The sequence below is a fragment of the Chiloscyllium punctatum genome, chromosome 17 (genome assembly GCF_047496795.1).
Source record: "Chiloscyllium punctatum isolate Juve2018m chromosome 17, sChiPun1.3, whole genome shotgun sequence".
NCBI lineage: Eukaryota > Metazoa > Chordata > Chondrichthyes > Orectolobiformes > Hemiscylliidae > Chiloscyllium > Chiloscyllium punctatum.
Window position 1 is genome coordinate 59,424,686 of NC_092755.1, and position 128,390 is coordinate 59,553,075.

At 44.6% G+C, this 128,390-nt stretch overlaps 1 protein-coding gene, 27 non-coding genes and 1 pseudogene across 28 annotated transcripts; 28 read left to right on the forward strand and 1 right to left on the reverse strand.

Moving 5' to 3' along the window:
* The first annotated feature begins 308 nt into the window (after positions 1 to 308).
* On the forward strand, positions 309 to 415 carry LOC140488220 (U6 spliceosomal RNA). The gene has a single exon (XR_011963016.1). It is a non-coding gene; the product is annotated as a U6 spliceosomal RNA (small nuclear RNA).
* A 4,801-nt stretch (positions 416 to 5,216) lies between these two features.
* Positions 5,217 to 5,323, forward strand: LOC140488222 (U6 spliceosomal RNA). Its single transcript, XR_011963017.1, has one exon. It is a non-coding gene; the product is annotated as a U6 spliceosomal RNA (small nuclear RNA).
* A 3,257-nt stretch (positions 5,324 to 8,580) lies between these two features.
* Positions 8,581 to 8,687, forward strand: LOC140488232 (U6 spliceosomal RNA). The gene has a single exon (XR_011963027.1). It is a non-coding gene; the product is annotated as a U6 spliceosomal RNA (small nuclear RNA).
* A 1,294-nt stretch (positions 8,688 to 9,981) lies between these two features.
* Positions 9,982 to 10,088, forward strand: LOC140488242 (U6 spliceosomal RNA). The gene has a single exon (XR_011963037.1). It is a non-coding gene; the product is annotated as a U6 spliceosomal RNA (small nuclear RNA).
* A 4,796-nt stretch (positions 10,089 to 14,884) lies between these two features.
* On the forward strand, positions 14,885 to 14,991 carry LOC140488223 (U6 spliceosomal RNA). Its single transcript, XR_011963018.1, has one exon. It is a non-coding gene; the product is annotated as a U6 spliceosomal RNA (small nuclear RNA).
* A 4,796-nt stretch (positions 14,992 to 19,787) lies between these two features.
* Positions 19,788 to 19,894, forward strand: LOC140488224 (U6 spliceosomal RNA). Its single transcript, XR_011963019.1, has one exon. It is a non-coding gene; the product is annotated as a U6 spliceosomal RNA (small nuclear RNA).
* Positions 19,895 to 24,695: 4,801 nt separating this feature from the next.
* LOC140488225 (U6 spliceosomal RNA) lies at positions 24,696 to 24,802 on the forward strand. The gene has a single exon (XR_011963020.1). It is a non-coding gene; the product is annotated as a U6 spliceosomal RNA (small nuclear RNA).
* Positions 24,803 to 28,066: 3,264 nt separating this feature from the next.
* Positions 28,067 to 28,173, forward strand: LOC140488233 (U6 spliceosomal RNA). The gene has a single exon (XR_011963028.1). It is a non-coding gene; the product is annotated as a U6 spliceosomal RNA (small nuclear RNA).
* A 1,294-nt stretch (positions 28,174 to 29,467) lies between these two features.
* On the forward strand, positions 29,468 to 29,574 carry LOC140488239 (U6 spliceosomal RNA). Its single transcript, XR_011963034.1, has one exon. It is a non-coding gene; the product is annotated as a U6 spliceosomal RNA (small nuclear RNA).
* A 4,648-nt stretch (positions 29,575 to 34,222) lies between these two features.
* Positions 34,223 to 34,329, forward strand: LOC140488231 (U6 spliceosomal RNA). The gene has a single exon (XR_011963026.1). It is a non-coding gene; the product is annotated as a U6 spliceosomal RNA (small nuclear RNA).
* Positions 34,330 to 39,007: 4,678 nt separating this feature from the next.
* LOC140488226 (U6 spliceosomal RNA) lies at positions 39,008 to 39,114 on the forward strand. The gene has a single exon (XR_011963021.1). It is a non-coding gene; the product is annotated as a U6 spliceosomal RNA (small nuclear RNA).
* Positions 39,115 to 44,775: 5,661 nt separating this feature from the next.
* Positions 44,776 to 44,882, forward strand: LOC140488241 (U6 spliceosomal RNA). Its single transcript, XR_011963036.1, has one exon. It is a non-coding gene; the product is annotated as a U6 spliceosomal RNA (small nuclear RNA).
* A 3,137-nt stretch (positions 44,883 to 48,019) lies between these two features.
* On the forward strand, positions 48,020 to 48,126 carry LOC140488236 (U6 spliceosomal RNA). Its single transcript, XR_011963031.1, has one exon. It is a non-coding gene; the product is annotated as a U6 spliceosomal RNA (small nuclear RNA).
* A 4,802-nt stretch (positions 48,127 to 52,928) lies between these two features.
* On the forward strand, positions 52,929 to 53,035 carry LOC140488237 (U6 spliceosomal RNA). Its single transcript, XR_011963032.1, has one exon. It is a non-coding gene; the product is annotated as a U6 spliceosomal RNA (small nuclear RNA).
* A 4,801-nt stretch (positions 53,036 to 57,836) lies between these two features.
* Positions 57,837 to 57,943, forward strand: LOC140488243 (U6 spliceosomal RNA). Its single transcript, XR_011963038.1, has one exon. It is a non-coding gene; the product is annotated as a U6 spliceosomal RNA (small nuclear RNA).
* Positions 57,944 to 61,200: 3,257 nt separating this feature from the next.
* Positions 61,201 to 61,307, forward strand: LOC140488238 (U6 spliceosomal RNA). The gene has a single exon (XR_011963033.1). It is a non-coding gene; the product is annotated as a U6 spliceosomal RNA (small nuclear RNA).
* Positions 61,308 to 62,601: 1,294 nt separating this feature from the next.
* LOC140488234 (U6 spliceosomal RNA) lies at positions 62,602 to 62,708 on the forward strand. The gene has a single exon (XR_011963029.1). It is a non-coding gene; the product is annotated as a U6 spliceosomal RNA (small nuclear RNA).
* Positions 62,709 to 67,509: 4,801 nt separating this feature from the next.
* LOC140488240 (U6 spliceosomal RNA) lies at positions 67,510 to 67,616 on the forward strand. The gene has a single exon (XR_011963035.1). It is a non-coding gene; the product is annotated as a U6 spliceosomal RNA (small nuclear RNA).
* A 3,257-nt stretch (positions 67,617 to 70,873) lies between these two features.
* LOC140488235 (U6 spliceosomal RNA) lies at positions 70,874 to 70,980 on the forward strand. Its single transcript, XR_011963030.1, has one exon. It is a non-coding gene; the product is annotated as a U6 spliceosomal RNA (small nuclear RNA).
* A 1,294-nt stretch (positions 70,981 to 72,274) lies between these two features.
* On the forward strand, positions 72,275 to 72,379 carry LOC140488244 (U6 spliceosomal RNA). Its single transcript, XR_011963039.1, has one exon. It is a non-coding gene; the product is annotated as a U6 spliceosomal RNA (small nuclear RNA).
* Positions 72,380 to 77,028: 4,649 nt separating this feature from the next.
* LOC140488227 (U6 spliceosomal RNA) lies at positions 77,029 to 77,135 on the forward strand. Its single transcript, XR_011963022.1, has one exon. It is a non-coding gene; the product is annotated as a U6 spliceosomal RNA (small nuclear RNA).
* Positions 77,136 to 81,657: 4,522 nt separating this feature from the next.
* On the forward strand, positions 81,658 to 81,764 carry LOC140488229 (U6 spliceosomal RNA). The gene has a single exon (XR_011963024.1). It is a non-coding gene; the product is annotated as a U6 spliceosomal RNA (small nuclear RNA).
* Positions 81,765 to 87,426: 5,662 nt separating this feature from the next.
* On the forward strand, positions 87,427 to 87,533 carry LOC140488246 (U6 spliceosomal RNA). Its single transcript, XR_011963041.1, has one exon. It is a non-coding gene; the product is annotated as a U6 spliceosomal RNA (small nuclear RNA).
* A 4,775-nt stretch (positions 87,534 to 92,308) lies between these two features.
* On the forward strand, positions 92,309 to 92,415 carry LOC140488228 (U6 spliceosomal RNA). The gene has a single exon (XR_011963023.1). It is a non-coding gene; the product is annotated as a U6 spliceosomal RNA (small nuclear RNA).
* Positions 92,416 to 96,699: 4,284 nt separating this feature from the next.
* On the forward strand, positions 96,700 to 96,806 carry LOC140488217 (U6 spliceosomal RNA). Its single transcript, XR_011963013.1, has one exon. It is a non-coding gene; the product is annotated as a U6 spliceosomal RNA (small nuclear RNA).
* A 3,444-nt stretch (positions 96,807 to 100,250) lies between these two features.
* On the forward strand, positions 100,251 to 100,357 carry LOC140488250 (U6 spliceosomal RNA). The gene has a single exon (XR_011963044.1). It is a non-coding gene; the product is annotated as a U6 spliceosomal RNA (small nuclear RNA).
* Positions 100,358 to 100,724: 367 nt separating this feature from the next.
* Positions 100,725 to 100,824, forward strand: LOC140488251 (U6 spliceosomal RNA; annotated as a pseudogene).
* An 8,288-nt stretch (positions 100,825 to 109,112) lies between these two features.
* Positions 109,113 to 115,280, reverse strand: LOC140487886 (dual specificity protein phosphatase 18-like). Its single transcript, XM_072587273.1, has 2 exons — positions 115,039 to 115,280; positions 109,113 to 110,545 (listed from the first exon to the last, which is right to left on the reverse strand). Exon 2 carries the CDS (start codon positions 110,503 to 110,505, stop codon positions 109,918 to 109,920), a length of 588 nt encoding a protein of 195 aa, XP_072443374.1. The 5' UTR covers positions 110,506 to 110,545; positions 115,039 to 115,280; the 3' UTR covers positions 109,113 to 109,917.
* Positions 115,281 to 115,571: 291 nt separating this feature from the next.
* Positions 115,572 to 115,678, forward strand: LOC140488230 (U6 spliceosomal RNA). The gene has a single exon (XR_011963025.1). It is a non-coding gene; the product is annotated as a U6 spliceosomal RNA (small nuclear RNA).
* Positions 115,679 to 128,390: the final 12,712 nt, after the last annotated feature.

Consider the following 128,390-nt stretch of genomic DNA (forward strand, 5'->3'; position numbering starts at 1 on the left):
AGCGTTTGAAGGAAGTATTTGGCGGCCTGTTTTGCTGCATCCTGGTACTAAATATATTGGAGTCAACAGCCAATGGGAAGTCGAAGTCTGAGCCAAGGACACAAATGACGATGATAGTCTGCAAGGACATGTCCTGAACATCTGTGTTTCCATCTCACAAAATAACAAAGTCTGAATGCGACCAGATTGGATTGTCCCTTCCGAAGCAGGAGAGAACAGAAGAGAAACGAAAGAATTCGACAAACCATGACCAGAAAACGCTTCAATTGTCGCACCTTTATAAATGGACTCACGTTGATCTTAATAGTGTGCTCGCTTCGGCAGCACATATACTAAAATTGGAACGATACAGAGAAGATTAGCATGGCCCCTGCGCAAGGATGACACGCAAATTCGTGAAGCGTTCCATATTTTACACTTCCGCAACATTACAATTTTCCCGCTGCAAAAGTGTCACAATGGACCTTAGACGTTAAACCCGGTTACACCTTGATTCACTTACCATGGCAACAGCAAACCCTGCAGGAAAACCCCAACTGCTGATCATACTCAGCAAGGACAAGCCATGTCTTTGGGAACCTGCTGGAAGGGAGCAGCAGATGGACACCAAGGCTGTGGACCAACTCGGCAACATCGACATCTGCTGGGAACAGTGGTTTCAAATCTATTTCCCCCAGGTGTTAAAACGGTGAAAGGGGGACTGGACAGTGTTAATAAACTAGTGGCGGGTATGGAGTGAGATTTCGAGATAGAAATGTCATTTTGTCCAAAGTGAATGACATAAGGACATTCTGAAAGAAAGAAAGTTGAGAGTTTGTGTGTTACAGGGCGGGGGACATGCTGTTTTCAAACAGGTATGCTGTTTTGGAAAATGTAGGGTGTGATGGATTCTCAGGGGAACGTAGCACAAACAGCCAGGTTTCTGGTATTGAGACTGGATCTAATGCAATGAGGGGTACCTCGAGTTCTATAAGATTGTGTTAGGGGACTCTCTAATCCGAGGTGCAGGCAGATGCTTCAGTGGCCAGTAGTGAAAAATCAGAATAGTTTGTGGTTTCCCTGATGCCAGGATCAAGGATATTTGAGAGAAGATGCAGGATGTTCTCTAGGAAGAGAAGCGCCGGCAGGAGGTCATTGTAGACATTGGAACCAACCACATAGGAAGGCAAAAGGTTGAGATTGTGAAGGGAGTTTACAGAGAGTTAGGCAGGAAGTTAAAAAGGATCTCCTTGAGAGTAGTAATATCTGGATAACTCCCGGTGCTACGAGCTAGTGAGGATAGAGGAATAGGAGGATGCAGCAGATCAATGCATGGCTGAGATGTTGGTGTATGCGATACAAATTCACATTTTTGGATCACTGGAATCTGTTTTGGGGTAGAAGTGACCTGCACAAGAAGGATAGATTGCACCTAAATTGGAAGGTGACTAATATACTGGCAGAGAGATTTGCTAGAGCTGCTCATGAGGAATTAAGCTTGTAAGGTGAGTGGGACCCACAGGAATAGTGAGGAAAGAGATCAATCTGAGACCCGTACAGTTGAGAACAGAAGTGAGTCAAACAGTCAGGGCAGGCAGGGACAAGGTAGGACTAATAAATTACACTGCATTTATTTCAATGCAAGGGGCCTAACAGGGAAGGCAGATGAACTCAGTGCATGGTTCGGAACATGGCACTGGGATATCATAGCAATTACAGAAACATGGCTCAGGCATGGACATGACTGGCAGCTAATGTTCCGGGATACAAATGCTACAGGAAGGACAGAAAGGGAAGCAAGAGAGGAGGGAGAGTGGCACTTTTGATAAGGGCTAGCATTATATCTGTACTGAGGGAGGATATTCCCGGAAATACATCCCAGGAAGTTATTTGGGTGGAACTGAGAAATAAGAAAGGGATGATCACCTTATTGTGACTGTATCATATACCCCCTAATCATCAGAGGAAAATTGAGAAACAAATTTGTAAGGAGATCTCAGTTATCTGTAAGAATAATAGGGCGGTTATGGTAGGGGATTTTAACTTTCCAAACAGAGACTGGGATTGCCACAGTATTAAGGGTTTAGATGGAGAGGAATTTGTTAAGTGTGTACTAGAAAATGTTCAGATTCAGCATGTGGATGGGCCTACGAGAGAAGGTGCAAAACATGACCTACTCTTGGGAAATTAGGCAGGGCATGTGACTGAGGTGTCAGTGGGGGTGCATTTTGGGGCCAGCAACCATATTTCTATTAGTTTTAAAATAGTGATGGAAAACGATAGACCAGATTTAAAAGTTGAAGTTCTAAATTGGCGAAAGCCCAATTTTGATGGTATTAGGCAAGAACTTTCAAAAGCTGATTGGGGGCAGATATTTACAGGTACAGGGATGGCTGGAAAATGGGAAAACTTCAGAAATGAGATAACGAGAGTCCAGAGACAGTGTATTCCTGTTACGATGAAATTAAAATCTCATAGGTATACGGAATGCTGGATGAGAGTGGACAAACGAGGAGGGCAAAAAGGGGACATGAGATAGCGTCGACAAATAGAGTTAAGGAGAATCCATGAGGTTTTTACAAAAACACTAAGGACAAATGGTATCTAGGGAGAGAATAGGACCCCTCAAACATCAGCATGGTGACCTCTGTGTGGAGTCCCAGGAGATGGGGGAGATGCTAAATGAATATTGGTGTTTTCTGTGGAAAAGGACATGGAAGATATGGTATTTAGGGGGACATCTTGAAAAATGTCCATATTAGAGAGGAGGAAGTGCTGGATGTTTTTAAATGCATAAAAATTGATAAATCCCAGAACCTGATCAGATGTACCCTAGAACTCTATGGAAATCAAGGGAGATGATTGCTGGGACTCTTGCTGAGATATTCGTATCAATGATAGTCACAGGAGAGGTGCCAGAAGACTGGATGTTGGCTAACGTGGTACCACTGTTTAAGAAGGGTGGTAAGGACAAACCAGAGAACTACAGACCAGTGAGCCTGACATCAGTGGTGGGCAGGCTGTTGGAGGGAATCCTAAGGGACAGGATGTACATGTATTTGGAAAGGCAATGACTGATTAGGGATAGTCAATGCAGCTTTGTGTGTGGGAAATCATGTCTCACAAACTTGATTGAGATTGTGGAAGAAGTAACAAAGAGGATTGATGAGGGCAGAGCAGCAGACATGATCTATATGGACTTCAGTAAGGCGTTCGATAAGGTTCCCCATCGGAGACTGGTTAGCAAGGTTAGATCTCACGGAATACAGGGAGAACTAGCCATTTGGTGCAGGACTGGCACAAAGGTAGAAGACAGAAGGTGGTGGTGGAGAGTTGTTTTTCAGACTGGAGGCCTGTGACCAGTGGAGTGTCACAAAGATTGGTACTGGGTCCGTTTTCATCATTTTTATAAATGATTTCAATGTGAGCGTAAGAGGTAAAGTTAGCAAGTTTGCAGATGACACTAAAATTGGAGATGGAGTGGACAGCAAAGGAAGTTACCTCAGATAACAAAGGGATCTTGATCATATGGGCAAATGGGCTGAGAAGTGGCAGGTAGAGTTTATTTCAGATAAATGTGTGGTGCTGCATTTTGGGAAAGCAAATCTTAGCAGGACTTCTATACTTAATGGTAAGATCCTTGGGAGCGTTGCTGAACAAAGAGTTCTTGTAGTGCAGGTTCAGAGCTCCTTGAAAGGAGAGTTGCAGATAGATAGGATAGTGAAGAAGGCGTTTGGTATGCTGTCCTTTATTGGCCAGAGTATTGAGTTCAGGAGTTGGGAGGTCATGTTGCAGCTGTACAGGAAATTGGCTGGGCCACTGTTGGAATAATGCATGTAATTCTGGTCACCATTGTATCGGAAAATGTTGTGAAATTGGAAAGGGCTCGGAAAAGATTTACAAGGATGTTGGCAGGTTTGGCGGATTTGAGGTATAGAGAGAGGCTGAATAGGCTAGGGCTGTTTTCACTGGAGCATCAGAGGCTGAGGGGTGTCCTTATCGAGATTTATAAAATCATGAGGGAGGGACATGGATAGGATAAATAGACAAAGTCTTTTCCCTGGGATTGGGGAGTCCGGAACTAAATGGCAGAGGTTTAGGGTGAGAGGGGAAAGATATAAAAGAGACCTAAGGGGCAACTTTTATCACGCAGAGGGTGGTATGTGTATGGAATGAGCTGCCAGAGAAAGTGGTGGACGCTACTACAATTGCAACATTCATAAAGCATCTGGGTGGGTAGATGAATAGGTAGGGTTTGACAGATACGGGCCAGGTGCAGGCAGGTGGGAATGGATTGGGTTGGGATATTTGGGCGGCATGGACAAGTGGGGCTGAAGGGTCTGATTCCTTGTTGTACATCTCCATAACTCTATGACTCCAAAACTCAGGCAAATGTTGGAGACTCGCTCGGGGCAGGGGTTTGGGTATGGCTGCCTCAGTGGAGGAAGGACATTGATGTAAGTGATGGGAGGTTGGTGTTCAATCCGACATGTGACCGTTATTCAGATCATGTGTGTATTGTTCACAAATAATTTTTCAGTTCTGGATTATGAAAGTGTTCGGAGTTATATAGAACAGATCATCAATGTGAAAGCAAACATTTGTTATTTTCCTGGATGTGTTTCCCCACAAACCCCTTGAACTAGGAACCACGGAGTAGGAAGCACCCTCCAGTTGCAATGAATGATGCTGTACATTCTTCGAGCGAAACTGAAAAGCTCTGTATCAAACACTAGCTTTCAGAGTGCTTCATTTCGCAAATATTTTTATCTTGGCTGGCGTCAACTGAGAGATACGCCAAATTCTCTGCTGGTTCTTGCACAGCTTGGAGAATGCCCTGAGTTGCAGTTTTGAGGAATGCAGCGGGACACTTCACTGTCGGGAAACATCAAGGTGATTGTCGTCCAGGGGACTGGTGAGCTCCTCCGGAAGCGTTTGAAGGAAGTATTTGGCGGCCTGCTTTGCTGCATCCTGGGACTAAATATATTGGAGTCAACAGCCAATGGGAAGTCGAAGTCTGAGCCAAGGACACATATGACGATGATAGTCTGCAAGGACATGTCCTGAACATCTGTGTTTGAATCTCCTAAAATAACAAAGTCTGAATGCAACCAGATTGGATTGTCCCTTCCGAAGCAGGAGAAAACAGAAGAGAAACGAAAGAATTCGAGTAACCATGACCTAAAATGCTTCAATTGTCGCACCTTTATAAATGGACTCAGGTTGGTCTTAATAGTGTGCTCGCTTCGGCAGCACATATACTAAAATTGGAACGATACAGAGAAGATTAGCATGGCCCCTGCGCAAGGATGACACGCAAATTCGTGAAGCGTTCCATATTTTACACTTCCGCAACATTACAATTTTCCCGCTGCAAAAGTGTCACAATGGACCTTAGACGTTAAACCCGGTTACACCTTGATTCACTTCCCATGGCAACAGCAAACCCTGCAGGAAAACCCCAACTGCTGATCATACTCAGCAAGGACAAGCCATGTCTTTGGGAACCTGCTGGAAGGGAGCAGCAGATGGACACCAAGGCTGTGGACCAACTCGGTAACACCGACATCTGCTGGGAACAGTGGTTTCAAATCTATTTACTCCAGGTGTTAAAACGGTGAAAGGGGGACTGGACAGTGTTAATAAACTAGTGGCGGGTGTGGAGTGAGATTTCGAGATAGAAGTGGCATTTTGTCCAAAGTGAATGACATAAGGACATTCTGAAAGAAAGAAAGTTGAGAGTTTGTGTGTTACAGGGCGGGGGACATGCTGTTTCTCTGTGAACTGACCCGCATGGTGGACACTGACTTTGTGAATTGGCGCGGTGGCGCGGTGGCGCGGCGGGCGGATATTGAGTGTGGCTGTGTGTGTGTGGAGGAAGGACATTGATGTAAGTGATAGGGTGTTGTTCAATCCGACATGTGACCTTTGTTATGATCATTTGTGTACTGCTCACAAAGAATATCAGTTCTGAATTATGAAAGTGTTGGAAGTTATGTAGAAATGATCGTCAATTTGAAAGCAAACATTTGAAAACTGAGAGAATCTTGCTGTCGTTTGCAGGCTTACTGACTGTGCCTCTCATGCTCACTTCCGAATTGTTTGTATGGATGGTGAAGAGTAGTGGACCCGGCATAATCCTTGTGGCTTTCCGCTGGTCGCAGGCCGCCTGTCTGAAAAGTAACCCTCCACCACCCTCTGTCTTCTACCTTTGAGCCGGTTCTCCCTGTGTTCCTTGAGATCTAACCTTGCTAATCAGTCTCCCATAGGGAACCTTGACGAGTGCCTTGCTGGGGTCCATATGGATCGCATCTGCTGTTTGCCCTCATCAATCCTCTTCGTTACTTCTTCAATAAACTCATTCAAGTGTTAAGGACAAAAGGGTAACTAGGGAAAGAACAGGGTACCTCAAAGATCAGCAAGGTGGCCTTTGTGCACAAAATGCGAGGGAGACTAAGTCAGTATTTTACATCAGTATTTACTGTGGAAAAGGATACGGAAGATATAGATTGTCGGGAAATAGATGGTGACATCTTGAAAATGTCCAGATTGCGGAGGAGGAAGTGCTGGATGTTTTGAAAAGGGTAAAGGTGGATAAATCCCCAGGACCTGATCGGGTGTGCACCTGGGCTCTGTGGGAAGCTAGAGAAGTGATTGTTAGGCCTCTTGCTGAGATGTTTGCGTCATCGATGGTCACAGGTGAGGTGACGGAAGACTGGAGGTTGGCAAATGTGGTGCCACTGTTTGTGGGGTTGGTGGGGACAAGCGGGGAACTGTGGACCAGTGAGGCTGACGTCGGTGGTGGGCGGGTTGTTGGGGGGGGTGGTCCTGGAGGACAGGATGTGCATGTGTTTGGAGGGGCGGAGACTGATTGGGGATGGCCAACCTGGCTTTGTGTGTGGGAAATCATGTCTGACAAACTTGAGTTTTTTTGATTAAGTAACAAAGAGAATTGATGAGGGCAGAGCAGTACATGTGATCTATATGGATTTCAGTAAGACATTTGACAAGGTTCCACATGGGAGACTGATTAGCAAGGTTAGATCTCAGGGAATACAAGGAGAACTAGCCATTTGGATACAGAACTTGTTTGAATATAGAAGACAGAGGGTGGTGGTGGAGGTTTTTTTCAGACTGGAGGCCTGTGACCAGTGGAGTGCCAGAAGGATCAGTGCTGGGTCCTCTACTTTTTGTCATTTACATAAATGATTTGGATGCAAGCATAACAGGTACAGTTAGTAAATTTGCAGATGACACCAAAATTGGAGGTGAAGTGGACAGCGAAGAGGGTTACCTCAGATTGCAACAGGATCTTAACCAGTTGGACCAATGGGCTGAGAAGTGGCAGATGGAGTTTAATTCAGATAAATGTGAGGTGCTGCATTTTGGAAAAGCGAATCTTAGCAGGACTTATACACTTAATGGTAAGGTTGTAGGGAATGCTGCTGAACAAAGAGACCTTGGAGTGCAGTTTCATAGCTCCTTGAAAGTGGAGTCGCAGGTAAATAGAGTAGTGAAGAAGGCATAAGGTATGCCTTCCTGTATTAGTCAGAGAATTGAGTACTGGAGTCGGGAGGTCATGTTGCGGCTGTAGAGGACATTGGCTAGGCCACTGTTGGAATATTGCATGCAATTGTGATCTCCTTCCTAGCGGAAAGATGTTATGGAATTTGAAAGAGTTCAGAAAAGATTTACAAGGATGTGGCCAGGGTTGGAGGACTTGAGCTATAGGGAGAGGCTGAACAGACTGGGGCTGTTTTCCATGGAGTGTCAGAGGCTGAGAGGTGACCTTATAGTGGTTTATAAAATTATGTGGGGCATGGATAGGATAAATAGATAGTGTTTCCCCTGGGGTCGGGGAGTCCAGAACTAGAGAGCATAGGCGTAGGGTGAGAGGGGAAAGACATAAAAGAGACTTATGGGGCAACGTTTTCACACAGAGGGTGGCAGGTGTATGGAATGAGCTGCCAGAGGAAGTGGTGGAAGCTTGTACAATTGCAACATTTAAGAGGCATTTGAATGGGTATATGAATAGGAAGGGTTTGGAGGGACATGGGCCGGGTACTGGCAGGTGGGATTAGATTGGATTATGATATCTAGTCTGCATGGACGGGTTGGACCGAAGGGTCTGTTTCCATGCTGTACATCTCTATGATTCTCTATGAAACGCAGCTGCTTATTGCACAGATTGGAGAATGCCCTGAGTTGCAGTTTTGACAAATGCAACTGGACACTTCACTGTCGGGAAACATCAAGGTGATTGCAGTCCATGGGACTGGTGAGCTCCTCCGGAAGCGTTTGAAGGAAGTATTTGGCGGCCTGTTTTGCTACCTCCTGGTACTGAATATATTGGAGTCAACAGCCAATGGGAAGTCGAAGTCTGAGCCAAGGACACAAATGACGATGATAGTCTGCAAGGACATGCCCTGAACATCTGTGTTTGCATCTCCCAAAATAACAAAGTCTGAATGCCACCAGATTGGATTGTCCCATCCGAAGCAGGAGAAAACAGAAGAGAAACGAAAGAATTCGACAAACCATGACCAGAAAACGCTTCAATTGTCGCACCTTTATAAAAGCATTCACATTGGTCATGATATTGTGTTCGCTTCGGCAGCACATATACTAAAATTGGAACGATACAGAGAAGATTAGCATGGCCCCTGCGCAAGGATGACACGCAAATTCGTGAAGCGTTCCATATTTTACTCTTCCGCAACATTACAATTTTCCCGCTGCAAAAGTGTCACAATGGACCTTAGACGTTAAACCCGGTTACACCTTGATTCACTTACCATGGCAACAGCAAACCCTGCAGGAAAACCCCAACTGCTGATCATACTCAGCAAGGACAAGCCATGTCTTTGGGAACCTGCTGGAAGGGAGCAGCAGATGGACACCAAGTCTGTGGACCAACTCGGCAACATCGACATCTGCTGGGAACAGTGGTTTCAAATCTATTTCCCCCAGGTGTTAAAACGGTGAAAGGGGGACTGGACAGTGTTAATAAACTAGTGGCGGGTGTGGAGTGAGGTTTCGAGGTAGAAATGGCATTTTGTCAGAAGCTTTACATTCTGCGGAAGAAAGTTGAGAGTTTGTATGTTACAGGGCGAGGGCTGTTATTTCTCTGTGAACTCACCCGAATGGTGGACACTGACTTTGTGAATTGGCGCGGTTGGAGGGGGGTATTGGGTATGGCTGTGTGTGTGGAGGAAGGACATTGATGTGCGTGATGGTGTGAGGTTGTTCAATTCGACATGTGACATTCAGATCATGTGTGTACTGTTCACAAATAATTTTTCAGTTCTGGATTATGAAAGTGTTGTTAGTCACATAGAACAGTTCATCAACGTGAAAGCAAACATTTGTTATTTTCCTGGATGTGTTTCCCCGCAAACCCCTTGAACTAGGAACCACGGAGTAGGAAGCACCCTCCAGTTGCAATGAATGATGCTGTACATTCTTCGAGCGAAACTGAAAAGCTCTGTATCAAACCCTAGCTTTCAGAGTGCTTCATTTCGCAAATATTTTTGTATTGGCTGGTGTCAACTGAGAGATACGCCAAATTCTCTGCTGGTTCTTGCACAGCTTGGAGAATGCCCTGAGTTGCAGTTTTGAGGAATGCAGCGGGACACTTCACTGTCGGGAAGCATCAAGGTGATTGTAGTCCAGGGGACTGGTGAGTTCCTCCGGAAGCGTTTGAAGGAAGTATTTGGCGGCCTGTTTTGCTGCATCCTGGTACTAAATATATTGGAGTCAACAGCCAATGGGAAGTCGAAGTCTGAGCTAAGGACACATATGACCATGATTGTCTGCAAGGGCATGTCCTGAACATCTGTGTTTGCATCTCCCAAAATAACAAAGTCTAAATGCGACCAGATTGGATTGTCCCATCCGAAGCAGCAGAAAACAGAAGAGAAACGAAAGAATTCGACGAACCATGACCAGAAAACGCTTCAATTGTCGCACCTTTGTAAAGGGACTCACGTTGGTCTTAATAGTGTGCTCGCTTCGGCAGCACATATACTAAAATTGGAACGATACAGAGAAGGTGAGCATGGCCCCTGCGCAAGGATGACACGCAAATTCGTGAAGCGTTCCATATTTTACACTTCCGCAACATTACAATTTTCCCGCTGCAAAAGTGTCACAATGGACCTTAGACGTTAAACCCGGTTACACCTTGATTCACTTACCATGGCAACAGCAAACCCTGCAGGAAAACCCCAACTGCTGATCATACTCAACAAGGACAAGCCATGTCTTTGGGAACCTGCTGGAAGGGAGCAGCAGATGGACACCAAGTCTGTGGACCAACTCGGCAACATCGACATCTGCTGGGAACAGTGGTTTCAAATCTATTTCCCCCAGGTGTTAAAACGGTGAAAGGGGGACTGGACAGTGTTAATAAACTAGTGGCGGGTATGGAGTGAGATTTCGAGATAGAAATGTCATTTTGTCCAAAGTGAATGACATAAGGACATTCTGAAAGAAAGAAAGTTGAGAGTTTGTGTGTTACAGGGCGGGGGACATGCTGTTTTCAAACAGGTATGCTGTTTTGGAAAATGTAGGGTGTGATGGATTCTCAGGGGAACGTAGCACAAACAGCCAGGTTTCTGGTATTGAGACTGGATCTAATGCAATGAGGGGTACCTCGAGTTCTATAAGATTGTGTTAGGGGACTCTCTAATCCGAGGTGCAGGCAGATGCTTCAGTGGCCAGTAGTGAAAAATCAGAATCGTTTGTGGTTTCCCTGATGCCAGGATCAAGGATATTTCAGAGAAGATGCAGGATGTTCTCTAGGAAGAGAAGCGCCGGCAGGAGGTCATTGTAGACATTGGAACCAACCACATAGGAAGGCAAAAGGTTGAGATTGTGAAGGGAGTTTACAGAGAGTTAGGCAGGAAGTTAAAAAGGATCTCCTTGAGAGTAGTAATATCTGGATAACTCCCGGTGCTACGAGCTAGTGAGGATAGAGGAATAGGAGGATGCAGCAGATCAATGCATGGCTGAGATGTTGGTGTATGCGATACAAATTCACATTTTTGGATCACTGGAATCTGTTTTGGGGTAGAAGTGACCTGCACAAGAAGGATAGATTGCACCTAAATTGGAAGGTGACTAATATACTGGCAGAGAGATTTGCTAGAGCTGCTCATGAGGAATTAAGCTTGTAAGGTGAGTGGGACCCACAGGAATAGTGAGGAAAGAGATCAATCTGAGACCCGTACAGTTGAGAACAGAAGTGAGTCAAACAGTCAGGGCAGGCAGGGACAAGGTAGGACTAATAAATTACACTGCATTTATTTCAATGCAAGGGGCCTAACAGGGAAGGCAGATGAACTCAGTGCATGGTTCGGAACATGGCACTGGGATATCATAGCAATTACAGAAACATGGCTCAGGCATGGACATGACTGGCAGCTAATGTTCCGGGATACAAATGCTACAGGAAGGACAGAAAGGGAAGCAAGAGAGGAGGGAGAGTGGCACTTTTGATAAGGGCTAGCATTATATCTGTACTGAGGGAGGATATTCCCGGAAATACATCCCAGGAAGTTATTTGGGTGGAACTGAGAAATAAGAAAGGGATGATCACCTTATTGTGACTGTATCATATACCCCCTAATCATCAGAGGAAAATTGAGAAACAAATTTGTAAGGAGATCTCAGTTATCTGTAAGAATAATAGGGCGGTTATGGTAGGGGATTTTAACTTTCCAAACAGAGACTGGGATTGCCACAGTATTAAGGGTTTAGATGGAGAGGAATTTGTTAAGTGTGTACTAGAAAATGTTCAGATTCAGCATGTGGATGGGCCTACGAGAGAAGGTGCAAAACATGACCTACTCTTGGGAAATTAGGCAGGGCATGTGACTGAGGTGTCAGTGGGGGTGCATTTTGGGGCCAGCAACCATATTTCTATTAGTTTTAAAATAGTGATGGAAAACGATAGACCAGATTTAAAAGTTGAAGTTCTAAATTGGCGAAAGCCCAATTTTGATGGTATTAGGCAAGAACTTTCAAAAGCTGATTGGGGGCAGATATTTACAGGTACAGGGATGGCTGGAAAATGGGAAAACTTCAGAAATGAGATAACGAGAGTCCAGAGACAGTGTATTCCTGTTACGATGAAATTAAAATCTCATAGGTATACGGAATGCTGGATGAGAGTGGACAAACGAGGAGGGCAAAAAGGGGACATGAGATAGCGTCGACAAATAGAGTTAAGGAGAATCCATGAGGTTTTTACAAAAACACTAAGGACAAATGGTATCTAGGGAGAGAATAGGACCCCTCAAACATCAGCATGGTGACCTCTGTGTGGAGTCCCAGGAGATGGGGGAGATGCTAAATGAATATTGGTGTTTTCTGTGGAAAAGGACATGGAAGATATGGTATTTAGGGGGACATCTTGAAAAATGTCCATATTAGAGAGGAGGAAGTGCTGGATGTTTTTAAATGCATAAAAATTGATAAATCCCAGAACCTGATCAGATGTACCCTAGAACTCTATGGAAATCAAGGGAGATGATTGCTGGGACTCTTGCTGAGATATTCGTATCAATGATAGTCACAGGAGAGGTGCCAGAAGACTGGATGTTGGCTAACGTGGTACCACTGTTTAAGAAGGGTGGTAAGGACAAACCAGAGAACTACAGACCAGTGAGCCTGACATCAGTGGTGGGCAGGCTGTTGGAGGGAATCCTAAGGGACAGGATGTACATGTATTTGGAAAGGCAATGACTGATTAGGGATAGTCAATGCAGCTTTGTGTGTGGGAAATCATGTCTCACAAACTTGATTGAGATTGTGGAAGAAGTAACAAAGAGGATTGATGAGGGCAGAGCAGCAGACATGATCTATATGGACTTCAGTAAGGCGTTCGATAAGGTTCCCCATCGGAGACTGGTTAGCAAGGTTAGATCTCACGGAATACAGGGAGAACTAGCCATTTGGTGCAGGACTGGCACAAAGGTAGAAGACAGAAGGTGGTGGTGGAGAGTTGTTTTTCAGACTGGAGGCCTGTGACCAGTGGAGTGTCACAAAGATTGGTACTGGGTCCGTTTTCATCATTTTTATAAATGATTTCAATGTGAGCGTAAGAGGTAAAGTTAGCAAGTTTGCAGATGACACTAAAATTGGAGATGGAGTGGACAGCAAAGGAAGTTACCTCAGATAACAAAGGGATCTTGATCATATGGGCAAATGGGCTGAGAAGTGGCAGGTAGAGTTTATTTCAGATAAATGTGTGGTGCTGCATTTTGGGAAAGCAAATCTTAGCAGGACTTCTATACTTAATGGTAAGATCCTTGGGAGCGTTGCTGAACAAAGAGTTCTTGTAGTGCAGGTTCAGAGCTCCTTGAAAGGAGAGTTGCAGATAGATAGGATAGTGAAGAAGGCGTTTGGTATGCTGTCCTTTATTGGCCAGAGTATTGAGTTCAGGAGTTGGGAGGTCATGTTGCAGCTGTACAGGAAATTGGCTGGGCCACTGTTGGAATAATGCATGTAATTCTGGTCACCATTGTATCGGAAAATGTTGTGAAATTGGAAAGGGCTCGGAAAAGATTTACAAGGATGTTGGCAGGTTTGGCGGATTTGAGGTATAGAGAGAGGCTGAATAGGCTAGGGCTGTTTTCACTGGAGCGTCAGAGGCTGAGGGGTGTCCTTATCGAGATTTATAAAATCATGAGGGAGGGACATGGATAGGATAAATAGACAAAGTCTTTTCCCTGGGATTGGGGAGTCCAGAACTAAATGGCAGAGGTTTAGGGTGAGAGGGGAAAGATATAAAAGAGACCTAAGGGGCAACTTTTATCACGCAGAGGGTGGTATGTGTTTGGAATGAGCTGCCAGAGAAAGTGGTGGACGCTACTACAATTGCAACATTCATAAAGCATCTGGGTGGGTAGATGAATAGGTAGGGTTTGACAGATACGGGCCAGGTGCAGGCAGGTGGGAATGGATTGGGTTGGGATATTTGGGCGGCATGGACAAGTGGGGCTGAAGGGTCTGTTTCCTTGTTGTACATCTCCATAACTCTATGACTCCAAAACTCAGGCAAATGTTGGAGACTCGCTCGGGGCAGGGGTTTGGGTATGGCTGCCTCAGTGGAGGAAGGACATTGATGTAAGTGATGGGAGGTTGGTGTTCAATCCGACATGTGACCGTTATTCAGATCATGTGTGTATTGTTCACAAATAATTTTTCAGTTCTGGATTATGAAAGTGTTCGGAGTTATATAGAACAGATCATCAATGTGAAAGCAAACATTTGTTATTTTCCTGGATGTGTTTCCCCACAAACCCCTTGAACTAGGAACCACGGAGTAGGAAGCACCCTCCAGTTGCAATGAATGATGCTGTACATTCTTCGAGCGAAACTGAAAAGCTCTGTATCAAACACTAGCTTTCAGAGTGCTTCATTTCGCAAATATTTTTATCTTGGCTGGCGTCAACTGGCGCCAAATTCTCTGCTGGTTCTTGCACAGCTTGGAGAATGCCCTGAGTTGCAGTTTTGAGGAATGCAGCGGGACACTTCACTGTCGGGAAACGTCAAGGTGATTGTAGTCCAGGGGACTGGTGAGCTCCTCCGGAAGCGTTTGAAGGAAGTATTTGGCGGCCTGTTTTGCTGCATCCTGGTACTAAATATATTGGAGTCAACAGCCAATGGGAAGTCGAAGTCTGAGCCAAGGACACATATGACGATGATAGTCTGCAAGGACATGTCCTGAACATCTGTGTTTCCATCTCCCAAAATAACAAAGTCTGAATGCGACCAGATTGGATTGTCCCTTCCGAAGCAGGAGAGAACAGAAGAGAAACGAAAGAATTCGACAAACCATGACCAGAAAACGCTTCAATTGTCGCACCTTTATAAATGGACTCACGTTGATCTTAATAGTGTGCTCGCTTCGGCAGCACATATACTAAAATTGGAACGATACAGAGAAGATTAGCATGGCCCCTGCGCAAGGATGACACGCAAATTCGTGAAGCGTTCCATATTTTACACTTCCGCAACATTACAATTTTCCCGCTGCAAAAGTGTCACAATGGACCTTAGACGTTAAACCCGGTTACACCTTGATTCACTTACCATGGCAACAGCAAACCCTGCAGGAAAACCCCAACTGCTGATCATACTCAGCAAGGACAAGCCATGTCTTTGGGAACCTGCTGGAAGGGAGCAGCAGATGGACACCAAGTCTGTGGACCAACTCGGCAACATCGACATCTGCTGGGAACAGTGGTTTCAAATCTATTTCCCCCAGGTGTTAAAACGGTGAAAGGGGGACTGGACAGTGTTAATAAACTAGTGGCGGGTATGGAGTGAGATTTCGAGATAGAAATGTCATTTTGTCCAAAGTGAATGACATAAGGACATTCTGAAAGAAAGAAAGTTGAGAGTTTGTGTGTTACAGGGCGGGGGACATGCTGTTTTCAAACAGGTATGCTGTTTTGGAAAATGTAGGGTGTGATGGATTCTCAGGGGAACGTAGCACAAACAGCCAGGTTTCTGGTATTGAGACTGGATCTAATGCAATGAGGGGTACCTCGAGTTCTATAAGATTGTGTTAGGGGACTCTCTAATCCGAGGTGCAGGCAGATGCTTCAGTGGCCAGTAGTGAAAAATCAGAATAGTTTGTGGTTTCCCTGATGCCAGGATCAAGGATATTTCAGAGAAGATGCAGGATGTTCTCTAGGAAGAGAAGCGCCGGCAGGAGGTCATTGTAGACATTGGAACCAACCACATAGGAAGGCAAAAGGTTGAGATTGTGAAGGGAGTTTACAGAGAGTTAGGCAGGAAGTTAAAAAGGATCTCCTTGAGAGTAGTAATATCTGGATAACTCCCGGTGCTACGAGCTAGTGAGGATAGAGGAATAGGAGGATGCAGCAGATCAATGCATGGCTGAGATGTTGGTGTATGCGATACAAATTCACATTTTTGGATCACTGGAATCTGTTTTGGGGTAGAAGTGACCTGCACAAGAAGGATAGATTGCACCTAAATTGGAAGGTGACTAATATACTGGCAGAGAGATTTGCTAGAGCTGCTCATGAGGAATTAAGCTTGTAAGGTGAGTGGGACCCACAGGAATAGTGAGGAAAGAGATCAATCTGAGACCCGTACAGTTGAGAACAGAAGTGAGTCAAACAGTCAGGGCAGGCAGGGACAAGGTAGGACTAATAAATTACACTGCATTTATTTCAATGCAAGGGGCCTAACAGGGAAGGCAGATGAACTCAGTGCATGGTTCGGAACATGGCACTGGGATATCATAGCAATTACAGAAACATGGCTCAGGCATGGACATGACTGGCAGCTAATGTTCCGGGATGCAAATGCTACAGGAAGGACAGAAAGGGAAGCAAGAGAGGAGGGAGAGTGGCACTTTTGATAAGGGCTAGCATTATATCTGTACTGAGGGAGGATATTCCCGGAAATACATCCCAGGAAGTTATTTGGGTGGAACTGAGAAATAAGAAAGGGATGATCACCTTATTGTGACTGTATCATATACCCCCTAATCATCAGAGGAAAATTGAGAAACAAATTTGTAAGGAGATCTCAGTTATCTGTAAGAATAATAGGGCGGTTATGGTAGGGGATTTTAACTTTCCAAACAGAGACTGGGATTGCCACAGTATTAAGGGTTTAGATGGAGAGGAATTTGTTAAGTGTGTACTAGAAAATGTTCAGATTCAGCATGTGGATGGGCCTACGAGAGAAGGTGCAAAACATGACCTACTCTTGGGAAATTAGGCAGGGCATGTGACTGAGGTGTCAGTGGGGGTGCATTTTGGGGCCAGCAACCATATTTCTATTAGTTTTAAAATAGTGATGGAAAACGATAGACCAGATTTAAAAGTTGAAGTTCTAAATTGGCGAAAGCCCAATTTTGATGGTATTAGGCAAGAACTTTCAAAAGCTGATTGGGGGCAGATATTTACAGGTACAGGGATGGCTGGAAAATGGGAAAACTTCAGAAATGAGATAACGAGAGTCCAGAGACAGTGTATTCCTGTTACGATGAAATTAAAATCTCATAGGTATACGGAATGCTGGATGAGAGTGGACAAACGAGGAGGGCAAAAAGGGGACATGAGATAGCGTCGACAAATAGAGTTAAGGAGAATCCATGAGGTTTTTACAAAAACACTAAGGACAAATGGTATCTAGGGAGAGAATAGGACGCCTCAAACATCAGCATGGTGACCTCTGTGTGGAGTCCCAGGAGATGGGGGAGATGCTAAATGAATATTGGTGTTTTCTGTGGAAAAGGACATGGAAGATATGGTATTTAGGGGGACATCTTGAAAAATGTCCATATTAGAGAGGAGGAAGTGCTGGATGTTTTTAAATGCATAAAAATTGATAAATCCCAGAACCTGATCAGATGTACCCTAGAACTCTATGGAAATCAAGGGAGATGATTGCTGGGACTCTTGCTGAGATATTCGTATCAATGATAGTCACAGGAGAGGTGCCAGAAGACTGGATGTTGGCTAACGTGGTACCACTGTTTAAGAAGGGTGGTAAGGACAAACCAGAGAACTACAGACCAGTGAGCCTGACATCAGTGGTGGGCAGGCTGTTGGAGGGAATCCTAAGGGACAGGATGTACATGTATTTGGAAAGGCAATGACTGATTAGGGATAGTCAATGCAGCTTTGTGTGTGGGAAATCATGTCTCACAAACTTGATTGAGATTGTGGAAGAAGTAACAAAGAGGATTGATGAGGGCAGAGCAGCAGACATGATCTATATGGACTTCAGTAAGGCGTTCGATAAGGTTCCCCATCGGAGACTGGTTAGCAAGGTTAGATCTCACGGAATACAGGGAGAACTAGCCATTTGGTGCAGGACTGGCACAAAGGTAGAAGACAGAAGGTGGTGGTGGAGAGTTGTTTTTCAGACTGGAGGCCTGTGACCAGTGGAGTGTCACAAAGATTGGTACTGGGTCCGTTTTCATCATTTTTATAAATGATTTCAATGTGAGCGTAAGAGGTAAAGTTAGCAAGTTTGCAGATGACACTAAAATTGGAGATGGAGTGGACAGCAAAGGAAGTTACCTCAGATAACAAAGGGATCTTGATCATATGGGCAAATGGGCTGAGAAGTGGCAGGTAGAGTTTATTTCAGATAAATGTGTGGTGCTGCATTTTGGGAAAGCAAATCTTAGCAGGACTTCTATACTTAATGGTAAGATCCTTGGGAGCGTTGCTGAACAAAGAGTTCTTGTAGTGCAGGTTCAGAGCTCCTTGAAAGGAGAGTTGCAGATAGATAGGATAGTGAAGAAGGCGTTTGGTATGCTGTCCTTTATTGGCCAGAGTATTGAGTTCAGGAGTTGGGAGGTCATGTTGCAGCTGTACAGGAAATTGGCTGGGCCACTGTTGGAATAATGCATGTAATTCTGGTCACCATTGTATCGGAAAATGTTGTGAAATTGGAAAGGGCTCGGAAAAGATTTACAAGGATGTTGGCAGGTTTGGCGGATTTGAGGTATAGAGAGAGGCTGAATAGGCTAGGGCTGTTTTCACTGGAGCGTCAGAGGCTGAGGGGTGTCCTTATCGAGATTTATAAAATCATGAGGGAGGGACATGGATAGGATAAATAGACAAAGTCTTTTCCCTGGGATTGGGGAGTCCAGAACTAAATGGCAGAGGTTTAGGGTGAGAGGGGAAAGATATAAAAGAGACCTAAGGGGCAACTTTTATCACGCAGAGGGTGGTATGTGTATGGAATGAGCTGCCAGAGAAAGTGGTGGACGCTACTACAATTGCAACATTCATAAAGCATCTGGGTGGGTAGATGAATAGGTAGGGTTTGACAGATACGGGCCAGGTGCAGGCAGGTGGGAATGGATTGGGTTGGGATATTTGGGCGGCATGGACAAGTGGGGCTGAAGGGTCTGTTTCCTTGTTGTACATCTCCATAACTCTATGACTCCAAAACTCAGGCAAATGTTGGAGACTCGCTCGGGGCAGGGGTTTGGGTATGGCTGCCTCAGTGGAGGAAGGACATTGATGTAAGTGATGGGAGGTTGGTGTTCAATCCGACATGTGACCGTTATTCAGATCATGTGTGTATTGTTCACAAATAATTTTTCAGTTCTGGATTATGAAAGTGTTCGGAGTTATATAGAACAGATCATCAATGTGAAAGCAAACATTTGTTATTTTCCTGGATGTGTTTCCCCACAAACCCCTTGAACTAGGAACCACGGAGTAGGAAGCACCCTCCAGTTGCAATGAATGATGCTGTACATTCTTCGAGCGAAACTGAAAAGCTCTGTATCAAACACTAGCTTTCAGAGTGCTTCATTTCGCAAATATTTTTATCTTGGCTGGCGTCAACTGGCGCCAAATTCTCTGCTGGTTCTTGCACAGCTTGGAGAATGCCCTGAGTTGCAGTTTTGAGGAATGCAGCGGGACACTTCACTGTCGGGAAACGTCAAGGTGATTGTAGTCCAGGGGACTGGTGAGCTCCTCCGGAAGCGTTTGAAGGAAGTATTTGGCGGCCTGTTTTGCTGCATCCTGGTACTAAATATATTGGAGTCAACAGCCAATGGGAAGTCGAAGTCTGAGCCAAGGACACATATGACGATGATAGTCTGCAAGGACATGTCCTGAACATCTGTGTTTCCATCTCCCAAAATAACAAAGTCTGAATGCGACCAGATTGGATTGTCCCTTCCGAAGCAGGAGAGAACAGAAGAGAAACGAAAGAATTCGACAAACCATGACCAGAAAACGCTTCAATTGTCGCACCTTTATAAATGGACTCACGTTGGTCCCAATATTGTGCTCGCTTCGGCAGCACATATACTAAAATTGGAACGATACAGAGAAGATTAGCATGGCCCCTGCGCAAGGATGACACGCAAATTCGTGAAGCGTTCCATATTTTACACTTCCGCAACATTACAATTTTCCCGCTGCAAAAGTGTCACAATGGACCTTAGACGTTAAACCCGGTTACACCTTGATTCACTTACCATGGCAACAGCAAACCCTGTAGGGAAACCCCAACTGCTGATCATACTCAGCAAGGACAAGCCATGTCTTTGGGAACCTGCTGGAAGGGAGCAGCAGATGGACACCAAGTCTGTGGACCAACTCGGCAACATCGACATCTGCTGGGAACAGTGGTTTCAAATCTATTTCCCCCAGGTGTTAAAACGGTGAAAGGGGGACTGGACAGTGTTAATAAACTAGTGGCGGGTATGGAGTGAGATTTCGAGATAGAAATGTCATTTTGTCCAAAGTGAATGACATAAGGACATTCTGAAAGAAAGAAAGTTGAGAGTTTGTGTGTTACAGGGCGGGGGGCATGCTGTTTTCAAACAGGTATGCTGTTTTGGAAAATGTAGGGTGTGATGGATTCTCAGGGGAACGTAGCACAAACAGCCAGGTTTCTGGTATTGAGACTGGATCTAATGCAATGAGGGGTACCTCGAGTTCTATAAGATTGTGTTAGGGGACTCTCTAATCCGAGGTGCAGGCAGATGCTTCAGTGGCCAGTAGTGAAAAATCAGAATAGTTTGTGGTTTCCCTGATGCCAGGATCAAGGATATTTCAGAGAAGATGCAGGATGTTCTCTAGGAAGAGAAGCGCCGGCAGGAGGTCATTGTAGACATTGGAACCAACCACATAGGAAGGCAAAAGGTTGAGATTGTGAAGGGAGTTTACAGAGAGTTAGGCAGGAAGTTAAAAAGGATCTCCTTGAGAGTAGTAATATCTGGATAACTCCCGGTGCTACGAGCTAGTGAGGATAGAGGAATAGGAGGATGCAGCAGATCAATGCATGGCTGAGATGTTGGTGTATGCGATACAAATTCACATTTTTGGATCACTGGAATCTGTTTTGGGGTAGAAGTGACCTGCAAAAGAAGGATAGATTGCACCTAAATTGGAAGGTGACTAATATACTGGCAGAGAGATTTGCTAGAGCTGCTCATGAGGAATTAAGCTTGTAAGGTGAGTGGGACCCACAGGAATAGTGAGGAAAGAGATCAATCTGAGACCCGTACAGTTGAGAACAGAAGTGAGTCAAACAGTCAGGGCAGGCAGGGACAAGGTAGGACTAATAAATTACACTGCATTTATTTCAATGCAAGGGGCCTAACAGGGAAGGCAGATGAACTCAGTGCATGGTTCGGAACATGGCACTGGGATATCATAGCAATTACAGAAACATGGCTCAGGCATGGACATGACTGGCAGCTAATGTTCCGGGATACAAATGCTACAGGAAGGACAGAAAGGGAAGCAAGAGAGGAGGGAGAGTGGCACTTTTGATAAGGGCTAGCATTATATCTGTACTGAGGGAGGATATTCCCGGAAATACATCCCAGGAAGTTATTTGGGTGGAACTGAGAAATAAGAAAGGGATGATCACCTTATTGTGACTGTATCATATACCCCCTAATCATCAGAGGAAAATTGAGAAACAAATTTGTAAGGAGATCTCAGTTATCTGTAAGAATAATAGGGCGGTTATGGTAGGGGATTTTAACTTTCCAAACAGAGACTGGGATTGCCACAGTATTAAGGGTTTAGATGGAGAGGAATTTGTTAAGTGTGTACTAGAAAATGTTCAGATTCAGCATGTGGATGGGCCTACGAGAGAAGGTGCAAAACATGACCTACTCTTGGGAAATTAGGCAGGGCATGTGACTGAGGTGTCAGTGGGGGTGCATTTTGGGGCCAGCAACCATATTTCTATTAGTTTTAAAATAGTGATGGAAAACGATAGACCAGATTTAAAAGTTGAAGTTCTAAATTGGCGAAAGCCCAATTTTGATGGTATTAGGCAAGAACTTTCAAAAGCTGATTGGGGGCAGATATTTACAGGTACAGGGATGGCTGGAAAATGGGAAAACTTCAGAAATGAGATAACGAGAGTCCAGAGACAGTGTATTCCTGTTACGATGAAATTAAAATCTCATAGGTATACGGAATGCTGGATGAGAGTGGACAAACGAGGAGGGCAAAAAGGGGACATGAGATAGCGTCGACAAATAGAGTTAAGGAGAATCCATGAGGTTTTTACAAAAACACTAAGGACAAATGGTATCTAGGGAGAGAATAGGACCCCTCAAACATCAGCATGGTGACCTCTGTGTGGAGTCCCAGGAGATGGGGGAGATGCTAAATGAATATTGGTGTTTTCTGTGGAAAAGGACATGGAAGATATGGTATTTAGGGGGACATCTTGAAAAATGTCCATATTAGAGAGGAGGAAGTGCTGGATGTTTTTAAATGCATAAAAATTGATAAATCCCAGAACCTGATCAGATGTACCCTAGAACTCTATGGAAATCAAGGGAGATGATTGCTGGGACTCTTGCTGAGATATTCGTATCAATGATAGTCACAGGAGAGGTGCCAGAAGACTGGATGTTGGCTAACGTGGTACCACTGTTTAAGAAGGGTGGTAAGGACAAACCAGAGAACTACAGACCAGTGAGCCTGACATCAGTGGTGGGCAGGCTGTTGGAGGGAATCCTAAGGGACAGGATGTACATGTATTTGGAAAGGCAATGACTGATTAGGGATAGTCAATGCAGCTTTGTGTGTGGGAAATCATGTCTCACAAACTTGATTGAGATTGTGGAAGAAGTAACAAAGAGGATTGATGAGGGCAGAGCAGCAGACATGATCTATATGGACTTCAGTAAGGCGTTCGATAAGGTTCCCCATCGGAGACTGGTTAGCAAGGTTAGATCTCACGGAATACAGGGAGAACTAGCCATTTGGTGCAGGACTGGCACAAAGGTAGAAGACAGAAGGTGGTGGTGGAGAGTTGTTTTTCAGACTGGAGGCCTGTGACCAGTGGAGTGTCACAAAGATTGGTACTGGGTCATTTTTCATCATTTTTATAAATGATTTCAATGTGAGCGTAAGAGGTAAAGTTAGCAAGTTTGCAGATGACACTAAAATTGGAGATGGAGTGGACAGCAAAGGAAGTTACCTCAGATAACAAAGGGATCTTGATCATATGGGCAAATGGGCTGAGAAGTGGCAGGTAGAGTTTATTTCAGATAAATGTGTGGTGCTGCATTTTGGGAAAGCAAATCTTAGCAGGACTTCTATACTTAATGGTAAGATCCTTGGGAGTGTTGCTGAACAAAGAGTTCTTGTAGTGCAGGTTCAGAGCTCCTTGAAAGGAGAGTTGCAGATAGATAGGATAGTGAAGAAGGCGTTTGGTATGCTGTCCTTTATTGGCCAGAGTATTGAGTTCAGGAGTTGGGAGGTCATGTTGCAGCTGTACAGGAAATTGGCTGGGCCACTGTTGGAATAATGCATGTAATTCTGGTCACCATTGTATCGGAAAATGTTGTGAAATTGGAAAGGGCTCGGAAAAGATTTACAAGGATGTTGGCAGGTTTGGCGGATTTGAGGTATAGAGAGAGGCTGAATAGGCTAGGGCTGTTTTCACTGGAGCATCAGAGGCTGAGGGGTGTCCTTATCGAGATTTATAAAATCATGAGGGAGGGACATGGATAGGATAAATAGACAAAGTCTTTTCCCTGGGATTGGGGAGTCCGGAACTAAATGGCAGAGGTTTAGGGTGAGAGGGGAAAGATATAAAAGAGACCTAAGGGGCAACTTTTATCACGCAGAGGGTGGTATGTGTATGGAATGAGCTGCCAGAGAAAGTGGTGGACGCTACTACAATTGCAACATTCATAAAGCATCTGGGTGGGTAGATGAATAGGTAGGGTTTGACAGATACAGGCCAGGTGCAGGCAGGTGGGAATGGATTGGGTTGGGATATTTGGGCGGCATGGACAAGTGGGGCTGAAGGGTCTGATTCCTTGTTGTACATCTCCATAACTCTATGACTCCAAAACTCAGGTAAATGTTGGAGATTCGCTCGGGGCTGGGGTTTGGGTATGGCTGCCTCAGTGGAGGAAGGACATTGATGTAAGTGATGGGAGGTTGGTGTTCAATCCGACATGTGACCGTTATTCAGATCATGTGTGTATTGTTCACAAATAATTTTTCAGTTCTGGATTATGAAAGTGTTCGGAGTTATAAAGAACAGATCATCAATGTGAAAGCAAACATTTGTTATTTTCCTGGATGTGTTTCCCCACAAACCCCTTGAACTAGGAACCACGGAGTAGGAAGCACCCTCCAGTTGCAATGAATGATGCTGTACATTCTTCGAGCGAAACTGAAAAGCTCTGTATCAAACACTAGCTTTCAGAGTGCTTCATTTCGCAAATATTTTTATCTTGGCTGGCGTCAACTGAGAGATACGCCAAATTCTCTGCTGGTTCTTGCACAGCTTGGAGAGTGCCCTGAGTTGCAGTTTTGAGGAATGCAGCGGGACACTTCACTGTCGGGAAACATCAAGGTGATTGTCGTCCAGGGGACTGGTGAGCTCCTCCGGAAGCGTTTGAAGGAAGTATTTGGCGGCCTGTTTTGCTGCATCCTGGGACTAAATATATTGGAGTCAACAGCCAATGGGAAGTCGAAGTCTGAGCCAAGGACACATATGACGATGATAGTCTGCAAGGACATGTCCTGAACATCTGTGTTTGAATCTCCTAAAATAACAAAGTCTGAATGCGACCAGATTGGATTGTCCCTTCCGAAGCAGGAGAAAACAGAAGAGAAACGAAAGAATTCGAGTAACCATGACCTAAAATGCTTCAATTGTCGCACCTTTATAAATGGACTCAGGTTGGTCTTAATAGTGTGCTCGCTTCGGCAGCACATATACTAAAATTGGAACGATACAGAGAAGATTAGCATGGCCCCTGCGCAAGGATGACACGCAAATTCGTGAAGCGTTCCATATTTTACACTTCCGCAACATTACAATTTACCCGCTGCAAAAGTGTCACAATGGACCTTAGACGTTAAACCCGGTTACACCTTGATTCACTTCCCATGGCAACAGCAAACCCTGCAGGAAAACCCCAACTGCTGATCATACTCAGCAAGGACAAGCCATGTCTTTGGGAACCTGCTGGAAGGGAGCAGCAGATGGACACCAAGGCTGTGGACCAACTCGGTAACACCGACATCTGCTGGGAACAGTGGTTTCAAATCTATTTAATCCAGGTGTTAAAACGGTGAAAGGGGGACTGGACAGTGTTAATAAACTAGTGGCGGGTGTGGAGTGAGATTTCGAGATAGAAGTGGCATTTTGTCCAAAGTGAATGACATAAGGACATTCTGAAAGAAAGAAAGTTGAGAGTTTGTGTGTTACAGGGCGGGGGACATGCTGTTTCTCTGTGAACTGACCCGCATGGTGGACACTGACTTTGTGAATTGGCGCGGTGGCGCGGTGGCGCGGTGGCGCGGCGGGCGGATATTGAGTGTGGCTGTGTGTGTGTGGAGGAAGGACATTGATGTAAGTGATAGGGTGTTGTTCAATCCGACATGTGACCTTTGTTATGATCATTTGTGTACTGCTCACAAAGAATATCAGTTCTGAATTATGAAAGTGTTGGAAGTTATATAGAAATGATCGTCAATTTGAAAGCAAACATTTGAAAACTGAGAGAATCTTGCTGTCGTTTGCAGGCTTACTGACTGTGCCTCTCATGCTCACTTCCGAATTGTTTGTATGGATGGTGAAGAGTAGTGGACCCGGCATAATCCTTGTGGCTTTCCGCTGGTCGCAGGCCGCCTGTCTGAAAAGTAACCCTCCACCACCCTCTGTCTTCTACCTTTGAGCCGGTTCTCCCTGTGTTCCTTGAGATCTAACCTTGCTAATCAGTCTCCCATAGGGAACCTTGACGAGTGCCTTGCTGGGGTCCATATGGATCGCATCTGCTGTTTGCCCTCATCAATCCTCTTCGTTACTTCTTCAATAAACTCATTCAAGTGTTAAGGACAAAAGGGTAACTAGGGAAAGAACAGGGTACCTCAAAGATCAGCAAGGTGGCCTTTGTGCACAAAATGCGAGGGAGACTAAGTCAGTATTTTACATCAGTATTTACTGTGGAAAAGGATACGGAAGATATAGATTGTCGGGAAATAGATGGTGACATCTTGAAAATGTCCAGATTGCGGAGGAGGAAGTGCTGGATGTTTTGAAAAGGGTAAAGGTGGATAAATCCCCAGGACCTGATCGGGTGTGCACCTGGGCTCTGTGGGAAGCTAGAGAAGTGATTGTTAGGCCTCTTGCTGAGATGTTTGCGTCATCGATGGTCACAGGTGAGGTGACGGAAGACTGGAGGTTGGCAAATGTGGTGCCACTGTTTGTGGGGTTGGTGGGGACAAGCGGGGAACTGTGGACCAGTGAGGCTGACGTCGGTGGTGGGCGGGTTGTTGGGGGGGGTGGTCCTGGAGGACAGGATGTGCATGTGTTTGGAGGGGCGGAGACTGATTGGGGATGGCCAACCTGGCTTTGTGTGTGGGAAATCATGTCTGACAAACTTGAGTTTTTTGATTAAGTAACAAAGAGAATTGATGAGGGCAGAGCAGTACATGTGATCTATATGGATTTCAGTAAGACATTTGACAAGGTTCCACATGGGAGACTGATTAGCAAGGTTAGATCTCAGGGAATACAAGGAGAACTAGCCATTTGGATACAGAACTTGTTTGAATATAGAAGACAGAGGGTGGTGGTGGAGGTTTTTTTCAGACTGGAGGCCTGTGACCAGTGGAGTGCCAGAAGGATCAGTGCTGGGTCCTCTACTTTTTGTCATTTACATAAATGATTTGGATGCAAGCATAACAGGTACAGTTAGTAAATTTGCAGATGACACCAAAATTGGAGGTGAAGTGGACAGCGAAGAGGGTTACCTCAGATTGCAACAGGATCTTAACCAGTTGGACCAATGGGCTGAGAAGTGGCAGATGGAGTTTAATTCAGATAAATGTGAGGTGCTGCATTTTGGAAAAGCGAATCTTAGCAGGACTTATACACTTAATGGTAAGGTTGTAGGGAATGCTGCTGAACAAAGAGACCTTGGAGTGCAGTTTCATAGCTCCTTGAAAGTGGAGTCGCAGGTAAATAGAGTAGTGAAGAAGGCATAAGGTATGCCTTCCTGTATTAGTCAGAGAATTGAGTACTGGAGTCGGGAGGTCATGTTGCGGCTGTAGAGGACATTGGCTAGGCCACTGTTGGAATATTGCATGCAATTGTGATCTCCTTCCTAGCGGAAAGATGTTATGGAATTTGAAAGAGTTCAGAAAAGATTTACAAGGATGTGGCCAGGGTTGGAGGACTTGAGCTATAGGGAGAGGCTGAACAGACTGGGGCTGTTTTCCATGGAGTGTCAGAGGCTGAGAGGTGACCTTATAGTGGTTTATAAAATTATGTGGGGCATGGATAGGATAAATAGATAGTGTTTCCCCTGGGGTCGGGGAGTCCAGAACTAGAGAGCATAGGCGTAGGGTGAGAGGGGAAAGACATAAAAGAGACTTATGGGGCAACGTTTTCACACAGAGGGTGGCAGGTGTATGGAATGAGCTGCCAGAGGAAGTGGTGGAAGCTTGTACAATTGCAACATTTAAGAGGCATTTGAATGGGTATATGAATAGGAAGGGTTTGGAGGGACATGGGCCGGGTACTGGCAGGTGGGATTAGATTGGATTATGATATCTAGTCTGCATGGACGGGTTGGACCGAAGGGTCTGTTTCCATGCTGTACATCTCTATGATTCTCTATGAAACGCAGCTGCTTATTGCACAGATTGGAGAATGCCCTGAGTTGCAGTTTTGACAAATGCAACTGGACACTTCACTGTCGGGAAACATCAAGGTGATTGCAGTCCATGGGACTGGTGAGCTCCTCCGGAAGCGTTTGAAGGAAGTATTTGGCGGCCTGTTTTGCTACCTCCTGGTACTGAATATATTGGAGTCAACAGCCAATGGGAAGTCGAAGTCTGAGCCAAGGACACAAATGACGATGATAGTCTGCAAGGACATGCCCTGAACATCTGTGTTTGCATCTCCCAAAATAACAAAGTCTGAATGCCACCAGATTGGATTGTCCCATCCGAAGCAGGAGAAAACAGAAGAGAAACGAAAGAATTCGACAAACCATGACCAGAAAACGCTTCAATTGTCGCACCTTTATAAAAGCATTCACATTGGTCATGATATTGTGTTCGCTTCGGCAGCACATATACTAAAATTGGAACGATACAGAGAAGATTAGCATGGCCCCTGCGCAAGGATGACACGCAAATTCGTGAAGCGTTCCATATTTTACTCTTCCGCAACATTACAATTTTCCCGCTGCAAAAGTGTCACAATGGACCTTAGACGTTAAACCCGGTTACACCTTGATTCACTTACCATGGCAACAGCAAACCCTGCAGGAAAACCCCAACTGCTGATCATACTCAGCAAGGACAAGCCATGTCTTTGGGAACCTGCTGGAAGGGAGCAGCAGATGGACACCAAGTCTGTGGACCAACTCGGCAACATCGACATCTGCTGGGAACAGTGGTTTCAAATCTATTTCCCCCAGGTGTTAAAACGGTGAAAGGGGGACTGGACAGTGTTAATAAACTAGTGGCGGGTGTGGAGTGAGGTTTCGAGGTAGAAATGGCATTTTGTCAGAAGCTTTACATTCTGCGGAAGAAAGTTGAGAGTTTGTATGTTACAGGGCGAGGGCTGTTATTTCTCTGTGAACTCACCCGAATGGTGGACACTGACTTTGTGAATTGGCGCGGTTGGAGGGGGGTATTGGGTATGGCTGTGTGTGTGGAGGAAGGACATTGATGTGCGTGATGGTGTGAGGTTGTTCAATTCGACATGTGACATTCAGATCATGTGTGTACTGTTCACAAATAATTTTTCAGTTCTGGATTATGAAAGTGTTGTTAGTCACATAGAACAGTTCATCAACGTGAAAGCAAACATTTGTTATTTTCCTGGATGTGTTTCCCCGCAAACCCCTTGAACTAGGAACCACGGAGTAGGAAGCACCCTCCAGTTGCAATGAATGATGCTGTACATTCTTCGAGCGAAACTGAAAAGCTCTGTATCAAACCCTAGCTTTCAGAGTGCTTCATTTCGCAAATATTTTTGTATTGGCTGGTGTCAACTGAGAGATACGCCAAATTCTCTGCTGGTTCTTGCACAGCTTGGAGAATGCCCTGAGTTGCAGTTTTGAGGAATGCAGCGGGACACTTCACTGTCGGGAAGCATCAAGGTGATTGTAGTCCAGGGGACTGGTGAGTTCCTCCGGAAGCGTTTGAAGGAAGTATTTGGCGGCCTGTTTTGCTGCATCCTGGTACTAAATATATTGGAGTCAACAGCCAATGGGAAGTCGAAGTCTGAGCTAAGGACACATATGACCATGATTGTCTGCAAGGGCATGTCCTGAACATCTGTGTTTGCATCTCCCAAAATAACAAAGTCTAAATGCGACCAGATTGGATTGTCCCATCCGAAGCAGCAGAAAACAGAAGAGAAACGAAAGAATTCGACGAACCATGACCAGAAAACGCTTCAATTGTCGCACCTTTGTAAAGGGACTCACGTTGGTCTTAATAGTGTGCTCGCTTCGGCAGCACATATACTAAAATTGGAACGATACAGAGAAGGTTAGCATGGCCCCTGCGCAAGGATGACACGCAAATTCGTGAAGCGTTCCATATTTTACACTTCCGCAACATTACAATTTTCCCGCTGCAAAAGTGTCACAATGGACCTTAGACGTTAAACCCGGTTACACCTTGATTCACTTCCCATGGCAACAGCAAACCCTGCAGGAAAACCCCAACTGCTGATCATACTCAACAAGGACAAGCCATGTCTTTGGGAACCTGCTGGAAGGGAGCAGCAGATGGACACCAAGTCTGTGGACCAACTCGGCAACATCGACATCTGCTGGGAACAGTGGTTTCAAATCTATTTCCCCCAGGTGTTAAAACGGTGAAAGGGGGACTGGACAGTGTTAATAAACTAGTGGCGGGTATGGAGTGAGATTTCGAGATAGAAATGTCATTTTGTCCAAAGTGAATGACATAAGGACATTCTGAAAGAAAGAAAGTTGAGAGTTTGTGTGTTACAGGGCGGGGGACATGCTGTTTTCAAACAGGTATGCTGTTTTGGAAAATGTAGGGTGTGATGGATTCTCAGGGGAACGTAGCACAAACAGCCAGGTTTCTGGTATTGAGACTGGATCTAATGCAATGAGGGGTACCTCGAGTTCTATAAGATTGTGTTAGGGGACTCTCTAATCCGAGGTGCAGGCAGATGCTTCAGTGGCCAGTAGTGAAAAATCAGAATAGTTTGTGGTTTCCCTGATGCCAGGATCAAGGATATTTCAGAGAAGATGCAGGATGTTCTCTAGGAAGAGAAGCGCCGGCAGGAGGTCATTGTAGACATTGGAACCAACCACATAGGAAGGCAAAAGGTTGAGATTGTGAAGGGAGTTTACAGAGAGTTAGGCAGGAAGTTAAAAAGGATCTCCTTGAGAGTAGTAATATCTGGATAACTCCCGGTGCTACGAGCTAGTGAGGATAGAGGAATAGGAGGATGCAGCAGATCAATGCATGGCTGAGATGTTGGTGTATGCGATACAAATTCACATTTTTGGATCACTGGAATCTGTTTTGGGGTAGAAGTGACCTGCACAAGAAGGATAGATTGCACCTAAATTGGAAGGTGACTAATATACTGGCAGAGAGATTTGCTAGAGCTGCTCATGAGGAATTAAGCTTGTAAGGTGAGTGGGACCCACAGGAATAGTGAGGAAAGAGATCAATCTGAGACCCGTACAGTTGAGAACAGAAGTGAGTCAAACAGTCAGGGCAGGCAGGGACAAGGTAGGACTAATAAATTACACTGCATTTATTTCAATGCAAGGGGCCTAACAGGGAAGGCAGATGAACTCAGTGCATGGTTCGGAACATGGCACTGGGATATCATAGCAATTACAGAAACATGGCTCAGGCATGGACATGACTGGCAGCTAATGTTCCAGGATACAAATGCTACAGGAAGGACAGAAAGGGAAGCAAGAGAGGAGGGAGAGTGGCACTTTTGATAAGGGCTAGCATTATATCTGTACTGAGGGAGGATATTCCCAGAAATACTTCCCAGGAAGTTATTTGGGTGGAACTGAGAAATAAGAAGGGGATGATCACCTTATTGTGACTGTATCATATACCCCCTAATCATCAGAGGAAAGTTGAGAAACAAATTTGTCAGGAGATTTCAGTTATCTGTAAGAATAATAGGGCGGTTATGGTAGGGGATTTTAACTTTCCAAACAGAGACTGGGATTGCCACAGTATTAAGGGTTTAGATGGAGAGGAATTGTTAAGTGTGTCCTAGAAAATGTTCAGATTCAGCATGTGGATGGGCCTACGAGAGAAGGTGCAAAACATGACCTACTCTTGGGAACTTAGGCAGGGCATGTGACTGAGGTGTCAGTGGGGGTGCATTTTGGGGCCAGCAACCATAATTCTATTAGTTTTAAAATAGTGATGGAAAACGATAGACCAGATCTAAAAGTTGAAGTTCTAAATTGGCGAAAGGCCAATTTTGACGGTATTAGGCAAGAACTTTCAAAAGCTGATTGGGGGCATTTATTTGCAGGTAAAGGGATGGCTGGAAAATGGGAAAATCTTCAGAAATGAGATAACGAGAGTCCAGAGTCAGTGTATTCCTGTTACGATGAAATGAAAATCTCATAGGTATACGGAATGCTGGATGAGTGTGGACAAACGAGGAGGGCAAAAAGGGGACATGAGATAGCGTCGACAAATAGAGTTAAGGAGAATCCATGAGGTTTTTACAAAAACACTAAGGACAAAGGGTATCTAGGGAGAGAATAGGGCCCCTCAAACATCAGCATGGTGACCTCTGTGTGGAGTCCCAGGAGATGGGGGAGATGCTAAATGAATATTGGTGTTTTCTGTGGAAAAGGACATGGAAGATATGGTATTTAGGGTGACATCTTGAAAAATGTCTATATTAGAGAGGAGGAAGTGCTGGATGTTTTGAAATGCTTAAAAATTGATAAATCCCAGAACCTGATCAGATGTACCCTAGAACTCAATGGAAATCTAGGGAGATGATTGCTGGGCCTCTTGCTGAGATATTTATATCAATGATAGTCACAGGAGAGGTGCCAGAAGACTGGATGTTGGCTAATGTGGTACCACTGTTTAAGAAGGGTGGTAAGGACAAACCAGAGAACTACAGACTAGTGAGCCTGACGTCAGTGGTGTGCAGGCTGTTGGAGGGAATCCTGAGGGACAGGATGTACATGTATTTGGAAAGGCAATGACTGATTAGGGATAGTCAATGCAGCTTTGTGTGTGGGAAATCATGTCTCACAAACTTGATTGAGATTGTGGAAGAAGTAACAAAGAGGATTGATGAGGGCAGAGCAGCAGACATGATCTATATGGACTTCAGTAAGGCGTTCGATACGGTTCCCCATGGGAGACTGGTTAGCAAGGTCAGATCTTACGGAATACAGGGAGAACTAGCCATTTGGATGCAGGACTGGCACAAAGGTAGAAGACAGAAGGTGGTAGTGGAGGGATGTTTTTTGAGACTGGAGGCCTGTGACCAGTGGAGTGTCACAAAGATTGGTACTGGGTCCGTTTTCATCATTTTTATAAATGATTTCAATGTGAGCGTAAGAGGTAAAGTTAGCAAGTTTGTAGTTGACACTAAAATTGGAGGAGTAGTCGACAGCAAAGGAAGTTACCTCAGATGACAAAGGGATCTTGATCAGATGGGCAAATGGGCTGAGAAGTGGCAGGTAGAGTTTATTTCAGATAAATGTGTGGTGCTGCATTTTGGGAAAGCAAATCTTAGCAGGACTTCTATACTTAATGGTAAGATCCTTGGGAGTGTTGCTGAACAAAGAGATCTTGGAGTGCAGGTTCATAGCTCCTTGAAAGGAGAGTGTTGGAAAAATGTTGTGAAATTGGAAAGGGCTCGGAAAAGATTTACAAGGATGTTGGCAGGTTTGACGGATTTGAGGTATAGAGAGGGGCTGAATAGGCTAGGGCTGTTTTCACTGGAGCATCAGAGGCTGAGGGGTGTCCTTATCGAGATTTATAAAATCATGAGGGACATGGATAGGATAAATAGACAAAGTCTTTTCCCTGGGGTTGGGGAGTCCAGAACTAAAGGGCAGAGTTTTAGGGTGAGAGGGGAAAGATATAAAAGAGACCTCAGGGGCAACTTTTTTAACGCAGAGGGTGGTATGTATATGGAATGAGCTGCCAGAGAAAGTGGTGGATGCTACTACAATTGCAACGTTTAAAAAGCATCTGGGTGGGTAGATGAATAGGTAGGGTTTGACAGACACGGGCCAGGTGCAGGCAGGTGGGAATGGATTGGGTTGGGATATTTGGGCGGCATGGACAAGTGGGGCTGAAGGGTCTGTTTCCTTGTTGTACATCTCCATAACTCTATGACTCCAAAACTCAGGTAAATGTTGGAGACTCGTTCGGGGCAGTGGTTTGGGTATGGCTGCCTCAGTGGAGGAAGGACATTGATGTAAGTGATGGGAGGTTGGTGTTCAATCCGACATGTGACCGTTGTTCAGATCATGTGTGTATTGTTCACAAATAATTTTTCAGTTCTGAAATATGAAAGTGTTGGGAGTTATATAGAACAGATCATCAATGTGAAAGCAAACATTTGTTATTTTCCTGGATGTGTTTCCCCACAAACCCCTTGAACTAGGAACCACGGAGTAGGAAGCACCCTCCAGTTGCAACGAATGATGCTGTACATTCTTTGAGCGAAACTGAAAAGCTCTGTATCAAACCCTAGCTTTCAGAGTGCTTCATTTCGCAAATAATTTTGTCTTGCCTGGCGTCAACTGAGAGATACGCCAAATTCTCTGCTGGTTCTTGCTCAGCTTGGAGAGTGCCCTGAGTTGCAGTTTTGAGGAATGCAGCGGGACACTTCACTGTCGGGAAACGTCAAGGTGATTGTCGTCCAGGGGACTGGTGAGCTCCTCCGGAAGCGTTTGAAGGAAGAATTTGGCGGCCTGTTTTGCTGCATCCTGGTTCTAAATATATTGGAGTCAACAGCCAATGGGATGCCGAAGTCTGAGCCAAGGACACAAATGACCATGATAGTCTGCAAGGACATGTCCTGAACATCTGTGTTTGCATCTCCCAAAATAACAAAGTCTGAATGCGACCAGATTGGATTGTCCCATCCGAAGCAGGAGAAAACAGAAGAGGAACGAAAGAATTCGACTGACCATGACCAGAAAACGCTTCAATTGTCGCACCTTTATAAAGGGATTCACATTGGTCATGATATTGTGCTTGCTTCGGCAGCACATATACTAAAATTGGAACGATACAGAGAAGATTAGCATGGCCCCTGCGCAAGGATGACATGCAAATTCGTGAAGCGTTCCATATTTTACACTTCCGCAACATTACAATTTACCCGCTGCAAAAGTGTCACAATGGACCTTAGACGTTAAACCCGGTTACACCTTGATTCACTTACCATGGCAACAGCAAACCCTGCAGGAAAACCCCAACTGCTGATCATACTCAGCAAGGACAAGCCATGTCTTTGGGAACCTGCTGGAAGGGAGCAGCAGATGGACACCAAGTGTGTGGACCAACTCGGCAACACCGACATCTGCTGGGAACAGTGGTTTCAAATCTATTTACCCCAGGCGTTAAAACGGTGAAAGGGGGACTCGACAGTGTTAATAAACTGGTGGCGGGGGTGGAGTGAGGTTTCGAGGTAGAAATGGCATTTTGTCCAAAAGGACTCTCTGAAAGAAAGAAAGTTGAGAGTTTGTGTGTTACAGGCGGGGGACATGCTCTTTTCAAACATGTATGCTGTTTTGGAAAATGTAGGGGGTGATGGATTCTCAGGGGAACGTTGCACAAACAGCCAGGTTTCTGGTATTGAGACTGGCCCGAATGCAATGAGGGGTACCTCGAGTTCTATAAGATTGTGTTAGGGGACTCTCTAATCCGAGGTGCAGGCAGATGCTTCAGTGGCCAGTAGTGAAAAATCAGAATAGTTTGTGGTTTCCCTGATGCCAGGATCAAGGATATTTCAGAGAAGATGCAGGATGTTCTCGAGGAAGAGAAGCGCCAGCAGGAGGTCATTGTAGACATTGGAACCAACCACATAGGAAGAGAAAAGGTTGAGACTGTGAACGGAGTTTACAGAGAGTTAGGCAGGAAGTTAAAAAGGATCTCCTTGAGAGTAGTAATATCTGGATAACTCCCGGTGCTACGAGCTAGTGAGGATAGAGGAATATGAGGATGCAGCAGATGAATGCATGGCTGAGATTAGATTACTTACAGTGTGGAAACAGGCCCTTCGGCCCAACAAGTCCACACCGCCCCGCCGAAGCGCAACCCACCCATACATCTACCCCTTACCTAACACTACGGGCAATTTAGCATGGCCAATTAACCTGACCTGCACATCTTTGGACTGTGGGAGGAAACCGGAGCACCCGGAGGAAACCCATGCAGACACGGGGGAACACAGTTCAGAGGGAGAACTCAGGCCTCTGGCGCTGTGAGGCAGCAGTGCTAACCACGGTGCTACTGTGCCACATGGCTCAGGCATGGACATGACTGGCAGCTAATGTTACAGGATACAAATGCTATAGGAAGGACAGAAAGGGAAGCAAGAGAGGAGGGAGAGTGGCACTTTTGATAAGGGCTAGCATTATATCTGTAATGAGGGAGGATATTCTCGGAAATACATCCCAGGAAGTTATTTGGGTGGAACTGAGAAATAAGAAAGGGATGATCACCTTATTGTGACTGTATTACATACCCCCTAATCATCAGAGGAAAATTGAGAAACAAATTTGTAAGGAGATCTCAGTTATCTGTAAGAATAATAGAGCGGTTATGGTAGGGGATTTTAACTTTCCAAACAGAGACTGGGATTGCCACAGTATTAAGGGTTTAGATGGAGAGGAATTTGTTAAGTGTGTACTAGAAAATTTTCTGATTCAGCATGTGGATGGGTCTACGAGAGAAGGTGCAAAACGTGACCTACTCTTGGGAAATTAGGCAGGGCATGTGACTGAGGTGTCAGTGGGGGTGCATTTTGGGGCCAGCAACCATAATTCTATTAGTTTTAAAATAGTGATGGAAAACGATAGACCAGATTTAAAAGTTGAAGTTCTAAATTGGCGAAAGCCCAATTTTGATGGTATTAGGCAAGAACTTTCAAAAGCTGATTGGGGGCAGATATTTGCAGGTAAAGGGATGGCTGGAAAATGGGAAAACTTCAGAAATGAGATAACGAGAGTCCAGAGACAGTGTATTCCTGTTACGATGAAATGAAAATCTCATAGGTATATGGAATGCTGGATGAGAGTGGACAAACGAGGAGGGCAAAAAGGGGACATGAGATAGCGTCGACAAATAGAGTTAAGGAGAATCCATGAGGTTTTTACAAAAACACTAAGGACAAAGGGTATCTAGGGAGAGAATAAGGCCCTCAAACATCAGCATGGTGACCTCTGTGTGGAGTCCCAGGAGTTGGGGGAGATGCTAAATGAATATTGGTGTTTCCTGTGGAAAAGGACATGGAAGATATGGTATTTAGGGGGACATCTTGAAAAATGTCCATATTAGAGAGGAGGAAGTGCTGGATGTTTTTAAATGCATAAAAATTGATAAATCCCAGAACCTGATCAGATGTACCCTAGAACTCTATGGAAATCAAGGGAGATGATTGCTGGGACTCTTGCTGAGATATTTGTATCAATGATAGTCACAGGAGAGGTGCCAGAAGACTGGATGTTGGCTAACGTGGTACCACTGTTTAAGAAGGGTGGTAAGGACAAACCAGAGAACTACAGACCAGTGAGCCTGACATCAGTGGTGTGCAGGCTGTTGGAGGGAATCCTGAGGGACAGGATGTACATGTATTTGGAAAGGCAATGACTGATTAGGGATAGTCAATGCAGCTTTGTGTGTGGGAAATCGTGTCTCACAAACTTGATTGAAATTGTGGAAGAAGTAACAAAGAGGATTGATGAGGGTAGAGCAGCAGGCATGATCTATGTGGACTTCAGTAAGGCGTTCGATAAGGCTCCCCATGGGAGACTGGTTGGCAAGGTTAGATCTCACGGAATACAGGGAGAACTAGCCATTTGGTGCAGGACTGGCACAAAGGTAGAAGACAGAAGGTGGTGGTGGAGGGTTGTTTTTTGAGACTGGAGGCCTGTGACCAGTAGAGTGTCACAAAGATTGGTACTGGGTCCGTTTTCATCATTTTTATAAATGATTTCAATGTGAGCGTAAGAGGTAAAGTTAGCAAGTTTGCAGATAACACTAAAATTGGAGGTGTAGTCGACAGCAAAGGAAGTTACCTCAGATGACAAAGGGATCTTGATCAGATGGGCAAATGGGCTGAGAAGTGGCAGGTAGAGTTTATTTCAGATAAATGTGTGGTGCTGCATTTTGGGAAAGCAAATCTTTGCAGGACTTCTATACTTAATGGTAAGATCATTGGGAGTGTTGCTGAACAAAGAGATCTTGTAGTGCAGGTTCATAGCTCCTTGAAAGGAGAGTTGCAGGGAGATAGGATCGTGAAGAAGGCGTTTGGTATGCTGTCCTTTATTGGCCAGAGTATTGAGTACAGGAGTTGGGAGGTCATGTTGCAGCTGTACAGGAAATTGGCTGGGCCACTGTTGGAATAATGCATGTAAGTCTGGTCACCATTGTGTTGGAAAAATGTTGTGAAATTGGAGAGGGCTCAGAAAAGATTTACAAGGATGTTGGCAGTTTTGACGGATTTGAGGTATAGAGAGGGGCTGAATAGGCTAGGGCTGTTTTCACTGGAGCATCAGAGGCTGAGGGGCGTCCTTATCGAGATTTATAAAATCATGAGGGACATGGATAGGATAAATAGACAAAGTCTTTTCCCTGGGGTTGGGGAGTCCAGAACTAAAGGGCAGAGGTTTAGAGTGAGAGGGGATAGACATAAAAGAGACCTAAGGGGCAACTTTTTTCATGCAGAGGGTGGTATGTGTATGGAATGAGCTGCCAGAGAAAGTGCTGGATGCTACTATAATTGCAACATTTAAAAAGCATCTGGGTGGGTAGATGAATAGGTAGGATTTGACAGGTGCGGGCCAGGTGCAGGCAGGTGGGAATGGATTGGGTTGGGATATCTGGTCGGCATGGACAAGTGGGGCTGAAGGGTCTGTATTCTTGTTGTACATCTCCATAACTCTATGACTCCAAAACTCAGGCAAATGTTGGAGACTCGCTCGGGGCAGGGGTTTGGGTATGGCTGCCTCAGTGGAGGAAGGACATTGATGTAAGTGATGGGAGGTTGGTGTTCAATCCGACATGTGACCGTTATTCAGATCATGTGTGTATTGTTCACAAATAATTTTTCAGTTCTGGATTATGAAAGTGTTCGGAGTTATATAGAACAGATCATCAATGTGAAAGCAAACATTTGTTATTTTCCTGGATGTGTTTCCCCACAAACCCCTTGAACTAGGAACCACGGAGTAGTAAGCACCCTCCAGTTGCAATGAATGATGCTGTACATTCTTCGAGCGAAACTGAAAAGCTCTGTATCAAACAATATCTTTCAGAGTGCTTCATTTCGCAAATATTTTTATCTTGGCTGGTGTCAACTGAGAGATACGCCAAATTCTCTGCTGGTTCTTGCTCAGCTTGGAGAGTGCCCTGAGTTGCAGTTTTGAGGAATGCAGCGGGACACTTCACTGTCGGGAAACGTCAAGGTGATTGTCGTCCAGGGGACTGGTGAGCTCCTCCGGAAGCGTTTGAAGGAAGTATTTGGCGGCCTGTTTTGCTGCATCCTGGTACTAAATATATTGGAGTCAACAGCCAATGGGAAGTCGAAGTCTGAGCTAAGGACACAAATGACGATGATAGTCTGCAAGGACATGTCCTGAACATGTGTGTTTGAATCTCCTAAAATAACAAAGTCTGAATGCGACCAGATTGGATTGTCCCATCCGAAGCAGGAGAAAACAGAAGAGGAACGAAAGAATTCGACAAACCATGACCAGAAAACGCTTCAATTGTCGCACCTTTATAAAGGGACTCACGTTGGTCTTAATAGTGTGCTCGCTTCGGCAGCACATATACTAAAATTGGAACGATACAGAGAAGATTAGCATGGCCCCTGCGCAAGGATGACACGCAAATTCGTGAAGCGTTCCATATTTTACACTTCCACAACATTACAATTTTCCCGCTGCAAAAGTGTCACAATGGACCTTAGACGTTAAACCCGGTTACACCTTGATTCACTTACCATGGCAACAGCAAACCCTGTAGGGAAACCCCAACTGCTGATCATACTCAGCAAGGACAAGCCATGTCTTTGGGAACCTGCTGGAAGGGAGCAGCAGATGGACACCAAGTCTGTGGACCAACTCGGCAACATCGACATCTGCTGGGAACAGTGGTTTCAAATCTATTTCCCCCAGGTGTTAAAACGGTGAAAGGGGGACTGGACAGTGTTAATAAACTGGTGGCGGGTGTGGAGTGAGATTTCGAGATAGAAATGTCATTTTGTCCAAAGTGAATGACATAAGGACATTCTGAAAGAAAGAAAGTTGAGAGTTTGTGTGTTACAGGGCGGGGGACATGCTGTTTTCAAACAGGTATGCTGTTTTGGAAAATGTAGGGGGTGATGGATTCTCAGGGGAACGTAGCACAAACAGCCAGGTTTCTGGTATTGAGACTGGATCTAATGCAATGAGGAGTACCTCGAGTTCTATAAGATTGTGTTAGGGGACTCTCTAATCCGAGGTGCAGGCAGATGCTTCAGTGGCCAGTAGTGAAAAATCAGAATAGTTTGTGGTTTCCCTGATTCCAGGATCAAGGATATTTCAGAGAAGATGCAGGATGTTCTCTAGGAAGAGAAGCGCCAGCAGGAGGTCATTGTACACATTGGAACCAACCACATAGGAAGGCAAAAGGTTGAGATTGTGAAGGGAGTTTACAGAGAGTTAGGCAGGAAGTTAAAAAGGATCTCCTTGAGAGTATTAATATCTGGATAACTTCCGGTGCTACGAGCTAGTGAGGATAGAGGAATAGGAGGATGCAGCAGATCAATGCATGGCTGAGATGTTGGTGTATGCGATACAAATTCACATTTTTGGATCACTGGAATCTGTTTTGGGGTAGAAGTGACCTGCATAAGAAGGATAGATTGCACCTAAATTGGAAGGTGACTAATATACTGGCGGAGAGATTTGCTAGAGCTGCTCATGAGGAATTAAGCTTGTCAGGTGAGTGGGACCCACAGGAATAGTGAGGAACAGATCAATCTGAGATCCGGACAGTTGAGAACAGAAGTGAGTCAAACAGTCAGGGCAGGCAGGGACAAGGTAGGACTAATAAATTAAACTGCATTTATTTCAATGCAAGGGGCCTAACAGGGAAGGCAGATGAACTCAGTGCATGGTTAGGAATATGGCACTGGGATATCATAGCAATTACAGAAACATGGCTCAGGCATGGACATGACTGGCAGCTAATGTTCCGGGATACAAATGCTACAGGAAGGACAGAAAGGGAAGCAAGAGAGGAGGGAGGATATGAGGAACGGCTGAGGATACTGAGATTGTATTCGTTGGAGTTCAGAAGATTAAGGGGAGATCTAATAGAGACGTACAAAATAATACATGGCTTGGAAATGGTGGATGCTAGGAAATTGTTTATGTTAGGCGAGGAGACTAGGACCCGCAGACACAGCCTTAGAATTAGAGGGGGCCATTTCAGAACAGAAATGCGGAGATATTTCTTCAGCCAGAGAGTGGTGGGCCTGTGGAATTCATTGCCACGGAGTGCAGTGGAAGCCGGGACGCTAAATGTCTTCAAGGCCGAGATTGATAGGTTCTTGTTGTCTAGAGGAATTAAGGGCTACGGGGAGAATGCTGGTAAGTGGAGCTGAAATGCGCATCAGCCATGATTGAATGGCGGAGTGGACTCGATGGGCCGAATGGCCTTACTTCCACTCCTATGTCTTATGGTCTTATGGGAGAGTGGCACTTTTGATAAGGGCTAGCATTATATCTGTACTGAGGGAGGTTATTCCCGGAAATACATCCCAGAAAGTTATTTGGGTAGAACTGAGAAATAAGAAAGGGATGATCACCTTATTGTGACTGTATTACATACCCCCTAATCATCAGAGGAAAATTGAGAAACAAATTTGTAAGGAGATCTCAGTTATCTGTAAGAATAATAGGGCGGTTATGGTAGGGGATTTTAACTTTCCAAACAGAGACTGGGATTGCCACAGTATTAAGGGTTTAGATGGAGAGGAATTTGTTAAGTGTGTTCTAGAAAATTTTCTGATTCAGCATGTGGATGGGCCTATGAGAGAAGGTGCAAAACGTGACCTACTCTTGGGAAATTAGGCAGGGCATGTGACTGAGGTGTCAGTGGGGGTGCATGTTGGGCCAGCAACCATATTTCTCTTAGTTTTAAAATAGTGATGGGAAACGATAGACCAGATCTAAAAGTTGAAGTTCTAAATTGGCGAAAGGCCAGTTTTGATGGTATTAGGCAAGAACTTTCAAAAGCTGATTGGGGGCAGATATTTGCAGGTACAGGGATGGCTGGAAAATGGGAAAACTTCAGAAATAGGATAACGAGAGTCCAGAGACAGTGTATTCCTGTTACGATGAAATGAAAATCTCAGAGGTATACGGAATGCTGGATGAGAGTGGACAAACGAGGAGGGCAAAAAGGGGACATGAGATAGCGTCGACAAATAGAGTTAAGGAGAATCCATGAGGTTTTTACAAAAACACGAAGGACAAAGGGTATATAGGGAGAGAATAGGGCCCCTCAAACATCAGCATGGTGACCTCTGTGTGGAGTCCCATGAGATGGGGGAGATGCTAAATGAATATTGGTGTTTTCTGTGGAAAAGGACATGGAAGATATGGTATTTAGGGTGACATCTTGAAAAATGTCCATATTAGAGAGGAGGAAGTGTTGGATGTTTTGAAATGCATAAAAATTGATAAATCCCAGAACCTGATCAGATGTACCCTAGAACTCTATGGAAATCAAGGGAGATGATTGCTGGGACTCTTGCTGAGATATTTGTATCAATGATAGTCACAGGAGAGGTGCCAGAAGACTGAATGTTGGTTACGTGGTACCACTGTTTAAGAAGGGTGGTAAGGACAAACCAGAGAACTACAGACCAGTGAGCCTGACATCAGTGGTGTGCAGGCTGTTGGAGGGAATCCTGAGGGACAGGATGTACATGTATTTGGAAAGGCAGTGACTGATTAGGGATAGTCAATGCAGCTTTGTGTGTGGGAAATCATGTCTCACAAACTTGATTGAGATTGTGGAAGAAGTAACAAAGAGGATTGATGAGGGCAGAGCAGCAGACATGATCTATATGGACTTCAGTAAGGCGTTCGATAAGGCTCCCCATGGGAGACTGGTTAGCAAGGTTAGATCTCACGGAATACAGGGAGAACTAGCCATTTGGTGCAGGACTGGCACAAGGGTAGAAGACAGAAGGTGGTGGTGGAGAGTTATTTTTCAGACTGAGGTCTTGTGACCAGTGGAGTGTCACAAAGATTGGTACTGGGTCCGTTTTCATCATTTTTATAAATGATTTCAATGTGAGCGTAAGAGGTAAAGTTAGCAAGTTTGCAGATGACACTAAAATTGGAGGTGTAGTCGACAGCAAAGGAAGTTACCTCAGATGACAAAGGGATCTTGATCAGATGGGCAAATGGGCTGAGAAGTGGCAGGTCGAGTTTATTTCAGATAAATGTGTGGTGCTGCATTTTGGGAAAGCAAATCTTAGCAGGACTTCTATACTTAATGGTAAGATCCTTGGGAGTGTTGCTGTACAAAGAGATCTTGTAGTGCAGGTTCATAGCTCCTTGAAAGGAGAGTTGCAGGTAGATAGGACAGTGAAGAAGGCGTTTGGTGTGCTGTCCTTTATTGGCCAGAGTATTGAGTACAGGAGCTGGGAGGTCATGTTGCAGCTGTACAGGAAATTGGCTGCGCCACTGTTAGAATAATGCATGTAATTCTGGTCACCATTGTGTTGGAAAAATGTTGTGAAACTGGAAAGGGCTCGGAAAAGATTTACAAGGATGTTGGCAGTTTTGACAGATTTGAGGTATAGAGAGAGGCTGAATAGGCTAGGGCTGTTTTCACTGGAGCGTCAGAGGCTGAGGGGTGACCTTATCGAGATTTATAAAATCATGAGGGACATGGATAGGATAAATAGACAAAGTCTTTCCCCTGGGGTCAGGGAGTCCAGAACTAGAGGGCAGAGGTTTAGGGTGAGAGGGGAAAGATATAAAAGAGACCTAAGGGGCAACGTTTTGCACGCCGAGGGTGGTATGTGTATGCAATGAGCTGCCAGAGAAAGTGGTGGATGCTACGACAATTGCAACATTTAAAAAGCATCTGGGTGGGTAGATGAATAGGTAGGGTTTGACAGACACGGGCCAGGTGCAGGCAGGTGGGAATGGATTGGGTTGGGATATCTGGTCGGCATGGACAAGTGGGGCTGAAGGGTCTGTTTCCTTGTTGTACATCTCCATAACTCTATGACTCCAAAACTCAGGTAAATGTTGGAGACTCGCTCGGGGCAGGGGTTTGGGTATGGCTGCCTCAGTGGAGGAAGGACATTGATGTAAGTGATGGGAGGTTGGTGTTCAATCCGACATGTGACCGTTATTCAGATCATGTGTGTATTGTTCACAAATAATTTTTCAGTTCTGAAATATGAAAGTGTTGGGAGTCACATAGAACTGATCATCAATGTGAAAGCAAACATTTGTTATTTTCCTGGATGTGTTTCCCCACAAACCCCTTGAACTAGGAACCACGGAGTAGGAAGCACCCTCCAGTTGCAATGAATGATGCTGTACATTCTTCGAGTGAAACTGAAAAGCTCTGTATCAAACAATATCTTTCAGAGTGCTTCATTTCGCAAATACTTTTGTCTTGCCTGGCCTCAACTGAGAGATACGCCAAATTCTCTGGTGGTTCTTGCACAGCTTGGAGAGTGCCCTGTGGTTTATAAAATTATGTGGGGCATGGATAGGATAAATATATAGTGTTTCCCCTGGAGTCGGGGAGTCCAGAACTAGAGAGCATAGGCTTAGGGTGAGAGGGGAAAGACATAAAAAAGACTTATGGGGCAACGTTTACACACAGAGGGTGGCAAGTGTATGGAATGTGCTGCTAGAGGAAGTGGTGGAGGCTGGTACAATTGCAACATTTAAGAGGCATTTGAATGGGTATATGAATAGGAAGGGTTTGGAGGAATATGGGCCGGGTGCTGGCAGGTGGGATTAGATTGGATTATGATATCTAGTCTGCATGGACGGGTTGGACCAAAGGGTCTGTTTCCATGCTGTACATCTCTATGATTCTCTATGAAACGCAGATTTCACTGCTGGTTATTGCACAGCTTGGAGAATGCCCTGAGTTGCAGCTTTGAGGAATGCAGCGGGACACTTCACTGTCGGGAAACGTCAAGGTGATTGTAGTCCAGGGAACTGGTGATCTCCTCCGGAAGCGTTTAAAGGAAGTATTTGGTGGCCTGTTTTGCTGCATCCTGGTACTAAATATATTGGAGTCAACAGCCAATGGGAAGTCGAAGTCTGAGCCAAGGACACATATGACCATGATAGTCTGCAAGAACATGTCCTGAACATCTGTGTTTGCATCTCCCAAAATAACAAAGTCTGAATGCGACCAGATTGGATTGTCCCATCCGAAGCAGGAGAAAACAGAAGAGAAACGAAAGAATTCGACTAACCATGACCAGAAAACGCTTCAATTGTCGCACCTTTTTAAAGGGACTCACGTTGGTTCTAATATTCTGCTCGCTTTGGCAGCACATATACTAAAATTGGAACGATACAGAGAAGATTAGCATGGCCCCTGCGCAAGGATGACACGCAAATTCGTGAAGCGTTCCATATTTTACACTTCCGCCCCATTACAATTTACCCGCTGCAAAAGTGTCACAATGGACCTTAGACGTTAAACCCGGTTACACCTTGATTCACTTACCATGGCAACAGCAAACCCTGCAGGGAAACCCCAACTGCTGATCATACTCAGCAAGGACAAGCCATGTCTTTGGGAACCTGCTGGAAGGGTGCAGCAGATGGACACCAAGGCTGTGGACCAACTCGGCAACACCGACATCTGCTGGGAACAGTGGTTTCAAATCTATTTACCCCAGGCGTTAAAACGGTGAAAGGGGGGACTGGACAGTTTTAATAAACTAGTGGCGGGTATGGAGTGAGATTTCGAGATAGAAATGTCATTTTGTCCAAAGTGAATGACATAAGGACATTCTGAAAGAAAGAAAGTTGAGAGTTTGTGTGTTACAGGGCGGGGGACATGCTGTTTTCAAACAGGTATGCTGTTTTGGAAAATGTAGGGTGTGATGGATTCTCAGGGGAACGTAGCACAAACAGCCAGGTTTCTGGTATTGAGACTGGATCTAATGCAATGAGGGGTACCTCGAGTTCTATAAGATTGTGTTAGGGGACTCTCTAATCCGAGGTGCAGGCAGATGCTTCAGTGGCCAGTAGTGAAAAATCAGAATAGTTTGTGGTTTCCCTGATTCCAGGATCAAGGATATTTCAGAGAAGATGCAGGATGTTCTCTAGGAAGAGAAGCGCCGGCAGGAGGTCATTGTAGACATTGGAACCAACCACATAGGAAGGCAAAAGGTTGAGATTGTGAAGGGAGTTTACAGAGAGTTAGGCAGGAAGTTAAAAAGGATCTCCTTGAGAGTAGTAATATCTGGATAACTCCCGGTGCTACGAGCTAGTGAGGATAGAGGAATAGGAGGATGCAGCAGATCAATGCATGGCTGAGATGTTGGTGTATGCGATACAAATTCACATTTTTGGATCACTGGAATCTGTTTTGGGGTAGAAGTGACCTGCACAAGAAGGATAGATTGCACCTAAATTGGAAGGTGACTAATATACTGGCAGAGAGATTTGCTAGAGCTGCTCATGAGGAATTAAGCTTGTAAGGTGAGTGGGACCCACAGGAATAGTGAGGAAAGAGATCAATCTGAGACCCGTACAGTTGAGAACAGAAGTGAGTCAAACAGTCAGGGCAGGCAGGGACAAGGTAGGACTAATAAATTACACTGCATTTATTTCAATGCAAGGGGCCTAACAGGGAAGGCAGATGAACTCAGTGCATGGTTCGGAACATGGCACTGGGATATCATAGCAATTACAGAAACATGGCTCAGGCATGGACATGACTGGCAGCTAATGTTCCGGGATACAAATGCTACAGGAAGGACAGAAAGGGAAGCAAGAGAGGAGGGAGAGTGGCACTTTTGATAAGGGCTAGCATTATATCTGTACTGAGGGAGGATATTCCCGGAAATACATCCCAGGAAGTTATTTGGGTGGAACTGAGAAATAAGAAAGGGATGATCACCTTATTGTGACTGTATCATATACCCCCTAATCATCAGAGGAAAATTGAGAAACAAATTTGTAAGGAGATCTCAGTTATCTGTAAGAATAATAGGGCGGTTATGGTAGGGGATTTTAACTTTCCAAACAGAGACTGGGATTGCCACAGTATTAAGGGTTTAGATGGAGAGGAATTTGTTAAGTGTGTGCTAGAAAATGTTCTGATTCAGCATGTGGATGGGCCTACGAGAGAAGGTGCAAAACATGACCTACTCTTGGGAAATTAGGCAGGGCATGTGACTGAGGTGTCAGTGGGGGTGCATTTTGGGGCCAGCAACCATATTTCTATTAGTTTTAAAATAGTGATGGAAAACGATAGACCAGATTTAAAAGTTGAAGTTCTAAATTGGCGAAAGCCCAATTTTGATGGTATTAGGCAAGAACTTTCAAAAGCTGATTGGGGGCAGATATTTACAGGTACAGGGATGGCTGGAAAATGGGAAAACTTCAGAAATGAGATAACGAGAGTCCAGAGACAGTGTATTCCTGTTACGATGAAATTAAAATCTCATAGGTATACGGAATGCTGGATGAGAGTGGACAAACGAGGAGGGCAAAAAGGGGACATGAGATAGCGTCGACAAATAGAGTTAAGGAGAATCCATGAGGTTTTTACAAAAACACTAAGGACAAATGGTATACGGGCCAGGTGCAGGCAGGTGCGAATGGATTGGGTTGGGATATTTGGGCGGCATGGACAAGTGGGGCTGAAGGGTCTGTTTCCTTGTTGTACATCTCCATAACTCTATGACTCCAAAACTCAGGCAAATGTTGGAGACTCGCTCGGGGCAGGGGTTTGGGTATGGCTGCCTCAGTGGAGGAAGGACATTGATGTAAGTGATGGGAGGTTGGTGTTCAATCCGACATGTGACCGTTATTCAGATCATGTGTGTATTGTTCACAAATAATTTTTCAGTTCTGAAATATGAAAGTGTTCGGAGTTATATAGAACAGATCATCAATGTGAAAGCAAACATTTGTTATTTTCCTGGATGTGTTTCCCCACAAACCCCTTGAACTAGGAACCACGGAGTAGGAAGCACCCTCCAGTTGCAATGAATGATGCTGTACATTCTTCGAGTGAAACTGAAAAGCTCTGTATCAAACACTAGCTTTCAGAGTGCTTCATTTCGCAAATATTTTTATCTTGGCTGGCGTCAACTGGCGCCAAATTCTCTGCTGGTTCTTGCACAGCTTGGAGAGTGCCCTGAGTTGCAGTTTTGAGGAATGCAGCGGGACACTTCACTGTCGGGAAACATCAAGGTGATTGTCGTCCAGGGGACTGGTGAGCTCCTCCGGAAGCGTTTGAAGGAAGTATTTGGCGGCCTGTTTTGCTGCATCCTGGGACTAAATATATTGGAGTCAACAGCCAATGGGAAGTCGAAGTCTGAGCCAAGGACACATATGACCATGATAGTCTGCAAGGACATGTCCTGAACATCTGTGTTTCCATCTCCCAAAATAACAAAGTCTGAATGCGACCAGATTGGATTGTCCCTTCCGAAGCAGGAGAGAACAGAAGAGAAACGAAAGAATTCGACAAACCATGACCAGAAAACGCTTCAATTGTCGCACCTTTATAAATGGACTCACGTTGGTCTTAATAGTGTGCTCGCTTCGGCAGCACATATACTAAAATTGGAACGATACAGAGAAGATTAGCATGGCCCCTGCGCAAGGATGACACGCAAATTCGTAAAGCGTTCCATATTTTACACTTCCGCAACATTACAATTTTCCCGCTGCAAAAGTGTCACAATGGACCTTAGACGTTAAACCCGGTTACACCTTGATTCACTTACCATGGCAACAGCAAACCCTGCAGGAAAACCCCAACTGCTGATCATACTCAGCAAGGACAAGCCATGTCTTTGGGAACCTGCTGGAAGGGAGCAGCAGATGGACACCAAGTCTGTGGACCAACTCGGCAACATCGACATCTGCTGGGAACAGTGGTTTCAAATCTATTTCCCCCAGGTGTTAAAACGGTGAAAGGGGGACTGGACAGTGTTAATAAACTAGTGGCGGGTATGGAGTGAGATTTCGAGATAGAAATGTCATTTTGTCCAAAGTGAATGACATAAGGACATTCTGAAAGAAAGAAAGTTGAGAGTTTGTGTGTTACAGGGCGGGGGACATGCTGTTTTCAAACAGGTATGCTGTTTTGGAAAATGTAGGGTGTGATGGATTCTCAGGGGAACGTAGCACAAACAGCCAGGTTTCTGGTATTGAGGCTGGATCTAATGCAATGAGGGGTACCTCGAGTTCTATAAGATTGTGTTAGGGGACTCTCTAATCCGAGGTGCAGGCAGATGCTTCAGTGGCCAGTAGTGAAAAATCAGAATCGTTTGTGGTTTCCCTGATGCCAGGATCAAGGATATTTCAGAGAAGATGCAGGATGTTCTCTAGGAAGAGAAGCGCCGGCAGGAGGTCATTGTAGACATTGGAACCAACCACATAGGAAGGCAAAAGGTTGAGATTGTGAAGGGAGTTTACAGAGAGTTAGGCAGGAAGTTAAAAAGGATCTCCTTGAGAGTAGTAATATCTGGATAACTCCCGGTGCTACGAGCTAGTGAGGATAGAGGAATAGGAGGATGCAGCAGATCAATGCATGGCTGAGATGTTGGTGTATGCGATACAAATTCACATTTTTGGATCACTGGAATCTGTTTTGGGATAGAAGTGACCTGCACAAGAAGGATAGATTGCACCTAAATTGGAAGGTGACTAATATACTGGCAGAGAGATTTGCTAGAGCTGCTCATGAGGAATTAAGCTTGTAAGGTGAGTGGGACCCACAGGAATAGTGAGGAAAGAGATCAATCTGAGACCCGTACAGTTGAGAACAGAAGTGAGTCAAACAGTCAGGGCAGGCAGGGACAAGGTAGGACTAATAAATTACACTGCATTTATTTCAATGCAAGGGGCCTAACAGGGAAGGCAGATGAACTCAGTGCATGGTTCGGAACATGGCACTGGGATATCATAGCAATTACAGAAACATGGCTCAGGCATGGACATGACTGGCAGCTAATGTTCCGGGATACAAATGCTACAGGAAGGACAGAAAGGGAAGCAAGAGAGGAGGGAGAGTGGCACTTTTGATAAGGGCTAGCATTATATCTGTACTGAGGGAGGATATTCCCGGAAATACATCCCAGGAAGTTATTTGGGTGGAACTGAGAAATAAGAAAGGGATGATCACCTTATTGTGACTGTATCATATACCCCCTAATCATCAGAGGAAAATTGAGAAACAAATTTGTAAGGAGATCTCAGTTATCTGTAAGAATAATAGGGCGGTTATGGTAGGGGATTTTAACTTTCCAAACAGAGACTGGGATTGCCACAGTATTAAGGGTTTAGATGGAGAGGAATTTGTTAAGTGTGTACTAGAAAATGTTCTGATTCAGCATGTGGATGGGCCTACGAGAGAAGGTGCAAAACATGACCTACTCTTGGGAAATTAGGCAGGGCATGTGACTGAGGTGTCAGTGGGGGTGCATTTTGGGGCCAGCAACCATATTTCTATTAGTTTTAAAATAGTGATGGAAAACGATAGACCAGATTTAAAAGTTGAAGTTCTAAATTGGCGAAAGCCCAATTTTGACGGTATTAGGCAAGAACTTTCAAAAGCTGATTGGGGGCAGATATTTACAGGTACAGGGATGGCTGGAAAATGGGAAAACTTCAGAAATGAGATAACGAGAGTCCAGAGACAGTGTATTCCTGTTACGATGAAATTAAAATCTCATAGGTATACGGAATGCTGGATGAGAGTGGACAAACGAGGAGGGCAAAAAGGGGACATGAGATAGCGTCGACAAATAGAGTTAAGGAGAATCCATGAGGTTTTTACAAAAACACTAAGGACAAATGGTATCTAGGGAGAGAATAGGACCCCTCAAACATCAGCATGGTGACCTCTGTGTGGAGTCCCAGGAGATGGGGGAGATGCTAAATGAATATTGGTGTTTTCTGTGGAAAAGGACATGGAAGATATGGTATTTATGGGGACATCTTGAAAAATGTCCATATTAGAGAGGAGGAAGTGCTGGATGTTTTTAAATGCATAAAAATTGATAAATCCCAGAACCTGATCAGATGTACCCTAGAACTCTATGGAAATCAAGGGAGATGATTGCTGGGACTCTTGCTGAGATATTCGTATCAATGATAGTCACAGGAGAGGTGCCAGAAGACTGGATGTTGGCTAACGTGGTACCACTGTTTAAGAAGGGTGGTAAGGACAAACCAGAGAACTACAGACCAGTGAGCCTGACATCAGTGGTGGGCAGGCTGTTGGAGGGAATCCTAAGGGACAGGATGTACATGTATTTGGAAAGGCAATGACTGATTAGGGATAGTCAATGCAGCTTTGTGTGTGGGAAATCATGTCTCACAAACTTGATTGAGATTGTGGAAGAAGTAACAAAGAGGATTGATGAGGGCAGAGCAGCAGACATGATCTATATGGACTTCAGTAAGGCGTTCGATAAGGTTCCCCATCGGAGACTGGTTAGCAAGGTTAGATCTCACGGAATACAGGGAGAACTAGCCATTTGGTGCAGGACTGGCACAAAGGTAGAAGACAGAAGGTGGTGGTGGAGAGTTGTTTTTCAGACTGGAGGCCTGTGACCAGTGGAGTGTCACAAAGATTGGTACTGGGTCCGTTTTCATCATTTTTATAAATGATTTCAATGTGAGCGTAAGAGGTAAAGTTAGCAAGTTTGCAGATGACACTAAAATTGGAGATGGAGTGGACAGCAAAGGAAGTTACCTCAGATAACAAAGGGATCTTGATCATATGGGCAAATGGGCTGAGAAGTGGCAGGTAGAGTTTATTTCAGATAAATGTGTGGTGCTGCATTTTGGGAAAGCAAATCTTAGCAGGACTTCTATACTTAATGGTAAGATCCTTGGGAGTGTTGCTGAACAAAGAGTTCTTGTAGTGCAGGTTCAGAGCTCCTTGAAAGGAGAGTTGCAGATAGATAGGACAGTGAAGAAGGCGTTTGGTATGCTGTCCTTTATTGGCCAGAGTATTGAGTTCAGGAGTTGGGAGGTCATGTTGCAGCTGTACAGGAAATTGGCTGGGCCACTGTTGGAATAATGCATGTAATTCTGGTCACCATTGTATCGGAAAAAGTTGTGAAATTGGAAAGGGCTCGGAAAAGATTTACAAGGATGTTGGCAGGTTTGGCGGATTTGAGGTATAGAGAGAGGCTGAATAGGCTAGGGCTGTTTTCACTGGAGCGTCAGAGGCTGAGGGGTGTCCTTATCGAGATTTATAAAATCATGAGGGAGGGACATGGATAGGATAAATAGACAAAGTCTTTTCCCTGGGATTGGGGAGTCCGGAACTAAATGGCAGAGGTTTAGGGTGAGAGGGGAAAGATATAAAAGAGACCTAAGGGGCAACTTTTATCACGCAGAGGGTGGTATGTGTATGGAATGAGCTGCCAGAGAAAGTGGTGGACGCTACTACAATTGCAACATTCATAAAGCATCTGGGTGGGTAGATGAATAGGTAGGGTTTGACAGATACGGGCCAGGTGCAGGCAGGTGGGAATGGATTGGGTTGGGATATTTGGGCGGCATGGACAAGTGGGGCTGAAGGGTCTGTTTCCTTGTTGTACATCTCCATAACTCTATGACTCCAAAACTCAGGCAAATGTTGGAGACTCGCTCGGGGCAGGGGTTTGGGTATGGCTGCCTCAGTGGAGGAAGGACATTGATGTAAGTGATGGGAGGTTGGTGTTCAATCCGACATGTGACCGTTATTCAGATCATGTGTGTATTGTTCACAAATAATTTTTCAGTTCTGGATTATGAAAGTGTTCGGAGTTATATAGAACAGATCATCAATGTGAAAGCAAACATTTGTTATTTTCCTGGATGTGTTTCCCCACAAACCCCTTGAACTAGGAACCACGGAGTAGGAGGCACCCTCCAGTTGCAATGAATGATGCTGTACATTCTTCGAGCGAAACTGAAAAGCTCTGTATCAAACACTAGCTTTCAGAGTGCTTCATTTCGCAAATATTTTTATCTTGGCTGGTGTCAACTGAGAGATACGCCAAATTCTCTGCTGGTTCTTGCACAGCTTGGAGAGTGCCCTGAGTTGCAGTTTTGAGGAATGCAGCGGGACACTTCACTGTCGGGAAGCATCAAGGTGATTGTAGTCCAGGGGACTGGTGAGCTCCTCCGGAAGCGTTTGAAGTAAGTATTTGGCGGCCTGTTTTGCTGCATCCTGGTACTAAATATATTGGAGTCAACAGCCAATGGGAAGTCGAAGTCTGAGCTAAGGACACAAATGACGATGATAGTCTGCAAGGGCATGTCCTGAACATCTGTGTTTGCATCTCCCAAAATAACAAAGTCTAAATGCGACCAGATTGGATTGTCCCATCCGAAGCAGCAGAAAACAGAAGAGAAACGAATGAATTCGACAAACCATGACCAGAAAACGCTTCAATTGTCGCACCTTTGTAAAGGGACTCACGTTGGTCCCAATATTGTGTTCGCTTCGGCAGCGCATATACTAAAATTGGAACGATACAGAGAAGATTAGCATGGCCCCTGCGCAAGGATGACACGCAAATTCGTGAAGCGTTCCATATTTTACACTTCCGCAACATTACAATTTTGCCGCTGCAAAAGTGTCACAATGGACCTTAGACGTTAAACCCGGTTACACCTTGATTCACTTACCATGGCAACAGCAAATCCTGCAGGAAAACCCCAACTGCTGATCATACTCAGCCAGGACAAGCCATGTCTTTGGGAACCTGCTGGAAGGGAGCAGCAGATGGACACCAAGGCTGTGGACCAACTCGGTAACACCGACATCTGCTGGGAACAGTGGTTTCAAATCTATTTCCCCCAGGTGTTAAAACGGTGAAAGGGGGACTGGACAGTGTTAATAAACTAGTGGCGGGTATGGAGTGAGATTTCGAGATAGAAATGTCATTTTGTCCAAAGTGAATGACATAAGGACATTCTGAAAGAAAGAAAGTTGAGAGTTTGTGTGTTACAGGGCGGGGGACATGCTGTTTTCAAACAGGTATGCTGTTTTGGAAAATGTAGGGTGTGATGGATTCTCAGGGGAACGTAGCACAAACAGCCAGGTTTCTGGTATTGAGACTGGATCTAATGCAATGAGGGGTACCTCGAGTTCTATAAGATTGTGTTAGGGGACTCTCTAATCCGAGGTGCAGGCAGATGCTTCAGTGGCCAGTAGTGAAAAATCAGAATAGTTTGTGGTTTCCCTGATGCCAGGATCAAGGATATTTCAGAGAAGATGCAGGATGTTCTCTAGGAAGAGAAGCGCCGGCAGGAGGTCATTGTAGACATTGGAACCAACCACATAGGAAGGCAAAAGGTTGAGATTGTGAAGGGAGTTTACAGAGAGTTAGGCAGGAAGTTAAAAAGGATCTCCTTGAGAGTAGTAATATCTGGATAACTCCCGGTGCTACGAGCTAGTGAGGATAGAGGAATAGGAGGATGCAGCAGATCAATGCATGGCTGAGATGTTGGTGTATGCGATACAAATTCACATTTTTGGATCACTGGAATCTGTTTTGGGGTAGAAGTGACCTGCACAAGAAGGATAGATTGCACCTAAATTGGAAGGTGACTAATATACTGGCAGAGAGATTTGCTAGAGCTGCTCATGAGGAATTAAGCTTGTAAGGTGAGTGGGACCCACAGGAATAGTGAGGAAAGAGATCAATCTGAGACCCGTACAGTTGAGAACAGAAGTGAGTCAAACAGTCAGGGCAGGCAGGGACAAGGTAGGACTAATAAATTACACTGCATTTATTTCAATGCAAAGGGCCTAACAGGGAAGGCAGATGAACTCAGTGCATGGTTCGGAACATGGCACTGGGATATCATAGCAATTACAGAAACATGGCTCAGGCATGGACATGACTGGCAGCTAATGTTCCGGGATACAAATGCTACAGGAAGGACAGAAAGGGAAGCAAGAGAGGAGGGAGAGTGGCACTTTTGATAAGGGCTAGCATTATATCTGTACTGAGGGAGGATATTCCCGGAAATACATCCCAGGAAGTTATTTGGGTGGAACTGAGAAATAAGAAAGGGATGATCACCTTATTGTGACTGTATCATATACCCCCTAATCATCAGAGGAAAATTGAGAAACAAATTTGTAAGGAGATCTCAGTTATCTGTAAGAATAATAGGGCGGTTATGGTAGGGGATTTTAACTTTCAAAACAGAGACTGGGATTGCCACAGTATTAAGGGTTTAGATGGAGAGGAATTTGTTAAGTGTGTACTAGAAAATGTTCTGATTCAGCATGTGGATGGGCCTACGAGAGAAGGTGCAAAACATGACCTACTCTTGGGAAATTAGGCAGGGCATGTGACTGAGGTGTCAGTGGGGGTGCATTTTGGGGCCAGCAACCATATTTCTATTAGTTTTAAAATAGTGATGGAAAACGATAGACCAGATTTAAAAGTTGAAGTTCTAAATTGGCGAAAGCCCAATTTTGATGGTATTAGGCAAGAACTTTCAAAAGCTGATTGGGGGCAGATATTTACAGGTACAGGGATGGCTGGAAAATGGGAAAACTTCAGAAATGAGATAACGAGAGTCCAGAGACAGTGTATTCCTGTTACGATGAAATTAAAATCTCATAGGTATACGGAATGCTGGATGAGAGTGGACAAACGAGGAGGGCAAAAAGGGGACATGAGATAGCGTCGACAAATAGAGTTAAGGAGAATCCATGAGGTTTTTACAAAAACACTAAGGACAAATGGTATCTAGGGAGAGAATAGGACCCCTCAAACATCAGCATGGTGACCTCTGTGTGGAGTCCCAGGAGATGGGGGAGATGCTAAATGAATATTGGTGTTTTCTGTGGAAAAGGACATGGAAGATATGGTATTTAGGGGGACATCTTGAAAAATGTCCATATTAGAGAGGAGGAAGTGCTGGATGTTTTTAAATGCATAAAAATTGATAAATCCCAGAACCTGATCAGATGTACCCTAGAACTCTATGGAAATCAAGGGAGATGATTGCTGGGACTCTTGCTGAGATATTCGTATCAATGATAGTCACAGGAGAGGTGCCAGAAGACTGGATGTTGGCTAACGTGGTACCACTGTTTAAGAAGGGTGGTAAGGACAAACCAGAGAACTACAGACCAGTGAGCCTGACATCAGTGGTGGGCAGGCTGTTGGAGGGAATCCTAAGGGACAGGATGTACATGTATTTGGAAAGGCAATGACTGATTAGGGATAGTCAATGCAGCTTTGTGTGTGGGAAATCATGTCTCACAAACTTGATTGAGATTGTGGAAGAAGTAACAAAGAGGATTGATGAGGGCAGAGCAGCAGACATGATCTATATGGACTTCAGTAAGGCGTTCGATAAGGTTCCCCATCGGAGACTGGTTAGCAAGGTTAGATCTCACGGAATACAGGGAGAACTAGCCATTTGGTGCAGGACTGGCACAAAGGTAGAAGACAGAAGGTGGTGGTGGAGAGTTGTTTTTCAGACTGGAGGCCTGTGACCAGTGGAGTGTCACAAAGATTGGTACTGGGTCCGTTTTCATCATTTTTATAAATGATTTCAATGTGAGCGTAAGAGGTAAAGTTAGCAAGTTTGCAGATGACACTAAAATTGGAGATGGAGTGGACAGCAAAGGAAGTTACCTCAGATGACAAAGGGATCTTGATCATATGGGCAAATGGGCTGAGAAGTGGCAGGTAGAGTTTATTTCAGATAAATGTGTGGTGCTGCATTTTGGGAAAGCAAATCTTAGCAGGACTTCTATACTTAATGGTAAGATCCTTGGGAGCGTTGCTGAACAAAGAGTTCTTGTAGTGCAGGTTCATAGCTCCTTGAAAGGAGAGTTGCAGATAGATAGGATAGTGAAGAAGGCGTTTGGTATGCTGTCCTTTATTGGCCAGAGTATTGAGTTCAGGAGTTGGGAGGTCATGTTGCAGCTGTACAGGAAATAGGCTGGGCCACTGTTGGAATAATGCATGTAATTCTGGTCACCATTGTGTCGGAAAATGTTGTGAAACTGGAAAGGGCTCGGAAAAGATTTACAAGTATGTTGGCAGGTTTGGCGGATTTGAGGTATAGAGAGAGGCTGAATAGGCTAGGGCTGTTTTCACTGGAGCGTCAGAGGCTGAGGGGTGTCCTTATCGAGATTTATAAAATCATGAGGGAGGGACATGGATAGGATAAATAGACAAAGTCTTTTCCCTGGGATTGGGGAGTCCAGAACTAAATGGCAGAGGTTTAGGGTGAGAGGGGAAAGATATAAAAGAGACCTAAGGGGCAACTTTTATCACGCAGAGGGTGGTATGTGTATGCAATGAGCTGCCAGAGAAAGTGGTGGACGCTACTACAATTGCAACATTCATAAAGCATCTGGGTGGGTAGATAAATAGGTAGGATTTGACAGATACGGGCCAGGTGCAGGCAGGTGGGAATGGATTGGGTTGGGATATCTGGGCGGCATGGACAAGTGGGGCTGAAGGGTCTGTTTCCTTGTTGTACATCTCCATAACTCTATGACTCCAAAACTCAGGCAAATGTTGGAGACTCGCTCGGGGCAGGGGTTTGGGTATGGCTGCCTCAGTGGAGGAAGGACATTGATGTAAGTGATGGGAGGTTGGTGTTCAATCCGACATGTGACCGTTATTCAGATCATGTGTGTATTGTTCACAAATAATTTTTCAGTTCTGAAATATGAAAGTGTTCGGAGTTATATAGAACAGATCATCAATGTGAAAGCAAACATTTGTTATTTTCCTGGATGTGTTTCCCCACAAACCCCTTGAACTAGGAACCACGGAGTAGGAAGCACCCTCCAGTTGCAATGAATGATGCTGTACATTCTTCGAGCGAAACTGAAAAGCTCTGTATCAAACACTAGCTTTCAGAGTGCTTCATTTCGCAAATATTTTTATCTTGGCTGGTGTCAACTGAGAGATACGCCAAATTCTCTGCTGGTTCTTGCACAGCTTGGAGAATGCCCTGAGTTGCAGTTTTGAGGAATGCAGCGGGACACTTCACTGTCGGGAAACATCAAGGTGATTGTCGTCCAGGGGACTGGTGAGCTCCTCCGGAAGCGTTTGAAGGAAGTATTTGGCGGCCTGTTTTGCTGCATCCTGGGACTAAATATATTGGAGTCAACAGCCAATGGGAAGTCGAAGTCTGAGCTAAGGACACAAATAACCATGATAGTCTGCAAGGACATGTCCTGAACATCTGTGTTTGAATCTCCTAAAATAACAAAGTCTGAATGCGACCAGATTGGATTGTCCCTTCCGAAGCAGGAGAAAACAGAAGAGAAACGAAAGAATTCGACTAACCATGACCTAAAATGCTTCAATTGTCGCACCTTTATAAATGGACTCACGTTGGTCCTCATATTGTGCTCGCTTCGGCAGCACATATACTAAAATGGGAACGATACAAAGAAGATTAGCATGGCCCCTGCGCAAGGATGACACGCAAATTCGTGAAGCGTTCCATGTTTTACACTTCCGCCCCATTACAATTTTCCCGCTGCAAAAGTATCACAATGGACCTTAGACGTTAAACCCGGTTACACCTTGATTCACTTCCCATGGCAACAGCAAACCCTGCAGGAAAACCCCAACTGCTGATCATGCTCAACAAGGACAAGCCATGTCGTTGGGAACCTGCTGGAAGGGAGCAGCAGATGGACACCAAGGCTGTGGACCAACTCGGTAACACCGACATCTGCTGGGAACAGTGGTTTCAAATCTATTTACTCCAGGTGTTAAAACGGTGAAAGGGGGACTGGACAGTGTTAATAAACTAGTGGCGGGTGTGGAGTGAGATTTCGAGATAGAAGTGGCATTTTGTCCAAAGTGAATGACATAAGGACATTCTGAAAGAAAGAAAGTTGAGAGTTTGTGTGTTACAGGGCGGGGGACATGCTGTTTCTCTGTGAACTGACCCGCATGGTGGACACTGACTTTGTGAATTGGCGCGGTGGCGCGGTGGCGCGGCGGGCGGATATTGAGTGTGGCTGTGTGTGTGTGGAGGAAGGACATTGATGTAAGTGATAGGGTGTTGTTCAATCCGACATGTGACCTTTGTTATGATCATTTGTGTACTGCTCACAAAGAATATCAGTTCTGAATTATGAAAGTGTTGGAAGTTATATAGAAATGATCGTCAATTTGAAAGCAAACATTTGAAAACTGAGAGAATCTTGCTGTCGTTTGCAGGCTTACTGACTGTGCCTCTCATGCTCACTTCCGAATTGTTTGTATGGATGGTGAAGAGTAGTGGACCCGGCATAATCCTTGTGGCTTTCCGCTGGTCGCAGGCCGCCTGTCTGAAAAGTAACCCTCCACCACCCTCTGTCTTCTACCTTTGAGCCGGTTCTCCCTGTGTTCCTTGAGATCTAACCTTGCTAATCAGTCTCCCATAGGGAACCTTGACGAGTGCCTTGCTGGGGTCCATATGGATCGCATCTGCTGTTTGCCCTCATCAATCCTCTTCGTTACTTCTTCAATAAACTCATTCAAGTGTTAAGGACAAAAGGGTAACTAGGGAAAGAACAGGGTACCTCAAAGATCAGCAAGGTGGCCTTTGTGCACAAAATGCGAGGGAGACTAAGTCAGTATTTTACATCAGTATTTACTGTGGAAAAGGATACGGAAGATATAGATTGTCGGGAAATAGATGGTGACATCTTGAAAATGTCCAGATTGCGGAGGAGGAAGTGCTGGATGTTTTGAAAAGGGTAAAGGTGGATAAATCCCCAGGACCTGATCGGGTGTGCACCTGGGCTCTGTGGGAAGCTAGAGAAGTGATTGTTAGGCCTCTTGCTGAGATGTTTGCGTCATCGATGGTCACAGGTGAGGTGACGGAAGACTGGAGGTTGGCAAATGTGGTGCCACTGTTTGTGGGGTTGGTGGGGACAAGCGGGGAACTGTGGACCAGTGAGGCTGACGTCGGTGGTGGGCGGGTTGTTGGGGGGGGGTGGTCCTGGAGGACAGGATGTGCATGTGTTTGGAGGGGCGGAGACTGATTGGGGATGGCCAACCTGGCTTTGTGTGTGGGAAATCATGTCTGACAAACTTGAGTTTTTTGATTAAGTAACAAAGAGAATTGATGAGGGCAGAGCAGTACATGTGATCTATATGGATTTCAGTAAGACATTTGACAAGGTTCCACATGGGAGACTGATTAGCAAGGTTAGATCTCAGGGAATACAAGGAGAACTAGCCATTTGGATACAGAACTTGTTTGAATATAGAAGACAGAGGGTGGTGGTGGAGGTTTTTTTCAGACTGGAGGCCTGTGACCAGTGGAGTGCCAGAAGGATCAGTGCTGGGTCCTCTACTTTTTGTCATTTACATAAATGATTTGGATGCAAGCATAACAGGTACAGTTAGTAAATTTGCAGATGACACCAAAATTGGAGGTGAAGTGGACAGCGAAGAGGGTTACCTCAGATTGCAACAGGATCTTAACCAGTTGGACCAATGGGCTGAGAAGTGGCAGATGGAGTTTAATTCAGATAAATGTGAGGTGCTGCATTTTGGAAAAGCGAATCTTAGCAGGACTTATACACTTAATGGTAAGGTTGTAGGGAATGCTGCTGAACAAAGAGACCTTGGAGTGCAGTTTCATAGCTCCTTGAAAGTGGAGTCGCAGGTAAATAGAGTAGTGAAGAAGGCATAAGGTATGCCTTCCTGTATTAGTCAGAGAATTGAGTACTGGAGTCGGGAGGTCATGTTGCGGCTGTAGAGGACATTGGCTAGGCCACTGTTGGAATATTGCATGCAATTGTGATCTCCTTCCTAGCGGAAAGATGTTATGGAATTTGAAAGAGTTCAGAAAAGATTTACAAGGATGTGGCCAGGGTTGGAGGACTTGAGCTATAGGGAGAGGCTGAACAGACTGGGGCTGTTTTCCCTGGAGTGTCAGAGGCTGAGAGGTGACCTTATAGTGGTTTATAAAATTATGTGGGGCATGGAATGGATAAATAGATAGTGTTTCCCCTGGGGTCGGGGAGTCCAGAACTAGAGAGCATAGGCGTAGGGTGAGAGGGGAAAGACATAAAAGAGACTTATGGGGCAACGTTTTCACACAGAGGGTGGCAGGTGTATGGAATGAGCTGCCAGAGGAAGTGGTGGAAGCTTGTACAATTGCAACATTTAAGAGGCATTTGAATGGGTATATGAATAGGAAGGGTTTGGAGGGACATGGGCCGGGTACTGGCAGGTGGGATTAGATTGGATTATGATATCTAGTCTGCATGGACGGGTTGGACCGAAGGGTCTGTTTCCATGCTGTACATCTCTATGATTCTCTATGAAACGCAGCTGCTTATTGCACAGATTGGAGAATGCCCTGAGTTGCAGTTTTGACAAATGCAACTGGACACTTCACTGTCGGGAAACATCAAGGTGATTGCAGTCCATGGGACTGGTGAGCTCCTCCGGAAGCGTTTGAAGGAAGTATTTGGCGGCCTGTTTTGCTACCTCCTGGTACTGAATATATTGGAGTCAACAGCCAATGGGAAGTCGAAGTCTGAGCCAAGGACACAAATGACGATGATAGTCTGCAAGGACATGCCCTGAACATCTGTGTTTGCATCTCCCAAAATAACAAAGTCTGAATGCGACCAGATTGGATTGTCCCATCCGAAGCAGGAGAAAACAGAAGAGAAACGAAAGAATTCGACAAACCATGACCAGAAAACGCTTCAATTGTCGCACCTTTATAAAGGCATTCACATTGGTCATGATATTGTGTAGGCTTCGGTAGCACATATACTAAAATTGGAACGATACAGAGAAGATTAGCATGGCCCCTGCGCAAGGATGACACGCAAATTCGTGAAGCGTTCCATATTTTACTCTTCCGCAACATTACAATTTACCCGCTGCAAAAGTGTCACAATGGACCTTAGACGTTAAACCCGGTTACACCTTGATTCACTTACCATGGCAACAGCAAACCCTGCAGGAAAACCCCAACTGCTGATCATACTCAGCAAGGACAAGCCATGTCTTTGGGAACCTGCTGGAAGGGAGCAGCAGATGGACACCAAGTCTGTGGACCAACTCGGCAACATCGACATCTGCTGGGAACAGTGGTTTCAAATCTATTTACCCCAGGTGTTAAAACGGTGAAAGGGGGACTGGACAGTGTTAATAAACTAGTGGCGGGTGTGGAGTGAGGTTTCGAGGTAGAAATGGCATTTTGTCAGAAGCTTTACATTCTGCGGAAGAAAGTTGAGAGTTTGTATGTTACAGGGCGAGGGCTGTTATTTCTCTGTGAACTCACCCGAATGGTGGACACTGACTTTGTGAATTGGCGCGGTTGGAGGGGGGTATTGGGTATGGCTGTGTGTGTGGAGGAAGGACATTGATGTGCGTGATGGTGTGAGGTTGTTCAATTCGACATGTGACATTCAGATCATGTGTGTACTGTTCACAAATAATTTTTCAGTTCTGGATTATGAAAGTGTTGGGAGTCACATAGAACAGTTCATCAACGTGAAAGCAAACATTTGTTATTTTCCTGGATGTGTTTCCCCACAAACCCCTTGAACTAGGAACCACGGAGTAGGAAGCACCCTCCAGTTGCAATGAATGATGCTGTACATTCTTCGAGCGAAACTGAAAAGCTCTGTATCAAACCCTAGCTTTCAGAGTGCTTCATTTCGCAAATATTTTTGTATTGGCTGGTGTCAACTGAGAGATACGCCAAATTCTCTGCTGGTTCTTGCACAGCTTGGAGAATGCCCTGAGTTGCAGTTTTGAGGAATGGAGCGGGACACTTCACTGTCGGGAAGCATCAAGGTGATTGTAGTCCAGGGGACTGGTGAGCTCCTCCGGAAGCGTTTGAAGGAAGTATTTGGCGGCCTGTTTTGCTGCATCCTGGTACTAAATATATTGGAGTCAACAGCCAATGGGAAGTCGAAGTCTGAGCTAAGGACACAAATGACGATGATAGTCTGCAAGGGCATGTCCTGAACATCTGTGTTTGCATCTCCCAAAATAACAAAGTCTAAATGCGACCAGATTGGATTGTCCCATCCGAAGCAGCAGAAAACAGAAGAGAAACGAATGAATTCGACAAACCATGACCAGAAAACGCTTCAATTGTCGCACCTTTGTAAAGGGACTCACGTTGGTCCCAATATTGTGTTCGCTTCGGCAGCACATATACTAAAATTGGAACGATACAGAGAAGATTAGCATGGCCCCTGCGCAAGGATGACACGCAAATTCGTGAAGCGTTCCATATTTTACACTTCCGCAACATTACAATTTTCCCGCTGCAAAAGTGTCACAATGGACCTTAGACGTTAAACCCGGTTACACCTTGATTCACTTACCATGGCAACAGCAAACCCTGCAGGAAAACCCCAACTGCTGATCATACTCAGCCAGGACAAGCCATGTCTTTGGGAACCTGCTGGAAGGGAGCAGCAGATGGACACCAAGGCTGTGGACCAACTCGGCAACACCGACATCTGCTGGGAACAGTGGTTTCAAATCTATTTCCCCCAGGTGTTAAAACGGTGAAAGGGGGACTGGACAGTGTTAATAAACTAGTGGCGGGTATGGAGTGAGATTTCGAGATAGAAATGTCATTTTGTCCAAAGTGAATGACATAAGGACATTCTGAAAGAAAGAAAGTTGAGAGTTTGTGTGTTACAGGGCGGGGGACATGCTGTTTTCAAACAGGTATGCTGTTTTGGAAAATGTAGGGTGTGATGGATTCTCAGGGGAACGTAGCACAAACAGCCAGGTTTCTGGTATTGAGACTGGATCTAATGCAATGAGGGGTACCTCGAGTTCTATAAGATTGTGTTAGGGGACTCTCTAATCCGAGGTGCAGGCAGATGCTTCAGTGGCCAGTAGTGAAAAATCAGAATAGTTTGTGGTTTCCCTGATGCCAGGATCAAGGATATTTCAGAGAAGATGCAGGATGTTCTCTAGGAAGAGAAGCGCCGGCAGGAGGTCATTGTAGACATTGGAACCAACCACATAGGAAGGCAAAAGGTTGAGATTGTGAAGGGAGTATACAGAGAGTTAGGCAGGAAGTTAAAAAGGATCTCCTTGAGAGTAGTAATATCTGGATAACTCCCGGTGCTACGAGCTAGTGAGGATAGAGGAATAGGAGGATGCAGCAGATCAATGCATGGCTGAGATGTTGGTGTATGCGATACAAATTCACATTTTTGGATCACTGGAATCTGTTTTGGGGTAGAAGTGACCTGCACAAGAAGGATAGATTGCACCTAAATTGGAAGGTGACTAATATACTGGCAGAGAGATTTGCTAGAGCTGCTCATGAGGAATTAAGCTTGTAAGGTGAGTGGGACCCACAGGAATAGTGAGGAAAGAGATCAATCTGAGACCCGTACAGTTGAGAACAGAAGTGAGTCAAACAGTCAGGGCAGGCAGGGACAAGGTAGGACTAATAAATTACACTGCATTTATTTCAATGCAAGGGGCCTAACAGGGAAGGCAGATGAACTCAGTGCATGGTTCGGAACATGGCACTGGGATATCATAGCAATTACAGAAACATGGCTCAGGCATGGACATGACTGGCAGCTAATGTTCCGGGATACAAATGCTACAGGAAGGACAGAAAGGGAAGCAAGAGAGGAGGGAGAGTGGCACTTTTGATAAGGGCTAGCATTATATCTGTACTGAGGGAGGATATTCCCGGAAATACATCCCAGGAAGTTATTTGGGTGGAACTGAGAAATAAGAAAGGGATGATCACCTTATTGTGACTGTATTACATACCCCCTAATCATCAGAGGAAAATTGAGAAACAAATTTGTAAGGAGATCTCAGTTATCTGTAAGAATAATAGGGCAGTTATGGTAGGGGATTTTAACTTTCCAAACAGAGACTGGGATTGCCACAGTATTAAGGGTTTAGATGGAGAGGAATTTGTTAAGTGTGTACTAGAAAATGTTCTGATTCAGCATGTGGATGGGCCTACGAGAGAAGGTGCAAAACATGACCTACTCTTGGGAAATTAGGCAGGGCATGTGACTGAGGTGTCAGTGGGGGTGCATTTTGGGGCCAGCAACCATATTTCTATTAGTTTTAAAATAGTGATGGAAAACGATAGACCAGATTTAAAAGTTGAAGTTCTAAATTGGCGAAAGCCCAATTTTGATGGTATTAGGCAAGAACTTTCAAAAGCTGATTGGGGGCAGATATTTACAGGTACAGGGATGGCTGGAAAATGGGAAAAGTTCAGAAATGAGATAACGAGAGTCCAGAGACAGTGTATTCCTGTTACGATGAAATTAAAATCTCATAGGTATACGGAATGCTGGATGAGAGTGGACAAACGAGGAGGGCAAAAAGGGGACATGAGATAGCGTCGACAAATAGAGTTAAGGAGAATCCATGAGGTTTTTACAAAAACACTAAGGACAAATGGTATCTAGGGAGAGAATAGGACCCCTCAAACATCAGCATGGTGACCTCTGTGTGGAGTCCCAGGAGATGGGGGAGATGCTAAATGAATATTGGTGTTTTCTGTGGAAAAGGACATGGAAGATATGGTATTTAGGGGGACATCTTGAAAAATGTCCATATTAGAGAGGAGGAAGTGCTGGATGTTTTTAAATGCATAAAAATTGATAAATCCCAGAACCTGATCAGATGTACCCTAGAACTCTATGGAAATCAAGGGAGATGATTGCTGGGACTCTTGCTGAGATATTCGTATCAATGATAGTCACAGGAGAGGTGCCTGAAGACTGGATGTTGGCTAACGTGGTACCACTGTTTAAGAAGGGTGGTAAGGACAAACCAGAGAACTACAGACCAGTGAGCCTGACATCAGTGGTGGGCAGGCTGTTGGAGGGAATCCTAAGGGACAGGATGTACATGTATTTGGAAAGGCAATGACTGATTAGGGATAGTCAATGCAGCTTTGTGTGTGGGAAATCATGTCTCACAAACTTGATTGAGATTGTGGAAGAAGTAACAAAGAGGATTGATGAGGGCAGAGCAGCAGACATGATCTATATGGACTTCAGTAAGGCGTTCGATAAGGTTCCCCATCGGAGACTGGTTAGCAAGGTTAGATCTCACGGAATACAGGGAGAACTAGCCATTTGGTGCAGGACAGGCACAAAGGTAGAAGACAGAAGGTGGTGGTGGAGAGTTGTTTTTCAGACTGGAGGCCTGTGACCAGTGGAGTGTCACAAAGATTGGTACTGGGTCCGTTTTCATCATTTTTATAAATGATTTCAATGTGAGCGTAAGAGGTAAAGTTAGCAAGTTTGCAGATGACACTAAAATTGGAGATGGAGTGGACAGCAAAGGAAGTTACCTCAGATAACAAAGGGATCTTGATCATATGGGCAAATGGGCTGAGAAGTGGCAGGTAGAGTTTATTTCAGATAAATGTGTGGTGCTGCATTTTGGGAAAGCAAATCTTAGCAGGACTTCTATACTTAATGGTAAGATCGTTGGGAGTGTTGCTGAACAAAGAGTTCTTGTAGTGCAGGTTCAGAGCTCCTTGAAAGGAGAGTTGCAGATAGATAGGACAGTGAAGAAGGCGTTTGGTATGCTGTCCTTTATTGACCAGAGTATTGAGTTCAGGAGTTGGGAGGTCATGTTGCAGCTGTACAGGAAATTGGCTGGGCCACTGTTGGAATAATGCATGTAATTCTGGTCACCATTGTGTCGGAAAATGTTGTGAAATTGGAAAGGGCTCGGAAAAGATTTACAAGGATGTTGGCAGGTTTGGCGGATTTGAGGTATAGAGAGAGGCTGAATAGGCTAGGGCTGTTTTCACTGGAGCGTCAGAGGCTGAGGGGTGTCCTTATCGAGATTTATAAAATCATGAGGGAGGGACATGGATAGGATAAATAGACAAAGTCTTTTCCCTGGGATTGGGGAGTCCGGAACTAAATGGCAGAGGTTTAGGGTGAGAGGGGAAAGATATAAAAGAGACCTAAGGGGCAACTTTTATCACGCAGAGGGTGGTATGTGTATGGAATGAGTTGCCAGAGAAAGTGGTGGACGCTACTATAATTGCAACATTCATAAAGCATCTGGGTGGGTAGATGAATAGGTAGGGTTTGACAGATACGGGCCAGGTGCAGGCAGGTGGGAATGGATTGGGTTGGGATATTTGGGCGGCATGGACAAGTGGGGCTGAAGGGTCTGTTTCCTTGTTGTACATCTCCATAACTCTATGACTCCAAAACTCAGGCAAATGTTGGAGACTCGCTCGGGGCAGGGGTTTGGGTATGGCTGCCTCAGTGGAGGAAGGACATTGATGTAAGTGATGGGAGGTTGGTGTTCAATCCGACATGTGACCGTTATTCAGATCATGTGTGTATTGTTCACAAATAATTTTTCAGTTCTGGATTATGAAAGTGTTCGGAGTTATAAAGAACAGATCATCAATGTGAAAGCAAACATTTGTTATTTTCCTGGATGTGTTTCCCCACAAACCCCTTGAACTAGGAACCACGGAGTAGGAAGCACCCTCCAGTTGCAATGAATGATGCTGTACATTCTTCGAGCGAAACTGAAAAGCTCTGTATCAAACACTAGCTTTCAGAGTGCTTCATTTCGCAAATATTTTTATCTTGGCTGGCGTCAACTGAGAGATACGCCAAATTCTCTGCTGGTTCTTGCACAGCTTGGAGAGTGCCCTGAGTTGCAGTTTTGAGGAATGCAGCGGGACACTTCACTGTCGGGAAACATCAAGGTGATTGTCGTCCAGGGGACTGGTGAGCTCCTCCGGAAGCGTTTGAAGGAAGTATTTGGCGGCCTGTTTTGCTGCATCCTGGGACTAAATATATTGGAGTCAACAGCCAATGGGAAGTCGAAGTCTGAGCCAAGGACACATATGACGATGATAGTCTGCAAGGACATGTCCTGAACATCTGTGTTTGAATCTCCTAAAATAACAAAGTCTGAATGCAACCAGATTGGATTGTCCCTTCCGAAGCAGGAGAAAACAGAAGAGAAACGAAAGAATTCGAGTAACCATGACCTAAAATGCTTCAATTGTCGCACCTTTATAAATGGACTCAGGTTGGTCTTAATAGTGTGCTCGCTTCGGCAGCACATATACTAAAATTGGAACGATACAGAGAAGATTAGCATGGCCCCTCCGCAAGGATGACACGCAAATTCGTGAAGCGTTCCATATTTTACACTTCCGCAACATTACAATTTACCCGCTGCAAAAGTGTCACAATGGACCTTAGACGTTAAACCCGGTTACACCTTGATTCACTTCCCATGGCAACAGCAAACCCTGCAGGAAAACCCCAACTGCTGATCATACTCAGCAAGGACAAGCCATGTCTTTGGGAACCTGCTGGAAGGGAGCAGCAGATGGACACCAAGGCTGTGGACCAACTCGGTAACACCGACATCTGCTGGGAACAGTGGTTTCAAATCTATTTACTCCAGGTGTTAAAACGGTGAAAGGGGGACTGGACAGTGTTAATAAACTAGTGGCGGGTGTGGAGTGAGATTTCGAGATAGAAGTGGCATTTTGTCCAAAGTGAATGACATAAGGACATTCTGAAAGAAAGAAAGTTGAGAGTTTGTGTGTTACAGGGCGGGGGACATGCTGTTTCTCTGTGAACTGACCCGCATGGTGGACACTGACTTTGTGAATTGGCGCGGTGGCGCGGTGGCGCGGCGGGCGGATATTGAGTGTGGCTGTGTGTGTGTGGAGGAAGGACATTGATGTAAGTGATAGGGTGTTGTTCAATCCGACATGTGACCTTTGTTATGATCATTTGTGTACTGCTCACAAAGAATATCAGTTCTGAATTATGAAAGTGTTGGAAGTTATATAGAAATGATCGTCAATTTGAAAGCAAACATTTGAAAACTGAGAGAATCTTGCTGTCGTTTGCAGGCTTACTGACTGTGCCTCTCATGCTCACTTCCGAATTGTTTGTATGGATGGTGAAGAGTAGTGGACCCGGCATAATCCTTGTGGCTTTCCGCTGGTCGCAGGCCGCCTGTCTGAAAAGTAACCCTCCACCACCCTCTGTCTTCTACCTTTGAGCCGGTTCTCCCTGTGTTCCTTGAGATCTAACCTTGCTAATCAGTCTCCCATAGGGAACCTTGACGAGTGCCTTGCTGGGGTCCATATGGATCGCATCTGCCGTTTGCCCTCATCAATCCTCTTCGTTACTTCTTCAATAAACTCATTCAAGTGTTAAGGACAAAAGGGTAACTAGGGAAAGAACAGGGTACCTCAAAGATCAGCAAGGTGGCCTTTGTGCACAAAATGCGAGGGAGACTAAGTCAGTATTTTACATCAGTATTTACTGTGGAAAAGGATACGGAAGATATAGATTGTCGGGAAATAGATGGTGACATCTTGAAAATGTCCAGATTGCGGAGGAGGAAGTGCTGGATGTTTTGAAAAGGGTAAAGGTGGATAAATCCCCAGGACCTGATCGGGTGTGCACCTGGGCTCTGTGGGAAGCTAGAGAAGTGATTGTTAGGCCTCTTGCTGAGATGTTTGCGTCATCGATGGTCACAGGTGAGGTGACGGAAGACTGGAGGTTGGCAAATGTGGTGCCACTGTTTGTGGGGTTGGTGGGGACAAGCGGGGAACTGTGGACCAGTGAGGCTGACGTCGGTGGTGGGCGGGTTGTTGGGGGGGGGTGGTCCTGGAGGACAGGATGTGCATGTGTTTGGAGGGGCGGAGACTGATTGGGGATGGCCAACCTGGCTTTGTGTGTGGGAAATCATGTCTGACAAACTTGAGTTTTTTGATTAAGTAACAAAGAGAATTGATGAGGGCAGAGCAGTACATGTGATCTATATGGATTTCAGTAAGACATTTGACAAGGTTCCACATGGGAGACTGATTAGCAAGGTTAGATCTCAGGGAATACAAGGAGAACTAGCCATTTGGATACAGAACTTGTTTGAATATAGAAGACAGAGGGTGGTGGTGGAGGTTTTTTTCAGACTGGAGGCCTGTGACCAGTGGAGTGCCAGAAGGATCAGTGCTGGGTCCTCTACTTTTTGTCATTTACATAAATGATTTGGATGCAAGCATAACAGGTACAGTTAGTAAATTTGCAGATGACACCAAAATTGGAGGTGAAGTGGACAGCGAAGAGGGTTACCTCAGATTGCAACAGGATCTTAACCAGTTGGACCAATGGGCTGAGAAGTGGCAGATGGAGTTTAATTCAGATAAATGTGAGGTGCTGCATTTTGGAAAAGCGAATCTTAGCAGGACTTATACACTTAATGGTAAGGTTGTAGGGAATGCTGCTGAACAAAGAGACCTTGGAGTGCAGTTTCATAGCTCCTTGAAAGTGGAGTCGCAGGTAAATAGAGTAGTGAAGAAGGCATAAGGTATGCCTTCCTGTATTAGTCAGAGAATTGAGTACTGGAGTCGGGAGGTCATGTTGCGGCTGTAGAGGACATTGGCTAGGCCACTGTTGGAATATTGCATGCAATTGTGATCTCCTTCCTAGCGGAAAGATGTTATGGAATTTGAAAGAGTTCAGAAAAGATTTACAAGGATGTGGCCAGGGTTGGAGGACTTGAGCTATAGGGAGAGGCTGAACAGACTGGGGCTGTTTTCCCTGGAGTGTCAGAGGCTGAGAGGTGACCTTATAGTGGTTTATAAAATTATGTGGGGCATGGATAGGATAAATAGATAGTGTTTCCCCTGGGGTCGGGGAGTCCAGAACTAGAGAGCATAGGCGTAGGGTGAGAGGGGAAAGACATAAAAGAGACTTATGGGGCAACGTTTTCACACAGAGGGTGGCAGGTGTATGGAATGAGCTGCCAGAGGAAGTGGTGGAAGCTTGTACAATTGCAACATTTAAGAGGCATTTGAATGGGTATATGAATAGGAAGGGTTTGGAGGGACATGGGCCGGGTACTGGCAGGTGGGATTAGATTGGATTATGATATCTAGTCTGCATGGACGGGTTGGACCGAAGGGTCTGTTTCCATGCTGTACATCTCTATGATTCTCTATGAAACGCAGCTGCTTATTGCACAGATTGGAGAATGCCCTGAGTTGCAGTTTTGACAAATGCAACTGGACACTTCACTGTCGGGAAACATCAAGGTGATTGCAGTCCATGGGACTGGTGATCTCCTCCGGAAGCGTTTGAAGGAAGTATTTGGCGGCCTGTTTTGCTACCTCCTGGTACTGAATATATTGGAGTCAACAGCCAATGGGAAGTCGAAGTCTGAGCCAAGGACACATATGACCATGATAGTCTGCAAGGACATGCCCTGAACATCTGTGTTTGCATCTCCCAAAATAACAAAGTCTGAATGCGACCAGATTGGATTGTCCCATCCGAAGCAGGAGAAAACAGAAGAGAAACGAAAGAATTCGACAAACCATGACCAGAAAACGCTTCAATTGTCGCACCTTTATAAAAGCATTCACATTGGTCATGATATTGTGTTCGCTTCGGCAGCACATATACTAAAATTGGAACGATACAGAGAAGATTAGCATGGCCCCTGCGCAAGGATGACACGCAAATTCGTGAAGCGTTCCATATTTTACTCTTCCGCAACATTACAATTTTCCCGCTGCAAAAGTGTCACAATGGACCTTAGACGTTAAACCCGGTTACACCTTGATTCACTTACCATGGCAACAGCAAACCCTGCAGGAAAACCCCAACTGCTGATCATACTCAGCAAGGACAAGCCATGTCTTTGGGAACCTGCTGGAAGGGTGCAGCAGATGGACACCAAGTGTGTGGACCAACTCGGCAACATCGACATCTGCTGGGAACAGTGGTTTCAAATCTATTTCCCCCAGGTGTTAAAACGGTGAAAGGGGGACTGGACAGTGTTAATAAACTAGTGGCGGGTGTGGAGTGAGGTTTCGAGGTAGAAATGGCATTTTGTCAGAAGCTTTACATTCTGCGGAAGAAAGTTGAGAGTTTGTATGTTACAGGGCGAGGGCTGTTATTTCTCTGTGAACTCACCCGAATGGTGGACACTGACTTTGTGAATTGGCGCGGTTGGAGGGGGGTATTGGGTATGGCTGTGTGTGTGGAGGAAGGACATTGATGTGCGTGATGGTGTGAGGTTGTTCAATTCGACATGTGACATTCAGATCATGTGTGTACTGTTCACAAATAATTTTTCAGTTCTGGGTTATGAAAGTGTTGTTAGTCACATAGAACAGTTCATCAACGTGAAAGCAAACATTTGTTATTTTCCTGGATGTGTTTCCCCGCAAACCCCTTGAACTAGGAACCACGGAGTAGGAAGCACCCTCCAGTTGCAATGAATGATGCTGTACATTCTTCGAGCGAAACTGAAAAGCTCTGTATCAAACCCTAGCTTTCAGAGTGCTTCATTTCGCAAATATTTTTGTATTGGCTGGTGTCAACTGAGAGATACGCCAAATTCTCTGCTGGTTCTTGCACAGCTTGGAGAATGCCCTGAGTTGCAGTTTTGAGGAATGCAGCGGGACACTTCACTGTCGGGAAGCATCAAGGTGATTGTAGTCCAGGGGACTGGTGAGTTCCTCCGGAAGCGTTTGAAGTAAGTATTTGGCGGCCTGTTTTGCTGCATCCTGGTACTAAATATATTGGAGTCAACAGCCAATGGGAAGTCGAAGTCTGAGCTAAGGACACATATGACCATGATTGTCTGCAAGGGCATGTCCTGAACATCTGTGTTTGCATCTCCCAAAATAACAAAGTCTAAATGCGACCAGATTGGATTGTCCCATCCGAAGCAGCAGAAAACAGAAGAGAAACGAAAGAATTCGACGAACCATGACCAGAAAACGCTTCAATTGTCGCACCTTTGTAAAGGGACTCACGTTGGTCTTAATAGTGTGCTCGCTTCGGCAGCACATATACTAAAATTGGAACGATACAGAGAAGATTAGCATGGCCCCTGCGCAAGGATGACGCAAATTCGTGAAGCGTTCCATATTTTACACTTCCGCAACATTACAATTTTCCCGCTGCAAAAGTGTCACAATGGACCTTAGACGTTAAACCCGGTTACACCTTGATTCACTTACCATGGCAACAGCAAACCCTGCAGGAAAACCCCAACTGCTGATCATACTCAACAAGGACAAGCCATGTCTTTGGGAACCTGCTGGAAGGGAGCAGCAGATGGACACCAAGTCTGTGGACCAACTCGGCAACATCGACATCTGCTGGGAACAGTGGTTTCAAATCTATTTCCCCCAGGTGTTAAAACGGTGAAAGGGGGACTGGACAGTGTTAATAAACTAGTGGCGGGTATGGAGTGAGATTTCGAGATAGCAATGTCATTTTGTCCAAAGTGAATGACATAAGGACATTCTGAAAGAAAGAAAGTTGAGAGTTTGTGTGTTACAGGGCGGGGGACATGCTGTTTTCAAACAGGTATGCTGTTTTGGAAAATGTAGGGTGTGATGGATTCTCAGGGGAACGTAGCACAAACAGCCAGGTTTCTGGTATTGAGACTGGCCCTAATGCAATGAGGGGTACCTCGAGTTCTATAAGATTGTGTTAGGGGACTCTCTAATCCGAGGTGCAGGCAGATGCTTCAGTGGCCAGTAGTGAAAAATCAGAATCGTTTGTGGTTTCCCTGATGCCAGGATCAAGGATATTTCAGAGAAGATGCAGGATGTTCTCTAGGAAGAGAAGCGCCGGCAGGAGGTCATTGTAGACATTGGAACCAACCACATAGGAAGGCAAAAGGTTGAGATTGTGAAGGGAGTTTACAGAGAGTTAGGCAGGAAGTTAAAAAGGATCTCCTTGAGAGTAGTAATATCTGGATAACTCCCGGTGCTACGAGCTAGTGAGGATAGAGGAATAGGAGGATGCAGCAGATCAATGCATGGCTGAGATGTTGGTGTATGCGATACAAATTCACATTTTTGGATCACTGGAATCTGTTTTGGGGTAGAAGTGACCTGCACAAGAAGGATAGATTGCACCTAAATTGGAAGGTGACTAATATACTGGCAGAGAGATTTGCTAGAGCTGCTCATGAGGAATTAAGCTTGTAAGGTGAGTGGGACCCACAGGAATAGTGAGGAAAGAGATCAATCTGAGACCCGTACAGTTGAGAACAGAAGTGAGTCAAACAGTCAGGGCAGGCAGGGACAAGGTAGGACTAATAAATTACACTGCATTTATTTCAATGCAAGGGGCCTAACAGGGAAGGCAGATGAACTCAGTGCATGGTTCGGAACATGGCACTGGGATATCATAGCAATTACAGAAACATGGCTCAGGCATGGACATGACTGGCAGCTAATGTTCCAGGATACAAATGCTACAGGAAGGACAGAAAGGGAAGCAAGAGAGGAGGGAGAGTGGCACTTTTGATAAGGGCTAGCATTATATCTGTACTGAGGGAGGATATTCCCGGAAATACTTCCCAGGAAGTTATTTGGGTGGAACTGAGAAATAAGAAGGGGATGATCACCTTATTGTGACTGTATCATATACCCCCTAATCATCAGAGGAAAATTGAGAAACAAATTTGTCAGGAGATTTCAGTTATCTGTAAGAATAATAGGGCGGTTATGGTAGGGGATTTTAACTTTCCAAACAGAGACTGGGATTGCCACAGTATTAAGGGTTTAGATGGAGAGGAATTTGTTAAGTGTGTCCTAGAAAATGTTCAGATTCAGCATGTGGATGGGCCTACGAGAGAAGGTGCAAAACATGACCTACTCTTGGGAACTTAGGCAGGGCATGTGACTGAGGTGTCAGTGGGGGTGCATTTTGGGGCCAGCAACCATAATTCTATTAGTTTTAAAATAGTGATGGAAAAGGATAGACCAGATCTAAAAGTTGAAGTTCTAAATTGGCGAAAGGCCAATTTTGACGGTATTAGGCAAGAACTTTCAAAAGCTGATTGGGGGCATTTATTTACAGGTAAAGGGATGGCTGGAAAATGGGAAAATCTTCAGAAATGAGATAACGAGAGTCCAGAGACAGTGTATTCCTGTTACGATGAAATGAAAATCTCATAGGTATACGGAATGCTGGATGAGTGTGGACAAACGAGGAGGGCAAAAAGGGGACATGACATAGCGTCGACAAATAGAGTTAAGGAGAATCCATGAGGTTTTTACAAAAACACTAAGGACAAAGGGTATCTAGGGAGAGAATAGGGCCCCTCAAACATCAGCATGGTGACGTCTGTGTGGAGTCCCAGGAGATGGGGGAGATGCTAAATGAATATTGGTGTTTTCTGTGGAAAAGGACATGGAAGATTTGGTATTTAGGGTGACATCTTGAAAAATGTCTATATTAGAGAGGAGGAAGTGCTGGATGTTTTGAAATGCTTAAAAATTGATAAATCCCAGAACCTGATCAGATGTACCCTAGAACTCAATGGAAATCTAGGGAGATGATTGCTGGGCCTCTTGCTGAGATATTTATATCAATGATAGTCACAGGAGAGGTGCCAGAAGACTGGATCTTGGCTAATGTGGTACCACTGTTTAAGAAGGGTGGTAAGGACAAACCAGAGAACTACAGACTAGTGAGCCTGACGTCAGTGGTGTGCAGGCTGTTGGAGGGTATCCTGAGGGACAGGATGTACATGTATTTGGAAAGGCAATGACTGATTAGGGATAGTCAATGCAGCTTTGTGTGTGGGAAATCATGTCTCACAAACTTGATTGAGATTGTGGAAGAAGTAACAAAGAGGATTGATGAGGGCAGAGCAGCAGACATGATCTATATGGACTTCAGTAAGGCGTTCGATACGGTTCCCCATGGGAGACTGGTTAGCAAGGTCAGATCTTACGGAATACAGGGAGAACTAGCCATTTGGATGCAGGACTGGCACAAAGGTAGAAGACAGAAGGTGGTAGTGGAGGGATGTTTTTTGAGACTGGAGGCCTGTGACCAGTGGAGTGTCACAAAGATTGGTACTGGGTCCGTTTTCATCATTTTTATAAATGATTTCAATGTGAGCGTAAGAGGTAAAGTTAGCAAGTTTGTAGTTGACACTAAAATTGGAGGAGTAGTCGACAGCAAAGGAAGTTACCTCAGATGACAAAGGGATCTTGATCAGATGGGCAAATGGGCTGAGAAGTGGCAGGTAGAGTTTATTTCAGATAAATGTGTGGTGCTGCATTTTGGGAAAGCAAATCTTAGCAGGACTTCTATACTTAATGGTAAGATCCTTGGGAGTGTTGCTGAACAAAGAGATCTTGGAGTGCAGGTTCATAGCTCCTTGAAAGGAGAGTGTCGGAAAAATGTTGTGAAATTGGAAAGGGCTCGGAAAAGATTTACAAGGATGTTGGCAGGTTTGACGGATTTGAGGTATAGAGAGGGGCTGAATAGGCTAGGGCTGTTTTCACTGGAGCATCAGAGGCTGAGGGGTGTCCTTATCGAGATTTATAAAATCATGAGGGACATGGATAGGATAAATAGACAAAGTCTTTTCCCTGGGGTTGGGGAGTCCAGAACTAAAGGGCAGAGTTTTAGGGTGAGAGGGGAAAGATATAAAAGAGACCTCAGGGGCAACTTTTTTCACGCAGAGGGTGGTATGTATATGGAATGAGCTGCCAGAGAAAGTGGTGGATGCTACTACAATTGCAACGTTTAAAAAGCATCTGGGTGGGTAGATGAATAGGTAGGGTTTGACAGACACGGGCCAGGTGCAGGCAGGTGGGAATGGATTGGGTTGGGATATTTGGGCGGCATGGACAAGTGGGGCTGAAGGGTCTGTTTCCTTGTTGTACATCTCCATAACTCTATGACTCCAAAACTCAGGTAAATGTTGGAGACTCGTTCGGGGCAGTGGTTTGGGTATGGCTGCCTCAGTGGAGGAAGGACATTGATGTAAGTGATGGGAGGTTGGTGTTCAATCCGACATGTGACCGTTGTTCAGATCATGTGTGTATTGTTCACAAATAATTTTTCAGTTCTGAAATATGAAAGTGTTGGGAGTTATATAGAACAGATCAGCAATGTGAAAGCAAACATTTGTTATTTTCCTGGATGTGTTTCCCCACAAACCCCTTGAACTAGGAACCACGGAGTAGGAAGCACCCTCCAGTTGCAACGAATGATGCTGTACATTCTTTGAGCGAAACTGAAAAGCTCTGTATCAAACCCTAGCTTTCAGAGTGCTTCATTTCGCAAATATTTTTGTATTGGCTGGTGTCAACTGAGAGATACGCCAAATTCTCTGCTGGTTCTTGCTCAGCTTGGAGAGTGCCCTGAGTTGCAGTTTTGAGGAATGCAGCGGGACACTTCACTGTCGGGAAACGTCAAGGTGATTGTCGTCCATGGGACTGGTGAGCTCCTCCGGAAGCGTTTGAAGGAAGTATTTGGCGGCCTGTTTTGCTGCATCCTGGTTCTAAATATATTGGAGTCAACAGCCAATGGGAAGTCGAAGTCTGAGCCAAGGACACAAATGACCATGATAGTCTGCAAGGACATGTCCTGAACATCTGTGTTTGCATCTCCCAAAATAACAAAGTCTGAATGCGACCAGATTGGATTGTCCCATCCGAAGCAGGAGAAAACAGAAGAGGAACGAAAGAATTCGACTGACCATGACCAGAAAACGCTTCAATTGTCGCACCTTTATAAAGGCATTCACATTGGTCATGATATTGTGCTCGCTTCGGCAGCACATATACTAAAATTGGAACGATACAGAGAAGATTAGCATGGCCCCTGCGCAAGGATGACACGCAAATTCGTGAAGCGTTCCATATTTTACACTTCCGCAACATTACAATTTTCCCGCTGCTAAAGTGTCACAATGGACCTTAGACGTTAAACCCGGTTACACCTTGATTCACTTACCATGGCAACAGCAAACCCTGCAGGAAAACCCCAACTGCTGATCATACTCAGCAAGGACAAGCCATGTCTTTGGGAACCTGCTGGAAGGGAGCAGCAGATGGACACCAAGTGTGTGGACCAACTCGGCAACACCGACATCTGCTGGGAACAGTGGTTTCAAATCTATTTACCCCAGGCGTTAAAACGGTGAAAGGGGGACTCGACAGTGTTAATAAACTGGTGGCGGGGGTGGAGTGAGGTTTCGAGGTAGAAATGGCATTTTGTCCAAAAGGACTCTCTGAAAGAAAGAAAGTTGAGAGTTTGTGTGTTACAGGCGGGGGACATGCTGTTTTCAAACAGGTATGCTGTTTTGGAAAATGTAGGGTGTGATGGATTCTCAGGGGAACGTTGCACAAACAGCCAGGTTTCTGGTATTGAGACTGGCCCGAATGCAATGAGGGGTACCTCGAGTTCTATAAGATTGTGTTAGGGGACTCTCTAATCCGAGGTGCAGGCAGATGCTTCAGTGGCCAGTAGTGAAAAATCAGAATAGTTTGTGGTTTCCCTGATGCCAGGATCAAGGATATTTCAGAGAAGATGCAGGATGTTCTCGAGGAAGAGAAGCGCCAGCAGGAGGTCATTGTACACATTGGAACCAACCACATAGGAAGAGAAAAGGTTGAGACTGTGAACGGAGTTTACAGAGAGTTAGGCAGGAAGTTAAAAAGGATCTCCTTGAGAGTAGTAATATCTGGATAACTCCCGGTGCTACGAGCTAGTGAGGATAGAGGAATATGAGGATGCAGCAGATGAATGCATGGCTGAGATTAGATTACTTACAGTGTGGAAACAGGCCCTTCGGCCCAACAAGTCCACACCGCCCCGCCGAAGCGCAACCCACCCATACATCTACCCCTTACCTAACACTACGGGCAATTTAGCATGGCCAATTAACCTGACCTGCACATCTTTGGACTGTGGGAGGAAACCGGAGCACCCGGAGGAAACCCATGCAGACACGGGGGAACACAGTTCAGAGGGAGAACTCAGGCCTCTGGCGCTGTGAGGCAGCAGTGCTAACCACGGTGCTACCGTGCCACATGGCTCAGGCATGGACATGACTGGCAGCTAATGTTACAGGATACAAATGCTATAGGAAGGACAGAAAGGGAAGCAAGAGAGGAGGGAGAGTGGCACTTTTGATAAGGGCTAGCATTATATCTGTAATGAGGGAGGATATTCTCGGAAATACATCCCAGGAAGTTATTTGGGTGGAACTGAGAAATAAGAAAGGGATGATCACCTTATTGTGACTGTATCATATACCCCCTAATCATCAGAGGAAAATTGAGAAACAAATTTGTAAGGAGATCTCAGTTATCTGTAAGAATAATAGAGCGGTTATGGTAGGGGATTTTAACTTTCCAAACAGAGACTGGGATTGCCACAGTATTAAGGGTTTAGATGGAGAGGAATTTGTTAAGTGTGTACTAGAAAATTTTCTGATTCAGCATGTGGATGGGTCTACGAGAGAAGGTGCAAAACGTGACCTACTCTTGGGAAATTAGGCAGGGCATGTGACTGAGGTGTCAGTGGGGGTGCATTTTGGGGCCAGCAACCATAATTCTATTAGTTTTAAAATAGTGATGGAAAAGGATAGACCAGATCTAAAAGTTGAAGTTCTAAATTGGCGAAAGGCCAATTTTGACGGTATTAGGCAAGAACTTTCAAAAGCTGATTGGGGGCATTTATTTACAGGTAAAGGGATGGCTGGAAAATGGGAAAATCTTCAGAAATGAGATAACGAGAGTCCAGAGACAGTGTATTCCTGTTACGATGAAATGAAAATCTCATAGGTATACGGAATGCTGGATGAGTGTGGACAAACGAGGAGGGCAAAAAGGGGACATGAGATAGCGTCGACAAATAGAGTTAAGGAGAATCCATGAGGTTTTTACAAAAACACTAAGGACAAAGGGTATCTAGGGAGAGAATAGGGCCCCTCAAACATCAGCATGGTGACCTCTGTGTGGAGTCCCAGGAGATGGGGGAGATGCTAAATGAATATTGGTGTTTTCTGTGGAAAAGGACATGGAAGATTTGGTATTTAGGGTGACATCTTGAAAAATGTCTATATTAGAGAGGAGGAAGTGCTGGATGTTTTGAAATGCTTAAAAATTGATAAATCCCAGAACCTGATCAGATGTACCCTAGAACTCAATGGAAATCTAGGGAGATGATTGCTGGGCCTCTTGCTGAGATATTTATATCAATGATAGTCACAGGAGAGGTGCCAGAAGACTGGATCTTGGCTAATGTGGTACCACTGTTTAAGAAGGGTGGTAAGGACAAACCAGAGAACTACAGACTAGTGAGCCTGACGTCAGTGGTGTGCAGGCTGTTGGAGGGAATCCTGAGGGACAGGATGTACATGTATTTGGAAAGGCAATGACTGATTAGGGATAGTCAATGCAGCTTTGTGTGTGGGAAATCATGTCTCACAAACTTGATTGAGTTTGTGGAAGAAGTAACAAAGAGGATTGATGAGGGCAGAGCAGCAGACATGATCTATATGGACTTCAGTAAGGCGTTCGATACGGTTCCCCATGGGAGACTGGTTAGCAAGGTCAGATCTTACGGAATACAGGGAGAACTAGCCATTTGGATGCAGGACTGGCACAAAGGTAGAAGACAGAAGGTGGTAGTGGAGGGATGTTTTTTGAGACTGGTGGCCTGTGACCAGTGGAGTGTCACAAAGATTGGTACTGGGTCCGTTTTCATCATTTTTATAAATGATTTCAATGTGAGCGTAAGAGGTAAAGTTAGCAAGTTTGTAGTTGACACTAAAATTGGAGGAGTAGTCGACAGCAAAGGAAGTTACCTCAGATGACAAAGGGATCTTGATCAGATGGGCAAATGGGCTGAGAAGTGGCAGGTAGAGTTTATTTCAGATAAATGTGTGGTGCTGCATTTTGGGAAAGCAAATCTTAGCAGGACTTCTATACTTAATGGTAAGATCCTTGGGAGTGTTGCTGAACAAAGAGATCTTGGAGTGCAGGTTCATAGCTCCTTGAAAGGAGAGTGTCGGAAAAATGTTGTGAAATTGGAAAGGGCTCAGAAAAGATTTACAAGGATGTTGGCAGGTTTGACGGATTTGAGGTATAGAGAGGGGCTGAATAGGCTAGGGCTGTTTTCACTGGAGCGTCAGAGGCTGAGGGGCGTCCTTATCGAGATTTATAAAATCATGAGGGACATGGATAGGATAAATAGACAAAGTCTTTTCCCTGGGGTTGGGGAGTCCAGAACTAAAGGGCAGAGGTTTAGGGTGAGAGGGGATAGACATAAAAGAGACCTAAGGGGCAACTTTTTTCATGCAGAGGGTGGTATGTGTATGGAATGAGCTGCCAGAGAAAGTGGTGGATGCTACTATAATTGCAACATTTAAAAAGCATCTGGGTGGGTAGATGAATAGGTAGGATTTGACAGATACGGGCCAGGTGCAGGCAGGTGGGAATGGATTGGGTTGGGATATCTGGTCGGAATGGACAAGTGGGGCTGAAGGGTCTGTATTCTTGTTGTACATCTCCATAACTCTATGACTCCAAAACTCAGGTAAATGTTGGAGACTCGCTCGGGGCAGGGGTTTGGGTATGGCTGCCTCAGTGGAGGAAGGACATTGATGTAAGTGATGGGAGGTTGGTGTTCAATCCGACATGTGACCGTTATTCAGATCATGTGTGTATTGTTCACAAATAATTTTTCAGTTCTGAAATATGAAAGTGTTGGGAGTTATATAGAACAGATCAGCAATGTGAAAGCAAACATTTGTTATTTTCCTGGATGTGTTTCCCCACAAACCCCTTGAACTAGGAACCACGGAGTAGGAAGCACCCTCCAGTTGCAATGAATGATGCTGTACATTCTTCGAGCGAAACTGAAAAGCTCTGTATCAAACAATATCTTTCAGAGTGCTTCATTTCGCAAATATTTTTATCTTGGCTGGTGTCAACTGAGAGATACGCCAAATTCTCTGCTGGTTCTTGCACAGCTTGGAGAGTGCCCTGAGTTGCAGTTTTGAGGAATGCAGCGGGACACTTCACTGTCGGGAAACGTCAAGGTGATTGTCGTCCAGGGGACTGGTGAGCTCCTCCGGAAGCGTTTGAAGGAAGTATTTGGTGGCCTGTTTTGCTGCATCCTGGGACTAAATATATTGGAGTCAACAGCCAATGGGAAGCCGAAGACTGAGCCAAGGACACATATGACGATGATAGTCTGCAAGGACATGTCCTGAACATCTGTGTTTGCATCTCCCAAAATAACAAAGTCTGAATGCGACCAGATTGGATTGTCCCATCCGAAGCAGGAGAAAACAGAAGAGGAACGAAAGAATTCGACTGACCATGACCAGAAAACGCTTCAATTGTCGCACCTTTATAAAGGGATTCACATTCATATTGTGCTAGCTTCGGCAGCACATATACTAAAATTGGAACGATACAGAGAAGATTAGCATGGCCCCTGCGCAAGGATGACACGCAAATTCGTGAAGCGTTCCATATTTTACACTTCCGCAACATTACAATTTTCCCGCTGCAAAAGTATCACAATGGACCTTAGACGTTAAACCCGGTTACACCTTGATTCACTTACCATGGCAACAGCAAACCCTGCAGGAAAACCCCAACTGCTGATCATACTCAACAAGGACAAGCCATGTCTTTGGGAACCTGCTGGAAGGGAGCAGCAGATGGACACCAAGGCTGTGGACCAACTCGGTAACACCGACATCTGCTGGGAACAGTGGTTTCAAATCTATTTCCCCCAGGTGTTAAAACGGTGAAAGGGGGACTGGACAGTGTTAATAAACTGGTGGCGGGTGTGGAGTGAGATTTCGAGGTAGAAATGTCATTTTGTCCAAAGTGAATGACATAAGGACATTCTGAAAGAAAGAAAGTTGAGAGTTTGTGTGTTACAGGACGGGGGACATGCTGTTTTCAAACTGGTATGCTGTTTTGGAAAATGTAGGGGGTGATGGATTCTCAGGGGAACGTAGCACAAACAGCCAGGTTTCTGGTATTGAGACTGGATCTAATGCAATGAGGGGTACCTCGAGTTCTATAAGATTGTGTTAGGGGACTCTCTAATCCGAGGTGCAGGCAGATGCTTCAGTGGCCAGTAGTGAAAAATCAGAATAGTTTGTGGTTTCCCTGATTCCAGGATCAAGGATATTTCAGAGAAGATGCAGGATGTTCTCTAGGAAGAGAAGCGCCGGCAGGAGGTCATTGTAGACATTGGAACCAACCACATAGGAAGGCAAAAGGTTGAGATTGTGAAGGGAGTTTACAGAGAGTTAGGCAGGAAGTTAAAAAGGATCTCCTTGAGAGTAGTAATATCTGGATAACTCCCGGTGCTACGAGCTAGTGAGGATAGAGGAATAGGAGGATGCAGCAAATCAATGCATGGCTGAGATGTTGGTGTATGCGATACAAATTTACATTTTTGGATCACTGGAATCTGTTTTGGGGTAGAAGTGACCTGCACAAGAAGGATAGATTGCACCTAAATTGGAAGGTGACTAATATACTGGCGGAGAGATTTGCTAGAGCTGCTCATGAGGAATTAAGCTTGTCAGGTGAGTGGGACCCACAGGAATAGTGAGGAACAGATCAATCTGAGATCCGGACAGTTGAGAACAGAAGTGAGTCAAACAGTCAGGGCAGGCAGGGACAAGGTAGGACTAATAAATTAAACTGCATTTATTTCAATGCAAGGGGCCTAACAGGGAAGGCAGATGAACTCAGTGCATGGTTAGGAATATGGCACTGGGATATCATAGCAATTACAGAAACATGGCTCAGGCATGGACATGACTGGCAGCTAATGTTCCAGGATACAAATGCTACAGGAAGGACAGAAAGGGAAGCAAGAGAGGAGGGAGGATATGAGGAACGGCTGAGGATACTGAGATTGTATTCGTTGGAGTTCAGAAGATTAAGGGGAGATCTAATAGAGACGTACAAAATAATACATGGCTTGGAAAAGGTGGATGCTAGGAAATTGTTTATGTTAGGCGAGGAGACTAGGACCCGCAGACACAGCCTTAGAATTAGAGGGGGCCATTTCAGAACAGAAATGCGGAGACATTTCTTCAGCCAGAGAGTGGTGGGCCTGTGGAATTCATTGCCACGGAGTGCAGTGGAAGCCGGGACGCTAAATGTCTTCAAGGCCGAGATTGATAGGTTCTTGTTGTCTAGAGGAATTAAGGGCTACGGGGAGAATGCTGGTAAGTGGAGCTGAAATGCGCATCAGCCATGATTGAATGGCGGAGTGGACTCGATGGGCCGAATGGCCTTACTTCCACTCCTATGTCTTATGGTCTTATGGGAGAGTGGCACTTTTGATAAGGGCTAGCATTATATCTGTACTGAGGGAGGTTATTCCCGGAAATACATCCCAGAAAGTTATTTGGGTAGAACTGAGAAATAAGAAAGGGATGATCACCTTATTGTGACTGTATCATATACCCCCTAATCATCAGAGGAAAATTGAGAAACAAATTTGTAAGGAGATCTCAGTTATCTGTAAGAATAATAGGGCGGTTATGGTAGGGGATTTTAACTTTCCAAACAGAGACTGGGATTGCCACAGTATTAAGGGTTTAGATGGAGAGGAATTTGTTAAGTGTGTTCTAGAAAATTTTCTGATTCAGCATGTGGATGGGCCTATGAGAGAAGGTGCAAAACGTGACCTACTCTTGGGAAATTAGGCAGGGCATGTGACTGAGGTGTCAGTGGGGGTGCATGTTGGGGCCAGCAACCATATTTCTCTTAGTTTTAAAATAGTGATGGCAATCGATAGACCAGATCTAAAAGTTGAAGTTCTAAATTGGCGAAAGGCCAGTTTTGATGGTATTAGGCAAGAACTTTCAAAAGCTGATTGGGGGCAGATATTTGCAGGTAAAGGGATGGCTGGAAAATGGGAAAACTTCAGAAATAGGATAACGAGAGTCCAGAGACAGTGTATTCCTGTTACGATGAAATGAAAATCTCAGAGGTATACGGAATGCTGGATGAGAGTGGACAAACGAGGAGGGCAAAAAGGGGACATGAGATAGCGTCGACAAATAGAGTGAAGGAGAATCCATGAGGTTTTTACAAAAACACGAAGGACAAAGGGTATATAGGGAGAGAATAGGGCCCCTCAAACATCAGCATGGTGACCTCTGTGTGGAGTCCCAGGAGATGGGGGAGATGCTAAATGAATATTGGTGTTTTCTGTGGAAAAGGACATGGAAGATATGGTATTTAGGGTGACATCTTGAAAAATGTCCATATTAGAGAGGAGGAAGTGTTGGATGTTTTGAAATGCATAAAAATTGATAAATCCCAGAACCTGATCAGATGTACCCTAGAACTCTATGGAAATCAAGGGAGATGATTGCTGGGACTCTTGCTGAGATATTTGTATCAATGATAGTCACAGGAGAGGTGCCAGAAGACTGAATGTTGGTTACGTGGTACCACTGTTTAAGAAGGGTGGTAAGGACAAACCAGAGAACTACAGACCAGTGAGCCTGACATCAGTGGTGTGCAGGCTGTTGGAGGGAATCCTGAGGGACAGGATGTACATGTATTTGGAAAGGCAGTGACTGATGAGGGATAGTCAATCCAGCTTTGTGTGTGGGAAATCATGTCTCACAAACTTGATTGAGATTGTGGAAGAAGTAACAAAGAGGGTTGATGAGGGCAGAGCAGCAGACATGATCTATATGGAATTCAGTAAGGCGTTCGAGAAGGTTCCCCATGGGAGACTGGTTAGCAAGGTTAGATCTCACGGAATACAGGGAGAACTAGCCATTTGGTGCAGGACTGGCACAAGGGTAGAAGACAGAAGGTGGTGGTGGAGAGTTATTTTTCAGACTGAGGTCCTGTGACCAGTGGAGTGTCACAAAGATTGGTACTGGGTCCGTTTTCATCATTTTTATAAATGATTTCAATGTGAGCGTAAGAGGTAAAGTTAGCAAGTTTGCAGATGACACTAAAATTGGAGGTGTAGTCGACAGCAAAGGAAGTTACCTCAGATGACAAAGGGATCTTGATCAGATGGGCAAATGGGCTGAGAAGTGGCAGGTCGAGTTTATTTCAGATAAATGTGTGGTGCTGCATTTTGGGAAAGCAAATCTTAGCAGGACTTCTATACTTAATGGTAAGATCCTTGGGAGTGTTGCTGTACAAAGAGATCTTGTAGTGCAGGTTCATAGCTCCTCGAAAGGAGAGTTGCAGGTAGATAGGACAGTGAAGAAGGCGTTTGGTGTGCTCTCCTTTATTGGCCAGAGTATTGAGTACAGGAGCTGGGAGGTCATGTTGCAGCTGCACAGGAAATTGGCTGCGCCACTGTTAGAATAATGCATGTAATTCTGGTCACCATTGTGTTGGAAAAATGTTGTGAAACTGGAAAGGGCTCGGAAAAGATTTACAAGGATGTTGGCAGTTTTGACAGATTTGAGGTATAGAGAGAGGCTGAATAGGCTAGGGCTGTTTTCACTGGAGCGTCAGAGGCTGAGGGGTGACCTTATCGAGATTTATAAAATCATGAGGGACATGGATAGGATAAATAGACAAAGTCTTTCCCCTGGGGTCAGGGAGTCCAGAACTAGAGGGCAGAGGTTTAGGGTGAGAGGGGAAAGATATAAAAGAGACCTAAGGGGCAACGTTTTGCACGCCGAGGGTGGTATGTGTATGCAATGAGCTGCCAGAGAAAGTGGTGGATGCTACGAAAATTGCAACATTTAAAAAGCATCTGGGTGGGTAGATGAATAGGTAGGGTTTGACAGACACGGGCCAGGTGCAGGCAGGTGGGAATGGATTGGGTTGGGATATCTGGTCGGCATGGACAAGTGGGGCTGAAGGGTCTGTATTCTTGTTGTACATCTCCATAACTCTATGACTCCAAAACTCAGGTTAATGTTGGAGACTCGCTCGGGGCAGGGGTTTGGGTATGGCTGCCTCAGTGGAGGAAGGACATTGATGTAAGTGATGGGAGGTTGGTGTTCAATCTGACATGTGACCGTTATTCAGATCATGTGTGTATTGTTCACAAATAATTTTTCAGTTCTGAAATATGAAAGTGTTGGGAGTCACATAGAACTGATCATCAATGTGAAAGCAAACATTTGTTATTTTCCTGGATGTGTTTCCCCACAAACCCCTTGAACTAGGAACCACGGAGTAGGAAGCACCCTTCAGTTGCAATGAATGATGCTGTACATTCTTCGAGTGAAACTGAAAAGCTCTGTATCAAACAATATCTTTCAGAGTGCTTCATTTCGCAAATACTTTTGTCTTGCCTGGCCTCAACTGAGAGATACGCCAAATTCTCTGGTGGTTCTTGCACAGCTTGGAGAATGCCCTGTGGTTTATAAAATTATGTGGGGCATGGATAGGATAAATATATAGTGTTTCCCCTGGAGTCGGGGAGTCCAGAACTAGAGAGCATAGGCTTAGGGTGAGAGGGGAAAGACATAAAAGAGACTTATGGGGCAACGCTTACACACAGAGGGTGGCAAGTGTATGGAATGTGCTGCTAGAGGAAGTGGTGGAGGCTGGTACAATTGCAACATTTAAGAGGCATTTGAATGGGTATATGAATAGGAAGGGTTTGGAGGAATATGGGCCGGGTGCTGGCAGGTGGGATTAGATTGGATTATGATATCTAGTCTGCATGGACGGGTTGGACCGAAGGGTCTGTTTCCATGCTGTACATCTCTATGATTCTCTATGAAACGCAGATTTCACTGCTGGTTATTGCACAGCTTGGAGAATGCCCTGAGTTGCAGCTTTGAGGAATGCAGCGGGACACTTCACTGTCGGGAAACGTCAAGGTGATTGTAGTCCAGGGAACTGGTGATCTCCTCCGGAAGCGTTTAAAGGAAGTATTTGGTGGCCTGTTTTGCTGCATCCTGGTACTAAATATATTGGAGTCAACAGCCAATGGGAAGTCGAAGTCTGAGCCAAGGACACATATGACCATGATAGTCTGCAAGAACATGTCCTGAACATCTGTGTTTGCATCTCCCAAAATAACAAAGTCTGAATGCGACCAGATTGGATTGTCCCATCCGAAGCAGGAGAAAACAGAAGAGAAACGAAAGAATTCGACTGACCATGACCAGAAAACGCTTCAATTGTCGCACCTTTTTAAAGGGACTCACGTTGGTTTTAATATTCTGCTCGCTTCGGCAGCACATATACTAAAATTGGAACGATACAGAGAAGATTACCATGGCCCCTGCGCAAGGATGACACGCAAATTCGTGAAGCGTTCCATATTTTACACTTCCGCCCCATTACAATTTACCCGCTGCAAAAGTGTCACAATGGACCTTAGACGTTAAACCCGGTTACACCTTGATTCACTTACCATGGCAACAGCAAACCCTGCAGGGAAACCCCAACTGCTGATCATACTCAGCAAGGACAAGCCATGTCTTTGGGAACCTGCTGGAAGGGTGCAGCAGGTGGACACCAAGGCTGTGGACCAACTCGGCAACACCGACATCTGCTGGGTACAGTGGTTTCAAATCTATTTACCCCAGGCGTTAAAACGGTGAAAGGGGGGACTGGACAGTTTTAATAAACTAGTGGCGGGTATGGAGTGAGGTTTCGAGGTCGAAATGGCATTTTGTCCAAAGTGAATGACATAAGGACATTCTGAAAGAAAGAAAGTTGAGAGTTTGTGTGTTACAGGGCGGGGGACATGCTGTTTTCAAACAGGTATGCTGTTTTGGAAAATGTAGGGGGTGATGGATTCTCAGGGGAACGTTGCACAAACAGCCAGGTTTCTGGTATTGAGACAGGCTCTAATGCAATGAGGGGTACCTCGAGTTCTATAAGATTGTGTTCGGGAACTCTCTAATCCGACGTGCAGGCAGATGCTTCAGTGGCCAGGAGTGAAAAATCAGAATAGTTTGTGGTTTCCCTGATGCCAGGATCAAGGATATTTCAGAGAAGATGCAGGATGTTCTCTAGGAAGAGAAGCGCCAGCAGGAGGTCATTGTACACATTGGAACCAACCACATAGGAAGGCAAAAGGTTGAGATTGTGAAGGGAGTTTACAGAGAGATAGGCAGGAAGTTAAAAAGGATCTCCTTGAGAGTAGTAATATCTGGATAACTTCCGGTGCTACGAGCTAGTGAGGATAGAGGAATAGGAGGATGCAGCAGATCAATGCATGGCTGAGATGTTGGTGTATGCGATACAAGTTCACATTTTTGGATCACTGGAATCTGTTTTGGGGTAGAAGTGACCTGCACAAGAAGGATAGATTGCACCTAAATTGGAAGGTGACTAATATACTGGCAGAGAGATTTGCGAGAGCTGCTCATGAGGAATTAAGCTTGTAAGGTGAGTGGGACCCACAGGAATAGTGAGGAAAGAGATCAATCTGAGACCCGTACAGTTGAGAACAGAAGTGAGTCAAACAGTCAAAGCAGGCAGGGACAAGGTAGGACTAATAAATTAAACTGCATTTATTTCAATGCAAGGGGCCTAACAGGGAAGGCAGATGAACTCAGTGCATGGTTAGGAACATGGGACTGGGATATCATAGCAATTACAGAAACATGGCTCAGTCATGGACATGACTGGCAGCTAATGTTCCAGATACAAATGCTACAGGAAGGACAGAAAGGGAAGCAAGAGAGGAGGGAGAGTGGCACTTTTGATAAGGGCTAGCATTATATCTGTACTGAGGGAGGATATTCCCGGAAATACATCCCAGGAAGTTATTTGGGTGGAACTGAGAAATAAGAAAGGGATGATCACCTTCTTGTGATTGTATTACATACCCCCTAATCATCAGAGGAAAATTGAGAAACAAATTTGTCAGGAGATCTCAGTTATCTGTCAGAATAATAGGGCGGTTATGGTAGGGGATTTTAACTTTCCAAACAGAGACTGGGATTGTCACAGTATTAAGGGTTTAGATGGAGAGGAATTTGTTAAGTGTGTACTAGAAGATTTTCTGATTCAGCATGTGGATGGGCCAACGAGAGAAGGTGCAAAACGTGACCTACTCTTGGGAAATTAGGCAGGGCATGTGACTGAGGTGTCAGTGGGGGTGCATTTTGGGGCCAGCAACCATAATTCTATTAGTTTTAAAATAGTGATGGAAAAGGATAGACCAGATCTAAAAGTTGAAGTTCTAAATTGGCGAAAGGCCAATTTTGACGGTATTAGGCAAGAACTTTCAAAAGCTGATTGGGGGCATTTATTTACAGGTAAAGGGATGGCTGGAAAATGGGAAAACTTCAGAAATGAGATAATGAGAGTCCAGAGTCAGTGTATTCCTGTTACGATGAAATGAAAATCTCGTAGGTATACGGAATGCTAGATGAGTGTGTACAAGCGAGGAGGGCAAAAAGGGGACATGAGATACCGTCGACAAATAGAGTTAAGGAGAATCCATGAGGTTTTTACAAAAACACTAAGGACAAAGGGTATATAGGGAGAGAATAAGGCCCTCAAACATCAGCATGGTGGCCTCTGTGTGGAGTCCCAGGAGATAGGGGAAATGCTAAATGAATATTGGTGTTTTCTGTGGAAAAGGACATGGAAGATATGGTATTTAGGGGGACATCTTGAAAAATGTCCATATTAGAGAGGAAGAAGTGCTGGATGTTTTTAAATGCATAAAAATTGATAAATCCCAGAACCTGATCAGATGTACCCTAGAACTCTATGGAAATCAAGGGTGGTGATTGCTGGGACTCTTGCTGAGATATTTATATCAATGATAGTCACAGGAGAGGTGCCAGAAGACTGGATGTTGGCTAACATGGTACTACTGTTTAAGAAGGGTGGTAAGGACAAACCAGATAACTACAGACCTGTGAGCCTGACATCAGTGGTGGGCAGGCTGTTGGTGGGAATCCTAAGGGACAGGATGTACATGTATTTGGAAAGGCAATGACTGATTAGGGATAGTCAATGCAGCTTTGTGTGTGAGAAATCATGTCTCACAAACTTGATTGAGATTGTGGAAGAAGTAACAAAGAGGATTGATGGGGGCAGAGCAGCAGACATGATCTATATAGACTTCAGTAAGGCATTCGACAAGGATCCCCATGGGAGACTGGTTAGCAAGGTTAGATCTCACAGAATACAGGGAGAACTCGCCATTTGGATGCAGGACTGGCTCAAAGGTAGAAGACAGAAGGTGGTGGTGGAGGGTTGTTTTTCAGACTGGAGGCCTGTGACCAGTGGAGTGTCACAAAGATTGGTACTAGATCCGTTTTCATCATTTTTATAAATGATTTCAATGTGAGCGTAAGAGGTAAAGTTAGCAAGTTTGCAGATGACACTAAAATTAGAGGTGTAGTGGACAGCAAAGGAAGTTACCTCAGATGACAAAGGGATCTTGATCAGATGGGCAAATGGGCTGAGAAGTGGCAGGTAGAGTTTATTTCAGATAAATGTGTGGTGCTGCATTTTGGGAAAGCAAATCTTTGCAGGACTTCTATACTTAATGGTAAGGTCCTTGGGAGTGTTGCTGAACAAAGAGACCTTGTAGTGCAGGTTCATAGTTCCTTGAAAGGAGAGTTTCAGGTAGACAGGATAGTGAAGAAGGCGTTTGGTATGCTGTCCTTTATTGGCCAGAGTATTGAGTACAGGAGTTGGGAGGTCATGTTGCAGCTGTACAGGACATTGGCTAGGCCACTGTTGGAATAATGCATGTAATTCTGGTCACCATTGTGTCGTAAAAATGTTGTGAAACTGGAAAGGGCTCAGAAAAGATTTACAAGGATGTTGGCAGGTTTGACGGATTTGAGGTATAGAGAGGGGCTGAATAGGCTAGGGCTGCTTTCACTGGAGCGTCGGAGGCTGAGGGGTGACCTTATCGAGATTTATAAAATCATGAGGGACATGGATAGGATAAATAGACAAAGTCCTTTCCCTGGGGTCAGGGAGTCCAGAACTAGAGGGCAGAGGTTTAGGGTGAGAGGGGAAAGATATAAAAGAGGCAACTTTTAGGGTGGTATGTGTATGGAATGAGCTGCCAGAGAAAGTGGTGGATGCTACTACAATTGCAACATTTAAAAAGCATCTGGGTGGGTAGATGAATAGGTAGGATTTGACAGATACGGGCCAGGTGCAGGCAGGTGGGAATGGATTCGGTTGGGATATCTGGTCGGCATGGACAAGTGGGGCTGAAGGGTCTGTTTCCTTGTTGTACATCTCCATAACTCTATGACTCCAAAACTCAGGTAAATGTTGGAGACTCGCTCGGGGCAGGGGTTTGGGTATGGCTGCCTCAGTGGAGGAAGGACATTGATGCATGGAAGGTTGGTGTTCAATCCGACATGTGACCGTTGTTCAGATCATGTGTGTATTGTTCACAAATAATTTTTCAGTTCTGGATTATGAAAGTGTTGGAAGTCACATAGAACAGATCATCAATGTGAAAGCAAACATTTGTTATTTTCCTGAGTGTGTTTCCCCACATCCCCTTGAACTCGGAACCATGGAGTAGGAAGCACCCTCTAGTTGCAATGAATGATGCTGTACATTCTTCGAGCGAAACTGAAAAGCTCTGTATCAAACACTAGTTTTCAAAGTGCTTCATTTCGCAAATATTTTTGTATTGGATGGTGTCAACTGAGAGATACGCCAAATTCTCTGCTGCTTCTTGCACAGCTTGGAGAATGCGCTGAGTTGCAGTTTTGAGGAATGCAGCGGGACACTTCACTGTCGGGAAACGTCAAGGTGATTGTCGTCCAGGGGACTGGTGAGCTCCTCCGGAAGCGTTTGAAGGAAGAATTTGGCGGCCTGTTTTGCTGCATCCTGGGACTAAATATATTGGAGTCAACAGCCAATGGGAAGTCGAAGTCTGAGCCAAGGACACATATGACGATGATAGTCTGCAAGGACATGTCCTGAACATCTGTGTTTGAATCTCCTAAAATAACAAAGTCTGAATGCGACCAGATTGGATTGTCCCTTCCGAAGCAGGAGAAAACAGAAGAGAAACGAAAGAATTCGACTAACCATGACCAGAAAACGCTTCAATTGTCGCACCTTTTTAAAGGGACTCACGTTGGCCTTCATATTGTGCTCGCTTCGGCAGCACATATACTAAAATTGGAACGATACAGAGAAGATTAGCATGGCCCCTGCGCAAGGATGACACGCAAATTCGTGAAGCGTTCCATATTTTACACTTCCGCAACATTACAATTTACCCGCTGCAAAAGTATCACAATGGACCTTAGACGTTAAACCCGGTTACACCTTGATTCACTTACCATGGCAACAGCAAACCCTGCAGGAAAACCCCAACTGCTGATCATGCTCAACAAGGACAAGCCATGTCTTTGGGAACCTGCTGGAAGGGAGCAGCAGATGGACACCAAGGCTGTGGACCAACTCGGTAACACCGACATCTGCTGGGAACAGTGGTTTCAAATCTATTTACCCCAGGTGTTAAAACGGTGAAAGGGGGAACTGGACAGTGTTAATAAACTAGTGGCGGGTATGGAGTGAGATTTCGAGATAGAAATGTCATTTTGGGAGAGACATTTTATCCAAACTGAATGACACAAAAAATCACAACTTTCCTTTCTGTGAAGGCGGGAATGAGTGTTTCACTGGTTGAGGGCGGGGCCTGTTAACTCAGCCAAATACTGGAGACTGAATTTGTCAATTGCAACTGACGGGCATTTGGTATGGTCGTGTGAGTGGAGGAAGGACATTGAGGTAAGTAATGGTGTGTTGTTCAATCTGAAATGTGAGCATCCTTAAGTTCCTCTGTGTATTTGCCTGGATTGTGAAGGTAGTATGGTAGGAAAAGGCCGCGAGAAGGCCGGGCCGTGGACGACGCTGGGAATGATAAAGGTACTCATCAGGAAGCGGGCTGAGAGCGGCATCGTGAGGGATCCCCAGCTGAAGGGGAGAGTCCACACCTGGGAGCGATCGGATTGTCATGGACAGCGGCGTGCGGCTGTTTCCTGATGTGGGAGACACCCGGAAGGAAGGGGACACTCGTCCAGCTGGACAGGGAACAGCCGATGCGGGGAGTGGACGCGGAATCTGATTGGCTACTGGAGTCAAGGGGCGGGAAAAATTCCAGTCAGCGGGAATAGAAAGGTGCGGGATATTTTGGAACAATGGGACCATTTGGTGAAAAGGTCGAAAATTGGACTTTATTCGTGGGACGCTTTGACTTGTTCTTGAAAGCAAACAACGGGTTTGAGTGGTAAAGATCGCCCGTGACATATTTCCCTGGAACGCACCAAGTTGAGTAGTGACTTTCTTGAGGTTTATAAAATCATGAGGGGCATAGGTAAAGTGAATAGCAGAGGTGGGAATGGGAGTTCAAAACAAGAGGGTGTAGTTTTCAGGTCAGAGGGGATAGATTTAAAAGGGACATGTGGGACAACTTTTTTTAAACAGGAGGTAATGTGTATATGAATAAATTGCTAGAGGAAGTGGTATATGCAGTTACTATTGAAACATTTACAAGACTTTTGTGCAGATACATGAATCAGAAATGTTTTAAAGGGAAGTGAGCCAAAAGCAGGCAAATGGGACTCGTTTAGATTGGGAGATCAGTTCGGCTGAAGAGTGTGTTTCTATGCTGTATGACTATGACACTGACCATATAAAGTAGCTGAGAACATCATGGTAGTAGTGTTCTTAAGCACCATTGGAAGCAAGACTTCCACAATTCTAAGGAGTATGGTACAATCATGAGAAACCAGCAAGAAAGACATTTTAAGAGCTTCGCGAAGTGTTTGGAAATGATTTTGCACCAAAGTGAAATGTTTTCCTTTTTAAAAGCTGATGCAGCACGCAGGAGATTCCATTGCCCAGTTGGAGTCTGACTAAAAGAGGTTAGTGCAACTTTGTGAATTTTGAGGGTTCCTCTAAGAAGCCTTATTCATTTTGAGGTGTCCAAAACGAAGCCAGCAAACAAAAGCTGCTAACAAGGAGAGATCTTGATTTCATGGCAGCTTTCAAAATTGCTATCTCAGTGGAGTCGTAAATAGACAGGCAGGGGGCTGGAAGAACACAGCAGGCCAGGCAGCATCAATCAGGAGGTGGAGAAGTCAATGTTTTGGGTGTAACCCTGCTTCAGGATGGGGAGCTGCAGATAAAGGGGGTGGCGGGAGCAGGGTGGTGAAGATGAGAGGAGGGTATGACCTAGTTCGTCAATAGGAGGATTGAATCTGGTTGGTGGCAAGGAGGAGTGGAAGGGATGGGGAGGTGCTGGGAATGCAGTTGGGGGATGGAAAAGGAGGTTATTTGAAATTTGAAGACTCAATGTTGAATCCTCTGGGCTGTAGGCTGCCCAGGTGGAAGATGAAGTAATGTACCTGCACAAAAGTCTTGTAAATGTTTCAATAGTAACTGCATATACCACTTCCTCTAGCAATTCATTCATATACACATTACCTCCTGTTTAAAAAAAGTTGTCCCTCCAATTTGCAGTGTGGTTCATTGCAGCAATGGAGTAGGTCAAGGCTGGTCATGTCAGAAAATGAGTGGTTAGCGGAATTGAATTGGGTGACGATTGGGAGGTGCGGCTAGCCCCTGTTAGCCCGGCTACATGGTTGGGGCACAGTACCTACACAGGCATTGCTCACCAATTCTTCCACTGGTATATTGATGACTGCATTGGTGCAGCATCATACACTCGGCAGAACTGGAGCAGTTCATCGAATTCACCCACGACATCTACCCTGCCCTCAGATTCACTTAGTTCATCTCAGACACCTCCCTCCCCTTTCTTAACCTCACCATTTCCATCTGCAGTGACAGTCTCTAGATGGATGTTTGCTACAGACCCACAGACTCCCATAAGTATCTGTTTCACCTCCGCCCACCCAGTACGCTACAAGAAGTCCATGCCATTCTCCCAATTCCTCTGCCTCTGCCACAGCTGCTCAGATGAGGAGACATTCCACTCACAAGCATCCCAGATGTCTACCTATTTTAAACAATGTGCTTTCCCTCCCTCTGTCGTCCAGACAGCCTCTGCTGCAGCAGCTCCATTCCCTGTTCCCCTGCTCTAAACCCCCCTCCACTCCCAATGCAATAAAGACAGAGTCCCCCTTGTCCTCACTTACCACACCACCAGTCTCCGCATCCAACACATCTTCCTCAAACACTTTCGTCAACTCCAAGTAGACCTCACCATCAAGAACATTTTGCTCTCGCCATCCCTCTCTGCCTTCTGCGAGCACCATTTCCTTCAACAGTCCTTGGTTTGCGCCACTCTACCCACCAAGCCCTCCAAAACCCCAGCTACCTTCCCATGCAACTGGAAAACATGCAAAAACTGCTTGTACACACTCCTCTCCTCACCTCCATTCTGGCCCCAAACATTTCTTCCAGGTGAGATAGAGGTTCACCTGCATCTCCTCCAACCTAGTTTATTACATCATGTGCTCCCGATGTGGTCCTCTCTACACTGGGGAGACTGAACATAAACTTAGGGAACAGTTTGCCGAGCATCACAGCCAGGCCTGCAGGGGCCGACTGGACCTCCCAGTCTCCACCCGTTTCAATGCCCCCGACAACTCCCATTCCGACGTAACCCTCCTTGGCCTACTCCGTTGCTTTAATGACTCACATTGCAAATTGGAAGAAGAACACCTCATCTTCTGCCTGGGCAGTCTACAGCCTGGAGAACTCAACACCGAGTTCTCCTGATTCAAGTAATGTCTCTTTCCATCCCCTGACTCCCTTCCCAGCCCCTCCTCTTCCCTTCCATTTTTCCCTGCCACCAACCAGATTCATTCCTCCCATTGACTAACCAGGTCATACACTCTACCTGTCTTCACGTCACCCCACTTCACCAACCTGCCCCATGAACCCCTTTATCTCCAGCTCCCCCTATACCCAAACCCAGTCCAGAACCAGAATGCCACCTACATGGTAAGGAGTCAAGGAATGCTTTAGGTGAATAATAAAACACCACATAGCACATAAGTGCTGGAAAATGGAGTTAGAGCTTGGTGACAAGCATAGACATAATGAGTGGACGGATCTCTTTTCCCAACTGTAAAAACTCGATGACACACTCTCTAACCTGGGACAGAGGAACTCGATCTGCCTGCTCAAGTCCGGCTCAACACTGCACAGCGATAGGCCCGCCCACTAGACGAAGACCCACCCACACCCGCAGCCGTGGCAGCAGACTCCGCCCACAAATCCCGCCCACTAGACTCCTTCAGCAACGGATCTCATTGACACAAAACGCCCACCAGGTTCGGCCAATAGAAACACTCCTATTTACATTGACTAACCCACGCAACAAAATGATATTGCATTTCTGTTATAGTTTAATAAATCGTACACGATAAAAGATGTCTGATATCGTATTAACTACATCGCACGTTCCATATGATGAGAAAATAGCTAAACATACAAAAACACCACAACAAAGAAATACGTCAACTTATTAAGATATATAAACCCTTGAGTTCCCTCTTACTGTTGTGCTCGCTTCGGCAGCACATATACTAAAATTGGAACGATACAGAGAAGATTAGCATGGCCCCTGCGCAAGGATGACACGCAAATTCGTGAAGCGTTCCATATTTTTACACTTCACTCACTGTAAAGTGTCCATATTGACCTCAGGTTTAAATTCCGAAGCTATTTGGATGCTGCCTGAACTGCTGTGCTCTGCCAGCACCACTAATCCAGACTCAGGTTTAAATACCAGACGTTCAAGCCAGGTTACACATCATTCAGTTTCTAGACTTCACTCACTTCAATCTCTTTTTCACGCTAGAAGTTTTTGGATTTACTCTCCTCATCAAAACATTTAAGTTATTTAAAACATTAATTATAAAATAGTTATTGACGGGCAAGTAACAAAATACCAGGGAAGCTGCAAATCCTGAATGATAACTCCAAGATAAGCCAAGGCTTCGGGAACCTGGTAGAAGATAGAAGCTATTGGACACCAAGGCTGTGGACCAACCCTCCAGCAATGATTTCTGCTGGAAACAGTGTTTTCAAACATATTGAATCCAGCTCGGAAAAGGGTAATATAGGAACACTGACAGGGGGACCTGGACAGTCTAATCAGGATGGAGAAAGTGAGGACTGCAGATGGTAGAGATTAGAGTCGAGAATGTGGTGCTGGAAAAGCACAGCAGGTCAGGCAGCCACCAAGGAACAGGAGAATCGGGCAAGAGCCCTTCATCAGGAATGAGACTGTGAGCTGAGCAAGTGGAGAGATAAATGGGAGGGGGGGGTGGGGCTAGGGGGAAGGTAGCTGCCAGTGCGATAGGTAGATAGAGGTGGCAGTAATGGCGATAGGTTGGAGAGGAGGGTAGAGATAAGAGGCGGGAAGGAAAATAGACAAGTAGGACAGGTGGTGCCGAGTTGGAAGGTTGCAACTGGGTAAGGTGGGGGAGGGGAAATTAGGAAACTGGTGAAGTTCACAGTGATGCCATGTGGTGGAGGGTCCCGAGGTGGAAGATGAGGCATTCTTCCCTCCCCACCACTACCCGCTTTCTGTAAAGACTATTCCCTCCGCAACTCACTTGTCAGATTGATGGTCCTCTCCCAACACCTTCCCCTGCCACTGCAGGAATTCTTAAACCTGCGCCCATACCTCCCCCCTCTCCTCCATCCAAGGCCCCAAAGGAGCCTTCCATAACAGAGTTTTACCTGCACTTCCACACGTCATTTACTGGATTCACTGCACCCAATTCAGTCTCCTCTACATTGGGGAGACAGGACTACTTGCAGAGTACTTCAGAGGACACTCTGGGACACTCACACCAATCAACCTCCAATGCCAAACACTTCAACTCCGCCAAGGACATGCAGATTCTAGGCCTCCCCCAACTACCCGACGCCTGGAGGAAGCATGCCTCATTTTCCTCCAACCACACAGCATCTGTAGATTTCACCAATTTCCTCATTTCCCCTCCCCCCAACTTATTCCATGTCCAACCTTCCAACTCGGTCTCCACCCTCATGACCCGTCCTACCTGTCCATCTTTCTTCACATCTCCACCCTCCTCTCCAACCTATCGCCATTACTGCCACCTCCATCTACCTATCGCACTCTCAGCTACTTTACCCCCAGCTCCACCCCCCTCCCATTTATCTCTCCACCTGCTTGGCTCACAACCTCATTCCTGATGAAAGACATTTGCATGAAATGTCAATTCTCCTGCTCCTCAGATGCTGCCTGGCCTGCTGTGTTTTTCCAGCACCGCATTTTTCAACTCTGCTCCTTGGATGCAGCCTGACCTGCTGTGCTTTTCCTGCACCACACTCTCGAGTCTAATCAGGATGTTGTGAACTAAGGATTAGAGATAGAAGTGGAATTTTGGGAGAGGCATTTCATGGAAAGTGCATGATAAGAGAGTAGGAGCTTATCTTTCTGAGGAGAGATTAGAGTCTCTCTGTTGCAAGTCGAGAGTGCTGTGTCTCTGTGAACTCAGACAAAAGTTGGAGGCTGACTTTGTGAAAATGAGCTGTGGGGCATGATATATGGTTGTATTACTGGAGAAAGGACATTGAGGTAAGTGATGGTCTGTTGTTATATCTGAAATGGGACCTTTGTTAAAATCCATTAGGTTATAGCTTTCTGGCCACAGAGGCCAAACCTAAATATTTACTTGGAGGTATTTGAAGACATTTACACCAAGGACAGCAAAGTGATTAAGATCCTGATCGAATACACAGTCCAAGTATTTATATACATCTTTCTGGTGGAAATGCTGCTCAAATAGATTGCATATGGATTCAAAAAATACTTCACCAACGCGTGACGCTGGTGAGACTTCTTTATTCTTTACAAAGTATTTACCTGCATCTGTTCACCCATAACCTATTGAAAAAGGAACCATGAAAGCACTCTCCAATAACAGTGAATGTTGCTGTACTTTTCTCAAAGTGAAAAGCTCTGTATCAAAAATTGGTTTTCATAAAGGCACAGCTGTTCTTAAGTTGTTTGCGCTCTGAAGTGTTGCAATCACTTTCCTGAAGCTGTTGCTTTATTTTGAAAATTCTTTTACATGGGCAGGTATGAACTGATTTGATTTATTACTATTATTTTCACATACACCAAGACATAGTGAGAGGTATTGTTTTGTATGCTCCCCTGACAAATCATACCTTACATCAGGATAAGAGGACAATATGCAGAACATAGTGTTACAGCTACAGAGAAAGTTCAACTTTAATATATGAGAGGTCCATTCATAAGTCTGATAACAAATTATTGTATCTGCAGCTCGATAGGAGGAGGGAGGATGGGAAGAGACTATAGCCTAGTGCAGTCCTTGATTATGTTCGCTGCTTTCATGAGGCACCGGGAAGAGTAGACAGAATCAATGGAAGGAAGGCTGGTTTTTGTGATGGACTGGATTGTGTTCACAACTTGGTGTAATTTTTTCTGGTTTTGAGCAGAGCAGTTGCCATACCAAGCTGTGATATATCCAGATAGTATGCTTTTCTTTCGTGCATCTATAAAACTTGATGAGTCATTGTGGACATGTGGAATTTCCTTAGTCTTCTGAAAAAGTAGAGGCATTGATGTGTTTTCTTGACTGTAGCATCCATGTGGATCGACCAGGATAGATGATTAGGGATATTTGCTGGTTTTCCCTCCTGTTTGGAGAGTCCCTGAGTTGTAGCTTGTTGAATGCACCTGGAAACTTCACTGTTAGGAAATGACAAAGTGATTGCAGTCCATAGAACCCATGAGCTCCTCTGGAAGCATTTGATGGAAATGTTTGGCAGCCTGTTTTTGTTGCATCCTGATACTGAATGTATTGGACTAACCAGCCTGTGGGAGGAGGGATTTTGAGGCAATCACACTTGTGACCATATTACTCTGCATGGACATCTGCTCATGGTTCAATTTCTCTGTTTGTAAATCCCTGAATCACAAAATCTAAATGTAGCCAAATTGGCTTGTGCTGTAGGCAGCAGAAAATAAAAAAATTGAAGAGAAAGAATCAGAATGCAACTAACCATAACCAAAAAGAAAATGGTTCCAATATTAAGCCTTTATAAGGTACTAATCTTCAGCAGTACATATCCTAAAATTGGAACAATACAGATAAGATTAGCACGGCCCTGTGTGAGGATGACATGTAAATTTGTGAAGTCAGAGTCATAAAGATGTACGGAATAGAAACAGAGCCTTCAGTCCAATTCATCCATGCTGACCCGATTTCTTAACTTAATCTTGTCCCATTTGTACATATTTTACACTTCACAACATTTCAACTACTGTAAAGTGTCCGCACTGACCCCAGGTTTAAAAACCAGACTTTGAACCCAGGTTACATTTGATTCAGCTCCTTGTCAACTTTAGTCACTTCAAGCTTCTTTTTATTCTACTGGCTCTGGGATTTAAAATATTTAAATTGTTTAAAACATTTATTGTGTCATAGCCCAAAGGTGTTTTTGTCATAGACTATGCTGACGACGACCACGAAATGCCCTTATCATTGAGCCTTAATATGGCAGTGACCTTCAGCTGCATCTTCTGTTTGCTTTGGTAATGCACACATTGAAATTAGAGAAAATTTACATGGCCATTGTGCAAGGATGACACAGAAACTCCTGAAGTTTTGCATATTTTACCCTTTTATAATTAACCTGTCAATTATGAAGTATGGAAGTGTGGGAAGTTAATTAGAATAGATCATTAATTTTAATGCAAAGGTTTGCTGTTTTCCTGGGTGTATTCCCCTTCAATCTTTTGAAAAACAAGCCATGGAATATATTAATGAGTCACCAATAACTGTGGATGACATAGATTCCTCCAGCCAAAGTGAAAAAAATCAATTCAAGGTTTCAGCTTCTCTAAACTGTTTATATTGACTTCAAGGTTAAACAGAGCTGAAAAATGTGTTGCTGGAAAAGCGCAGCAGTCAGGCAGCATCCAAGGAGCGGGAGAATTGACGTTTCGGGCATAAGCCCTTCTTCAGGAATGAGAAGGCTGTGCCAAGCAGGCTAAGATAAAAGGTAGGGAGGAGGGACTTGGGGGAGGGGTGTTGGGAATGCGATAGGTGGAAGGAGGTTAAGGTGAGGATAATAGGCCGGAGAGGGGGTGAGGGCGGAGAGGTCAGGAAGAAGATTGCAGGTCAAGAAGGCGGTGCTGAGTCCGAGGGTTGGGACTGAGATAAGGTGAGGGGAGGGGAAATGAGGAAGCTGGAGAAATCTGCATTCATCCCTTGTGGTTGGAGGGTTCCTAGGCGGAAGTCAGCCCTACCCCAGCTCAGGACAACACTCTCACAGACCTGCAAAGGACCTCTACTGTTCTTCATCCACAGAAGAATCCATACACTAAACAAACAGTTCTTCCTAGCCATATCGGAAATTAAAGACAGTAAGTACTAAAAACTTTCATGTACTTACCCCCACACTCCGGATTCCTCAACCGTTCCAGTATCTTCCATCAGCCTCCGGAACCATTCAGGCGCCATTAACCACGCGGCTGCTGCAGCAACCGCCGCCGCAAACCATGACATCACTTCCGCCCCACCGACCATGCAGCCTCCACAATCGCTGCCCAGACAACCGCCACCACGATCGCCAGGAAGACAATCGCCGACAGATTCGCGGCCTCCGCGGGGTCCACAATCACCGGGAACAACACCGTTTCTGCCGTCGCCACAGCCACTTCCACCCCGGAGTTGCCGTCGCCGCATCTACTTCCGCCCCCAGTGATGTCACTCACCTGCACAACAACCATGCCGCATGTGTCTCTGCCTCCATGCCGATCTCCGCCCCCACGCCGATCGCCACCCCCGCGCCGATCTCTGCCCCCGCGCTGATCTCCGCCCCGCGCCAATCTCTGCCCATTGTGCCAATCTCCGCCCCTACGCCTAACCCCGCCCCCACTCCCAGCTCCAGCCCTACACCAGGTCCTAGCTCCTAGCCCTGTCGTATTTTCACCATCCCTCCAGACGTCCCCCTCTCTGAGGATGAAAGATCAGTCCTCAGCAGAGCCCTCACATTCATCCCCCTACGCTCCCGGATTAACGAGGTCAACACATGGCGAGACATTGAACAATTCTTCTGCTGCCTTCGCCTCTGCACCTACTTCTTCAACCAGGATTCTCACCCACCCTCTGACGACCCCTTCTCCCGCCTCCAACACACCCCGTCCACCTGGACACCCCGATCTGGCCTCTTACCCGCCCTCGATCTCTTCATAGCCAACTGCCGCCGCGACATTGACCGCCAAAACCTGTCCACGCCTCTCACCCACTCCAAACTCTCACCCCCACAACGTGCAGCCCTCCACTCCCTCCCTCCGCTCCAACCCCAACCTCACTATCAAACTGGCAAACAAGGGAGGCGTGGTGGTAGTTTGGCACACCGATTTTTACATTGCTGAGGCTAAATGCCAGCTCGTGGACACCTCCTCCTACTGCCCCCTTGACCATGACCCCACCCCCCACCAACAAACCATCATCTCCCAGACCATCCATAACCTCATCACCTCAGGGGATCTCTCATCCGCCGCCTCCAACCTCATAGTCCCACAACCCCGCACCGCCATTTCTACCTCCTGCCCAAAATCCACAAACCTGACTGCCCCGGCCGACCCATTGTCTCAGCCTGCTCTTGCCCCACTAAACCCATCTCTGCATACCTTGACATGGTCCTGTCCCCCTACGTTTGGGACACCACGCACGCCCTACACGTCCTCCATGATTTTTGCTTCCCCGGCCCCCAATGCCTTATCTTCACCATGGACATCCAGTCCCTATACACCTCCATCCCCCATCACAAAGGCCTTAAAGCCCTATGCTTCATCCTTTCCCGCCAAACCAACCAGTATCCTTCCACTGACACCCTCCTTCGACTGACTGAACCGGTCCTCACTCTGAACAACTTCTCTTTCCAATCCTCCCGCTTCCTCCAAACCAAAGGCGTAGCCATGGGCATCTGCATGGGCCCCAGCTATGCCTGCCTCTTGGTCAGAACAGTCCATCTTCCGCAGCTACACTGGCACCACCACCTTTTCCTCCGCTACATCGATGACTGTATCGGCGCTAGCTCGTGCTCCCACGAGGAGGTTGAACAGTTCATCCACTTTACTAACACCTTCCACCCCGACCTCAAATTTACCTGGACCGTCTCAGACTCCTCCCTCCCCTTCCTAGACCTCTCCATTTCTATCTCGGGTGACCGACTCAACACGGACATTTACTATAAACTGACCGACTCCCACAGCTACCTAGATTACACCTCCTCCCACCCTGCCCCCTGGAAAAACGCCATCCCATATTCCCAAATCCTTCGCCTCCGTCGCATCTGCTCCCAGGAGGACCAATTCCAATACCGAACAACCCAAATGGCCTCCTCCTTCAAAGACCACAATTTCCTCTCAGACATGGTTGATGATGCTCTCCACTGCATCTCTTCCACATCCTGTTCCTCCGCCCTTGAACTCCGCCCCTCCAATCGCCATCAGGACAGAACCCCACTGGTCCTCACCTACCACCCCACCAACCTCCAGATACATCGCATCATCCTTCGTCATTTCCGCCACTTCCAAACAGACCCCACCACCAAGGATATATTTCCCTCCCCTCCCCTATCAGTGTTCCGGAAAGACCACTTCCTCTGTGACTCCCTTGTCAGGTCCACACCCCCCACTAATCCAACCTCCACTCCTGACACCTTCCCCTGCAACCGCAAGAAATGCAAAACTTGCGCCCACACCTCCCCCCTCACTTCCCTCCAAGGCCCCAAGGGATCCTTCCATATCCGTCACAAATTCACCTGCACCTCCACACACATCATTTACTGCATCCGTTGCACCCGATGTGGCCTCCTCTATGTTGGGGAGACAGGCCACCTACTTGCGGAACATTTCAGAGAACACCTCTGGGACACCCGCATCAACCAACACAACCATCCTCCGGCTGAACACTTTAACTCCCCCTCCAACTCTGCCAAGGACATGCAGGTCCTTGGCCTCCTCCATCACCAGACCATGGCAATACGACGGCTGGAGGAAGAGCACCTCATCTTCTGTCTAGGAACCCTTCAACCACGAGGGATGAATGCAGATTTCTCCAGCTTCCTCATTTCCCCTCCCCTCACCTTATCTCAGTCCCAACCGTCAGACTCAGCACCACCTTCTTGACCTGCAATCTTCTTCCCGACCTCTCCGCCCCCACCCCCACTCTGGCCTATCACCCTCACCTTAACCTCCTTCCACCAATCGCATGCCCAACGCCCCTCCCCCAAGTCCCTCCTCCCTACCTTTTATCTTAGCCTGCTTGGCACACCCTCCTCATTCCTGAAGAAGGGCTTATGCCCGAAATATCGATTCTCCTGTTCTTTGGATGCTGCCTGACCCGCTGCGCTTTTCCAGCAACACATTTTTCAGCTCTGATCTCCAGCATCTGCAGTCCTCACTTTCTCCTTCAAGGTTAAACACCAAACATCAAGCACAGGCCGCATTATTATTTAGTGCCTCCTCCACTGCATTCATTCATCCCTGATCTACTCTTTTACAATTCAGATGAAAACTTATTTTAATAGTTACAGGGAACAAGGCCACATTCCCAGATTTTCTCTCCCCATTCATCCGAACAAGACTATTCAGCTGAATAAAGAAAGTGAGAGGTGTATCAACACTTGATATCACAGAAGCATTTCACTGACGGCAAGATCAAGGCACTGTCATAAATCTGAAGTCAATGTGCACTGGTGAAACTACCCATTGGTGCTCCACAGACTGTGGTTGTGATTTAGTTGTGATTGATGGAGACCATCCATCTCATTCCCAGAATTTTGCATCAAGGTGTTCCTTAGTGTTATGCCTTAGGCCCAACTATCTTCTGCTGCTTCAATAATGACCTACCATCCATTACAACAGTTGGGGATGTTGCTGACAATTGCAGTGTTCAGCTCCAGTTACTTCTCCTCAGGTAAAGATGCAGTCCTTGCCAACATACAGCAAGACTTAAACAACATTCAGCCTTGTGTTTATAACTGAATACTGCCATTCTGCATGCAATCGCTGCCTCTTAAAAAGGCTGCTATTTCCCCCAACACAACATCCCAAACCAACACTTCACACATATTGGCATGGTCACTGTTGAATTCTCCCACCAGCAATTTCTTGGGAAGAGCTTGAAATGAGCAGAATCACTATTGATCAGAAAATTTAACTGAATCTGTCACAGAAATATAGCATCTACAAGGGCTAGTCAGATGTTTGATATTTTTGACAGCTAACTCACCTTCTGCTTCCCAACCCTTTCCACTAGTTCCCTTTGTGGGTTTCCTCCGGGTGCTCTAGTTTCCTCCCACAATCACAAAGATGTGCAGGTTAGGTGAATTGTCCATGCTAAATTGCCCGTAGTGTTAGGTAAGGGGTAAATGTAGGGGTATGGGTAGGTTGCGCTTCGGCTGGTCGGTGTGGACTTGTTGGGCCGAAAGGGCTGTTTCCACACTGTAATGTAATCTAATCTAATCTATCATCAGTGCATCAATCAGGAATGTGATGATATACTGCTTACTTGCCTGGCTGAGTCCAGCTCGATGAAACTCAATAAGCTCAAAATTGTCAAGGAAAAGGCAGCCAGTTTAAATACGCACCCATTTACCAGTTTAAACATTTTGTTCCACTATGATCAGCGCACATGGCCACAACATGCAATGTCTACAAGTTGGACTTATTAAGTTGTCATTAACAGCATCTACTGAAACCACGATATCCATAACCCACACGTGTGGTAGTTCATGAGAATACCATCATTTTCAAGTCATACACCATCCTGAACTAGATCGCTGTTCTTTGTAATTGATAATGCAGATTCCTTGGGTTCTCTTTTTAACAGTCCTTTGATACTACTTTCACTGTCTAACTAAAATTATACAGAACAGAAGAGGCCCTACAGCACATTCACATGCACCAACAAAATAAAATTCTAAAGCTAAAGTAGCCTTACTTTCCAGCAGTGGTCCATGACATTTCAAGTGCTCATCCAAGTACTTTTTAAAGGTTGGGAGATTTCCTGCTCCAACTACCCTGTAGGTAGTGCATTTCTGGATCCCTGTCACACTCTGGGTGAAAAAAATCTTTCCTCAAATTCTCTCTCAACCTCTTGCTTTTCACCTTAAAATGAAGCCCCCTTGTTATTCAAATAAGGGGAACAGCTGTTTTCGATTCACCCTGTCCATGCACCTCATAATCTTATACATGTTAATCAACCAAAGCCTTCTCTGAGCAATCTAAGTTTCTATCCAGCCTCTCTCGATAGCTAACGTGCTGCAGCCTAGACTATATCAGCTGCACAGCCCTTGACACAACTGGTCACCTCCTTGAAATGTTCAATCAAATTTTATTAGGCATGAACAACTTCTGACAAAGCCATGCTGACTGACCCTGATCAAACTTTACCTCTCCAAGTGAAGATTAATTCTTTCCTTCAGAATTTTGTCCAACAGTTTCCCTACCACTGATGTGAGACTCACTGGTCTTTAATTCCGATTCATCGCAACCACCCTTCTTGAAAGGTGGAATCACATTACATGTTGAGAGTGTGGTGCTGGAAATCTCCTGCTCCTCGGATGCTGCCTGACCTGCAGTACTTTTCCAGCACCAAACTCTCAACTCTAATCTCCACCATCTGCAGTCCTCACTGTCACATTAAATGTTCACCTCCACTGTGACCAGAGAGAAATTTAAAAATTGGGTAAGCGCACTTGAAATTCCAACCCCCGTTTCCCACAGCAGCCTGGGAAGCCAATCATTTGTATTTGGGGTTGTTCATTTTTAGGTCTGCCGAAACCTCCACACACCCTATGTCAAACTGCTCAAGAACCTCACAGTCCCTCCTGCAGAATTCTATACCTAAATCCTCCTCCTCCAAGACGATGTGAAATACTCATTTTATGCACAAAACATAGAAAGCTAGCACATAGGTGCAGCCAGTAATCAGGAAGTCTAATGGAATGTTGGCCCTATTTCAAGGGGTTTTGAATATGATTAGGGAAGTCTTACAACAACTGTACGAGGTATTGGCAAGACATCTGGAGTATTGTGAGCAATTTGGGTCCCCTTATTTGCGAAATGATATTATTTTATTGGAGAAAGTTCTGAGAAGGCTCACTAGGATGATCCCCATTATGAAGGAATTGTATTATGAGCAAAGATTAAACAGGTTGGGAATCTACCTATTGGAGATCAGAATGAGATCTCATTGAAACATTTAGGATTCTTAAATAGGGCTCAACAGGGTAAATGTTGAGACGTTTCCCCTCATTGGATAGTCTACAACTAGAGGGCATAATTTCAGTGTTGAAGGGTGGCAATTTAAGGCAGGAATGAGGAGTATTTTTTTCTCCCAAAAGGTCGTGATTCTTTGGAACTCTTTGCCAAGAGAGCTATGGGGGCAGGGTCATTGTGTATATTTAAGGCTGAGATAGATTCTTGATCAGTTGGGAATCAAGGGTTACGGGGAAAGACAGAAAAGTGGACATGTGGAGTATTGGTTAACCAATGATCCCGCTGAATGAAAAGCCTTACTTATGTTCCTATTTCTTATGGTCTTAACACCATACAAACATCTTCTAGCTCCATGTACTGATTGCCCCTTTGGTTCCTAATCTTTGCCTGGCTATCCTCTTCCCCTTGATATATTATTGAATATCTTGGTATTCTCCCTCATGTTACCTACCAGTGTTCTCCCATATTCCCTCTTTGCTCACTCGATTCTTTCTTAAGTTCACCTTTGTATTTTTCAGACTCCATGAAGGCCACTTTTGATTTGCTATGTGACAATGCTGCTCCTTTAACAAGGTTATTCTGCCCTCGGTTTTTGTTTTGAGGGGTCGTAATTGCAGAGGTTCCAATATGTCTGGAAATATCTGCTTGAGAATGATTTTAAGTCTTTCTTTTAAAACACTTGTACAATGAAAGGAGAGTGGCCAGTTCTCCCAGTTCAGGGTTTGGTTTTGTTTGGTTTTAGCAAGCAGTCAAGGAACCAACTCCATGCTGATCCCCTCTCTCTCTGATATCTCTACTGTAAGAACCTGTATTTGATTTTACCTTTTTTTTTGCCAAGGGAGTGTTTATGAGAATGTTGCAACTATTTGGAACAGCCTTATTAAGTTGCGGTAGATAGATTGGGTTTTCGAATAGTTGTGTTATTCTAAATTAAGTTCCTTTTGTTCATGTATAAACAAATTCTGCTTTGTTTACAACTGAGTGGTTGGACCAGCTGCTGGAATATCCACTTTACATCTGCTTAAATCAACATGAAAAGTTGGGGTCTGAACTACCTTCTTAAAATGTTTTAAGTGGGTCTGGCCTGGTCCATTACAGCTTATCTTTGTTCCTGCTAAAAGACTCTCTTTTCCTTGTCTCATCCTGAATATTCCTAGACATCCAGGATCATCTTTGCTCCAACATTTCACCCTTAGGCAAATATGTTGGGTCTGTACTCTTGCCAGTTCTATGTTATACAACCACCCACCCCCATCACTGTTCTGCTGTACGTTTACCTGAAATAGCTGTACCCAGTTTACCTTGGACATATCCTGCCTTATTTTAATAAAAACTGCCTTGCCCCAATCCAAACCCCTTTTTGCAGACCATTGTTTTCCTTTTGCATATCAAACTTAAAATGTACAGTTTTTTTGGTTGCTATCACTGTTGTAGTTCAAAAAAACAGCTCATGACAATCTTCCTCAGGACAATTCAGGATGGGTTATAAATTCTGGCCTTACCTGCAATGTCCACATCCTATAAATAAAAGAAAACATTAAGATCATAGCTTTTCTGATCTTCAAAACCCAAAAGTGCTTTTTAGATACAAAGAGTTGTACATTCCAGTTTTTCCTGTTTGTTCTGACAAAAATAATCTTACTTTGATTTTATTATTTCATTGCAGGTTATTACTCTATCACCAAAATTTACAGTTACTAACTACAGTACATAAAAGGGTAGCAACATCTTAAATGTTATATTGTACTGCTTGTAAACAGTTCTAGTTTCATCACTTTGCTTAAGTATAATGTAAAATTACTACTTCTTTAGAATTGAATGCAATGTTGAAACAACCAATTAGTTGCACCAATATATACTCCCATGAATGTCTACAATTTTATTTCATAGTTAGAACACAAGTGATGTTCAAGAGAGTTCATCTTACACACGGATTCCATTCTCTCAAACTAACAAACTCTTCAAAATCAGTGTGTGCAAACAAAGCACAAATACATTATGACGGCTGCTTTTCTTCACGGACCTTAGGGTTGTTACAAAGTCTTACTGTAGAATTTGAATAACTGACCAGGAGCAAAGCTAGAGGAAAATAATAGCAGCCTAGGACTGACTGCAGACAGAAGACTGTCGACATCAATATCATGGCAAGAACAAAAATATATGAGAATATGAAGACTGAAATGAGTTTCTTTTTCTGAAGTTGACCGTGATCTTGTGAGGGCCACATTCCTGATGAAGGGCTTATGTCCAAAGCATCAATTCTCCTGTTCCTCAGATGCTACCTGACCTGCCGTGCTTTATCAACACCATACCTTTTTATTGTTATCTTGTGAGGGCCATGGAATGCGTGAGATGATGTTTGTGAGGTATTAATTGTTAGCCATGGATGTCTTTAAAAGCAAACGTATACAATAGCAACTCATAGCACAAACATATCACCATTCAATAGACTTTATGCACTTGATATACAATATCAAAAAGGAATTATTCCTCTTGTTTCTTTTTCATATATATCTGGTATGATTCCTAGTGGCGACATCACCATTTTGATGCTAGTTTTTCCAAAGAGTTTGTCTTCATACTCTATCAGCTGCTTCCAGAATCCACTATTTGGCCTAATTATAGGCCTACATGCTTTCAACCAGGTATGAGCATCGAGCAGAGATATGTGATGGTATTTCATGAGATAAGCAAGGCACAAAGTGGCAGATCTACTGATTCCTGCAACACAATGCAGCAATGTTCGTCCATGTGATTTTTGAACAAGCTGGATTTTGTCTGCCACCATGTCAAAATACACACTTAGCTTTGAACATGGAGAATCTGCAACGGGAATGTTAATATACTCGGTATCTGGAAACTTAGAACCAATCACCTCTGAGGTCACATTAATTATACACGTCACTCCATTTGACTGCAAGAGTCTTTGATTGTTTGAAGCAACTGCATTGCTTAAATATAAATTGTGTGTTATCTGAGCCAAACCAGAGAGACTTGGTCTGGGTCGTCTGGAGTGAAGTGATGAAATGCTTTTTGCTGTCAACTGAAGATTCAAATCCATTATAAATATAACGTCGGATTTTCTTCAATGTTCAAGTTTCCTAAAAAGAAACAACAGTTAAAAGTACCAGTTGGAGAGAAAATATCAAGTTTCTGACCAGTGAGTATCATTAATCTAATTGTCCTGACAGGGTAGATAATAACCACTTGCATTGATCTAGTACGTTTAACACAGCAAGCAGCCCAAGATGCCCACAGTTATCAGACAACTTTTGACCTAAGAGATAATAATTGGGAGGTCAAAAACTTGGCAAGATATATGTCTTAAGGAGCATCTTAAACAGTAACAGATGTTACAGCAATATACAACACTATCCAGATCACAGCTTGAGTAGAGTGACCCGTTTTCCACATGATAGGAAAGATGTGATTGTTCAGAAGAGGATGCAGAGGTGATTAAGGGGAATGTTGCCATGTCTGGAAAACTTTAGTTAAGACTGGCTAGGCTAAGGTTGTTTTACTTGGAATAGAGGCCAAGAAATGACTTAATTGAGGTACATAAAATGATGAGGGTCAAGATGAAGTACATAGGGATGACACATATACCTTAGTGGACGTTAGAAAAAAATGAGAAGCATAGATTTAAAGTAATTGCAGGAGGTGTGGAAACATTCTTTTTCAACTCGGTAGTGGTAGGGACCGAGAAGTCAATGCCTGAAAGGGTGGTAAAAGTAGAAATTCTCATCACAGGTAAATGTATTTGGAAACCCACTTGGTATCCAAGGGGGCTCAGGCCTAGCACAGGAATGTTGAATTAGGCTGGTTTGCTTATTATTAGAGCATAGAACATTACAGTGCAGAACAGGCCCTTCGGCCCTCGATGTTGCACTGACCTGTGAAACCAATCTGAAGCCCATCTAACCTACACTATTCCATTATCATCCATGTGTTGATCTGATGACTATTTAAATGCTCTTAAAGTTTAGCAAGTCTACTACTGTTGCAAGTAGGGCGTGCCTACCCTTACTACACTCTGAGTAAAGAACCTACCTCTGACATCTGTCCTATGTCTATCACCCCTCAATTTAAAGCTACATTCCCTCATGCTAACCATCACCATCTGAGGAAAAAAAGCTCACTCTGTCCACCCTATCTAATCCACTGATAATCGTGTATGTCTCTATGAAGTCATCTTTTAACCCTCTTATTTCTAACAAAAACAGCCTTGAGTCCCTCAGCCTTTCCTCATAAGACCTTCCCTCCATATCAGGCAACATCCCGGTAAATCTCCTCTGCACACCTTCCAATGCTTCCACATCCTTCCTATAAGGCAGTGACCAGAACTGTATGCAGTTCTCCAAGTGCGGCTGCACCAGAGTTCTGTACAGCTGCAACATGACCTCATGGCTCCGAAACTCAATCCCTCTACCAATAAAAGCTAACACACCGTATGCCTTCTTAGCAACCCTATCGACCTGGGTGGCAACTTTCAGGCATCGATGCACATGGACACAGAGATCTCTCTGCTCATCCACACTATCAAGAATCTTACCATTAACCCAGTACTTTGTATTCCTTTTACTCCTTCCAAAGTGAATCACTTCACACTTTTCCGCATTAAACTCCATTTGCCACCTCTTAGCCCAGCTCTGCAGCTTAAATCTACTAACCCAACCCTCTGCATCCTCATCGAGGTCACTTATAAAAATGACAAACAACAGTGGCCCAAAACAGATCCTTGCCGTACCCCACTCGTAACTGAACATCAGGATGAATATTTCCCATCAACCACCACCTTCTATCTTCTCTCAGCTAGCCAATATCTGATCCAAACCACTAAATCACCCTCAATCTCATGCCTCTGTATTTTCTGCAATAGCCTACTGTGGGGAATCTTGTGAAATGCTTTACTGAAATCCATATTCACCACATCAACTGCTTTACCCTCATTTACCTGTTGGTCACTGTCTCAAAGAACTCAATAAGGTTGTGAGGCATGACCTACCCTTCACAAAACTGTGTTGACTATCCCTAGTCAAATTATTCCTTTCTAGACGATTATAAATCCTAACTCTTGTAATCCTTTCCAACACTTTATCCCCAACCGAAATTAGGCTCACTCATCTTTAATTACCAGGGTTGTCTCTGCTCCCCTTCTTAAACAAGGGGACAACATTTGTTCTCCTCCAGTCTGCTGGCACTATTCCTGTAGACAATGACGACATAAAGATCAAAGATAAAAGCTCTGCAATCTCCTCCCTAGTTTCCTAAAGAATCCTAGGATAAATCCCATCCGGCCTGGGGGACATATTTATTTTCACACTTTCCAGAATTGCTAACATGTCCTCCTTATGAACCTCAATCCTGTCTAATGTAATATTCTGTATCTCAGTATTCTCCTTGACAACATTGCCTTTTTCCTGTGTCTATACTGATGAAAAATATTCATTTAATGCCTCTTCTATCTCTTCGGACTCCACGCTCAACTTCCCACTACTGTCCTTGTCTGGCTCGAATCTTACTTGCGGCACCAACCCATGCCGCAAGTTCACCTACCTTATTCTGGATGCTCCTGGTGAAGTAGACTCACTTCAAACCACCTTCCTGTCTGCCAATGCTAACATGGGACAACTACAACATTGGCATCGACCCAGGTATATGGAAAATTGCCCACGTCTGTCCTGTTCACAAAATGAATGACCAATCCACTCTCGCTAATTACTGATCCATCATCTTGGTCCTAAGTGAATGATGGAAGGTGTCATCAATAAGTGCTATGAAGCAGCACTGGCTTGGAAATAACCTCATTGATGCTGTGTTTGGTTCTGCCAGAGTCATTTAGTTGCCAACCTCATCGTAGCCTTTGTTGAAATAGGAACAAAGGGCTGAACTCCATAAGTTAGGTGACAGATAATGACCCTTACATCAAGACCATATTTGGCCAAATGTGACATCTAGATAAACTATGGTCAATAGGAATTGGGGAGAATCTGTTCACTGTTAGAGTTATACTTCATGTAAAAAAAGATGGTTGTAATTGTTGGACATCAGTGATCTCAGCTTTAGGATATCACTGCAATGATCCCCCAGGATAGTGTTTTTGGCCGAATCATCTTCAGCTGCTTCATCAATTACCTTCCTCCACTTAAGGTTAGAAGTGGGGATGTTTGCTAATAATTGCACACCTTCAGTCCTGGATATCTGCTCAGGAAATGAAGTGGATTCAGAAAAGATTTACAAGAATGTTGCCAGGGTTGGTGGATTTGAGCTATTGGGAGAGGCTGAATAGGCTGGAGGCTGAAGGGTGACCTTATAGAGGTTTATAAAATCATGAGGGGTATGGACAGGGTAAAAATACAAGGTCTTTTCCCTGGGGTGAGGGAGTCCATAAGTAGAGGGCATAGGTTTAGAGTGAGAGGGGTAAAATATAAAAGGGACCTAAGAGGCAACATTTTCACACAGCAGGTGGAGTGTGTTTGGAATGAGCTGCCATAGGAAGCTGGTATAATTACAACATTTAAAAGGCATTTGGATGGGTGTATGAATAGGAAGGGCTTGGTATTTGGGCCAAATGAAACCAGATTAGGTTAGGATACCAGGTCAGACTGGATGGGTTGGACCGAAGAGTCTGTTTCTGTGCTGTACATCTCTACGACTATGACTCTATGGTCAAAAGTCCAAACACAGCAAGTTATATGTCCAACATGACATGTGGCAAGTAACATTTGCACCATTCAGGCCAATGACCATCTCCAACAAATGAGAATCAAACTATTATCTCTTGATATTCATAGGCTTTTTGAACTCTAGTCCCTCTACTATCAGTATTCTCCAAGTGACCAGTGATTATAAATTGAACTGAACGAGCCAGAAAAATTTTGTTGCGACAAGAGTATGACAGGGGCTAAGATTCCTGCAGCAAGAAATTCACTCCCTGTCTGTTGAAAATGTGTCCACCATCTACAAGGCACAAATGAGAAGTGTGATGGAATATTCCTCACTTGCCTGAATGAATTCAGTTCCAACAACACTGAAGTAGCTTGAACCTATCCAGCCCACTTAACTGCACCTCATAAACATACACCAACTTCCTCCACCACTAATGCTCAGAGGCAGAAGTGACAGACTCCAAAAACTTCACCAAGGATTTTTGCAGTGCAACATCTAGACACACAACCATTACAATATAGGAGGACAAGGGCAGCAATTATATGGAAAACCACCAGCTGCAAGTTCCCCTCTAAGCTACATTGCTGTTCCTTTGGTGTTGCTGTGTCCAAAACTTAATATTCATTCTCTAACACTGTGTACACCTACACCAAATGGACTGCAGCGAATCAAGGAGGTTCACCACCATCTTCTCAAGGCAGATTAAGCATTGCTTATAAGTAAGGACCTGCTGAACTTTTCCAGCAATTTCTGTTTTTGTTTATAAATACTGGCCTGTAATGTCCGAATGAACAAAAGGCAAAATCACCTCCCAAGTTGTAAACTTTCTGAGTGTACATCCCATACGAAGTTATGCACTTGATGTATTAACTACAATATAAATGGCCCCTGACCAAGATAAAATATTACATCTAATAAATTATACCTGACAACTTCATCGAGACTTTCAAAGATGACCATTTCCAGGGAAGGAGCAATTTGCATTTATGTGATGGTCAAAATTCGAAATAAACATCCAAAGGTGTTTTACAGATTAAAAACAAAATCATGTTAAAAAAACAACATGAAGAGTTTTGTTGACGGTAAATGGGAAGGAGTGAAGTAAAGATAGAGACGGGTGTTTGGGCCTGACACCGAGCTTGAGGAACAGGAACTGGCCTGGGTCTACTCCTGACACAGCCCGAGCCACAGGCCCACCCTAGCGACAGGCCCCACCCACTGCGCCGCCCCAATCAAAACACTGCTTCATTTACATCCAAACGCAACTTTCTATTTCTATATTCCTGTTTAATTGAAGAAACTCTGAAAAATAAAAGTGGAGGTTCACAATACCCAATTGATACGGCGTATGTGAAATTGTATTGCATGACTGATCCTATCGAAAACGAACTATCACCTGTACATAAAAATAGTTGGATTTCAGAAAGTTTATAAAGCACTGAATGTCATACTTAAATTGTGCTCGCTTCGGCAGCACATATACTAAAATTGGAACGATACAGAGAAGATTAGCATGGCCCCTGCGCAAGGATGACACGCAAATTCGTGAAGCGTTCCATATTTTGCACAATAGGAGTAGGCCATTCTGCCCTTCGAGCCTGCACCACATTCAATATGATCATAGCTTATCATCCTGTTCCAGCCTTATCTCCATAACTCTTGATTCCACTATCTTTGAGAGCTCTATCCAACTCTTTCTTAAATTAATCCAGAGACTGGGCCTCCACTGCCCTCTGGGAAAGAGCATTCCACACAGCCACCACTCTCTAGGTGAAGAAGTTTCTCCTCATCTCTGTCCTAAATGGTCTACCCCGTATTTTTAAGCTGTGTCCTCTGGTTCGGCACTCACCCATCAGCGGAAACATCTTTCCTGCCTCCAGAGTGTCCAATCCTTTAATAATCTTATATGTCTCAATCAGATCCCCTCTCAGTCTTCTAAACTCAAGGGTATACAAGCCCAGTCGTTCCAGTCTTTCAGTGTAAGGTAATCCCGCCATTCCAGGAATTGACCTCGTGAACCAACGCTGCACTCCTTCAATAGCCAGAATGTCTTTCCTCAAATTTGGAGACCAGAACTGCATACAGTACTCCAGGTGTGGTCTCACCAGGGCCCTGTACAGCTGCAGAAGAACCTCTTTGCTTCTATACTCAATCCCTCTTGTTATGAAGGCCAGCATGCTATTAGCCTTCTTCACTACCTGCTGTACCTGCATGCTTACCTTCATTGACTGGTGTACAAGAACACCCAGATCTCTTTGTACTGCCCCTTTACCTAAATTGATTCCATGTAGGTAGTAATCTGCCTTCCTGTTCTTGCCACCAAAGTGGATAACATCTGTCATGCATCTGACCACTCATCTAACCTGTCCAGGTCACCCTGTAATCTCCTAACATCCTCCTCACATTTCACCCTGCCACCCAGCTTAGTATCATCAGCAAATTTGCTAATGTTATTACTAATACCATCGTCTATATCATTAATATATATTATATAAAGCTGCGGATCCAGCACTGATCCCTGCGGTACCCCACTGGTCACTGCCTGCCATTCCGAAATGGAGCCATTTATCACTACCCATTGATTCCTGTCAGCCAACCAACTTTCAATCCAACTTTGCCCCCAATACCATGCACCCTAATTTTGCTCACTAACCTCCTATGTGGGACTTTATCAAAAGCTTTCTGAAAGTCCAGGTACACTACTGGATCTCCCTCGTCCATCTTCAGAGTTACATCCTCAAAAAATTCCAGAAGATTAGTCAAGCATGATTTCCCCTTCATAAGTCCATGCTGACTCTGACCTATCCTGTTACTACTATCCAGATGTGTTGTAATTTCATCCTTTATAATAGACTCCAGCATCTTTCCCACCACTAAAGTCAGACTAACTGGTCTATAATTTCCTGCTTTCTCTCTCCCACCTTTCTTAAAAAGTGGTACAACACTAGTCACCCTCCAATCCGCAGGAACTGATCCCGAATCTATCGAACTCTGGAAAATAATCAGCAACGCATCCATGATTTCTCGAGCCACTTCCTTCAGTACCCTGGGATGTAGACCATCGGGCCCCGGGGACTCTGCTTCAGACCTAACAGTCTCTCCAACACCAATTCCTGGCAAATATAAATTCCCTTAAGTTCAGGTCCTTCAGCCACTGTTACCTCAGGGAGATTGCTTGTGTCTTCCCCAGTGAACACAGATCTGAAGTACCAATTCAATTCTTCTGTCATTTCTTTGTTCCCCGTAATATATTTCCCTGTTTCTGACTTCAAGGGCCCAATTTTAGTCTTAACCATTTTTTTGCCTTTCACATACCTAAAAAAGCTTTTACTATCCTCCTTTATATTTTTGGCCAGTTTACCTTCGTACCTCATTTTTTCTCTGCATATTTCCTTCTTAGTAATCCTCTGTTGTTCTTTAAAAGCTTCCCAGTCCTCCGTTTTCCCACTTATCTTTGCTATGTTATATTTTTTCTCTTTCCTCTTTTAACTTTCACGTTTCATTTCCCTTCTTAAAACATTACATTTCTCCTGAAAACCTTTTCCACCTTCAGATGGAATGTACAATGAAAATCACTTTATTTGCTTCCTCTTCAACATAGTTGAACCTTGTACTGTCTGTGCAACAATGTTGTCAGAAATTATTATTAATTGCCAGGTAATCTCTGCTGTTGTTTCCATAAATTTAGAAACAGGATTTGAATTGCTTAAGCATATTTTAAATGCTAAAATCGCCCAAGAATGCCTCCTAAGAACATTACTGCTGTATGACACAGATCTGCTTATTGACAGATGAGGCATGGCGTCCAAAATCTTCGAAAAAAAGGTGGCACACCTTACTCAGGAACAGAGGTAGACATAATGATGATATTCAGGACCAGCTCTTGTCAGCTTGAAAATAAAACTTCCATTCGTGGACTGATGTAACTTGTGCATGCCATCACATTAGCTCGCCAAGTCTCCTTAGACAACATCTTCGAAACTCACTACCACTGTCACCTCGGAGAAAGTGAGGACTGCAGATGCTGGAGATCAGAGCTGAAAAATGTGTTGCTAGAAAAGCGCAGCTGGTCAGGCAGCATCCAAGGAGCAGGAGAATCGACGTTTCAGGCATAAGCCTGAAGAAGGACTTATGCCTGAAACGTCGATTCTCCTGCTCCTTGGATGCTGCCTGACCTGCTGCGCTTTTCCAGCAACATATTTTTCATCACTGTCTCCTCACCATACAGGAGCAGCAGAGAGAGTCATAGAGATGTACAGCACGGAAACAGACCCTTTGGTCCAACTCCTCAATGCCGACCATCTATCCTAAACTAATCTAGTCCCATTTGCCAGCACTTGGCCCATATCCCTCTAAACCCTTCCTGCTCATATAGCCCTCCTGATACCTTTTAGAGTCATAGAAATATACAGCATGGAAACAGACCTTTCGGTCCAACTTGTCCATGCTGACCAGATATCCCAACCTAATCTAGTCCCATTTGCTAGTGCTTAGCCTGTATACCTCGAAACCCTTCCTATTAAAAGACATCCAGATGCCTTTTAAATATTCCAATTGTACCAGCTTCCACCACTTCCTCTGGGAGCTCATTCCATACAAGCACCACCCTCAGGTCCCTTTTATATCTTTCCCCTCTCTCCCTAAACCAATGCCCTCTAGTTCTGGACTCCCCCACCTTAGGGAAAAGACTTTGTCTATGTACCTATCCATGCCGCAACATGACCTCCCAACTCCTGCACACAATACCTTGACCAATAAAGGAAAGCATACCAAATGCTTTCTTCACTATCCTATCTACCTGCGACTCCACTTTCAAGGAGCTATAAACCTGCAATCCAAAGTCCCTTTGTTCAGCAACACTCCCGAGGACCTTACCATTAAGTGTACAAGTCCTGCTAAGATTTGCTTTCCCAAAATGCAGCACCTCGCATTTATCTAAATTAAACTCCATCTGCCACTCTTCAGCCCATTGACCCATCTGATCAAGATCAGATTGTAATCTGAGATAATATCCTTCTTGTCCAAGACACCTCCAATTTTGGTGTCATCTGCAAACTTACTAACTGTACTTCATATGCTCATCTCCAAATCATTTATATAAATGATGAAAAATAGTGTACCCAGCATGGATCCTTGTGGCACTCCACTGATCACAGGCCTCCAGTCTGAAAAACAACCCTCCATCACTACCCTCTGTCTTCCACCTTCGTGTCAGTTCTGTGTCCAAATGGCTAGTTCTCCCTGCATTCCATGAGATCTAACCTTGCTCACCAGTCTCCCATGAGGAACCTTGTCGAACGTCTTACTAAAGTCCATATAGATCACATCCACTGCAATGCCCTCATCAATCCTTTTCTGTTACTTTTTCAAAAAACTTAATCAAGTTTATGAGACATGATTTTCTCATGCACAAAGCCATGTTGACTATCTTTAATCAGTCCTTGCTTTTCCAAATACATGTAAATCCTGTCCTTCAGGATTCCCTCCAACACGGCACGGTGGCACGGTGGTGAGCACTGCTGCCTCACAGCGCCAGAGACCTGGGTTCAATTCCCGCCTCAAGCGACTGACTGTGTGGAGTTTGCACGTTCTCCCCGTGTCTGCGTGGGTTTCCTCCGGGTGCTCCGGTTTCCTCCCACAGTCCAAAGATGTGCTGGTCAGGTGGATTGGCTATGCTAAATTGCCCGTAGTGTTAGGTAAGGGGTAGATGTAGGGATATGGGTGGGTTGCGCTTTGGTGGGGCGGTGTGGACTTGTTGGGCCGAAGGGCCTGTTTCCACTCTGTAAGTAATCTAATCTAAACTCGCCCACCAATGATGTCAGGCTCACTGGTCTATAGTTCCCTGGCTTTTCCTTACCACCCTTCTTAAACAGTGGCACCATGTTAGCCAACCTCCAATTTTCTGGCACCGCACCTGTGATTATTGATGATACAAATATGCAAGCAAGAGGCCCAGCAATCACTTCCCTAGCTTCCCACAGAGTTCTCGGGTACACCTGATCAGATCCTGGGGATTTATCCACCTGTATGCATTTCAAGACATCCAGCACTTCCTCCTCTGTAATATGGACATTTTGCAAGATGACACCACCTATTTCCCTACATTCTATATCTTCCATGTCCTTATCCACAGTAAACACTGATGCAAAATACTCGTTTAGTATCTTCCCCATCTCCTGCAGCTCCACACAAAGGCCGATCTTTGAGTGGCCCTATTCTCTCCCGAGTTACCCTTTTGTCCTTAATGTATTTGTAAAAACACTTTGGATTCTCCTTAATTCTATTTGCCAAAGCTATCTCATGTCCCCTTTTTGCCCTCCTGATTTCTTTCTTAAGCATACTCCTACTGCCTGTATACTTTTCTAAGGATTCACTCGATCTCTCCTGTCTATACCTGACATATGCTTCCTTCTTTTTCTTAACCAAACCCTCAATTTCTCCAGTTATCCAGCATTCCCTGCACCTATCAACCTTTCCTTTCACCCTAACAAGAATATACTGTCTCTGGACCTTCGAAATCTCATTTCTGAAGGCTTCCCATTTTCCAACTATCCCTTTACCTGTGAACATCTGCCCCCAATCAGATTTTGAATGTTCTTCCCTAATACCGTCAAAATTGGCCTTTCTCCCATTTACAACTTCAACTGGTAGATCTGGTCTATCCTTTTCCATAACCTTTTTGAAACTAATAGAATTATGGTTGCTGGTGTCCTTCTTCTATCCCAGAAAAGATTCCAGTGATCCCCTGTACCAGCTCCTCAGCCATAGATTCATCTGTTCTATTCCTACCCTCACTAGCTTGTAGCACCGGGAGTAATCCAGATATAACTACATTCAAGGACCTCCTTTTTAAATTCCAGCCCAACTTCCTATATTTTCCCTTCAGAATCTCATCCTTTTCTCTTCCTATGTCATTGGTTCCAATGTGTACAATGACCTGCTGCTTGCCCCTCTCCCTTTGAGAACAGCTGCACCCTTTCTGAGACACCCTTGATCCTGGCAGCAGGGAGGCAACATACCATTCTTGCTGCTGGCAACAGAAACATCTGTCTGTGCCTCTGACTAGCGAATCCCCTATCACAATTGATCACTTGGAACCTGACTTCGCCCTTGTTACATTTGAGCCTGTTTTGGTACCAGAAACTTGGCTGTTTATGCTGCATTCTGCTGAGAATCCATCACCCCCTGACATTTTCAAAAACAGCATACTTGTTTGAGGTGGGGATAGCCACAGGAGACTCCTGCACAAACTGCAACCCCCACCCCACCCCCCCCCCCCCCCACCTTTCCTGGAAGTAACTCATCTGCCTGGCTGTATCTGTGGTTTTTCTCCTTTCCTATAACTGCCATCCATCCTGTCCTTGTCCTCGTCCCACTGTATCAGCTGTGCTGGACCAAGTCACACCTTTTAACTCCATTTCTGATACAAGTGCTATAAATGGACTCCTCTGTAAATTGCCATCAGATACATCAGTGAGGATGTGCCAGATACTGATCTCTGCAACTTGTGGTGGTGCTCAGTTGATTCCTACGTTAGCAACTAGATTGAGGTAGGTCCATGACTGAATGAGTGTATAAGAGTGGCAAGGGGGAAAGGGGGTGGGGGTGAGGAGGAAAACATACACCAAAGAGAAGGGGCCAATAGGGAAAATATAAACAAAAGCTAACAGATTAACAATCAATGGTCCACCCAATCTGTCCCACACAATTGAGTTACCAATACTATAATATATAGATTTGCACCGTGTCCCAATACTATATCTCCTGGAAGAGGCAAGAAACCACTCTGGGACATGGGCATCGCTGGCTGGGCTAGCATTTATTCCCACTTTATTGCCATTCCCCTCAAAGCCTTTAGCACCTAAAAATTTATAAACCTCTTTCTTGAATATACTCGGTTAACCCAGTCTCTATCTCCTTCTGTGGAAGCAAATTCCACAGACTGACCACCCTCTGAGTGAAGAAACATTTCCTCAACTCAGTCCTTTTGTGGTCAACTGATCCGTGGAAGGGGAGGGGAGGCATTCTACCATTACTCATCTGACCAAAACAAATCAATTCTGCCTACAAGAAATTTGGCCTATGCTTGAATGCTGTTGAAAACAATACTCAAATTAACCTGTAGTTGGTCAGCCACAGACACTGAAGGATAAATTCCAGAATATGTTGAGCACTTCCCATAGTTTGGCAGTTACTGCTGACAAGGAGGTCCAACATTGGATTAGCTACCCCAGCTCAGCCTTCTCCAAAACACAGCAGCGGGTGTTTCAGACTAAAGACCTCTGCAAGTCAACTAAGTTAGTGTATAAAGGAGATGCCATCAGCACACTCCTGTACTGCAGTGATACCTTGATGGAGAATTTGCAATGCAGAAGGGCAATTCCACCAGCATTGCCTCAAGTCCATCTCTTGGATTCAGTGGGAGGAGTTTTGAAGAAATGCTTGTGTCTGACATGAAGCCAGCTTCAAAAGCTTTTGGGCAAAACTGCTGCAAAGGACTGGACATTGTGTCTCCCCCACCAGGTCCTGTTTTATCTCAATAGTCAACATTCCAGGAGAGGACAAAGACATTCTGAAGCTATCCTTGAAGAATGCCTGTATTGATTGACATTAATGACTAAAGATGTCTTGCTGCCAATAAATGGTGACTTGTTGATCAAGCTGGATCATGCTTTGAATCATAACACCTTAAAGAAGAGGAGAAGAAAGCTGAAGCATTAACTCGTGCATTCTGGATCACACTAGCTCTGAGATGTCCTGCCCATTTACCTTATTGAAGACCTTTCGCAGAATCTCAGAATCCATAGTCAGAATCAGGAGTCAGCTGAAGGTAATAATGACCAGTGCCATATTACCAGTCTGACCGTATAGGGGACAGCAAATCAAAACATTCACAATCCTTTGAGTGAAATAATTCCTCTTTATATTTCCATCTTAAATTATTGATCCTCTATCCTGAGGTTTATCCTCATGTTCTCGATTCCTTAGCTAAGGGAAACAGTCTCTTAGTGTCTACCCTGTCAATTAGGTTATCCTGTCATCTCAGGACTCAACCTAGATAATCTTTTCTGTATTAGCTCTGTTCTTAAATATGGAGACCAAGAATGCACACAGTACTTGGATGTGGTCCCATGAAAGCCCTGAAAATCGTAGTAAAGCCTCCTTACTTTAGGACTTCAATTCCCTTGCAATAAAGGCTACCTTCCCAGCTACTTGCTGTATCTCTGTACTAAAGTCCTATTTCACGTCTCTCTGAAGATTAACAGTTACAAGTTCTGTTCGGTTTGAATAATATTTTGCTTTTCTATCTTTTCTTTCAAAGTAGATAGCCTCACATTTTCCCAAATTGTACTGCATCATACAACTTGTAACTCATTCATTTAAAACTAAGTAAAGCTCTTTCTACCTCCTTGTGTCTCCCTACAGCTTACATTCTTACTGAAAACTCTTCACCCAAAGAATGATGAGCCTGTTCAAATCTCTGCCACAGAAAGCAATTAAGGCCAAAAAGCTGAATATTTTCAAGAATGAGTTAGAGACAGTTACATGGGCTAAAGGGGCCAAAGGATGAGGGAAAAATTGAGAATGGGACCAGCCATGATCATATTGATTGGTGGACCGAACTTGAAGGGCTAAATGGCCTACCCTTGCTCTTATTTTCTATGTTTCTGTGTTTATATTTCCACTAATCTTTGTGTCCTTTGCAATAATATGCTCTTTGTACTTTGTCACTTTCCAGGACTAGTTATACCAAATATTCAGCCACTGTGATAATTTCCTTGCTTTTTTGGAAGAAATTATCTTCTGGCAATGGTGTTAAATGATTGATATTGGATCAGCTGCTCATTGTACAGCCAAAAACATTTTCCTTTGAAATTGGTATCCAATCTGATGCTCACAGTTGTACACTGTGACAAAGTTGAATCTTATGCCTATTTATACATCAACTGCAACATTTGGGCAATCAGTTTTGTTGAGGTCTATGCTTCAATTAAGTAGAACCAGAAAGCTGATGTAACTGTGCAATATTAGGTTGTAAGGTAAATTGAAGGGGATGGTAGGACAGCCATGATTGAGTAAAAGTGTCTGTGTTGTCACTGCCTTAGTACAATTTTGTGAGACCTCAAGGATGACTCCAGCTCACTCCACAACCTCAGACTTGTCTCTCCAGGGTGTTAATGCTTCAGTAAATCTACCAAACACAATTCAGAAGCCATTACACCAAATTTGATAAGTAAAAATTAGTCCTTTAAAATTGATGTTATTGTCCTAATTATTAATGACTAGTGATGATGGACCAATGCATTCATATCAAAGAAAATGTCTTGATATTAAGGTAATGCTTCTTAGTCCTTCAGGGCATCCCCTGGTGCTTCATAAACAATGATGTACTTATGAAGCATTATCACTGTTGTAATTAGGAGACACAGCAGCTAATTTGATCTGAGCGAGGTCCTCCAATCTGCAACATAATAATAATCAGTAAAGCTAAAAAAGAAACTAATTAGGTCTACAGGGTATAAATACAAGCTATTCATTCATACATTTGCTCAGTAATGACGTTGAGTGATGTTTAACTTGTGCTGAATCTTGTTTAGAGCACACTTTGAATACAGACCATATCACCAAATTTATGTTGAATCTGTCTAGTGACCAATAATTATTCAGCTAAAACAGAAATGTGAGATCACAGGTAAGGGACTAAAACAACAAGATTCCAAGTTTTGGGATCAACAATATACTACATGTACAAGTGGTGTGGTGGCTCAGTGGTTACCACTGCTGCCTCATAGCGCCAGGGTTCGATTCCAGCGTGGGGCGACTGTCTGTGTGGAGTTTTCACATTCTCCGTGGGTCTCCTCAATATAAAGATATGCAGGTTATTGCCCATAGTGTGCATTAGTTAGGGGTTTGAGTGGGTTACTCTCTGGAGGCTCAGTATGAATACCCACTTAGAACTAACCTGAGGTAAATATGGGTAACAATCTTAAGTTTATTGAATACCTCACAGAGCGCTTTATATAGCAAATTAGGTCAAATTGTATTTCCTAGCAAACCACATGAAGTTACTGACTGTGGGTCACCAAATTCATTTAGACTTCACAAAGGATTCCAATTCTTCATGGGTGAAGTCCTAGCTTTGGAACTCCTCAAAAGCTGCTCCATCATGGACTGTCTCAATGACTGTTCACATTCTTTGGAGATGCCAGTATTGGACCGGGGTGTACAAAGTTAAAAATCACACAACACCAGGTTATAGTCCAACAGGTTTAATTGGAAGCACTAGCTAAACACTAGTCTAAACATTATGGCACAGACAGGGAACACAGGGGGCTAACGCCTTCAAAATATTATTTGGCTGACACCAATTGTTACAGTTAACCTGAGAATGTAACTTTTTAAAAAAACGTTTTGTGATTTACATATAAAAGAAGTGAAACTATCATGGTATTTGAACAGATGAAAGACTCAACAGACAATCAAGGTATTTTTCAATGTATAATTTCAGTTACATCACACTGTAAACTTTTGCTATAAATTTTGTGTCTTACAATTGTGTCCTCCACAACCACCTGATGAAGGAGCAGTGCTCAGAAAGCTAGTGCTTCCAATTAAACCTGTTGGATTATAACCTGGTGTTGTGTGATTTTTAACTTTGTTCACATTCTGGTAGTTCACTCACCCAACTGGGAATGAGCTTCCCTAGATTTGGGAAACTGCTCACCAGAACGCATTCACAAGCATAATTTCAACTTGTTCCAGGTAGCTAGGTTTGCCAAGCCAATCCTCCCTCTTCTCTGAGATCTGATTTAGGTTGGATGCACAAAGTGAATATGTTTATGGGCTCCCTCCAACCTTGGACTCAGTTACATTGAATTATTAATGGGACATGCTTCCTAAGAGATTTTCCAAAGCCCTAATCCCAACACTGGCCCCAAGATATTTCCTGAATCTTAACCACACAGAGCCTGTTGCAAAAGAATCTTTTATAGATGGAGCTCTTCACCCTCTTCCTAATTAGTCTATTGAATAGCAGCCCAAAGGTATCAACCTTCTTTTCCAACTTTCTCCATCTAACTGCCTATAATTATTGAATATTCAATTATCACTAAACCAATCTGTGTGACATATGAAAACCTTGCAGCAAGTCCCACTCTTGTTCCCAGACAAAATTGCATGTAACTCATATTGAAACGTTAAGTTCCCAGATAGTTATGGCTTTTACAGGTTGCTGATTTACCAAATAGAAAAAGAATACAAGAAAAATAGTTTTCATCACAACAGTCTGGAGATTTCGAAGCTCCTTGGATGCTGCCTGAACTGCTGTGCTCTTCCAGCACCACTAATCCAGAATCTGGTTTCCAGCATCTGCAGTCATTGTTTTTACCTTGTCTAATAAGTCATGTACACTGTTGTGCAATGTAATAGTTCTGAAAGAGTTAATGCTGGAGGAAGCATTAGTCTGCACCCAATTTGATTATGTCACACAGCATTAGGTGGACAAGTGGGGAGTCTAACTCAAGATCCTGGTGGGGTCAGAGATGTCATCTCTGGCTTTTAACAGTATGAGTAACTATATCTGATCATCCAGTGTAACTTTGTACCTGTTGATTTTATTCAGTAAAACTACATCTTTATGTCAATACCAAATGCCTTTTTTTGTTAAGACTCATAACTTGTTCATCCTCTAACTGAACATTACTAACTGAACATGCCATGAACCCTTGTATTGAAAAGACAATTGGTGGGAGCACACTACCTCACCGAAAAGCTGCCAAAATGAGTCAGAAAATGACTCCAGAAATGACAGGGCATACTTAGCAGGAAAAAAACGAAAAGCCCTGGGCTCTCTTTCTAGAAATGAGAAGGCCCAGAATAGTAGCCCGGAAACAATGAGCATCAAGGGTCACTGGTGATATGCTGAATACAGACTCGAGGTAGATGTGAGCGCTGGATGGCCCAAGGTGTTAGAAATACATTGAATCAGGTGAATCATAGACCCATGGCTAATTACTACTCGTGAGACACTGGAGCACAATTGTGCAGTTAGAGTATTAATGTTTAATAGGTGTTGAGCAACCTGAACATAACTTGCATTTTTAAGTAACTAATTAGATATGAACCTAGTAAACACTGTAGTAATATATAGTTTATGACAAGCATTTAGATGTAACCAGCAGAAAGTGAGGACTGCAGATGCTAGAGATCAGAGCTGAAAAACCTGAAGAAGGGCTTATGCCCGAAATGTCGATTCTCCAGCCCCTTGGATGCTGCCTGACTTGCTGTGCTTTTCCAGCAACACATTTTTCAGTTTAGATGTAACCAGCCTTGTTCAGCTTGTATAAACTTTCATGCCTAAAACAGAGAAACTTTCGTAGTCCATTTTGCATCAGTCTGTGTACATAATAGGTCAGGTACTTCATAAATATTAAAGCAGAAAATGTTGTAAATACACAGGAGAAGTGGTTGTGTTCATGGAGACAGGAAACAGAGTTAGCATTTCAGGCCTGTGTCCTTTCATCAGAACAGGGGAAATAGAACAGATTTTGAACAAATGGAAAAGAGTGATGGTGAAAGAATGTGATAATAACGTTTCAGTGATTTAGTTAAAGGGCAATTGCTTGCTTAGGTACTCCGGAGAACTCTCCTACTCTCCTTTGAAAAGTGCTGTGGGATTGATCCAAATTTACCTGATAGAGCAACAGGGCCCTGGTTTACAATGTGATCACCACACATCAGAACTGGGACTAATTAGAGATGTACAAGATTTTGCACATGTAAGAGAATTTTGTAAGAACAAAAAGGAAGGTCATGTTGGAATGTAGGCCATGAAAGGTTTAATAAGAAACTGCTTTATTGTATGTCTCATTTTTATGTCCCATAATAAAGTAATGATTTATCCTTTTTACTTCCTCTGCAAGGGACAACTTTGTGCAAACTTTGGGCTACACTTTAAGGAGATTAAATTCTTGCTGAAGTATTTCATTAAATTGTGTGACCACGACCTAGGCTGTAGTTATATTAGATTACCAGTTGGTGGCAGATGAACTGTTGGCAATGATTGTGTTAGGACTGCCTGTGCTGCATTTATATAGGTGCTAAACTGTACAGTTGTAGAGATATACAGCATGGAAACAGACCCTTCAGTCCAACTCATCCATGCCAGCCAGATATCCTAAAGTAATATAGTCCCATTTGTCAGCACTTGGCCCATATCCTGCCAAAACCCTTCTGCTGTTCATATACCCATCTAGATGCCTTTTAAATGGTGTAATT

Excerpts from the sequence above, each read along its gene's own strand:
- LOC140487886 (XM_072587273.1), bottom strand. The coding sequence starts at position 110,505 with ATGGATTTGAATCTTCAGTTGACAGCAAAAAGCATTTCATCACTTCAC.